The sequence below is a fragment of the Pongo abelii genome, chromosome 5 (assembly GCF_028885655.2).
Source record: "Pongo abelii isolate AG06213 chromosome 5, NHGRI_mPonAbe1-v2.0_pri, whole genome shotgun sequence".
In the NCBI taxonomy this organism is placed as follows: Eukaryota; Metazoa; Chordata; class Mammalia; order Primates; family Hominidae; genus Pongo; species Pongo abelii.
The window spans coordinates 89,962,894-90,069,944 of NC_071990.2; the positions used below are offsets into that span (position 1 = coordinate 89,962,894).

Consider the following 107,051-nt stretch of genomic DNA (forward strand, 5'->3'; position numbering starts at 1 on the left):
CAGGTGATCCGCCTGCCTCCGCCTCCCAAAGTGCTGGGATTCCAGGCGTGAGCCACCGCGCCCGGCCCTCATCTTTTCTTTTGGTGAAAATGTCAAGGATAAAGTGCAAACTGAGTTTTCTTGGGAAGAATTTCATATATTCTGAAATCAGACCTTCCCACAGTTTCAGTGTTCAAATTTTTGTTTTAGAAATGACAGTGGGCCAGTGGCTCACGCCTGTAATCCTAGCACTTTGGGAGGCTGAAGGTGGGTGGTGAGGGGGTGGATCACTTGCGGTCAGGAGTTCGAGACCAGCTTGGCCAACATGGCTAAACCCTGTATCTACTAAAAATACACAAATAAGCCAGGTGTGATGGCTTATGCCTGTAATCCCAATTACTCGGGAGGCTGAGGCAGGAGAATCACTTGAACCCAGGAGGCAGAGGTTGCAGTGAGCGGAGATCGTGCCACTGCACTCCAGCCTGGGCGACAGAGTGAGACTCCTTCTCAAAGAAAAAAAAATGACAGTGATAATAGATGGAAGTAATATTTTGGGTTGTGGGTGGTTTTAAATCTTTTCATTTGGCGGAGTTAAAACTTAGCAATGCTCTTCCCCTTTTGGGAACATGGCAACACTCTTCTCCTCCTTCCTCACTTTCCTCCCCTCTCCTTCTCTCTTTCTTCTACTTCATTTTTCTTCAGGGGCCAGACACTGGGCTGAGTATTTTAGTTTTTGTTTTGTTTTGTTTTTTAGAGATAGAATCTTTCTCTGTCACCCAAGCTGGAATGCAATGGTGTAATCACAGCTCACTACAGCCTTCAACTTTTGGGCTCAAGCAATCCCTCTGCCTCAGCCTCCCAGACAGCTGGGACTACAGGAGCGTGACACTATGCCCAGCTAATTTTAAAATATTTTTTGTAGAGACAGGATCTCACTATGTTGCTTGCGCTCAAGTGATCCTCCCTCCTTAGGCTCCCAAAGTGTTGGGATTACAGGCATAAGCCACTACACCCAGCCTGGGCTGGGTAGGTACATTGGCTCACTCACTTCTCACATCCACTCTGAGAGGCCAGAATTATGTATACACACACACACACACAATTTTTTTTTTTTTTCACGTAGAGAAACTAAAACTCAGAGAGAGTAAGTAAATTGCTCATGGCCACAGAGCTAGCAAAGTGCATCCTCTGAATCTCCAGGCTCCTGCTCCCACACTGAACATGAATAAGATACCTCAGTAGCTAACAATAAATGATACAATGTAAGTAAGCATCCAGCACAGTACCCAATGCCTCATGGGCAAGAAGAGTTCACTTATTTCTTCCATAAATATTTCCTGAGCATCTATCAAGTGCCAAGCACTGTTGTAGAGCCTAAATTACAGCAATTAAGGAAATGGACAAAAATCCTTGCTCTCAGGTAGCTTACCTTCTAGGGCTTGTTGTTACATCCGTGGTTAAATTCTCTGGGGCAACCTCCCTTCCTGCACCCTTTCTGCTCACAGGAGGATGAGAAAGGTCTGTTGCTAGGTGCCACTCTACAGCCTCTCCAATGCCATGGTAGAGCAGACACCAGGAAAGAGTTGGAGATGTGGAGGCAGCAGCTACCAGCTTCCTAGCCGAGGTGGAACAGTGGTGCTCTCTAAGGGAAAGGAAAAGAAGAGGCAGGTGAAGGCCGGAGGCCAGAAGAGGGCTGGCAACCAGAGGCCCAGCATCCAGGGCTGGAAGCTTCTTCCAAGCAGCTCAGGCAAATCCAGGCTCCGTGGGTGCTTGTCTCACCCTCCCACCCCTGATTTCTGTGCCTGCGGCCAGGAAGTCAGGCGCCTTCTGGAATGATCTGAAAGGACGTTGGTAGAAGAAGACTAAAACCTCCCTTGGGCCATTTTTTTTTCCTGGAACTCCGTAGCTTTCTTATAGGAAACTTTGAAAAGTGAAAAGGGCTTGGGGACAGAAGCCCCAGTTCCAGCCCTGATCCTGGAACTCACCGCCTTTACCTCTTCTCTCTCTGTAAATCCTTCTTCACTGGGCTCCTGGAAGAACCGAAGCACTGGGTTCCTGGAAGAGCACCTGCTCATGGTAGGCTCTGTATTCTTTGTTGGGCTGGTTGGCTGACTCCATCTCTTGTCCCCATGCACTGTGTTCCTTCTTGTTCTTCTGTCTCCCACCCATTCCTCCACAGTAGACCTTAAAGCCCCTCCAGAGAACCCCTTGTTTCCAGGGAACACAGTTTAGAAACCATGTCCAGACAATACTCTCCCAGATAAATTTATTTCAGACTTTAGTACCAGCCTTGATTTTTTTCAGACACAGGGTCTCACTCTGTCACTCAGGCTGGAGTGCAGTGGCACAATCATAGCTCACAGCAGCCTCAACCTTCTGGGTCCAAGCAATCCTCCCACCCACTTCAGCCTCCTGAGTAGCTATGATTATGGGTGCGCACCACCGCACCCAACTGATTTTTAAATTGTTTTGTAGAGGAGTCTTGTTATGTTGCTCAGGCTGGTCTCGAACTCCAGGGCTCAAGTGATCCCCCTTAACAGCCTTTTAAAAATAGTGTCGTTTAAAAAGAGAGAGAGAGTTGAGACTACAGTAAAATCAGAATGGGGCTGGGCTTAGGCACTGATACTTTTTCAAAAGCTCCCCAGGTGACTCACATACAGCCAGCCTGGGAACCATTGTTCAAGTAGAATAATCACAACATAAAGGAAGTGCCTCAATGCACAAAATGCTTTGGGATCACAGATGAAATAATAATACATTCTGCCTTGGGAGGGGAATGTGAGCTCTCTTGTCAGGATGCCACAGACGGGAGGTGACACATCTGAGTTTCACTTCAAATGATGAGCAGGGAGCTCTGGGGCCTTGTTACTTAAAGCCTTGTCTGCAGACCAGCAGCACAGACATCTCCTGGGTGCTTGTTAGAAATGCATAATCCAGGGTCCCCTCCCAAAACTACTGGATCAAAATCTGCATTTTATGAAGATATCCAAGTTATTCATATGCACATTAAAATTTGAGCCATGTTGGGCTAAATGGACACGGTGGAGAAGAGTATTCACCACCATTAACCTGGTCAGTTTAGATTAAACAACAGAGTACTACAGCGAAGGTTTATTTTTCAATTTAGCTTTTAAAATAAATCCGAAACCTAATGTTATCAAAGGCAGGCCCAAATGTCATTTTGTAAATGCCATCTGAAGGTCAGAGGGTCAGGACTGAGTGCTTTATCCAATCTGCTAATGGGGAATGTTCTTATGCTGCAGATATGAGCAGGCTCCGGATGACTCTGAAGGCTGGGTAGGCTGGGCCATGAGACCCTCCTAGCACAGGACTTAACTCTCCATGAGAATAGTCCAGCACACTTGTCCTCAGACACATGTAGGGCACACAGCCTTCTTTACCAGTACCATTTCCTAGTGATTGGTGGGAGTGGGGAGTCAGCTGCTTCCAAACCGGTGCTAATCCTCTAGGCCACAGCCGTCTGTTCCTTTGCAATGGAATGAAAAAGACAAGACAATTCAAATGGTGGTGGTGGCGGCGGTGGCTGTGGATTCTCCTTGCGCACTGATTAAATGAATAGTGCCTTTTAACAGAGTCGGTGCTGGAAACCCATAATGCCTCTGCCCTGGCTGCCGTGAATATGTGTGTGTCTCTCAAAGCCAGCCTCCAGCCTCAAGAAGCTAAACCAAGATGTCCTGGTTTAACTCCAAGTTCTCACCTGAGTGTAGACATAACCATGTAGATGTGTTTCAGCACAACCCAGATTTTCTGTCTGCTCTTTCTAACCACTTCTCTGTCCTAAGTGGGGAATGAATCACCTTTTTCCTGAAAATACTATGAGAAATGGATTGTTTCATGCAAGATCCACCTACATAGACGTGCTGAATGCAGTTATGGGAGGCCCCACAGCTTAGCAGGTATGGAGTACGGGAAAGTCCTTCCTACCACAGCAGGGTTGATGTGAGAACTGAATTAGGAATCACACATCTGGCGTTTAGCATGGTGCTGAGCGGAGGATGTACTCTATACTTGCCATTTACCTCATATGGTCACTTTAATGGCTGTTCTCTCATCTTCTGTGACGACTGGATCTGATGATCCAGTTATAAACGCTGTTCTTGTGCCACTCCCCCAAATTCCAGTGTAATAGTTTGGGGAACCAACCATCGAGAACACAGCCCTTATTCAGGCTGGGTCTGCTACCATGTTATGTTTTAAGCCTTCAAAAATATAAGAATCTATAATAGTCTTTCCATAATAAGTAATATAATTCTCTGAACTTTTCCTTCTACCTTCCTCAATCACTGTGGTTAAGACAGCCAAGGATGGCTGTCTACCTGGTGTTTGTGGCCACCGAGCCTCCTGCCTACACCTTGTCACATCTGTTCAGTCTTTACCCTTCTTGTGTTTATGGTTATTATTTGCTCCCAGCCCCACCCTCCTCCCATGGAGAAACTCCCTCCTCCCAGCTTCTACCACAATCCTCCTCCCACCTAAATATATACTCCCGAGCTCTTGTCCACAGACCTGCTGTCGCTGCTGCTTCTCCTTCAGTTTTGTCCATTTTCATAGCTTCATTCAGCATATCTAGGATATGGTTCCAAATCTTTATCTCCCTCTCAGGCTCACACCAACATTTGCTACTTTTTATTTGACATTTCTAGTTCCTTGTGAAACTCAAACTCCTCATCCTCCACACATGCCAGCTCTTTCTCCTGGCTCTCCAGTCTCTGTGAACATCAACACAGACTGTGGCCCTCACACATTACTGAATTTAGCATGAACTTTCTCCACTATTTTTAATGTTATTTTCCTTCTTCAGTGGTTTCCTCAAACTAAGCAGCCTTTCATTTTTCAAATTCATGGCCTCCCTTTAACAGATGTTTGCAAAAAGGTGGAACCAAATAAAAGTGTTTTTGAAGAGTTCTAGCTTTCTCAACTTAAACACATCACAGAGCTCTGATCACCTTCAACATACATGGCCCAGCCCAGACCAGTCAAATTCGTTCCCCAGGTTTATTGTAAGTGGAATAAACATAGAAAGACCCTTGACACTGGGTGATTGAACTAGAAAGCTGTGGGCCTAAGACCGTCAAGGCCACTTCACCCACCCACCCACACCGGTGGAGGAAACTTGTCTGCAGTGGGTGAGAATGAAGACAGACAGAATGTTGGATGGAGATATGATCCTGAAGGGACATGGTGAAACCCAATTCAAGACCCTTAATTCCCTAGAGCTTCCCTGCTCCCTTCAAATCCGCTTTCATTCTATGAGCCCCTGGAGTATCCTTCCAATATATCTTCTTTTCATTTGTGCCATTTTTAGTTGAATTTCTGTCACTGGCAACCAAAATGGTTAAAAAATACACCAGTTTATATTCTGATGGCAAAATAATTGATTTTCCAAAAGATTATAACTTCCCTGCTCAAAGCCCTTTTTGCTCCAACTTACTTTTCCTATCTTATGTCTTGTACATTCCGTAGAGTGTCTATTCACTGACCCCTGAACATACCTGAGCTTTCCTTCTGGCACGTTATCATCCCTTCCTTCCCTTTTCTAGTACTGAAAGCTGTGTTTATTCATCACCCAATATTTATCAGAAAACACTCCTCAAATTCTGTGATCATTCCCTCCTTTGAGCCACACCCATTAGAGTGTAAGCTTCTTAATGACTGAAGAGTGTTTCCCATTCATTTATTTACCCGTCACCACCATCCCTCACCTCAGCACAAGACCTTGAGGACAAGTGCTAAATAAATGTTGGCTCCTTGGTGTCAATGAAGTGTGTCCAATCACCAGTTTTTGTATAAAACCCATTTCTTTTATTGTACCATTAACATTTTTTCACAGTTTCATATTGGTGAAATCAGGATTCATATTATTGGTGAAATCAGGATTCATATTATAATCGTTGGCATTCCAGAATTTGATTATTAGTATTTTTCCTCAGTACATAAAATATGGGTGCATCTTACATTTCACCATGTCTTAGATTCAGTGAAGTAAAGTATCATTCATGCATTCCTGATAACGATTGTGTTTGCTTCTCTGTCTTCCTGCCTCCAGGGTGAATCATCCCATGTTCTCACTATTTCCTTAGTTCCTGTTTTCTACTCCTACTGATGTTGTCTCCACTTTACCTCTTTAAATTTCCTACTTTTCTCAAGTAGTGTCAGACTATTATACTGTAATAAGGCAATGCTAAATACAATGATGTCATTGTATCATGGCCCCTGCATGATAAAACACTGTTTATGATTCTAAATATGTCTGCTATAGAATTAACTCCAGTTTAACATAGAAGCTAGCAAAAATAAATATTTGTTTTAATTTGTGAACAGGCAACTATGTTATATGAGCCATAATTCATGAAAACAATGCAGTCAGAAGCGGAGAAGTGTTGGAATTAAATAAGACTTAACAAGCAAAGCAATATGATATATTTAATGATAATAAAATTATCATTCTTTGAGCAGCACTGTGGCCTGGGAGAGTCTGTAGAGATAAAAGGTTTCTGGCCAGGTGTGGTGGCTCACGCCTGTAATCACAGCACTTTGGGAGGCTGAAGCAGGCGGATCACCTGAGGTCGGGAGTTCAAGACCAGGCTAACATAGAGAAACCCCGTCTCTACTAAAAAATACAAAAATTAGCCGGGCATGGTGGCGCATGCCTGTAATCCCAGCTACTCTGGGGCTGAGGCAGGAGAATCGCTTGAACCCAGGAGGCAGAGGTTGTGGTGAGCCGAGATCAAGCCATTGCACTCCAGCCTGAGCAACAAGAGTGAAATTCTGTCTCAGAAAAAAAAAAAAAAAGGTTTCTAAACAAGTCCAGATGCCTTGTACCACCCAATTACCCACATTTATGCATTTTTGTTCTTCATTGGTCTAAGAGAGTGGGAAATCTAGTAGTCTTGGGTCCAGCAACTCCATCGTGGGGAAGCTGTCCTCATAAGCACTGGCATGGTGGGGACCTGCCTTGATCCCTAGTGTTGTGGAAAAAGCTAGTCTCTCACCTCCTCTTCTCACAGCCTAGGATCCTGCCAAAATGAATGACTTGCCCACAAACCCTGTTCTCTGCAATGGCAAACCTTCCCATTCTCCCCATGCGTCCTCTCAAGCTGGTCTCTTGGCTGGTAGAGCTTCCTGGTCTTTAGGTCTGCCTAGCCCAGAGCAGCAGCTACTAGCAACTGTGCTTACCGAGCCCACTTGAGTGTGGATGGTGTAACCAAGGAACTGAGTTTTCAATTTTATTTAACTTCAACTAATTTAGATAATAATTATTATTATTTTAGAGATAGGGTCTCGCTCTGTCACTCAGGCTGGACTGCAGTGGCTTGATCACAGCTCACGGCAGCCTGGAACTCCCGGGCTCATGCGATCCTCCCGCCTCAGCCTCCTGAGTAGCTAGAACCCCAGGCACACACCACCACACCCGGCTAATATTTTTAATTTTAACTAATTTAAATTTAAATAGGCATGTGGCTAGTGGCTACCATATGAGACAGCCCAGATCTAGGATGTATTCTTTCCCATTTCTTCTTCTTAAAATCCTGACCTTCAAGGGGCATCTCAGGGCTGCTTTCTCCATGAGGTCCGTCTCCCTGGTGGGACTGTTTTTCCTCCCTTGGAATTCCCATCTCACACTGAACTATTACTGAGGCACTAAACACTCTTAATCTTATATTATAGATATTCGTGTGGTATTTCCTCTACTAGTTCCTTCTCCAAGAGCTTTGAGTACTCTTATTCTTAATTTGGACCCCAATGTACCTAGTGCAGAGATACTTTAAAATGTGTTTTTTTAAAAATTTATTTTATTATTATTATACTTTAAGTTTTAGGATACATATGCACAATGTGCAGGTTAGTTACATATGTATACATGTGCCATGCTGGTGTGCTGCACCTATTAACTCGTCATTTAGCATTAGGTATATCTCCTAATGCTATCCCTACCCCCTCCCCCCACCCCACAACAGTCCCCAGAGTGTGATGTTCCCCTTCCTGTGTTCATGTGTTCTCATTGTTCAATTCCCACCTATGAGTGAGAACATGCGGTGTTTGGTTTTTTGTCCTTGCGATAGTTTACTGAGAATGATGATTTCCAATTTCATCCATGTCCCTACAAAGGTCATGAACTCCTCATTTTTTATGGCTGCATAGTATTCCATAGTATATATGTGCCACATTTTCTTAATCCAGTCTATCATTGTTGGACATTTGGGTTAGTTCCAAGTCTTTGCTATTGTGAATAGTGCCACAATAAACATACGTGTGCATGTGTCTTTATAGCAGCATGATTTATAATCCTTTGGGTATATACCCAGTAATGGGATGGCTGGGTCAAATGGTATTTCTAGTTCTAGATCCCTGAGGAATCGCCACACTGACTTCCACAATGGTTGAACTAGTTTACAGTCCCACCAACAGTGTAAAAGTGTTCCTATTTCTCCACATCCTCTCCAGCACCTGTTGTTTCCTGACTTTTTAATGATTGCCATTCTAACTGGTGTGAGATGGTATCTCATTGTGGTTTTGATTTGCATTTCTCTGATGGCCAGTGATGGTGAGCATTTTTTCATGTTTTTTTTGGCTGCATAAATGTCTTCTTTTGAGAAGTGTCTGTTCATGTCCTTCGCCCACTTTTTTTTGATACTTTAAAATGTTTATTGCCTGAATATATAATAGTAACACTGCAATTAACATTAACAATAGGGAATTGACAAGAGTTGCTGTGTAGTAAAGGACTAACCTTTACTAGGAGGCAACCTCTATGCCCTTGGAATGTCCTGTGAGATAGAAGGGTCTTTGTCTACTGGGGCCTTGGGCCACACCAGATAGTCTCTGCCAACAATGTGATTTATGATAGGTGCCCTGGACCTCAAGGTACCAGCTTAACCTCTGGAGGGGCAAAAGACTAAAGTCAGCCATGTGGGCAATCAGCCATAAATCCATGACCAACCCCAATAAAAAAAACTGTACACCGTGGTGAGCTTGGGTGAGTTTCTCTGGCTGGCAATACTCCATGCACATTGCTACATGTCATTGCTGGGCAAAATTAGTGCTATCTGTGTAATTTCACTGGAGGAGGACAGTTGAAAGTTCTGGACCTGGCCTCTCCTGGACCCTGCCTTATATGCCTAAGAGTAAAAACAACAGCAAACAGAATGGGTCTGTGGGGTAAGCGGAGATGAAGGAGGGGAAAGAGCAGAAGTACATCATGCCATATGTAGAATGAACACAGCTTAGAGAAGATCTCTAAGGAAAGAGACTATTTTTTCATTTCCACAGTACCTGGCACAGAGTGGGACCTCAATATTTAATGAATGGTTGAATGGATGGATAAATGAATAATCTCCTCTAATATTGCAAAATCCTGTGGGTTGCCGTACTCCCACAGGCTAAATCATTTCCTCTCTGGGATCTGAGCTCTTTTCCCTTCTAGGTAGGCACTTAATCCAGTTCAATGGGTTTACAGGGTGTTTTTTGTTCTTAATTTCCTATCTCCTATCCAGAATGCCCCTAAGCTTGCACTTCAGTTTTTCCTTTTCCCTCCACAACTGACTCCTAGGCAATCTGAGGGTCTAAGAATGTCTAGGAGGCATTTGAGTCCCTGTTTATAGGAGGGGAGTTCTTGTGAACTAGTTCACACACAAGAACAGAAGGTCCCAGAGAGACGTGAAGTGTGATGCGAGACATAGCATGAACCTGGAGCAGCCCCACGAGGTCTGGGGTCAGGGCAGCTGGAAGGCTTCTGGGCTTCTCTGAGAGATGAGTGCTGCTCAGGGTGGTCTAGTAGCTGCTGCATTGTCTGGTGAGGGGCGTGTGGTCGACAAGTCCATCTGTCAATGACTGGCCAGGCCCCCTCGATGTCTATGCCCTCTTCTAGGAACAGCCTTGGAGCCCCTAGGAAAACACTGACCAATAAATTAAGTTGAAAAATATGTAGGAGGCAGGGAATATCAACCTAGAGTATTTGTCAATGGCATGGGTATTCTGGAAGATACGAAAACCCATCTGGCCCTTCAGAAGCCCCTTCTTTCTGGCAGCGTTGGCTTCACCACTCAGGCCCAGGTGGACCACTATTTTGTCTTGCCTTTCTTCTTCCGTCAGGATATGACTTCTGGGGTACCCAGCCAGGCTGTTGGCCTCAGACTCACTGTAGCTTCCATCCAGCATCATGGTTTTTGAATGAAGCATTCCACACATGCACGGGAACTATGGGCAGCAAGCACAAAGAACATCATTAAGCCTTGTGAGATGGGCAGAGGAGGGGGCCTGGCCCAAGAGCAAAGCCACATTGCTACTCAGAACCACAGAAAGATAGAACTAGAAAGATCTCCAGAGGTTACTTAGTCCAGCGATCCTCTACCCTGGCTGCATATTAGAATCATCTGCACAGCTCTTTAAACTGGCCATGCCCGGGCTGCACTTTAGAGCAATTAATTTAAAATTCCCAGGTGATTCTACTGTGTAGCCAGAATTGAGAATCACTGATCTAGTCCAAATCCCTCAATTGTAGAGGCAAAAACTAAGACCCAGAGAGCTATACGATTCTGAGACTACACAGCTGGTGTCAGAGCAGGACTCTAAATCCACATAGTCTGATTCCAGCTGCAGGACTCCACCTTTCTGTGTATGAATCAAAAGATGATTAGGAGACAGGCGCAGTGGCTCATGCCTATAATCTCAGTGCTTTGGGAGGTCAAGGCGGGAGGATTGCTTGAGGCCAGGATTTCAAGACCAGCCTGGGCAACATAGTGAGACTCCTTCTCTAAAAAAAAAAAAAAATTTTTTTTCTAATTAGCCAGGCATGGTGGCATGTACCTGTAGTCCTAGCTACTCAGGAGGCTGAGGTAGGAGGATCACTTGAGCTCAAGAGGTCAAGGCTGCAGTGAGCAGTGATCATGCCACTGCATTCCAGCCTGGGTGACAGAGCAAAACCCTGTCTCTTTTTTTTTAAAAAAAAGAAAGAAAAAGATGATGAGGTAGACAGTGTCCTTATATTAAAAAGTTACATTTAAGAGTCAAGGGTCATGGTATCTGCAATGTAGTTTTAGACAGTTCAACTGCACCAACAGATACGTGCTTATATGGAGAAAATGTATTATGCATTCAGAATGAATACATTTTCTCCATAGAATACATTTTCTCCATATAAGCACGTATCTGTTGGTGCAGTTTTTGCCACACAAAAATGGCAAAATGTTAGCAATGTTGGATCTAGGTGCTAGGTACCTGAATGTATATGACCCGATTCTTTTAATAGTTTTTGCAAGTATGAAAATATGTATAAGACTTTCTAAGTGGGAGGAAAGGAAATGGTTTCACTTGACTTCTCCCCATAGTTTAGTCATTAGAGAGTGGGTTTCCACTGGTGCCTGGATGCTTGGTATTGACTGAGAGCAGGAGGCCCACTTGACACAGCCAATTGGCGTTGATTTGAATATGTTTCTGACCTGGCTCTCTCTTTAGGGCCTCTGTTTTTCCATCTAGAAAAGTGAAATTATGAAGTTTCACAACCTGCCTCTTATTGTTATGGATCTTGAAACTCTCAGATGAGTATCATAAAGCTTTAGAATGCAAAAATAGATGAATGATTTTATGCAGAATTAGAATTACTTGAAGTATTCTTATCCTTGAAGAAATTGTTTGTGGTTTGGGGGGCTATTTTTTTTCATCAGGCATGATTGTTTCATTATTAGTTTCTGTGTCTTTTTTCCATCAGTAACAATTTTTTTTTTTTCTTTTTTTTTTTGAGATGGACTCTCACTCTCTCCCCCAGTCTGGAGTGCAGTGGCTCGATCTCGGCTCACTGCAACTTCCGCCTCCAAGGTTCAAGCAATTCTCCTGCCTCAGCCTCCTGAGAAGCTGGGATTACAGGTGCCCGCCACCATGCCCAGCTAATTTTTGTATTTTTAGTAGAGACAGGGTTTCACCATGTTAGCCAGGCTGGTCTCGAACTCCTGACCTCAAATGATCTGCCCGCCTTGGCCTCGGCCTCCCGAGTGCTGGGATTACAGGCATTAGCCACCACACCCAGCCAACAATTTTTGAATAATTATCATAGACTCATAGCTATAAGGGAATTGGGGATAAAAGGTAAGAGGTCATCTCTCTCTCTTTCTTTTTTTTTGTTTTGTTTTGTTTTGTTTTTTAAACAGGGTCCTGCTTTATTATTACCCAGGCTGGAGTGCAGTGATGCCATCTCAGCTCACTGCAGCCTCCACATCCTGGGCTCAAGGGATCCTCCCACCTCAACCTCCCGAGAAGCTGGGATTACAGGCACACACCACCACACCCAGCTCATTTTTGTATTTTTTGTAAGATGGGGTTTTGCCAAGTTGCCCAGGCTGGTCTCAAATTCCTGGGTTCAAGGGATCCACCTGCCTTGGCCTCCCAAAGTGCTGGGATTACAGGCGTGCACCACCATACCCAGCCCTATTCAACTCTTTGCATTTAGATATAATCACACCCAAACTGATAAAATTGTGTGATATTATCATTGGGGGGTTGTTTATTTATTTAAGGCACATTTCTTCTTCTCCTTGCTCTAAACTGAAAATCTTTCTGCTAAAATGAAAATAGACTTTTCTCCTAAGATTTTGAGTTCAAATCAGGAAATATCAAAAATTAGGATAAAACCGCTGTTTTCCAGATTGGCTTGCTTCTAAGAAAGAGGAAGTGGCTCTTGGCATGTCAGACAAGGTCTGGCTAATCAGCCAAAGTACTGGAGCAGCTGAGGGGAGGTAAGCCCTGGGCTCCCACATGCTCCCTCATGCTCTCGCCTGCACTTGTCTGCCATTCAAACCAGGGGTGGGCCTAACGGGTCCCAGGCAACTTTTACCTTTAGAGAGTGGAAATCACACTTCAGTGAGCATCAGAATCACCTGGGAGCTTGCTTAAAATCTTGATTCCAGGGTGCCATCCTCAAAGATTCTGAATCAGTAGACCTAGGGTGTGGTCTAGGGAATCTATTTTTTGAGACCCTGTCTCAAACCCAGGAATCTATTTTTAACAGACTCAGGAGGTGATTCCAGGGAAGGTACTCCATGGCATCCACTTAGGAACCTCAGCTCTATTGGGAAACATTTCAATACTATGAATATTAGTTTCTCTGTGAGGCAGCAGATGGTGCCTTCTCACCTCTGTCTGATCTCCAGCAACTATGCTTCTTGGTCTTAAATCCTACATTTGACAACAGCAGAGTATGAGCTCTCACCTCCAGGATGTCTGTTCTCACACAGACAGAGGGGGAGACTTAGGGGCCTGAGGCCCTCTCCCTAGACGACTTCCTTGTCTCTTTAAACAAAGTCATACAATTGCTGGCAAAGATCCGACCTGATATGGAAACAGGGCAAGTTGTGCCGGTGAACCGTTCGTTTGTGAGCCCCTGTTTGTCAGATGAAGGCTTTGCTATTTTTTTCAACTGCTCTATACAGGAAAGTCTAATGATTTATAAATCAAAAGTGTTTACATATGGTCCAAAGTCCTGTGATAATGATCAGTGTACAAATTACCGAAGTTTAAACAAGTCAATTTTCTGAAGTAAAAAATGTTTGACTAGAGCTTTAAAAATAAGCAACCTAGTATAATATATTTGGAGATGTAAACTAAAAATAAAGTTCTAAGCCCCCAAACTGATGAACTGACCCCCCTCTTGGTCAAGGGAACCCCAGAGAAACCTTAAAAACTGTGTTCCCAGTCATGACGGGACAAGAGGCCGAACACACCTTGTTATTCCTCCTCCCTTTTGGGATTTAGACACAACTGACCAGCATTAATGCTGAAATAGAGATTGTAAGACAGAACAGATTCTTTATGGCCATAAGATACCAAATTACAAACAGTACCTAAGGCCATTCTAGGGCAAGGTTGAAGTCACACACCCCTGCGCTTAAAGAACACACTGTGTGCTAACTGCCACAATGTTTTTCTTTTTCGCTTTCAGCTAAACAAGCACTGGCCTTGAGATAAACAATGTTAAAACAATTTGGGGCTAGTGCGGTGGTTCACGCCTGTAATCCCAGCACTTTGGGAGGCCAAGGTGGGCAGATGGCTTTGACTCCAGAAGTTTGAAACCAGTCTTGGCAACATGGCAAAATCCCATCTCTTTTAAAAATATAAAAACTAGCTGGGCGTGGTGGCGCATGCCTAAGGTCCCAGCTACTTGGGAGGCTGAAGTGGGAGGACAGCATGAGCCCAGGAGATGGAGTGCAGTTAGCAACCACTGCACTCCAGCCTGGGTGACAGAGTCAGACCCTGTCTCAAAAAAAAAAAAAAAAAAATTTGCAGCTCACCAACCATCAGACACTGACTAACCAACCCCTGGCCCCTGTTCCACCAGCCATAACTACAGCTTTGATTGGACAAGAGAGTGATTTTAGTAACCTTCTCTTGATAAGACCATCAATCATGGACCAGTCCTGGTCAGTTTACAGAGGCTGTTCACTTGAGTGCCTTTGTGTCCCCTTTGCATATAGGGTCTAATTGTAATACATTGAAATGTTAAGCCTCCACCCCAGGGTGAACATGGGTTGTATGTTACATGCACATTTGTTCAATAGGCATGTGTCAGGACTACCTTCATAAATATTCATAAATCTTCCTATAGCCTGTTGAATATGTATATTTAGCCATATTCAGCATGAAGCCCCTACTCCAACACCTTCTCCTTCAAAGTGCCTGTTTCCAGGTCTTTACAGGAGGCTGCACTCCCCAGCCTGCAGGATGGCCACCTTGCAGACTGGAATCCTTTATAAGAAATAAAGTCTCCTTTTTCAAATTTATAAATTTCTGATTTTTTTAAAGTTAACAGAGACAATGTGGAAATACTTGACAGGTATAATGCAGGTGTTGAAAGACAATTTTTGAAAAGGCAACGTATTCTCTTTTCCTAAAATTTAAAGGTCCCATTGACCAAAATGTCGTTACATGGCAAAAATAAATTATTTTAATTTTAAAAGCTCTCTTATGCTAAAAGGCTAATGGTCACTTGGTTGTGCATAAATATGAGATTTTCATGTCCCTTTATCTCCACAGCTTTTAGATGAACACCCATTTTGATTAGTGCAATGATTGGCAATGATCAGATAGCAAGTCAGCATTATTTATTTAGTATTAGGTTGGTGCAAAAGTAATTGCAGTTTATATCATTACTTTTGCACAGACCTAACACCAAAATGAATAAGAGTCTGACTATGAATGGAAAAGACTGCCTCCCTGTGCCAAAGGCTCATGAGCTTGGCTTTGTAAAATCTCCCAGTTGTATTCTGTCTCCTAGTTTGCAGTTGACCCTTGACCAACACAGGTTTGAACTGTGCAGATCCACTTAGATTTTCTCCCACCTCTGCCACCCCGGAGACAGTAAGACCAAACCTTCTCTTTTGTCCTCCTCCTCAGCCTACTCAGAGTGAAGATGACTAGGATGAAGTCATTTATGATGATCCACTTCCATTTCATGAATTGTAAAGACATTTTCTCTTCCTTATGATTTTCATAACATTTTCTGTCTAGCTTACGTTATTGTAAGAATACAGTTTATAATACATATACAAAATATGTGTTAATCGACTGTTTATCTTATCAGTAAGGCTTCCAGTCAACATGAAGCCATTAGTAGTTAAGTTTTGGAGGAGCCAAAAGTTATACTTGGATTTTCTACTGCACAAGGGGTCAGCCCCCCAACCCCTGCCTTGTTCAAGGATCAACTGTAGTATAATATAGTACAGTACAGTACATTATAGATAGTATGGTATTTTTTTTTTATTTTATTTTTGAAATGGGGTCTTGCTCTGTCACCCAGGCCGGAGTACAGTGGTGCAATCTCAGCTCACTGCAACCTCTGCCTCCCGGGTTCAAGCGATTCTCTTGCCTCAGCCTCCCGAGTAGCTGGGATTACAGGCGTGCACCACCATGCTCGGCTAATTTTTGTATTTTTAGTAGAGACAGGGTTTCACCATGTTGGCCAGGCTGGTGTTGAACTCCTGACCTCAGGTGATCCGCCCACCTTGGCCTCCCAAAGTGCTGGGATTATAGGCGTGAGCCACCGCGACCGGCTGATAGCATAGTATTTCCAATTTCCTTCTGCATCTACACATAAAAGGTTTTTTTTAAAGAAATATATATAAGGTATTTAGCTTTAGTCCTTACTGTGGCTGAATTTTCACTGGGCACTGATAAATAAAGGCACTTTTTGTTCTAGAACTCTCCCTTCTCTGGTCATAAGACAGGGAGGCATTGTCCCTAGACATATTCAGTAATAATAGTGAGAGTTTGTTTGTCTAGATCCTGATATATGTGAAAGATCAAAACAACTTTCACATACATTATCTCATGTGACTCTTACAGTAGAGGTGAGGGTTCTGTAATCTCCCTTTTACAGATGAGAAAACTGAGGCTCAGCATAGGTGTCAAAGTTGAGTCTGAGACCCAAGTCTTCCGGTTCCTAGTCTTTGTCCAAAGAGCTTCTGCTTTCTGGAATCCTTTGGGGTAGAAGCCAGAACCTATTCTAAAACAAGATCCTCCTCGTTTTGCACAAATATCTCCTTTTTCTACATGCAACCCCTGCCTCTGCCCCCTCGCCCAGAAGACCTTCACTTTCACCCAGCAGCATGGACTTAGACAAGGGCCGAAGAAGCCCTCTCACCTTCTCCGGCAGTTTCCGTTCCTTGCGCTCCTGCACGGTGGTCAGGTAGTTGACAGCCGCGTACTCCAGCACCGAGAGGAACACGAACACAAAGCTGACCCAGAGGTAGATGTCCACGGCCTTGACGTAGGAGACGCGCGGCATGGAGGCGTTCACGCCCGTGATGATGGTGGACATGGTCAGCACCGTCGTGATACCTGCAACACCCGGCCTTAGTTGGGCTGCTGACAGCGGTCTAGAACTGCCCCCGCATCTCACTAAGTCACGATTTTACACTCTCTATCTCTTAAACCACATGAGAAAGTCCCAGGTGTGTTTCCACCTCGGAGAGGGGCAAGGATCTGCCCCACCAGCAGCCAGGCCTATTTCCCCCCAGAGCCATCCCGCTTGCTTGTCTCATTTTCCTTCAAGCACCTGAAAGGCTGGGTTTCTGTGATGTGGCTGACAAGGAGAGGACCTATTCTCATGTGGAATTAAAGACAGCGACTAAAGGACGCCTCTGAAGGAACGTTCCCAAACTTCAAGGAATAGGCATATTCTCTCTCATCTAAAGTCCTTGAAGACTGTGGAAATACCCAGAGGCCCGTCATGCGGGATTCTTCTTCACTCTGTCTTGCTGCTTAAACCCTCACCTTTCTCAAAGCCCAACCTAATGTTGTCTAAATTTACAATGACATGTTATAAACTTTCACTCTGGAATTCAAGGTCTGTAAAAGGCTAAACCACAGCTCCAGGGAACGTGGTCCTCCTTTTCCCAGAAATCTCATATTCTGTGCCCTGCCTCCAAGCCTTCAGTCTGTCTAAACAAGGCCAGCAAATGAAGTTTTTGTATTTACAGAAGGAATTGTTGGCATTTGCAGAATCATCTTGTTTATCTAAATACTGAGCTCTGATACTGCCAGTTGTCGAAGTCTGTACCCCAAATCTTTCTGAAGCGATACAATCACAGTTGATGTTGTTTTAGCTCCCTCTGGCTCTCATAATGTGGAGGAAAGTGAGGCCAGCATCTAGATGGTAAAGGCAAGAAACGTGAGAAGTTGCTCCTTCTGACTCTAACAGCTCATCAGTTAAGAACTCTAAGTAATGATTTTTACTTTTTGTAAACATAGTGATAAGTTGAAAAAAATAACCACCCTACCACACCTTATGAAATGCTTTTACCCAGTGAAACTCTGGCGGGCACAGCTCTGCGGTCAATCCAGAAGGACACCCAGGACAGCATGACCATCAGAGTGGCAGGGAAATATGTTTGCAGCAAGAAGAAGAAGATGTGGCGACGCAACGTGAAGTTAATGTACAGACGGTTGTACCAGCCTGAGGGATGCAGGAAGAAGCCAATGAGGTTCTATCTGAGAGGTGAAAGCAAACTGTGTCCCTGGGAACCCGTCTTTCACTGACATGGCTCTCATCAGCAACAGAAAGTTGAAATTAATGACCAATTGGCTTAATATAATACCTTTCTTTTCCAAAATCTAAGCCCTTTCTCCTATATATAAATATCTTGCCAATATCTAGTACGTTTACTATCTCAGTTGGTATTACCTAACTTCTCTTCACAGTATTTTGGGAAAGGGCAGAACTAAACAGAAGGGAAGTTTTAGTCGTTTGGGTTTTTGTTTGTTTGTTGTTGAGACAGGGTCTTGCTCTGTAGCCCAGGCTGGAGTACAGTGGCACACTCACAGCTCACTACAGCCTCAGCCTCCCAAGCTCAAGCAATCCCCCCACCTCAGCTTTCTGAGTGGCTGGAACTACAGGTGTGTGCCACCATGCCCAGCTAATTTTTTTTTCTTATTATTATTTTGTAGAGACAGGGGTTTCGCCATGTTGCCTAGGCTATAGTTGTTTGTTCTGTATTTGTAATTTGCAAATTACAACCATATTTCTTGAGTGACTTGCTGCTCAAAAGCATAAGAGGTTGGAATAGTTCTATTTTGTTGAGGCCAATGCCACTGGGGCAGGAGCTGGGAGAGCTAGGCTCTGGTCACTGTCACCTTTATTGTGAAATTGTCACCTTTATTGTGAAATTGTCACCTTTATTGTGATACCCTAACTCTTTATCATGCAAACTCCACATCCATCACAAAAAGAAATAGGCTGTTCACATGATTCTAAAGTCTGACATTTGGGACATGAGGAAATGAGACACTTAGAGACTTTTCCAAAGCCTTAGCTAGAGTCAGTTGAGCTTGGTTCAACCCAGGCCTCCAATGCCCAGGCTAGTGTACAGTTCACTGGCACTAAGTATGTTATTCACAATATGGTACAACCATCACCACTATTCATTGCCAGAACTTGTTCATCATCCCACACAGAAACTCTGCACCCATTATACAATAAATCTCCATTCCCCCACCCATGAGTTCCTGGGAACCTTTATTCTATTTCTCTCTCTTTATTTTTTGGAATAGAGACGGGGTCTTGCTCTATTGCCCAGGCTGGAGTGCAATGGCACAATCATAGCTCACTGCAGCCTCAAACTCCTGGGCTCAAGCAATCCTCCCTCCTCAGCCTCCTGAGTAGCTAGGACCAGGGGCATGTGTCACCATGCCTGGCTAATTTCTTTTCTTTTTTTTTTTGAGATGGAGTATCACTCTGACCCCAGGCTGGAGTGCAGTGGCACGACCTCAGCTCACTGCAACCTTCGCCTCCTGGGTTCAAGCAATTCTCCTGTCTCAGCCTCCCGAGTAGCTGGGATTACAGGCGCATGCCACCATGCTTAGCTAATTTTTATATTTTTAGTACAGATGGGGTTTTGCCACGTTGGCCAGGCTGGTCTTGAACTCCTGGTAGGTAGAAGCCAGAACCTATTCTAGGCTACATTATTTTAATAATCAAAATTTAGGCTGAGCATGATAGCTCACGCCTATAGTCCCAGCACTTTGGGAGGCCGAGGTAGGAGGATTGCTTAAGTCCAGGAGTTCGAGACCAGCTTGGGCAACATAGTAAGACCTCATCTCTACAAAAAAATTTTAAAAATTAGCTGGACATGGTGGCAGTGCCTGTAGTCCCAGCTCCTCAGGAGGCTGATGTGGGAGGATCACCTGAGCCTGGGGGGTTGAGGCTGCGGTGAACCATGATTTCATCACTGCACTCCAGCTTGGGAGACAGAGTGAGACCTTGTCTCAAAACAAAAAACAAAACACACACAAAATATATTTTCCTTGGGGTTAAGGCTGAAGAAGAATTCAAATGTGCTTTCTTGCACATTTGAATTAGATTGTGGCAAAAGATAGCTACCAGTGCTGCTGTAGAAGGCCAGTCTGGAAGTTGTGTGAAATTTCTGAATCAGAAACTGAGACAAGGAGATCTTCTCATCTGTCTTTAGGGATTCATCCCCATTCTTCCAGTACAGCATCAGATCTTCATCTGTATAGGCATCTTTGGGAAGAGGAAAACAAGTTAATTTGACTCCTTCGCTTCTGATGCAGGGTGAAGTAGCAGGGAAATCCTATGCCAGTCCAGAAGTAAATAGGTCTTAATGCTGGCAGGCAGTGCTCAGTCTCATGATTACTAAAATGGCACAAAGATCAGAGAGGAAAGAAGGCGAAGGAATGAAGAATGCTGATACTTACAGCTCTCCAGCTCCAAAGAACAGGTCTGGGAGTCCAGGGGAAAGTGGCTGAAGTCCATGTTGCACATGGCAGTGACCGTAATCCTAGACAACCCAGAGTCACATATTGGCTTGTGCAGTGAATTATTGGCTCCTACATCTGCCCAGAGCAAGAAGGCACAGCACACAACTGAGCAGCTGCCTCCTCACATCTGCTGCAGAAGTTTGGAAACATAGTTATCTGAGTTATAGAACCTTAACTTCTAGAGTTTTGTCTTCTGTAGTAGAGTATTAGTGCTCTGCCAGATCCCCATTACTGGGCTGGTGCTCCCCTTCCCCAGCCACTGGTGGTGCTGGCTGCTAATGGCTCTCTCCTGTGCCTCTCTCTGGGCTTTGCCCTCAGCCAGCAGGGCCACCTCCTCTAGAGATGACTGGGAGGCCCCCTCGTCAACTTCCACCGAAGGCCAGAAGTGTCTAGTGTCAGCATTGCATTCTGGTGAACTGTACAAGCAGACCAGGGGGATGTGGGACAATGAGCTTCATCAGTGACGAGTAAGAAAAAAGCATTTTTTTAAAGATGTGGAACATGACTTCTTACGTGACTCCCCGTACTCCAGAAGCCAATCTGCAATAGCACTCAAAACACAGTAGCTATTTTTTTTGGGGGGCGGGGGGGTCTTTTTTTTTAATCTATTTTTTTAAAGCTTTTTTTTCATCTTTATTATCAATCAACTAGAATCACATGCTCTCAGGGAACAGAAGGTACAATATGTGGAAGGTCATTGTCTCATTCAGGCCAAAGTAGTCTTCTCACCCAAGCTTAAGACCCCCAGTGATGGGGAAGTTGTCCCCTGCTGGGGTGGCCACGTCATGTTTAGATAGTTCTGACTGGCATCAGAAGGCTCCTCCCATCCAGGAACCCACAGACCCAACTGCAGTGACCGTCTTCAGGGCCAAAGGGCCTGACCACACATACCGGAACGGCACTGGACAGAGGAACAATGGCCCCTGGAAAGCTACCTCATGCTGTACAGCACGTGTCCATCTGGGAACACCCTCAGCATGATGTTGTCAGTGGTGGTGTCATGAGTGAACGATCTTTTGGAGTGAACAAAGAAAACATCAGGGACCCAGATCTTCTTCACCAGCCGGCCATCGAAGGTCATGCTCTTGTTGCTGGCGCTGGAGAAAGCTAGCCTCTCATCCTTCCAGTAATGCCGCAGGTACAGGGTCATAGTGAAGTCCTGTGGGAGCCGGGGTGAGACCAGACAAAAATGGCTTAGAAGGTTTTCATCCTTACAATCAACCGATCATCCACTACTGTGGTGGACATCTCAGGCTCAGCATCCAGATTCAGAGGTAACAGTTCTGCAGCCCTGTGGCAGGATGGCACTGTGCAGTTGGAAACAGAGTGGCTCATTTTTATGCATCATGTGCTTGGAGCCCAGGAGACTGAGCAACCAGCCCCTCAGGCTTTGCAAATGAAAACTGCAGCTGTGATGCTCGCAGCCTGGCCTGGTGGCCAGTGGGGAAGGATTTCTCCAAAGCTCTGCTCTCTCTCACTTAGACCTCTGCACACATGGTTCCTTACCCATTGGCTAACCATTCCATTTCAGCTTAGTGGCCACTTCCAGAAACCTGGATAGTCGAATGTCCCTCTTAGGAGGATTCTTGCGATTAGGCTTATAAGATCCTTGAAGGAAAAATTGTGTCTTGCCCACCATTGCATCCCCATTCATCACAGAATTTAGTGCCTGGCAAAGCACATAATAGACGCTCAATAGATATTTGCTGGTTGAAAGATCAGGGAGATAAATGGATGAGGGGATGGGCAGCTGCATACCTACTATAATTTCTGCCTGAAATCTTATCTTGTTCAAAAGTGTCTCCTTGCCTGCATGGTTGATTCCTTAAGAGTTTGGTCCTTCCCCATAGCCAAAGCTGACACAGGTGCAAATGGAAAAATAACTGCCCAAAAGATCCTCTTCTGGGTGGAGGAAGGCTGGAAAGAGTGCATGGTTGTGGTGGGCCCAGAGGGAGCCCCAGGAAGAGAGGAAAGAATGAGCAAGCACTGGGGTAGTGCATGCGTGAGAGTCTGTCCCTACACTGATCCTGGCTCCCAGTGCATCAGCAGCTGCCAGGAACTCCCCTTCTACACACAAGGAGAGCAGCCAATACATGAGTAGGAAGAGACCAGCCAAATGCCCCTTCTGGCTATTTCCCTTCTCGGTCACAGAGCTGAAGAGCAGGCTCTGAGGGCCATCGCCCAGGGGAACTGCAGATTCACAAACACCAGCTGTGTATGGCTACCTTGGATGTTACCTACCTACTGCTGGAGTCCACCTGCCTTCCCACAGGTTGGTGGTTGCTCTGTGAGAGGCAGGTCATTCTAGACACCTCTCCCTGCGATCCTGAGCCACACAGGACAAAAGTCTTCACACTCAGCACAGACATCTGGGTTGATTCAGTCTAGGGCAGCCAGGCTGTTCTAGACACAGCTGGTTCTGGAACTGGGCTCAGCTGTTGGATATCCAAAGGGGCTGGCAATGTACAATCTAGCATCTTGGAAACTGTCATACCTGCACCTTTCACACCTGGGCCCCATATTTTACCAGGTGCTGGAGCTATGGGGGGTGCACAACCTCAGTATCAATCATATCAGCTCTGCCATGCTGGGTCCATTAGGAGCAAGGGGCGTTCCCACTTTTCAAGGGCAGATGACCGCATTGCAAGTGGGATGAAGTGCTGGCAAGTGGAGCCTCCCCAATTTTTATTTATTCCACACATTTTCAAGGCCCCTGGGGGGCCACACTGGACTAGACTTGGAGATATTGGGGTAAAGAAAAACACGAGTCCCTGCATTCATGGAGCTTATAGTCAAGCATGGAAAATAACCAATATATAAGAAAACTCCCCAAATAAATATATAGCACAATTATAAATGATGATGTAGGCTATGAAGAAAAAACAGAAATTCTTTAGATCAGGAGGTGAGGGAAGCCTCTTTGATGAAGTCTCATTTTAGCTAAGTCCTGAAGGATAAGAAGGAGAAAGCTGTGGGAAGGGCCAGAGCTGAAGCACGCTCAAGATCCCTGAGGCAGAAGAAAGAGGAAGTTTGCAAACTGAAAGAGAGGCATACAGAAGAAGGAAGAGAGGAGGCTGGGGCCCTGGGGTGGGGGGCGCACCTCTCCACTGTGAGCCCTGCAGGACACCCAGGCCTGTGGTGGTAGAATTGGGGTAGACATGGAGTAGGGGACACTGCCACAGAGTGAGTAGGGGAACTGCACTTGCAGCAGGAACTGAACATCAGAAAGCTGCAAAATTTCAGCCTGAAACTGTCCACCTCCAGTACCCCACCAGGTGTGGTTCACCTGATCACTTGCATTATTTGTGGAGTATGTTGAAGATGCAAAGTCTCACTCCCAGAGATTCTGAATCAGGAAGTGTGAAATGGGGCCCAGGAACCCACATTTAACCAACTCCTTAGGTTATTTTTACCCACGCAGCAAGAATGCCCGCTCTAGATTTTACTGCTCCAGGGCTGACTTCCAAGTGCCCATTTTATCACCTCCAGCTCCCGCTCTGCCCACACGGGCACAGCCTGCACCACTGAGGCCCACCACACTACAGGCTCTCACGCTGTCTCACTGGAGGCCGCTGCATACCATGTCCACCTCGGAGATGCTGTCCAGGCTCTCCACCTGCACGTCCACGCCCACCGGGATGGCAGGGCCTGCAGAAGAGCAGAGACAGCTGGTTAAGGCACCTTCCTCTCTACCTCTGGGCTGGGAACAGCCCCAGTTGGCTTCCCCCGGGGAGCCAGGACTGGAGCAGGATAGGGCAGAGGTTTAGAATTCTATGAGGGTTTCTTGCTAGTTCCTGACCTGTTGGGTGTCTGAGCTCTCTCCACAATGTCAGGGACTGTGCCTGCCTTACGTGCCATCCCTGGGCCAGGCTGAATGTATAATCCATGCTTATTGGATGAATCAATGAGCTGATCACTACTTTTTACATCCCAGGGCTGTCTCTGTAGGGTAGAGGTAATAATGTTGCTCTAGTGCCTGACTGGAGACCCTGGTCATTGGGCCTCCTGTGACATCTGAAAAAGAGAATGAGGCCTAAGAGCATCCAACTCTGGGCTGGGCACCTTCATGCCCTGGTCTGGATTCATTCGGTAATTCAGGCTCTACCTACAGAGACCCTGACATATAGCTGGGGTCCAGCCCTCTAGAGGCCTTCAACCCAGGGTGAGACGAGATCTTTCTTGTGCAATGTCACATCACAGCAAAGGACAATGAAACCTTGTCAGGCCATGTCAGATTAGAAGTATGAGAAAACCCAGCACGGAAACTAGCACTGAACTTCATCTGCCCTACGGCAAGATTTCTAAAACCGAGTTTGTCTGTGGGGTCCTGTCCTTTTCCTTGAACTGGGTGATGGTTACGTGGACAAGTTCACTTTAGGAGAATGTAGTGAGTGGTACACTTATAATGGTGCACTTTTCTGTGTGTATGTTATGCTTTAGTAAAATGTTTTTTGGATTTTAATATTTTTTTAAACTTAGAAAGGGAAAAACCAACAACCTGCATCTATCAGGCGTGTCAATGAATGCCATTACACTGGAAGTCAGGTGCAGCTGGGCTGGGCCTCAGCGGGAGAGGGCATTGTCCAGAGGCCAGCCTAGCTGCACGTGGGTCCTCTGAGCCCTGACCAGGGAACACAGGATCAGGACGTTCTGACTCACTGTGGTCTGAGCGGGGAGAACCTTAGGGGGACTTGGTGAGTCTGAGTCCTGAGGAATGAGCAGAACTGGAAGGGGCTGAGACTTTGGCCACGGGCAAGGAAGGAGGACCAGAGATTCCCACACTGCGTATGTAGGAACTAGAAAGCCCAGTCCTCAGCTCCAGCCCAAATGCAGGGTAGAGGTCCTCTTGGAAGTAGTCCAGGGTGGGGGATGGCCTCGCTGAGTCCCCCACGGCTCCCCATAGGCTTGCAAACACTTGAAATCCCACCGTTAAAGATTTCCTGTTCTGGCTGAGCCTGCTAGAATGGAGGTATTTTATTCATTACTGGTGAGGTTGGGTGACTTCTGTGTTCTTAAATGTGAAAGAAAATAAGTACGATGCTTTAATTTTTCCCTCTCAGATAAATCAGGGTATAAGTTGAACGTTCTATTTTTTTTTTTCTCTGTTCCTCAGATGATAGCTAAGATCAGGGCCCATGAGAAATCTTTGCTCTGACAGTCATCCGTATTCTCTTTTCTTTTGAGACAGAGTCTCGCTCTGTCGCCCAGGCTGGAGTGCAGTGGCATGATCTCGGCTCACTGCAACCTCTGCCTCCCAGGTTCAAGCAATTCTCCTGCTTCAGCCTCCTGAGTGGCTGGAATTACAGGCGCCCGCCACCACACCTGGCTAATTTTTTGTATTTTTAGTAGAGGCCAGGGTTTCACCATGTTGGCCAGGCTGGTCTCGAACTCCTGACCAAAAGTGATCCACCCGCCTCGGCCTCCCAAAGTGCTGGGATTACAGGCGTGAGCCACCCCACCGGCCTGCATTCTCTTTTTATTCCAGGCTCCGGAAGTGCTTTGAGGGTACCAGAAATGAGATGGTCCCTGTGGGAGGAGGCCCCTCCTCAGGGCTTACCAATTAGCCTATCTTTCTCCCCTGAGGGCCTTGCAACCCGAGGGAGGGTGTGTGGGCAGCCTGGCCAGAGCTGTCTCCTAGTACCTAGATCCCACTCCCTGCTGGAGGCTTCCAACACCATTCATTCCCTCATCCTGGGGACCCTTCATTAGTCTGAGGTGTTCAAATGGCCCAGAGTGGCACTTTAAATTCCGGGGTAGCACAGCCTCCTGTGGAAGATGTACTGTACTCTCCCCGTTCCCCATCTCTCCTGTACCTACTTTCTCTAAAGTGCCAGGTGACCTGCTGGATACAGCAGTCCCAAGAGCTGCAGGGAAGAAACAATACAGCGATGGCCCTCTTGGATTCATGTTCTAGTAGCCTGGTTTTCAGATAACATGCACAGTGTTTGACCAGGAGCTAGTTTTGGCTCAGGCATTTTCCAGATAAAATGTCAGCTGGCTTGGTGTTAGTTACTGTGTCTGTCTGTTCTCAGGGCCTGGCTTGCTCTTCAGAGCTCCAGTGCCCTTTTAAGGAGAAATTTGATAAAAACTGCAAGGGAGGCATCAGTGCTCTGGAGGTATTGCCCGTGCAGAGTGCAGGTCAAGGTCTCAGGTGCCCCAGGTTGTTGGAGGAAAACAATCTTTCTATTCAGGAGGTCCCAAAGCCTTCCCATTCAGGGAAACTCGCACCTTAAGTTTGAACAGAGACCAAAGGCCCTGCCCTCCTTGGTCTGAGCACTGCCTTTGACCTGCCCCACTGCCTGGCTCTCAAGATCTCCACTTTGTGGCCCTTCCCAACCTAGATTTGGGAGAAATTCTTGCAAATTACTGGTCTTTCTCCTTCTTCCATGAACAATTTTATGTTTTGAGTGGGGCGAAGTCCTAACAAGTCCTATTTAGAAGGAAAGTAGTCTCGTTAAACTAACGAGGCTTGGCCCCTTAACACTGCTGTAGGGTTTTCTGCTTTAAGAGAGGGGCTGGGCTGGGTGAAGTGGCTCACATCAGTAATCCCAACACTTTGGGAAGCCAAGGTGGGTGGATCATCTGAACCTAGGAGTTCAAGACCAGCCTCAATAACACGGCGAAACCCTGTCTCTACAGAAAATACAAGAATTAGTTGGGCATGGTGGCGTGCACCTGTAGTCCCAGCTACTCGGGAGACTGAGGTGGGAGGATGGCTTGAGCCAGGGAGGTCCAGGCTTCAGTAAGCTGTGAGCATGCGCCACTGCACTCCAGCATGGGCAACAGAGTGAGACCCTGCCTGTAAATAAATAATTTTTTAAAAAATAATGAGAGATCTGGTAAAGCAAAGAGACTTCTCTTTGGGATTTCTCTTCTCTGGTGAGATTTCAGGCAGTGTAGCCAGTTAGGTGACAAATTCAAGGCAGCATAAGGGAAATACATGCTTAGCCAAGGGCTCTTCTTGGTTCCTAACTTTCCGCCTTAATTTTTCTTCTCAGGGTCCTGGAAAGCACACTTTAGGGATTTATCACATCCAGCAAAACACTGAAAAAGATAATAAATCATGTCCAAATCAGGTTCACTCCAGGAATGCAAAATTGGTTTTAACACTAGAAAATCAATCAAGGAATTCCAGTAATAGCAAGCTAAGTAATTCACACTAACATTTCTATTGAAAATTTAAAAATTGGACAAAAATAGAAAAATTTACTTTTTTTTCTTTTTTTAAAACAAAGTCTCGCTCTGTCACCCAGGCTGGAGTGCAGTGGCATGATCTCGGCTCACTGCAATCTCTACCTCCCGGGTTCAAGTGATTCTCGTGCCTTGGCCTCCCAAGTAGCTGGGATTACAGGTGTGCACCACCACACCCGGCTAATTCTTGTAGTTTTAGTAGAGATGGAGTTTCACCGTGTTGGCCAGGCTAGTCTGAAACTCCTGGCCTCAAGTGATCCGCCCACCTCAGCCTCCCAAAGTCCTGAGATTACAGGCGTGAACCAATGTGCCACAAGAAAAACTTACTTTTGGAGGCATCAAAGTTAACAAAACAGGCCAGGATTGGGGGTCTAGGTGAAGCAGAGTCCCAAGGGGATGGCCCAGTATTTGGATCTACTTCTCCTAGGGGCATTTGCCAACTCAGGAGGGGAATTGGGAGGCAGAGAGATGCTTTTGATGACTTCAAGGGGCTGTGGGACAGGATTAGGGCCCAAGTGCTCACTTAGTGGAGCTTCGTACTTCCTCTATTGTACATCCCAAAGACTGCATTCTAGAAATGAAGGTGGACCAGAGTAGATAAACCTTTGTAGGGTTCGCAGCTTAAATTATGTCACTCACTGAACATGGATTAAAGCTCTCTGGAGTGGTAGTCCCCTCAAGCAACCTCGGGTGTTAATGCCACCAGGCAACTGGCAGAAATAAACATAAATCCTCTCTGGAGGAAGATAACATCATCCTTGGTCTCTAATTTTTTCTATTAAAATATTATAAATATAAATTATAATATAAAATATAAATATAAATTATAAATCATTATATTAAATTAGAAATTATTATTTATATTATTATATAAATAAGTTCATAAGCAAAAATAAGCAGGCACATCAGAAAATAAGGCATACACAATAACCAGCAGGAAAATAAAGAATATAAACAGATCCATAGGGGTCTTTGGATACTGAAATAAGATAGACTTTAAAATATCGAAGTTTACTACGTGCAAATAGATTTTTAAACATTAAGATTGAGAGTTTCTGCATAAAACTGGAAAACTATAAAACTTAGAATCAATATAAATTTCCACATTAACAGACTACAAAAGAAAATTCTTTACCTCAATAATTGCAGAAAAGCGTTTGTTAAAATCAGTACCTATTTATGATTTTTAAAAAAATGAATAGAAGGGAATTTTCTCAATATGATGAAGGAGAGCTACCAAAAAATCTACATTAAATACCATCTTTAATAGTAAACTGTTGGAAGACTTCCTTGGAAATTGTGAATAAGGCAAGAATGCCATTGATGCCACTACCATTGTCCTGAAGGTTTTAGCCAGTGCAACAGGAAAAGAAAAAAAAGTTATGACAGGTGGAAAGTTATGACATTATTTGCATGTTGTATGATTGAGTACATAAAATTTAAAAATCGCAGATAAACTATTAGACTGATAAAAGAGTTTAACAAGATTGTTAAATATAGAGTCAGTATATAAAAATCAATTACATTTCTCTATACCAGCAGAGTTTAAAAAAAGATTTTTTTAAAGTATCATTTATGAAAGCATCAAAAGTACCTAGAAATAAGTACATAGAAATAAGTCTATGAAACTATCTGAAGTCCTCCATGTAGAAAACTATGAAACATTACTGAGAGAAATTAAAGCAGACCTAAATAAATGGAGAAATATATCATGTTCATGTATTGGAATATTCACTATTTGACATGATTAGGCTTTCTGTCCCCACCTAAATCTCATCTTTAATTGTAATCCTCATTATCCCCATCATTCCCACTTGTCAGACCAGGTGGAGGTAATCGAATCATGGGGGTGGTTTTCCCCATGCTGTTCTCGTGACAGTGAGTGAGTTCTCTCAAGATCTGATGGTTTTATAAGGGGCTCTTCCCCACTTTGCTCAGCACTTCTCCTTCCTGCTGCCTTGTGAAGAAGGTGCCTTGCTTCTCCTTCGCCTTCTGCCCTGACTGTAAGTTTCCTGAGGCTTCCCCAGCCATGCTGAACTGTGAGTCAATTAAACCTCTTTCCTTTATAAATTACCCAGTCTCAGGCAGTTATTTATAGCAGCATGAGAATAGACTAATATACTATGTAATACAAATAACTGACAAAGAGCTAGTATACAGAATATATAAATAACTCCTAAGAGTTCCATTAAGAACAAGTCAACCCAATACAAAAACAAGCAAGAGATTTGAATAGGCATTTCACAAAAGAGGAAATTAACAATAAACATATTTGTGTGATGGGTACACTAGAAGCCCAATGCCCACCATTACACATGTATTTAACAAAAACACACATGTACCTGCTGAATCTAAAATCTAAAAAAAAAGGAAAAGAAAATAATTACTACTACCACAACAACAAAAATGATAAACATCTGGAAAGGTGCTCAACCTCATTAATAGCTCCATTAAAACCACAATAAGATATTCTTACTATATACTAACAAAAGTGGCTCAAATGAAAGGGTGACTACCCCAAGTGTTGACAAGGATATGGAGCAACAGGAACTCTCATACATTGCCAGTGGTGGGGGGGGCTGCAAATTGGTACCACTACCTTTCAATGCATTACCTAGCCAAATGGAAGCTATGTCCACCCCATGACCCAGGGACTGTACTTCGAGAAATGTATGTGAATATGCACCAGAAGACATATACAAAAATATTCACAAAGCATTCTTTGTAATAGCTAAAAGCTGGAAATCTCCCAAATGTCTGTCTCTAGTATAGGATACATGGTGGTATATTCATACAATGGAATTTCATAGTTACATGCAATAACGTAAGAGATTTTCATCTTATGGATGAATATGTACTGTATGCTTTCATTTATATAAAATTCCAAAACATACAAAGCTAAATTATGGGGTTGAAGATTATGTATGTTGGAGATGAAAGCATAAAAAGTCAAGGAAGTAATGGCCAAAAGGTACCTGACTGGAAGGGCATGTGGAGAGGTGATGGGTTTCTGGGGAACAGAAATATTATTTTTCTTGATCTGAATGATGGTTCACCTGGGTGTTTATTTTAAGCTATTTCACTGTACACTTGTTTAGCATCCTTTTCTCTATGTGTACTATAGCTCAAAGTTTTAAAAATAGTAAAGAAAAATAACACTTATTAATATTTGAGAAACCAGTATTTGGAAACAGTGGCTTAAAAGCTTGTCTGAGAAGGTGAGGCTGAGGGGCTTGAGTCTCAAATCTAGGCAAACCGACTAGGGTCTCAACTTAAACTCTACCTTTCTTCTAGGGGGCTTTTCCTGAGCCCCTGGGTAATGTTGTGGGGTCCCCACAGCGTCCCATTCTTTTCCTAGTGTACCACTCACCTGCTTCCTTCATCAACTTTCAGGGAGAGCAACTGTCTTTCTGCTTTGTCAGCCTCCAAAATCTGCACTCAAGAAAACACTAGAACCCCCCAACTCCCTCCCACCCACCCACACTAGTGTGGGGCGGGGAGGTTGGCATATCAATCAATAGAGACCAAGATCTAAGGTCAAATGGCACAAAGTTCCACTGAGGTGTGGGAGGAAGAGGAGGAAGGGAGGTGTTGATGGCTTTGTGGTCCCACAGGTGGGTCATTCACCAACCTGGACTCAGGAAGCGGGCCCCTGAATTCCCTACTCCTGGCTTCCCCAACCAGCTCTGCAGTGGTTGAGGGGCCTCTGTTTGCTGTGGCTCACAGTATGGGCCAGTACCAAGAATGACCAATACCAAGAAGTGGAGGGTAAGCCCGAGAAACCACCATGCCCTGTGCATGGGCTACAAGACAAAGCTGGCTCCCGAGTAGGGTGAAGCCGTCTCTCTGTCCCTCGGATCCCTGGCCTGGCCCTGCATCCCCTCTCTGGGTGTCCTTCATGCCACCCACAGCTGCTCCTGACAGTTTGCTTGTGTTTGTGCTCTGTTGTCCACCATCATCCTCGTGTTGAGATTGTCTGTGTGAGGCAGGCAGCGGGGAGCCCTGTGTCCGTGGAGTCCCTGAAGACCAGTGCAGGGATTCTGTGAACACCCTGAAACTGCATGTAGAAATGTGCATGTGTGTGTGCGTGTGCACACATGCACGTGTGTGCTCACTCTGGTGTGTGTGTGACAGAGACAGAGAGAGGCAGATATTTTTAATTACTATTCCGGGAAACAGACTTTCAAAGGACTGTGATTCAAAAAACTTTTTTTTTTTTTGGTTTATTTTTAGAGATAGGGTCTTGTTCTGTCACCTACGCGGGAGTGCAGTGGCAAGATCATAGCTCACTATAACCTGGAACTCCTGGCCTTAAGGGATCCTCCCTCCTCAGGCTTCCAAAACACTGGAATTACAGGTGTGAGCCACTATGCCAGCTACAAAAGAAGTTAAAAAAAAAAACCCCACTGATACACTGCCTGTATCTGAATTTTGTCACCATTTCTTAGTAGTGTGACTTTGTACACACATAATTTCTCTTTCCCTCAGTTTCCTCATCTCTAGAATAGGTATAATAATTGTACCAACTTCATATGGTTATCAGGCTATTGTTAGGATTAAATGTGCTCATCCATGTAAAACCCATGGAAAGGTTTGACATATAAGATGTTCTCCATAAATAGTTACATCGTCTGGCCGTGGTGGCTGAAGCCTGTAATCCCAGCACTTTGGGAGGCTGAGGCAGGTGGGGCACCTGAAGCCAAGAGTTAGAGACCAGCCTGGCCAACATGGCAAAATCCCATCTCTACTAAAAATACAAGAACTAGCCAGGTGTTGGGGCACATGCCTGTAATCTCAGCTACTTGGAGGCTGAGGTAGGAGAATCACTTGAACCCCGGAAGCGGAGATTGCAGTGAGCCAAGATCATGCCACTATATTCCAGCCTGAATGACAGAGACTTAAGTCTAAAAAATAAAAAATTAAAAAATAATATATATATATATACACATACACACACATAGTTACATCAACATTGTCATTATTATTATGGCCTAACTCACTTACCTAGAGGACAGAGCCTGAGGCTCTTACTCCTCATTATACTTCCCTCAGCACTCACAGAGCAGACAGTCTGGTCTGAAGGGGGCTGAATACACATTGGAGGAAGGAATGACTCTGCCAACCTCTTAGCACTGGTGTCTATGTCACTGAGGGCCACACTCTGCAAATGTGATTTCCTGAGGGGATCACAGGCACCCAAGATGGGCTGCCTGCTATGCCAGCTTACTGCCGGCTGCCCCTAGACTCCACAGGCCCTAACAAGGGTCCTGAACTGTCTCCTGGCCCTGGGCTCCAAAGCTGCTGTCATGGGTGAATACAGTTTTGCTCAGCTCCAGCAGAGTGGGCGGAAATGGAGCATTCCAACGTGTGCCATGGAATAAAAGGTGGAAGCCAGCAGCAGAAAAATCTGTGAGCCACTCTTGAAGAAAAGTTGGTCCTTGTCAGCAATGTGTGCTCCCAGTTATTATGGATATATTTTTTAAACTATTTCTAAAGTTCTGGATTATCAGTCAAGGAGAACTTGCCACATTACAGTGAAACAAGAACACAGCAAGGATTTGCCCAAGGAAATGCTGCGCTCAGTGAATTCTTCAGGCTCTCTCACAAGGCCTCGCCTTAGGATGAAACTTTGTCAAACTTGTTAAATGAATTGAAGCAAAAATAAGTATCTAATAACGATTTTTCACTGTTTCTCTGAATTTGATATTTTAAGTGTCACGATATTTAAAGACATAGATCCACATCAGAGATGAATTTGAATAAGACCTTTCATGTGTCAGTGCTTCCTAGGGTCCATGTGCCTGCACGACTGAGTGGTTCATACCTGTCCTGACTGTGTCCACCAGACCAAGCCCTGAGCAGACTGCACTTCACAATATGGAGATGCATAGGCCACAGTTCCTTCCTCCAGGAGCTTAAAATCCATGGAGAGGAGCAACTGACTCTGTTTCAGGACACATCACAGAAGTGAAAAAGAAGCATTCATAATATGATCCAGAGGAAGGATCAGTGAAGTCCGACGAAAGGCATTGGAGAACATTTCACACAAGAGACAGCTTTTGCTGAATTTAGGCCACAGGCACTGGAGAAAGCATCACCAACGGGCTGCATTTGGGTTGGACTTTGAAGCACCAGTTACTTCTAACAGGTAGCGGGAGGAAGAAGGGCACTTCAGGTTGTATGATGAGCATAAGTGTAGTGTGGCAAGTAGATCATTCCCCCACACTTCTCAGATGTGCACTTTTTTTTTAAAGGTAGTTTCTTTGATCCATCTCACAAGCCCTTATGTCTGTCAAGATGTCTGTTAAGTGTGGAAAAGTTGTAATGAACATCAGCTCCGTGTAGTCCAGGTTTTAAAGTGTTTCAGATTTCCTCCCACCGTAGATGACCTGTGGCACAGATGAAAAAGGGGGCCCTTGAATCCTTGCTTGCTGGCTGGTCTCTGCCACTCAGCGCTTGTCTGGACTGGTGTCTGCTGAGGTCCAAAGGACCTCATCTGTCTTTTGGCAAATCCATGGTCCTCTGGCCTCCAGCAGGGAAATCCTCTCACGCTAGGGCCTCTGGGTCCAGACCGAAGCCTATGTTGGTCTGCTGTCCATCTCAGCACCCGCGTCTGCTTACTGCACTGAGCACTCATGGACTTCAGAAGGCTGTCATGCCCCTCTCTGACCTGGTGGGGGCAGTCATTCAGCTTCAACTCATCTGTCCAGCCACGTCCCTCCATCACGACTGCATCACTACTCCTTCCTCATACTCAATGTAGCAGCAAACGCTTGCATACGTGCACACACACTGGCACATACATACACACTCTCTCACACACACATGCAACCTCCCCATGCTAGCCCCAGGCAGTGAGCCACCAGCCCCCCTCCTCCACCATACCCACAGAGTTCTTGGGCTCCCTCACATACCGATCTTGCTCTCCAGAGGGAAGCAAGGACACATGCATTTGACCTCTATGTCTACCCATCTGTCTTCTTCCCCTACAGCTCCCCCGGGGTTGGGCTTGCCATGTCCTCTTCCTGTTCATTAGGAATTCCTCTTCAGGCATCCAGGCATTCCATCTCACAACTCTGCCTTGATGGCAGAAGTGGTGTTTTATCTTCACAGTGAAAAAACCCAATGGACTAAGTTGACAGGGCTCTTGCGATGAGAGTCCAGGGTGATTTGGACTGGAGGTTTCTGATGATGAAGACACAGTGCTTCAATATCCACCGTTATCCCTGTCACCATGAAATGACATGAAGATGCGACTGTTTGTGGAGTCGGAAGCAAAATATATAGGAGTAGCATAGGGCATGTAAAAGTTTGTTGTTTGGGAGAAAGTGTGGCAAAGTAAACTGGGACAGGATCCTGGAAAGGCCTTCTATCCAACCGCAGCCCAAGCCCACCACCAGGCCCACAGAGGCAGCCCGAAGTGGGGCTTCCCACAAGGTCAACCTTCCCAGCTCCACAGGCTTCAGACCGAAGTGGAGAGTGGCAGCTGTCTGCTCACCAGTCTCCCCATTCCAGATCCTCACTTCCCCAGCCCCTCCCAGAGTCCTCCCATTCCCACGATACTGTGCAGCTCCACGTTCTTGACTTCGGGCAGACACGTGGAACTGGTGACTACGGTGCCAACCCCATCCTGTGTGCTGCACACATGGTCACACTCACTAGCCGAGGACAGACTCCTCAAAGCCCAGAGACTTTCATGATTCAACTTGTCATGATTCAGCTTTCTAAGGCTCACTTATCTGATAGGTATAAAGTTCTTTCTCAGTGTTTTCATTTTTATTTCTCTAATTACCAATGAGTCTGATCATTTTTATGTTTCTGGTCCAGGATTTCGTCTTCTGTGAATTGCCCATTTCTATTCTTTGCACATTTTTCTACTGGATTTTAATTTTTTTTTGCTTATTGTAAGGAGAGTTTGCCAAGGATTCTTGTCATCAATAGGTGTTCTTTATCAAGAGTTTTTTCCATATCTATTTAGAGAATCCTATGATTTTCAAAATTAAAGATGTATGAAATTTTAAAAATGACATATATACATATGACTTGTGATAGCAAAATAGTGGAAACAATTTAAATATCCTTCAATAAGACACTTGGCAAATAAAGTATGATAGATCCATACAGTGGAATAATAAACCATTAAAAATATGAAGAAGTTGTTTATGAGCTGATAGATTCCCAAGATATAGTGCTAAGTAAAAAAAAACCAATGTACAGAAGAGTATGTATAGTACAATAACAATGAGAGTATATATAGCCATACAAGAGTATGTATAGCACAATCGTCTAGAAAGTGGGGTGGGGAGAATATATATGCATATTTCATATGCATAAAATAGCTTTGGAAGGACATGAAAAAGATTTTTATAGGCATTTAGGAAAACAGAAGGGATGATTCCCCTGGCTCTGCATGAGCCAAGTACATCCAGGAGGGACAGCGTTTGGAACCAAGAGCTCCCTGTGAATAGCACAGGCCCAGGGAGAAGTGTACCGGGTGGGCACGTTCACAATCACACTATATTAGAGTCTATTGAAGGGCATGGGTTATTGATCTTGTAAAAATTAAAAACTTTCGGAAAACAGTCTTCAACTATTTGAAGGATAGTCATGTGGAAGAGAGACTTCTTCTCAGTAGCACCATAATTACAGCTCTCAAGGTCATATACGTAGGAGCCTCAGAGAGCCAGATTGGCCCTCAAAATGATGCAAACTCTCCGATGGTCCCACCACTCCAAAGATGGTTGGGGTTGTTTCAAGAGAGAGGGTCACATGCTGTATGATTTCATTTACATGAAGTTCAAGAGTAAGCAAAACTAGTCCATGGAGACAGGTCAGAAAAATGGTTACCCTTGGGAAGGGGTGTGAGGGAGCCTTCTGGGAGCTGGAAAGTTCTGTATCTCGATCTGCATAGTGTTTTCAAGGGTAACTGTTTACATACGTAAAAATTCAAGCTATACACTTAAGACTTGTGCACTTTACATATATATGTCGGTGGTAGGCAGAATAATGCCCCAGAGATTTGTACATCCTCACCTCCAGAACCTGGGGGTGTGTGTGGTTGCATGGCAAAGGAGAACTAAGAACATGTGCAGATAATTAAGGTAGCGAATCAGCTGACCTTACAATAGGGAGAGTAGCCTGAAGTATCCAGGTGGGCCCAATGTAATCACAGGTATTCTTAAATGTGGAAGAGAGAGGCAGAAGAGAAGGTCAGAGAGATGCCATGTTTAAACAACTTAGCCCACTGTTGGCTGGCTTTCACCACAGAGAAAGGGAGCCAGGAGCTACAGAATGTGGACAGCCTCTAGAACCCAGAAGTGCAAGAGAATGGATGCTGCCTAGAACCTCCAGAAAGGAACACGGCCCTGCTGACGCCTTACTTCTAACCCAGCGAGACCCATTCCAGACTTCTGAACCACAGAACTGTAAGATAATACATCTGTGTTGTTTGTGTTGTCTCCGCATTTGTGATAATTTGTTATCAAACTTAGAGGAAAGTAATACAATGTTTTACCTCCCAAAAATTTTTTAGGAGAGTGTCTGAGGTGGACTAGGGAGCGTGCTGGAACAGGGCCACAACAGTTTACCCCTGCATAAACTATAAAGAATATGTTGATGGACGACCTCAGCGTAACATTCAAAGTTCCCTGTCCACAGCGGATTCCCCAGGCACACAGCCCCGTATCCCTCTTCTCTGTGAAAACGAGTTTGCCCGTGGGAAGCCTTGCCCTTTTCCACTGACTCTAAGCTTAATTGTGTGGGGAAACATTTCAGACATTCTTCATCCTTGAGGAAGGAGGTGCCTTCTGCCCTGCCTCTGTGATGTTGGAAAACATCCAGTCCCCAGCAGCACCTGGGCTTCTCCCCATGGAATAGCCCAGGAGTGGCCAGACTGGGCCCAGCTGCCCTGGCATTGCTGGCGCAGGGGAAATGTTGTTACTGGGGGTTATATGGCTTGACTTTGCATTTGCTGCACGTTCCTTTCCTCAAGGGCTTCTTGCAAAGTTTGGGTTAATTTGAAATGTTGGCAATGACTTTTTCCCTCGGTGGGGGTAATCGAACGTTTCAGTTTAAAAATAGACCTGACTTTTCTCATGGTGAGGGCTGGCTCCTAAACAGGTGATGAGCACCATGTGTGAGCATGCGATTGTGGGTGGGGGGTGGGTGAGGCGGCACTCGATCTGTGGCTCCTCCCTCCAGAGCAGCACCACCATCACCTGGGCACTTAGAGATGCAAATTCTTCGGCCGCCCCCCAGGCCTGATGAATCAGACACTGTAGGGATGTGTTCAGGGGTCTGGGTTTAAGGTAGCCTGGTGGGTGATGCTGATCCACACTCAAGTTGAAAACCCCTGGATTACTGACCTGGAAGGAGACATTCAGGAGTGAGACTACAACTTGCCGTGTCCTGGTGGCTGCTTCCCTTTTGCTGTCAGACTTCCACCATCCCATCTGGACCAGCTACGGGTATCTCCCACCGGCGCGCCCCCTCCTTCCCCACTGCCCTTGCTGAGTGGCAAGACTTTTCCTAGGCGTCGGCCTCTGTCCGTGGGGTGCCCTGCTTGAAGTTCCCTCCCTCTGGGGTCTCTGTGACACAGCTCTCGCCCGACTCCTCCTCTCCCTCCTGAGGGCCTTGGGCCCTTTCTCTTCTCTGCAGATACTCAGCTCTCCGCCTGCACCCCCAACAACCAACTCTCACCCTAAAGCCAATGACAGTCTTCCTCCTGGGCCTATCTCTGACCCAACTCCTACTGCCTAAATGTTTTTCAATGCCTACAAGAGATCTTCAGGGAATATCTGGCCAATTTCTTAAATTTGACCTATCTAAATATTGCATGATCACACTTAGACGTGAAATCTAAAATAGTCAAATTCACAGAAGCAGAGAGTAGAACAGTGGTTGCTAGGGACTGGAGGATGAAGAAAATGAGATATTAATTAAAGTGTACAAGTTTCAGTTATGCAAGGTGAGTAAGTTCTGGTGATCGAATGTACAGCAATGTGACTATAATTAACAACACTGTAATGAGTAGATGGGATTTGCTAAGAGGGTAGACCTTAAGCATTCTCATCACAAAAGAAAATGGTAACTATGTGAGGTGATACATTTATTAGCTTGTTTGTGGTGATTTTATAATATATATGCATATCAAGGCATCAAGTTGTATACCTTAAATATATACAATTTTTACTTGTTAATTATACCTCAAAGCAGAAAACAAAATGAAAAAAAAAAAACTATGACAGACCTGTCTAATGGGACCCAGCCCTGCCCCACTGCCCAGCAGCCCAGTCCTTCAGGAGCATGGTGACCTCAATGGTCACCTCCACTCGGATGGGGTCATTAAGTACCAGGCAAAGGAAGGAGACTGCCACGAGGGTGGGTGGCTGCAGAGGAGGGGCTGTGTGGGACACAGGGCAGGGAGGGAAGTTTAATTTTAATGGAAGGAGCAAGTAGGAGCGTGTCATGGTGTCAGGTTAGGGCTTGTGTTCCAGAGGGAAGCCGGGGAAGGGTCAGAGGCGTCCCCTCCTTCAAGGGTAGAAGGCCCTGGGAAGAAGCCCAAGGGAGCCCCAGAAGACCAGCTTCTCTCCAGCTCCTGTACCCCATCCCATTTCTCCTAAAATGTAGCAGTGAAGCACTAACCTCACCCAGTGTGGGGAAGACGAGAGGCAGAGCCAGGGAGTTCAAGAAGCAGCTCAAAAAGGAGGCGGCTGCCCCAAAGTGAGCCAGTACCCTTGCTCTGAGTTGACTCCGTGAGCCTTGGTGGGGCCAGAGGAGCGGCAGTCGGGACCCTGCTGACCAAGCTCCTGTGACTTGGAAGTCCAGGGGTCAAACCTCCTTTAGGGAAGAGGCCACTGAATAAAGCACCAGGAGAGCCAAGGGGGCACGAGGGTCTCCGCTCACAATCTGGGCACCCCAAATGCAGCACACTTGGGTGCTAAAGTAGCCAGCAAGGTGAAAGTTGTGTGACAGAATGACCCTAGAAAGTTCTTCGGAAGGCATCACATTGGAGACAGTCCAGCTGGGGAAGCAACCAGGCAGAAACCTAAGAAGCAGTACAAGTCTTTGCCCTGAGAGAGACCCTCAGAGCCAGGAGCTGTGTGGAGAAGGCACAGGCCCACCGGCTCCTCAGGAACAGGGCCCGTGTCTTTGTCATGTCTGTGTCTGGAGCCTTCGCAGTGCTGCGTGCACCCCCACCCCCATCGCCGCCTCGCACACATTGGCTGCGCTGGCCAGGCTGCGCTAAGTGCTTCCAGCGGGACATCTGAGTCCATCCTCACAACGGCTGGCTAAGGTGGGTGCTGATATCACCCCCATTCCATGGGTGAGGACATGAGGATTAGAAGGTGACTAAGTCACCAACTAGAGGGAGGCACAGCCATGAGCTGATCCCCAGTGGTCTACCTCCAAAGCCCTGTGCTTAATCACTGCCCTGTGTTATGGAGAACATTCTTAATAAATAAAAATATTGTTTACTGAGCACTTCCTATATGCCATGTACTGTGCTAGAGACATCACACACATTACTCACTTAATTCTTGGAACTCCCCTCTGAACAGGTGCTATTATTATCCCCACTGTATGAGGCAATTAAGGAACAGAGAGGCTCAAGAACATGCCTGAGGCCACACAGTGAGAGACAGAGCTGAGGTTTGGACTTCTCAAGGTAGTATTGCCTCAGACTGGTGGTTTTCAAACATCTTTGCAAATTTTTTAACACTCCTCCTAGCAAGAGATGAGGTTTAGTTCCCCTCCCCTTGAACCTAGGTGGAACTTGGTAATCAATTCAATGAACAGAATTCAACAGGAATGATGATGGCTGCAAACTTCCATCTGCTGGTTTCTCTTCAGTTGCCATGGAGATCCCAGAGAAACCAGAGAGGGGAGGACCAATGGGGAAAAGCACTTGGCGGGGTGGGGGGGATTCAGAGACAAAAAAAGGAGGGCTAGAGGGGAACCAAAAAGAGGGAAAGGAGGAAACCAGTGAGAGAGAGCAGGGGGGATGATGCCAGGATGCCTGAGGAGCCCCAGCTTTGAGGTCTTCAGCCCAGGCACCAGATGCAAGCATGAAAACACCTTCGAGAGGACCCCATCAGCTGCCACCATCTGACTACAACTGCATGAGAGCCCCATTGAGAACTGCACAGCTGAGCCCAGTCAATCCAATTTGTGAGCAAATAAATAAATGCCTGTTATTTTAAGTCACTGTCTTAGGGTGGCTTATTATGCAGGAGTAGATAACCAGAAACCCAGTGTGCATGTTTTATTTTGATTTTGATTTTTAGAGACAGCATCTTACTCTGTTGCCCAGGCTGGAGTACAGATAGCTCACTGCAAGTCTTGAACTCCTGGGCTCAAGTGATCCTCCCACCTCAACCTCCCAAGTAGCTAGGACTACAGGTGTGCACCACCAAGCTCAGCTAATTTTAAAAAATTATTTTTTTATAAAGACCAGGTCTCACTGTGTTGCTCAGGCTGGTTTCAAATTCCAGCTTCAAGAGATCCTCCCGCCTCAGTCTCCCAAAGTGTTGGGATTACAGGCATAAGACACCGTGCCCAGCTAATGTTTTTAATCACTACACTGTGAACAAACTAATCAATAAGTGAATGAAAGAATGAATCAATGATGTCAAAGGAAAAAAAGGTCATATACTGAGTTCAAAACAGCCGAGAGATGCTTCATGTAAGAGGAAAGAGATTAAGCTGGGCTCTAGGCATGGTGAATCCGTCAGAAGGAGCAAGACCATGCAGTGGGGTGCTGTGAACAAATGCGCACAGGCAGAAAGAAGCACAGATGTGCAGGGCCAGAGGGCATCCTAGGAGAGAAGAGGCCTTTCCTGGGAGGAGAGGAAGTGAGCAGAGGAGGCAGTGGGCTAGGCTGCGGAGAGGTATTGAGATCCAGCTGCATTGCATCCTGTAGAACAGGGGAAGCCTTGAAGCTTCAGAGGGAGCAGTGCTGAGGAAGGGGTGTTTGGAAAGTGAACCTGCCTAAGAGATATGGGAGAGCCAGAGGTGATGCTGGAAGATTAAGGCCATGGTGTTGGGGGATGGCAGTATTTTCAACTTTATCAATATCACTCCCTAAAGAGAGAATTTAACTTGAATTTGAATTAATTCTGATTTAAATTAAATACTAAGGATAAGATTTTGTCAGAGAGGGTGCAGCTAGGATTCCTTCACCGTCCAAGATCATGTGGAGAACATGGGTGTAAGGGATGGGGGGGCACAGCAGAGCAGGGGAATAAGGGACAGATCTGAATTACAGTCTGATGGATGGATTGATATAACTTGATTGATCTGGAAAGGGAAGGGTGAAGAGGAGGGCAAAATCAACAAGGGCTTTGTCTTAGTTCATTTTGTGTTGCTGTAACAGAATACCTGAGGCTGAGTAATTTATAAAGAAAAGAAGTACATTTAGCTCATGATTCTGGTGGCCAGAAAGTCCAAGAGCATGGCGCCCACATCTGTTTGGCTTCTGGTGAGGGCCTTGTGCCACGTCACAACATAGCAGAGAAGCAGAAGGAGAAGTGGGTGTGTGCAGGGACCAAGGCACAACCTTGCTTTATAACAACCTACTCTTATGGGAACTCTTTGATTCCTGAGAGAACTGATCCAGTCTCTTGAGAGTGAGAACTCACTCACTACCAAGAGAACAAACAGTGCCAAGTGGAGCTCCATGACCCAAACACTTCCCATTAGGCCCATCAGCATTTTAGAGACCCTGTCTCTAAAAACAAACTGTAAAATGCTATATATCCCTATCCTGCTGTTTTGACGAATACACCTTCCTATCAGCCCAGAATGGCTCAGTCCAGCTTTAGAACTTGCAGACTCCACGGAGTTCCAGGCTGATGTGTGCCAGCACAGGCAGACTGGGCCCAGCACATGAGCTGCCTTTCTTCTTTTCCTGCCACAGCAGGTCCCTGCACAGGGAAGAGCCTCTATGCATGCATGTGGTCACCCTGCCCACATATTTAAGCCATTCACTCCCCTTGAAACAGCCACCCCCAGCCACTTCTCAGGACCAGGGGCTGGCACAGGCAATGCAGCAGTGCCCTCGGGGGCTCGCCTGGAAAAGAGGCATGCACAGGCCCTGGAGGCAGGCTCAGGGCTGTGTAGACAGTGATTCTGGGGCCCAGTGCCCAAGTTGGCCGGGAAGGGCAGGAGCAGCAGGAGGGCAATCTCCCCTGGGCCTCACAGACTCGACACTCTGAGCCAGGTGTGTGGCCTGACCAGGGCCCCTCTTGCCTGGGTCTGAGGCTGCCACTGACAACAGGTCCTTGCCCTCCACCTCCTGCTTGGTTCTGTCAATGAAGGCGCCAGTCGGTATCAGAAGGCAGGAGGTATCAGAAGAGAGGAGGAGGATGTAGGGAATGGCTTCTCCTGCATCACTCTTGGCCCAGCTACGGGCTGCATCCTTCTTTTGAAGGCCACAGCTCCCATCAGGCAGCTTTTTCCAAAAGCTACAGCTCTTTTCCAGGCTCAAGTAACTGCTTCCTCCTCTCACATTCAGGCCCGGACTGGCAATGGCTCCACATTCTTTGCAGCCTCTGGGGCTTTGCCACAACTGCTAGTTTCCTTTGACCCTGCCCATGCTTCTGTAAACGCACCTTCACTAGGCTCTCTTCAATGACCCCTTGGAGCGTGCCAGCTGCTTCCTGTTACTATATCCTTTCCTCATTGCTTTTCCTCAGTGCTCTATCTCAGTGAATGGCCTCACCCAAGTCACACACTCAGGAGGTGCTCCAGGTTCCTCTGATTCTGTGGGATACCAAGACCTGGCTCTCTTCCCTCTGTAGCATCTCTCAGGTCCCCCCACTTCTTTCTGTGGTCTTCAGCCCCTCATCAGCTGTGGCCTGGAGCATCCCTGAAGGGTCCAGCCCGTGCCCTGCATACAATCTCAGCCCCTCTAGCCTCTTCCATGCAGGCCCACAGTGAGCTTCCTAAAGCCCAAGACGCATCCTGTTGCTCCTTAGCTTAGGCTGTGCTGCCGAGAGTCTGAACTCAGCAAAGCCCTCCAAGAGCAGCGCTGCCCATTGCTCCAGCCTTCTCTTGGTATGCCCCAGCCCTGCACTCCCTCCTGTCTACACACGCACACACTAGATACAATCCAGTCACGTGGACCTGCTCCTGCTCCCTGACACTTCACTGCTTCCTGCTCCGGGGTATATCCTTCTTCCTGCTTTTTCCTCACCGCTGGTGCTCATGCACTGGGTATCCTTCCAGATTCACTGCAAGTGCCACCGCCTGGATGCAGGCTTCTGCAATCTCCTCTCGGGGCAGAACTGACCATTCCCTCCTTTCTCCTGCTCCATCAGTAGAGACACCCTATATCACTTCTGTCATACTTGATTACACTTAATCATTTATCTGTTTTCCACCAGTAGACCATCAGCTTCTTGAGAACAATATTTCATTTCATGCAAAGTAATTTAATGTAAAAAGAGTTCCAATAGTATGAGCTTCCCAGGCAAGGGTGGCTCTTCCCCAGGGCAGCCCTTCCCTTGTGCCCCTGATCAGACCCTGCTGTGTACCCCAACAGCTCCCCAGCCTTTTCTTCCCAGTGGCCCTCACAATTTGACATCTCCACATGAGGATTTCATTAAACTGCCCTTCCAACTAAAGCATAAACTCCAAGGACTATGTCTGTCTTGCTCCCTACTGGGTCCCTAGGACCAAGGACTGCCCAACACATAGCAGCAGCTCAAAAAATACATATGTGTCTTATGAAAAAACCATTTTGGTTGGAGAACCTGACCTACTTTGTTGTCTCCATTTTTTTCCCGGCCATTCTGACAAACTCCCTGGATATATTTCAAAAGATTCCATGATGATACTATATCCCTCCAGTATCTCCCATCTATGCAGTTTGAGTTAAAAATCAGCATTGTGCTGGTGGAAGTGTAAAATGGTGCAGCCGCTGTGGAAAACAGCATGGCGGTTTCTCAAAAAAAAAAATTATATATATATATATATATGTTCATCTCTCTATATATAATATATCTATTATATATATATATATATATATATATGCTCATCTATTGCTATATGATCTAGCAATCCCACTTCTGGGTATATTTCCAAAAGAATCAAAAGTAAGGCCTTGAACAGATATTTGCACATCCGTATTCATAGCAGCACTATTCACAATAGCCAAAAAGAAGAAACAACACAAATGTCAATCAACAGATGAATGGATACACAAAATGTGGTATACATATCCAGTGGAATATTCAGCCTTTAAAAAAAGGAAATTCTGTCACATACTACAACATGTACCTTGAAGACATTATGCTAGATGAAATATGCCAGTCATAAAAGCCACTCAAAAGTAGTATAATTCCTATATGAAGTAGTTAGAATAGTCAGTTATGGAGACAGAAAGTTGAGTGGTGCTTGCCAGGGGCTGAAGGGGTGAGAGAGAAATAGGGAATTCTTATTTAATGAATATAGAGTTTCTGTTTGGAAAGATGAAAAAAGTTCTGGAGATGGATGGTGGCAATAGTTGTGTAACAATGTGAATATACTTAATGCCACTGAACAGTACACTCAAAAATGGTCAAAAGGGTCAATTTTATATTATATATTTCTCCACAATTTTTAAAATGAAATTTAAAAGAAAATCAGGGCTGGGCACAGTGGTTCATGTTCATGTCTAGCACTTTGGGAGGCTAAGGCTGGCAGATCACTTGAGCCCAGGAATTTGAGACCAGCCTAGCAACATGGCGAAAACCTGTCTCTACACAAAATATAAGAAATTAGCCAGGCATATTGGTGCACACCTGTAGCCCCAGCTACTCAGGAGGCTGAAGTGGAAGGATCACCTGAGCCCGGACAGTTGAGGCTGCAGTAAGCTCTGATCCTGCCACTGCATTCCAGACTAGGCAACAGAGCGAGACCATGTCTCAAATAAATAAAATAAATAAAAGAAGATCAGCATTGCAGCATTTCTCCCAACAAAAGGAGGAGAAACCCTGTGCCCCTGGAGGTTCTAACCAGGACATACTACCTAATCAAACAGCTGGTTGCTTAGACAAGGTATTTTTGTTTCAACTGATCCATGGGATTATTAGGAAGCTGACAGATTTTTAATCTTTTCTCTTTCTAGACTAAAAAGGTCACCCAACGGGTATCTAGTCCTAAGCTGATTCCTCTCTCTCAACTACTTTTAATTTTTAAAAAATATTTTGTTTAAAAACTTGGTGCTTGGGTCCCACCCCCAGAGATTCTGATTTAATTGGTCGGGGGTATAGTCTGAGCATGATAATTTTTTGCGGTTGTTTTTGAGCCAGAGTCTCACTCGTTGCCCAGGCTGGAGTGCAGTGGCGCAATCTCGGCTCACTGTAACCTCTGCCTCCTGAGTTCAAGCAATTATCATGCCTCAGCCACCCAAGTAGCTGGGACTACAGGCGTGTGTCACCACACCAGGCTAAATTTTTGTATGTTTAATAGAGATGGGTTTTCACCATGTTGACCAGGTTGGTCTCAAACTCCTAGCCTCAAGTGATCCACCCACCTCGACCTCCCAAAGAGCTGGGATTACAGGCATGAGTCACCACACCCAGCCTCTATCAACTACTTTTAAACACCATTCCAAAGGAAGTCCCTCTTAGAGAAATAACATGGGAATGAGGACATAGTCCACAACAATATTGACGATATTGAGGGACATCTTTGCTCAAATGACCTGCTTAGTGTGGTGGGCGCTACTGGAAGGGGGTGTTAGGCTGGGCCTGCACTTTGGGTGGGTTGGGCCCAGGCTCTACTTTTTTTTTTTTTTATACTTTAAGTTCTAGGGTACATGTGTACAACCTGCAGGTTTGTTACATATGTATACATGTGCCATGTTGGTGTGCTGCACCCATTAGCTCGTCATTTACATTAGGTATATCTCCTAATGCTATCCCTCCCCCCTCTCCCCACCCACGACAGGCCCTGGTGTGTGATGTTCCCCTTCCTGTGTCCAAGTGTTCTCATTGTTCAATTCCCACCTATGAGTGAGAACATGCGGTGTTTGGTTTTTTGTCCTTGCGATAGTTTGCTCAGAATGATGGTTTCCAGCTTCATCCATGTCCCTACAAAGGACATGAACTCATTCTTTTTTATGGCTGCATAGTATTCCATGGTGTATATGTGCCACATTTTCTTAATCCAGTCTATCATTGATGGACATTTGGGTTGGTTCCAAGTCTTTGCTATTGTGAATAGTGCTGCAGTAAACATACGTGTGCATGTGTCTTTATAGCAGCATGTTTTATAATCCTTTGGGTATATACCCAGTAATGGGATGGCTGGGTCAAATGGTATTTGTAGTTCTAGATCCTTGAGGAATCACCACACTGTCTTCCACAATGGTTGAACTAGTTTACAGTCCCGCCAACAGTGTAAAAGTGTTCCTATTTCTCCACATCCTCTCCAGCACCTGTTTTTTCCTGACTTTTTAATGATTGCCATTCTAACTGGTGTGAGATGGTATCTCATTGTGGTTTTGATTTGCATTTCTCTGATGGCCAGTGATGATGAGCATTTTTTCATGTGTCTGTTGGCTGCATAAATATCTTTTGAGAAGTGTCTGTTCATATCCTTTGCCCACTTTTTGATGGGATTGTTTTTTTCTTGTAAATTTGTTTGAGTTCATTGTAGATTCTGGATATTAGCCCTTTGTCAGATGAGCAGATTTCAAAACTTTTCTTCCATTCTGTAGGTTGCCTGTTCACTCTGATGGTAGTTTCTTTTGCTGTGCAGAAGCTCTTTAGTTTAATTAGATCCCATTTGTCAAGTTTGGCTTTTGTTGCCATTGCTTTTGGTGTTTTAGACATGAAGTCCTTGCCCATGCCTATGTCCTGAATGTATTGCCTAGGTTTTCTTCTAGGGTTTTTATGGTTTTAGGTCTAACATTTAAGTCTTTAATCCATCTTGAATTAATTTTTGTATGAGGTGTAAGGAAGGGATCCAGTTTCAGCTTTCTACATATGGCTAGCCAGTAGGGAATCCTTTCCTCATTTCTTGTTTTTGTCAGGTTTGTCAAAGATCAGATGGTTGTAGATGTGTGGCATTATTTCTGTGGGCTCTGTTCCGTTCCATTGGTCTATATCTCTGTTTTGGTACCAGTACCATGCTGTTTTGGTTACTTTGGGGGCCCAGGCTCTACTTCTAACTAGATGCCTGTCAGGGGCTGCTTCCAGGGAATGAGACACCTTCTATCACCTGCACAGAGTCACCTTTGTACTGTCTGTGCAGCCTCCTTTCTCACAGACACCTGCCCATGAGGCGCTGAGTGAAATGGGGACACCCAGGAGCACCTGCAGGGAAGGCTTCTTGGCTCTAAGCCATCTTCAAATGCTCCCATAGGGTACAGGTTATAAAGATCACTGAAAGCACAAGCAGTGGGAATCCCCATCCTGCGATCATCCCACCTTGCCTGGCTGGCCAGAACTCTGGGTGTCTTATTTATGGGCTCATGGAGACAGGGAGCCCTGGTACCTCACTATGTGCTCTCCTCCCCCCGTTTCATCCAAGTGACATCTGGGCATCCAGGAAGGCCCTGCAGGAGATCACATGTGCCCAGAGGACCAACTGCCATGGGGAGGAGACTGGAAGGAAGGAGGAGTGGCCCCCACCTATGCTGTGGTGGCTGAAATCTTGACTTCTATGGAAGGTGATGCCTCTTTCCTTAGCAGCTTCCCCAAACTCAGAGCCCTCCTCAGGGTCAGAAGCTTACCCAGGCAGGGGCAGGGAGCAGTCCTGACCCTCCATGCTCTGGAGGGCCCCGCAGAAGGGCCCAGCAGATGCAGTGGTCACACCACAAGAAGTCCACTTTGCTCCTGGAACTGGCTCGAGGAAGGAGCAGCCTGATGGGGACTGTGGCGTGTTGCAGCATTCTGCTCAGAGTCAGGGTTTCTGGGAACATGGCAGGATTTCATCTGCCATTCCAAGAGCTAGCTCCTGGTGGGAGCATTTTCATAAGGCTTTCGGTTTTGCAGCTGATGTCACAAAAGAAACCTAAGTTCTGCTTCTGGCTGTTCAGTGGCCATCACCTAACTCCTGGGACCCCAGGCTCCTCTTCTACATACTGAAGGTACTGACCAGGTGATGGCCCAGGCTCCTGATAGCATCACTAGCCTTGGGTAAAAAGGTACAACACGTTGTTCGGAATAGCACCCATACCCAGTGCACACCCACAAAAGACCACACTGAGGCACGGCCACATTATGACTTTTGAGGATCCTGGGCACTTTTGCTTCATGGGCCTCTTCCTCTACAAAAAGATACCAAAAAGCATATTTTTATGACTGTGTTGGTTTAATGATGAACATATTAATAGTATATATCAAAACAACTTGTGCTTAAAAGTTTGTTTTTCTTAATTTAAGATAAAGCAAAAACATTTTGTTGTGGGCCCCAGGCAGCGTGCCTATGCCGCCTAATGGATATGTCAACTCTGCTTCAAGACATGCAAGAAGGAGACAAGATAGGGACCCAGCTAGGAGGGGGGTCCAACCTCAGCTGACCTGGGACATTTACTTCACCTCTCTGTGCCTCAGTTTCCTCATCTGGGGACAATAATGGCATCTACTTCATAGAATTGATGAGATGATTAAAATAACATTATATATATATATGTACCTTGATTAGAATGGTGCCTGGCACAAAAAAAAATCACTATGAAAGTGGTAGTTGTGGCTGGGCACAGTGGCACATGCCTGTAATCCCAGCACTTGGGGAAGCTGAGGCGGGTGGATCACTTGAGATCAGGAGTTCAAGACCAGCCTGGCCAACATGATGAACCCCTGTATCTACTAAAAATACAAAAAAATTGGCCAGGCATGGTGGTGCATGCCTGCGATCCCAGCTATTCAGGAGGCTGAGGGAGGAGAATCGCTTGAACCTGAGAGGCAGAGGTTGCAGTGAGCTGAGATTGTGCCACTGCACTCCAGCCTAGGCAACAAAGTGAAACTCCGTCTCAAAAAAAAAAAAAAAAGTGGTAGTTGTCATGCATATTATTGTTGGTTATTGCGATTCCTAGCCACTGTACCCCTCTGTACTCTTAACTGTTGCTGTGCAAGAAAAGTGGAGCTTCCTGCTTTTGGGGATGCCTTGCTTAGACTTCCTGGAGCAGATGCAGCTATTTTAAAGCTGCTTATTAGTATAACTTTATTTTCGTAAAATTCCTTGGCAGGCTTGCCCATGACGAATCCCCGAGGAAACCCAAGAGCTACCAGAAATATGGTGGCCTCTTCTTGACCTTCCGTGGGCGTCAATCAGGTTGCGGTTGGGAGGGAGGTGAGTCACAGGCCTGTAATCTGCCACCTGCTTTTCTCCTTCTGCTTAGCAGGTGTCAGAGCTCAGGGAATTTAGTGGGAGGCTTTGAGGCCTTTTAAAATGCATAGGCCTCTGGGATAAATTAATTTCTTAATCCCTTAACAGTCACACAAGAGGAAGGTCTGACAGCTGGGTTTTCCAGAGGGTACAGGAACAAATGTCTGTCAGGGGTTTTACATACATTATCTTGTTTAATCTGGACAACAACCCCATACGTGAGGATTACTCTCGCCATTTTATAAACAAACAAATGGAGGCTCAAAGGATTGGTGACCTGCCTGGAGGTCACAGCTACTCCTTTTTACTGCCCCAGAACGATGGGACCTACTAGAGGATCAAGGGCAGAGAAAAAGGAGAAAGGGAAGCCAGCCTGCCTGGGTCTGTCTTGGCCAAAGTTCATCAACTGAAATTCTTGGGGCCTCAGCTTCCCCAAGAGGAGAGGAAAGTTGGCCCAGGGATCGCGTACATTCTGCTATTCTTACCCCACTCTCTGCGTAGTCAGAGCAGATGACTGACTCCTTTCCTAGCTGCTATGGCCTGAATGTTTATGTCCCTGCCAAATGTATATGTTGCAATCCTAACCCGCAATGGGATGGTACTAGGAAGTGGGCCCTTTGGAAGGTGATGAGATCCTGAGGGTGGAGCCCTCACCAGTGGGATTAGTGCTCTTATAAAAGAGGCCCCAGAGAGCTGCTTGCCCCACCCACTATGTGAGGTTACAGTGAGAAGGCACTGTCTATGAACAGAAAGTGGGCCCTCACCACACATGGAACCTGTTGGCACCTTGATCTTACTACCGGCCTCTGGAACCATGAGAAATACGTTTCCATTGTCTATAAGCTGCCCAGTCTATGGTGTTTTGTGTGAAAGCCAGAACTAAGACACTGTCCCCCTTCTCCATAGCATTTCTCTAGTTCCTGGGAAGGACAGCCACTGGCCATGCCTCCCCTCCCTGACCCCAAGAGTAACAGAGCACCTTTGGGGGCAGGTGTGCAAGGAATCTTTGTAATGAGTTAAGCTGTTGTTGCTGCGTTGGAAAACAGGTGACTCCATCAAAACAGCAAACTCCCAGCTAGTCATGGCAACAAAGTTACAATGCCTTGTTCAGAATTCCACCTACACCCAGACACACACACATGTGCCAAAATAGTTCAGAGGCAGGGCCACGCTAGGACTTTTGAGGATCCTGGGCACCTCTGCCTTCATGGGCCTCTTCCTCTATAAAAATGACAGAGGAGCTATTTTGTGTCCTGATTCTCCTTGCCTGCTCTTATTTTTGTAGGACAAAAAAGTTGGCAGCTGCAGGGCCTGTCTCCTTTGTGAATGTAAATGGCTTAGTCACTGGCGGGCCCTCTTTAGTCGACGGCCCTCTCCACTACTTCCTGCTCTTTTCTCCTTGGGAAAATTAGGGACTCAGGAAGTGGAGTCGGGTTTATCTGAGTGGGAAAATTGCACCATCTGAGGAAGGGCTGTGCCAGAGGGAGCCAGAGAGGGCAGCACCTCACATCCATGGGGCCAACCTCCCACCTGGCATCAAGGAAGAACAGTCCTACCTCCAAAGGCGGGCCTCATGCTGAAGTCGTGCTCGTCCACTCTGAGAAGCTGCTGAGGCTTTCCCTTCCGGATCTTGGTCACATCAAGGTTCTTCTTATATAAGTGACTGTGAAGACAAGCAAGAAACTATTTTCCATCGGCTCATCAATGCATTGAGTGAGATGATTTGGGTGATTACTCCCTGCAAGATCTACCTGTTAGGCACCTTTTCTCCATTCTCCTTCTTGGCCCAGAGGAGGAGGAGGGCTGAAGGACCCTCCATACACACGCCAGATCCTCACAGGTAGACTGACCTGAGGACCAGGTGCTTCTGGAGCCTTCTGAAAGTGGATGCCCTCCTGGGCAGGACAGCATTCTACCTTGGTAAAGGCTATAATTGGATGAAAATGGTTGGATTGGCTGCTAGCTAGACTAATAAAGAAGAAAAGGGAGAAGATCAAAATAAACACAATTAGAAATGAGAAAGGGGGCTAGGTGCAGTGGCTCACACTTGTAATCCCAGCACTTTGGGAAGCTGAGGTGGGCGGATTGCTTGAGGTCAGGAGTTTGAGACCAACCTAGCAAACATGGTGAAACCCCATTTCTACTAAAAATACAAAAATTAGCTGGGCATGGTGGCACACACCTGTAGTCTCAGCTACTCAGGAGGCTAGGGCACAAGAATCACTTGAACCAAGGAGGCAGAGGTTGCAGTGAGTGGAGATTGCACCACCCGGGTGATAGAATGAGACTCTGTCGCAAAAAAACAGAAATGACAAAGGGGATGTTACCACTGACCCCACAGAAATACAAATAACCATCAGAGACTACCGTGAACAACTCTGTGTACACAAACTAGAAAACCTAGAAGAGATGGATAAATTCCTGGACACATACACACCCCACACCATATAGTGAACCAGGAAGAAATTGATTCCCTGAATAGACCAATCATGAGCTCCGAAGTTGAACCTACCAACAACAACAACAAAAAAAGCCCAGGACCTGATGTATTCACAGCCAAATTCTACCAGATGTGCAAAGAAGAACTGGTACCATTCCTACTAAAACTATTCCAAAAAATTGAGGAGACGAGACTCCTCCCTAGTTCATTCTATGAGGCCAGCATCATCCAGATACCAAAACCTGGCAGAAACACAACCAAAAAAAAAGAAAGCTTTAGGCCAATATCCTTGATGAACGTTGAGGCAAACAACCCTCAACAAAATATGTGCAAACCGAATCCAGCAGCCCACCAAAAAGTGAATCCACCACAATCAAGTAGGCTTCAACCCCAGGATGCAAGTTTGGTTTAACATACGCAAATCAATAAATGTGATTCATCACATAAAACTAAAAACAAAAGCCACATTATTATCTCAATGGATGCACAAAAGGCTTTCGATAAAATTCAATATTCTTTCATATTAAAAACTCTTAATAAATTAGGTATTAAAGAAACATACTTCAAAATAGTAAGAGACATCTATGACAAACCCATAGCCAACATCATACTCAATGGGCAAATGCTGGAAACATTCCCCTTGAAAACCAGCACAAGACAAGGGTGCCCTCTCTCACCACTCCTATTCAGCACAGTATTGTAAGTCCTGGCCAGGGCAATCAAGAAAGAAAACAAAATGAAGGGCATCCAAATAGGAAGAGAGGAAGTCAAACTATTCTTGTTTGCAGATGATGTGATTCTATATCTAGAAAACCCCGTAGTTTTGGCCCAAAAGCTCCTTTAGGTGATAAACAACTTCAGCAAAGTTTTGGGATACAAAATCAATGTAAAAAATCACTAGCATTCCTATGTGCCAGCAATGGTCAAGCCTAGAGCCAAATCAGGAATGAAATCCCATTCATGATTGCCACAAAAAGAATAAAATGCCTAGGAATACAGCTAACCAGGGAGGTGAAAGATCTCTACAATGAGAATTGCAAAACACCACTCAAAGAAACCAGAGATGTCCGCAGCCAGCCCAGCCCGCCTGCCTGTCCACAGCCGCCTGCCAGACGAGCCCAGCATGAGGGAGATCGTGCACATTCAGGCCAGCCAGTGCGACAACTAGATCGGGGCCAAGTTCTGAGAAGTCATCAGTGATGAGCATGGCATAGACCCCAGCGGCAACTACGTGGGAGACTCGGACTTGCAGCTGGAGCAGATCAGCGTCTACTACAACAAGGCCTCTTCTCACAAGTATGTGCCTCGGGCCATTCGTCGACCTGGAGCCCAGGACAGTGTCTGCTCAGGGCCTTTTGGACATTTTTTCAGGCCTGACAATTTCATCTTTGGTCAGAGTGGGGCCAGCAACAACTGGGCCAGGGGTCACTACATGGATGGTGCGGAGCTGGTGGATGCCGTCCTGGGTGTGGGAAGGAGTGTGAGAACTGCGACGGTCTGTAGGGTTTCCAGCTGACCCTCTCGCTGGGCGGGGGTACAGGCTCGGGCATGGGCACACTGCTTATCAGCAAGGTGCATGATGAGTATCCCGACGGCATCATGAACACCTTCAGCGTAGTGCCCTCGTCCAAGGTGTCAGACACTGTGGTGGAGCCCTACAACCCCACGCTGTGCATCCACCAGCTGGTGGAGAATACAGATGAGACCTACTGCATCAACAACGAGGCACTCTACGACATCTGTGTCAGCACCCTCAGACTGGCTACGCCCACCTACGGGGACCTCAGCCGCCTGGTGTTGGCCACCATAAGCGGGATCACCACCTCCTTGTGCTTCCCGGGCCAGCTCAACACAGACCTGCACAAGCTGGTTGTGAACATGGGTGCCCTTCCCCCGCCTGCACTTCTTCATGCCTGGCATGAAGCCCAGGCAGCCAACATTACCAGGCCCTGACAGTGCCCGAGCTCACCCAGCAGATGTTTGACACAAAGAACATGATGGCTGCCTGCGGCTGACGCCACAGCTGCTACCTGGCAGTGGCCATCGTGTTCCAGGGCTGCGTGTCCATGAAGGAGGTGGACGAGCAGATGCTGTCCATCCAGAGCAAGAACAGCAGCTACTTCGTGGAGTGGATCCCCAACAACATGAAGGTGGACATATGCGACATCCTGCCCCCCAGCCTCAAGATGTCCTCCACCCTCATCGGCAATAGCACAGGCATCCAGGAGCTGTTCAAGCATCTCAGAGCAGTTCACGGCCATGTTCCAGCACAAGGCCTTCCTACACTAGTACATGGGTGAGGGCATGGACGAGATGGAGATCACCGAGGCCAAGAGCAACATGAATGACCTGATGTCCGAGGACCAGCAGTACCAGGACTCCATGGCCCAGGAGGAGGGTGAGATGTCTGCAGATGAGGAAGAGGAGTTGGAGGCCCAGGGCCCCAGGTGAAGCTGCTTGCAGCTGGAGTGAGGGGCAGGTGGCAGCCGGGGCCAAGGCCAGCAATGTCTGACCTCCAGAGCCATCTTGCTGTCGACACTGTCCCCAGCTTTCCCCCACCAGCTTGCCACTCACCCTAGGGCTCCCTTGCCACCCTCCTGCAGTGTTTACACCCGTCCTCCCCACCTAGGCCACGTGTGTGCTGCTCCTGTCTCTGTCTTATTGCAGCTCCAGGCCTGACATTTTATAGATTTGTTTTTTACTGGTTTGTGTTTATATTTTCAGGGATACTTAATAAATCTGTTGCTGTCAGATAAAGAAATCAGAGATGACACAAAGAAATGAAAATACATTTCATGCTTATGGATAGGAAGACTCAATATCATTAAAATGGTCATACTGCCTAAAACAATTTATAGATTCAATGCTATTTCTATCAAACTACCAAAGATATTCTTCACAGAACTAGAAAAAAGTATTTTAAAATTCATCTGGAATCAAAAAAAGAGCCCAAATAGCCAAAACAATCTTAAGGGGGGGGAAAAAAAAAAAAAACCCAAAGCTGGAGACATCACATTACCTGACTTCAAACTATACAACAAGGCTATGGTAACCAAAACAGCATGGTACTGGTACAAAAACAGGCACATAGACCAAAGGAACAGAATAGAGAGCCCAGAAATAAGCCTACACACCCACAGCCATCTGATCTTATGCAAAGCTGACAAGAGCAATAAGGCAAGGACACTTCATTCAATACGTGGTGTTATAAGAACCGGCTAGCCATATGCAGAAGATTGAAATTGGACCCGTTTTTTACACCGTATACAAAAATCAACTCAAGATGGATTAAATACTGAAGTATAAAACTCAAAACTATAAAAACCCTGGAAGACAACCCAGGCAATACCATTCCGGACACAAGAAGTGCAAAAGATTTCATGATGGAGACACCAAAAGCAATTGCAGCAAAACCAAAAATTGAGAAATGGAATCTTATTAAACTTAAGAGCTTCTGCACAAAAAAATAAAGTATCAACATAGTAAATAGACACCCTACAGAATGTTAGCTATGCAGCTAACAAAGATCTAATATCCAGCATCTATAAGGAACTTAAATTTACAAGAAAGAACAAACCCCACTAAAAAGTAGGCAAAAAGTGGGCACAGTGGCTTATGCCTGTAATTCCAGCAATTTTGAGAGGCTGAGGCAGGAGGATCACTTTGAGAGGATGAGGCAGGTGGATCACTTGATGTCGGGAGTTCGAGACCAGCCTGGCCAACATGATGAAACCCCGTCTCTACTAAACAAAAGTTAGCTGGGTGTGGTGGTGTGCGCCTGTAATCCCAGCTATTTGGGACGCTGAGGCACGAGAATCACTTGAACCTGGGAGGCAGAGGTTGCAGTGAGCTGAGATCGTGCCACCACACTCCAGCCTGGGTGAGAGAGTGAGACTCCATCTCAAAAAAAGAAAAAAAAAAAGAAAAAAAGTGGGCAAAGGACATGAACAGATGCTTTTCAAAAGAAGACATACACTCAGCCAAAAAACATATGAAAAACAGTTCAATAACACTGATCATTAGAGAAATGCAAATCAAAACCACAATGAGATACCGTCTCGCACCAGTCAGAATCACTATTATTAAAAAGTCAAAAAATAACAGATTCTGGTGGGGTTGCAGAGAAAAGAGAACGTTTATACACTGTTGATGGGAATATAAATTAGTTCAACCATTGTGGCAAGCAGTGTTGTGATTCCTCAAAAAGTTAAAAACAGAACTACCATTCTAGCCGGCAATCTCATTACTGGGTATATAACTAAAGGAATACAAATTGTTTTCCCATAAAGACACATGCATGTTCATTGCAACACTATTCACAATAGCAGAGATATGGAATCAACCTAAATGCTCATCAGTGACAGACTGAATGAAGACAATGTGGTATGGCCACGCATGGTGGCTCACACCTGTAATCCCAGCACTTTGGGAGGCCAAGGCAGGTGGATCGCAGGCCAGGAATTCAAGACCAGGCTGGCCAACATGGCAAAACGCTGTCTCTACTAAAACTACAGAAATTAGCTGGGCATGGTGGTGTACGTCTGTAATCCCAGCTACACAGGAGGCTGAGGCATGAGAATCGCTTGAACCTGAGAGGTGGAGGTTGCAGTGTGCTGAAATTGTGCCATTGCTCTCCAGAAAAAAAGAAAAAGAAAATGTAATACACGTATACCATGAAATACTCTGCAGCCATAAAAAAGAATTTGATCAGCTGGGGGTGGTGGCTCACACGTGTAATCCCAGCACTTGGGAGGCCAAGGCAGGCAGATCACTTGAGCCCAGGAGTTCAAGGCTAGCCTGAGCAACATGGTGCCACATCCAGCTACTTGGGAGGCTGAGGTGGGAAAAATCACTTGAGCCCAGGAGGGAGGTCAGGGCTGCAGTGAGCCATGATCATGACACTGCTCTCCAGCCTAGGTGACAAAGAGAACTTGTCTCACAAAAAAAAAAAAAAAAAAAAAAAGCATGAGATTATGTCCTTTAGCTGGAACATGGATGGAACTGGATGGAGGAACAGAAAATCAAATACCACATGTATTCTTACTTCTGAGTGGGAGCTAAGTGATGAGAACACATGGACACAAACAGGCGAACAAAAGACACTGGGGCCTACTTGAGCGTGGAGGGTGGGAGGAGGGAAAGGGTCAGAAAAAATAACTGTTGAATACGGGGCTTAGTACCTGGGTGTCAAAATCATCTGTACAACAAACCCCTGTGACACGAGTTTACCTCTATACCGCGTCTGCATGTATACCCCTGAACCTAAAATAGAAGTCTTAAAAATAAATAAGAATCTCACCCAGGATAAGTAAATAAATATAAATAAATAAATAAATTTGTGATGAGAAAAAAACAAAAAGAAAATGATTGTGTTGAGTAGTGGAAGATCATGTTGTTTTTTTTTTTAATTTCTTGGCCAAGTGCAGTGGCTCACATCTGTATTCCTATCACTTTGGAAGGCCCAGGTAGGAGAATGGCTTGAGCCCAGGAGTTTGAGACCAGCCTGGGCAACATAGCAAAACCCCATCTCTTTAAAAAAAAAAAAAAAAAATGTAATAACCGAGTGTGATGGCATACGCCTCTGGTCCTAGCAAATTGAGAGGCTGAGACAGAAGGATCACTTGAGCCTGGGAGGTTGAGGTTGCAATGAGCATTCCAGCCTGAGTAACAGAGTGAGACTCTGTGTTTAAAAAAAAAAAAAAAAAAATTCTCGTGATGTTATAAGAATGGTTTTGTGATAAATATACTCCTAAGACAAATATAGTCAAAACTTTTAAATGCTGGTTTTGTCTTTGCCAAATATGATGCTCCTTACTTCAGTCCAGGTCTGCAGAACTCATCCTGGTACAAAGCCTCCCTCCTTAGAAAGACAATTCACAGCCAGTGGAGGACAGAGTTGCTCTGACCACCCAGCTAGGTGGTGCACCCAGAGCTGGAGCCCAGGACACAGCCCTGGTCAGTCCTTCCTCTAAACCAGATGACGGCAAAGGAGTGATTCTCTCTTCTTTCTTTCACACTCACTCTTTCCAGATCATTTTCTTCACCACAACTGCACACTAAAGCAGTCAGATCCAAAATGTTCTAAGGCAATTATCTGCCGACAGTTATTACTAAACAAAAAAAAAAAAAAAGAGAGAGAGAGAAAAGGAAAGAAGGAAAGAGGAAAAAAGAAAAAAGATGGAAAGAAGAAAAAGGAGGAAGAGAAGGAACCTTCACACAGCCAGGCTAATCCACAGTACATTACCTGTTCCTCTTACAGGCTTTTGGTTTGTGCCTGGTACTTAAGTTACTTTGTGTACATGTCTCACTTAGCCTTCTAAGAGCGTTAGGCTAGGGTTTATCTCTGTGTCCATTGCACTTAGCACAATGCCTGGCATGTAGCAGGCATTCAATAAACAGTAGCAACATGACCACACAAACAACTTCTAGGAGAAATTTAAACCAATTCCATTCTAGTACATTTGGTCAACATCATCTGTAACCCAGATGCTTCTCAGCCTTAACCACACTTTAGAATCATCTCGAGTGGCTTTTAAGAACCATGATGCCCAGGCTGTACCCCAGATCAATCAAATTCACCTCTCTGGGGTGAATTCCCCAGCTATTCCCATGCGATCAAGGCTGAGAATCACTGTCACTCCAAACTTAGCATTTTTAGATCTTGCAATACCTTAATGATAATAAATTCTATGTGGCTTTGTGTTTTGTTGGCTAGACCTATGATTCTCAAACTTAGCTACAGATTGTAATCACCTGGGGAGATATTAAAACCAATGATGCCTAAATCCCACCCCTAGAGATTTGAATTTGACTGGTTGTGATGGAGGTCTCAGCACTGGAAATTTGTTAAAGCTCCTGGGTGATTCCAAGGTAGAGCAACTTTTGAGAACCACTAGGATAAGCCTTAATCCAATGCCTTTGGCGGCATCCTGAGAGTTGCCCAGGGTACCTGTTGATGCTGACAACTTAGGGGTAGCAAGTGAGGAACTGCTAACTCACCTGCTGAAGAAACCAGAGCCCTCAGAGCCTGTGACTCTGTTGTGTGCAGCATATTGAAGGTTTTAAAAATCAATGGAAATTTGGTTTTGAGTGTTCATTGTTTATTTACATATACCTCTATTTTCTTCCCTGTTCTTATCATACTTCATTCACTTTTTTTTTTTTTTTTTTTTTTTTTGAGATGGAGTCTTGCTCTGTCGCCAGGCTGGAGTTCAATGGTTTGATCTCAGCTCACTGCAACCTCCGCCTCCTGGGTTCAAGTGATTCTCCTACCTCAGCCTCCCAAGTAGCTGGAATTAAGGCACCCACCACCACACCCAGCTAATTTTTGTATTTTTAGTAGAGACGGGACCACCATGTTGGTCAGGCTGGTCTCAAACTCCCGCCCTCAGGTGATCTACCTGCCTTGGCCTCCCAAAGTGCTGGGGTTACAGGCATGAGCCATGTGCTCGGCCTTCATTCACTTTTGAGGGCAACAGGTGTGTTTCCTGTTTAAACTCTGTAAGAGAAAAGTGATGGTTTCTTCTCTTGAGGTTCTGATCTTGGAGGCATCCTCCTATGAAATCCTTAAGTTTCATTCCTCACCGGCTCTGCCCAGATGGCATAATTCAATGGGAGGTCTAAAGCTGCACTGATCAATAAAGTGGTCACTAGACACATATGGCTATTTCAATTAATGAAAGCTAAATAAATGACTGTTTGGTTTTTCCATTATTCTAGCCATACATATGTGTTCAATAGCCCCATGCAGCTGGTTGCTACTGTACTGAACAGTGCAGCTGTATAACCTTTCCATTATCTCAGTGTAGTGTGATAATTAAAAAAAAATTAAATAAATAAATAACATTTCCATAATCATCAAAAGTTTTATTGTTTGGTGCTAGTATAAAATTTAGCCTGCCTGCCCCAGATTCCCCTATAAGCCAGGGCTTTCCGATTTACAGCCCTACTCCTAACACTGCCTGGCCCAGCTTCTCACTGCCCCAGACCTCCCAGTCCTTTCCCCACCCCCGTGAGGGTTCAGGAACCACCTGCTTCTCTTGCTCTCCATTTAGTTCCTCCCATCAACCTTGAGGATGTCAACATCCACACAGACAGTTGTCCCACACCCTGGTCACACAGTTCCCCAATTCCTAGACTCAAATTGATTTGTGCAACATATTTTTATAGAGCATCTACTCTGTGCAGACACACGTTTCTATAGAGCCCCTACTCTGTGCAGACACTGCCCGAGCCATGGGGAGGGCATATATTCACGGTCCTCACAGGGCTTCCAACCTAGTCGGGGAGGTGGACAATAAACCAGTGGACAGATAAATCATGTGACAAAGTAGGGTAAGGAATAGAGAGCTATGGGTTGGAATGGAGGGCTGTTTAGATGAGGTGACTGGTGATTCTTCCGAGTCCTAGAGGGAGGGAGGGAGTCATGAGAGGACCTGAAGGAAGTAATTCTGAGAAAACAGCAGAGCAAATGTCCTGAGGAGAGCCTGACTTGCATGAGGACAGCCTCCCATTTGGCAGCCATCTCGCTCAGCCACTCTCACATCTGCTTTCCAAACTCACCCACCCTCTCGTCCTTCCACCCTGCTGCTGCCCTCCACGTTGTCCCGCCCTATTTGCACATCCTCCAGACGTGTAGGTGGTGAGGTAACTGAGGCTCAGCAGAAGTGCCTAACGCCCCTTCTCACAGAGTCCTTTGAACCCTGCCCTCATGCCCCCTCCCCGCAGCTTCCTCAGCTTCTCCCCGTTTCACGGCTCATTCTCATCAGTATTCAAGCTGGATTCTAGGCTCTCCTGCCTGGAATTCCAACTAAGCAGAAAACCTATCTAAACTCCACATCTTCCTCTAGCTCTCAATTCATGCAAAATGCATGGAAAGTGATGGCAATATAGGTGTGTTGGTTATATTATTTAAACATTTCCTTTTTTAAAAAAATGTTTAAGACCTTTTTTTAGAGTAATTTTAAGTTTGCAGCATAATTGAGCAGAAGGTATGGAGTTTCTATATGCCCCCTGCCCCTAAACATGCATGGCCTCCCCACTATCAGCATCCCCCCCAGGGCGGTGCATTTGTTACAATTGATAATCCTCTATTGACACAGCATTAGCATTAGCACCCATGCTTCTTCTTCTTCTTCTTCTTCTTCTTCTTCTTATTATTATTATTATTTTTAGAGACAGGGTCTTGCTCCGTTACCCAGGCTGGAGTGCGGTGGTGTAATTGTAGCTCACTGCAGCCTCAAACTCCTGGGCTCAAGTGATCCTCCTACCTTAGCCTCCTGAGCAGCTGGGATTAACAGGCACATGCCACCATGCCTGGCTAATTTTTTTTCTTTTTTTTTTTTTTTTTTTTTTTTTGTAGAGACAGGGTCTCACTATATTACTCTTGGCTTCAAGAGATCTTCTTGTTGCAGCCTCCCAAACTGCTGGGATTACAGGCGTAAGGCACCATCCACAGCCTAGTGTTGATATTCTCTGGGTTTGGACAAATGTATAATGATGTATATCCACCATTATGGTATCATATAGAATAGTTTCTTTGCCCTAAAAATCCTCACTGTTCCACCTAAAAAAAACAATTTATTTCTCCCCTCAGTAAATAATTAACTCTTCCAAATAGCCATCTTCCACAGGCTGCTGGTGCTGCCTCACTCCAAGCCCTTTTGCCTACTTATGCCCAACCCCTGGTCCTACAGGTGCTCTTGCTGAGGTCTGGCTTCTCCGCAGCTGCAGACAGGAAGGTCCGTGCTTCTGCCAGAAACTGTGTCTTTCAGGACAAAGTACTCTGGTTTTCTTCCTACCTCTCTGACGGGCGCTTCTCCATGGCAGCATCCCCCTATTCTTCAGCCCATCCCTTAAATGTCAGTGTCCCCAGGACCTCGTCCCAGCCGTCTTCTCTCTACCTTCTCTTTGGCAGACTCACCTAAGCTGATGGCTTAAATTGTCATCAAATCAACATGCTGATGTTCTTAAATCCCTACCGTCTACTCTCAACCTTTATATCTGATTCCTAACTCAACATCCCTAATTAAGTATCCTATAGGCATCTGAAATCAATGCATGCATAGTTTGGTTTGGGCCGCACTCGGTTTGAAGTGGCGTAGGTTGAAGAATGAGTGAGCATTAGATGAGAAGCGGGATGGGGTGGGGGGTGTGATGGGAATGAATGAAGAGAATGAAGCTGTGGGGACAAGCAGAGGCCAGGCCAGGCAGAGCCTTGAGAGTCGTCTTAAGAATTCTGTCTTTATCCAAAGGCAATGGGAAGACAATGAAGAGTGTTAGGCAGATGGAAGAGGAAGCTATGATAAGATCCGCTTTTTATAGCTTCACAGGTCAAAGAGGAAAGTCCAATTTAACTTCCTCCTCTATGGCTGAAATACGGGACCATCCAGCCCCCTTAAGCCATGTGTCGTCATGGTTGGGTGCTGCCAAGGAGCTTTCACACACACTGATCTCTTCCTCAAGCCTTGCCTCCAGGAATCAAGTGGGGCCAGGCCTGGGTCTCTGGGCAGTGACTGTGTGAGGGGCCATGTGCAGACGCCCCATGAAAGACGCCTCCGGAAGGCAGATGAAGAGCTCAGCCCGAGGGCTTAGCAGATCATAGACATTAAACCGTAAGTGCAGCCGGCTCACTGCCCCTCTGACTCACAGGGAGTAAATCCCTCCTGGTCAGCACAGTTTTACATCCATTTAGGAAAAGGCTTAGCAGAGCGGAAGTCCCAGAATGCCACCCACCCCAACAAGAAAGAGATTTAAATCTCACTGCCATTGAGGGCCCAGAGTTTTTTTTAAGAGATCAAGCCACTAAGATCCTGAGCCTTGGGCTATTTGCGTGAGCCATATGCTCTCCATTCATCCTTTCACAGGAGATGGCCCACACAGTCTTAGCCCTCAGACCCTAGACTCCTTCCTGAGCCCCCACCCACCCATGGCAGGGCAGCTAGGATCTTCATGGAACCTCAAACCCAGCCTTTGGGTGAGGGGTGAGGGAAGAAGAAAAATGGATCCTCTATGCCTTTGGAAGCAGGGCTGGTGTCATCGTGTTGTGGTTTTTTGGCAATAACAGCAACCAGGATAACCAGGTGTTTGTGGATGCCCCTCCTCCCTGTGCAGGCCCTGAACTGCAGGACGTTAGGCAGACCTCACCCCATCTTCACATCATCCCCATGGGGAAGGGCTCACCACCCCGCTTTTCAGCTGGAGAAACGGAGGTTCAGAGAGAGCAGGAAACATGGCCACATACGCTAGACGGCGGCAGAACCAGGGTCTGAAGCTGATTTTCCTGAATTCCCAACTCCTTTTCCTTTGCCAAGACCCTCAGCAGTGGATGACGGTCACTGTGTGGCTGGAAAGCAAAGCTGCTCCTGCCTCCAGCGGACAGAACCACAATGCAGACCCAGAAAGGATGGCCGAGGTAGGAGTACTGAGGAGGCAGCAGATGGGGAAGGAAGCTACAGAGGGGGCTCCACGTTGAGACCTGCAGGGGCCTGACAGTACTGTCCAGGGTACAGCCCAGAGTCTGGTTTATTCGTCAGCTTTCAAGGGAGAAGTGCCTCCCTTGGCAAGAAAGAACGGCAATCGTGTGGTCAGGAGGCCAACTTTGGCAGCAGGCCAGGAGGAGTAGGGATAAAATTGGGAGGCTGAGAGCTGGGAGAACAGAGCAAAACCAATAACAGCCAAGAGGAAATAGACTCACTCTGCAGCCATTTAGTACACAGAGACACAAAGCAGCAGAAAACAGGGGCCAGTCTTTGTAAAAGCAGCTGCTGGGCAGAATCACTGTTCTGTGTGCATGCCTTGGCCGGGGTGAGGCAGGGAAGGCTTCCAGGTTCAAAGAAGTCTTCACAGTGTGCATGTGTGAGGGTGACCATGTGCATAGTGGGTGCCCGTGAAGCCACACATGTGGCGTGTGGTATGTGTGTGAGTGTGACCGTGTATGAGAGTTTGTGTGTGAACAGGACTTCTAAGAAAAGGAGCTGTCCTAAAGAGAGAAAGCGCTCTAAGACTGTAATCAGAAAGGGGCTGGTCATTTTCTTATTTGTTCGTATAGCTTGACCCCTGCGTGTCAATAATGAAAGTAATTTGGAAAAATAAGTTGTCAGAGGCTTGGCTGAAATGTTCACAAGGAGGCATCACCCTGTTGACTGTCTGACTGTGTGTGCATTCTCATGGATGCAGAAAGGCCCAGAACCACATTCCCTGTCCTTTTCCCCAGCCTCAGTTCAATAAATATTTTACTTCCTTGAAATGTATGTGTTCATCTTTTCCCACTTTAACACCTCATGGGCTGGATTTCAACAAAGTCTCCTCCCCGCTAAGAGTCAGAGCCCAGCTGTGCCCAGGCTCATGCGCAGGTTTGGGAATGAGACTGTGGACTTCTGAGGAAAAGTGAAACGGAGGTGCCGCCACAGCCCAGGCTGCTGAGTGGGGTCCCTGGGCACCCCAAGGGACTTGTGCTGAACCCCAGTTCTTACAGAATAGACAGTTTTGAACAGATTTTCCTCCAGTCTAAGTAAATCAGGAACCTACATTCTAGTGTTGGGAAGCCACTAGCAGGCCGTGTGACTTACTCATGCCCCTGAGCCATTTCAGCATCTGTCAAATGAGTTGATTTGGGCAGTTTCCCAGTGTGTGCTCCATGGAGTAGGAATCCCACAAGACACTCCAAAAAACTGTGGATTTTTTAGTTGTTTCTGAGAAGCACTGCATAATTTATCCCTCTCTTCAAGATTCTCACAGTGCCTATTTGCATAACAAAGGTTCTAAAAGTTCTGCTGTAAAGACATCTGTTGAAAATGGTCTAAACCAGGGTTTTCCACGTTTTGGTGACCCTGGAACCCCATTTCACTCAACAGCCATTCACGTTTCCCAAAATTAGAGTTCAGGGGACTTGCTGGGCCAATGACATCTGAGGCTCCTTCCAGTTTAACAGCCTATGGTTCTGGCAACCCAACCCGCATGGGTTGTTCAGAGCGGGGCCTCTTTCCCATTGTTCTGGAGGGTTTTGATCTGTTTGCCTTCCGCTGAGTAGGACTAGGCTCCAGAGAGAGTAATTATAGGCTGGGCGTGGTGGCTCCTGCCTATAATCCTAGCACTTTGGGAGGCCAAGGTGGGTGGATCACTTGAGGTCAGGAGTTTGAGACCAGCCTGGCCAACATGGCGAAACCCTGTCTCTACTAAAAATACAAAAATTAGCCAGGCGTGGTGGTGCACGCCTGTAATCCCAGCTACTCGGGAGGCTGAGGCAGGAGAATCACTTGAACCCGGGAGGTGGAGGTTGCAGTGAGCCAAGATTGTGCCACTGCACTCCAGCCTGGGTGACAGAAAGTCCATCTCAAAAAACAAACAAACAAATAAACAAAAGAGAGTAATTACCTCTCCCAGAGCAGCAGTTGCCACTGGGATACTGGAAGTAGAGGCTGTAACTCTTATTTATATTCAGGGTCTTTTTTTTTTTCTAAAAATAAGAAATCAATTAAACTTTAACATACATAACAGCACATGTATGTGATTTGTAAGTAAATATGCATGTATTACAGGTACAGTTTCAAAAACTTGTCATTGACAGCAGCGCATGATCAAAAATGTTTGGGGACTGACCTAGAAAATGTGCCTCAAGATATTAATTTATATTCAAAACCACTAGTTTATCTGATGCTTAGTAGAATGGAAAATAAATGTGTAACATGCCACACATGGCGTTTATATCTTAGCTCCTTGCTCTTTTCTTATCTCCATGTCTAACAGTCCTTATGTCTACTTCAGGCCTGGAGTATGATGCTTCATATGCCAATTCAAAATAAACTTACTAAGGAACTTAGATTTGTAATGTAATGATTTTGAATGCAGATCCTGGGCCACTGTTTCTTGGGAATGTCTCCATTACGTCATGAAATTGCATTCACTGTTGTTCACACATATATTTCTGATAATTAAGCAAATTTCTGAACACCTCTTCTAAGATTCAAAACAGTAAAATGAAACCCAATATCATTACAAAGTTATTCTCTAGCAAATAATTTAAGGAAGACAACTCCCATATGCATTTTTTTCTTAATAGTTCAGGCTAGGTTCCTATATACAGTTCTCCCCATAATACTTGAGTGTAATTATTTAGCAGGTCATCTGTTGTAACTCGGAGAAACAAGGCAGCACAACGGGATTTGTACAAAGAATGATTTTACCCACTACGTCTCCAACTATTTATATCTGCCTCAGATCAAAATGCTTTGGCTGAACACAGGCATCCGAATGGAAGGTTCACCCCAGTCTAGTTCTGCTCTCAATGCTTGTGACACATGGAGTATGTGTGCCCAGGGAGAGGCTGCGTTCAGCGAAGTAGCTGGGTTCTCATAGGGCGATATCGCAGTAGGACCTGTAGCCCCCTGGGGAGCCGTCCCACTGTGCCACTGCTGCTGCTACTATGCAGGGTAACCTCCCTCCTTTCCCACCCATGACTTTACCTTGGCTTGGGCGTTTCCACCTGCCCTGTCCATCGCTTCCTCTTGGGCTTTCTGCTCTCCACGAGAACCATCAAGCAAAACAAGAACAAAATGAGTCTTGTAAAATAAGGCATTTTGTGGACGTCTGTGAGGCAAAAAGCTGCTTTCCAGTAGCCTGTGGCAGAGCAAATCCCCCCCGACTTGACCATTGATCCATCTGCTGCCTCCTGACGGGCTGCTCTGAGGGGCTGTGAGGGCAAGGCTGGCCAGGCTAGTTGTCCCGATTTACTATTTGATACTGATGCCCCACTCACCCCCTCCACTCCGGGCCCTGACACAAACACCAGGCTTTGCCCTCCCTGCTGATTAGTGATTGGCCATTAGTCAAGAAGTTTGTCCTCTCATGAAATTCTGCTTCCACTGAATCCTAGAATAGCTTTGGCTAAAGCTGTTATATAAAAAATTAAATCTCTTGAACATGCCAGCTTTGTGCTGAGATTATTGGTCCATCTTCTGGCTGCATAAAACCAGTCTGTCCCATCCACCAGGGGGTCAGCTCGGATTCCAAGCAGATTTGCAGAGAAGACTTGGCAGACATTTAGATGGGTATATAAATGTGTTCATGAAATGTTGAGTAAACATGAATGACCTGTTTCCTTAGGGTTGATTTATTTATGGAGCTAAGAGAATATGCTTTGCCTATGAGCAAGGACACTTCCTTTCTCACAAACATAGATCAACTTTTTCCAGTGAAAACATCAAAGCATAAAATACATGTTTAGTTTCAAGGATGACATCAATCAAAAATTCATGATTATGTAAGCTTTTCTTCCTACCATAAGCATTAAGTTAACTTTGGCCTTTAACCCTAAAATGTATAAAATCAATCATAAATTAGGCTTTATTCCTATCCTGGGATATGGAATTAAGCACATTAGAATTGTAGAGATACGTGTGGTTATGTCTAACCTATGAACAAAATAGAATATGTTTAAAAACTACTCATTGCTTGCTATGTCCTGGCAATGGAAAATTTCATGGCAGAGACATAGGGAGATGAGGACGGAGATCAGAAGGTGGGATAGCCATAAGTGAAACAGAACTGGGATTTTACTATGTGTAAATGACAGAATCAAAAGAAGCTCTTTGATTCCCTTAAGCAAAGTAAGATGGCATGATCTACTTTATTTTTGAAATAATTCCTAATTGGGATCAGTCAAATCAGGGAACTTATGATGACAAAAGAGAATAAGGTCCTGCTCTGAGGGAAGGGAAGAAGGGAGAAGAGAAAGGAAGACAGAAGAGTGAGATACTCAAGTTAGTTCTGAGGTAGCATACATTTGGTGCCTGTGCAGATAGAGTAGAAGGTGAGAGAGAGAGAAGTCAACAATAATATCAAGAATTCTACGGTGGCTCACACTTGTAATCCCAGCACTTTGGCCAAGGCAGGTGGATGACCTGAGGTCAGGAGTTCAAGACCAGCCTGGCCAACGTGGTGAAACCCCATTTCTACTAAAAATACAAAAATTAACCAGGTGTGGTGGTATGTGCCTGTTAATCCCAGCTATTCGGGAGGCTGAGGCAGGAGAATCACTTGAGCCTGGGCGACAGAGCATGACTCCGTCTCCAAAAAAAAAAAAAAAAAAAAGGAAGCTACAGCATGAGCCTGGAGTTGAGGAGAAAGTCTAGTTCTATTTCTAGACTATAGAAACAGATATGGAGCTGTAAAGACCAAGTGAAAGCTTTCCCTTTGCCCCATGGAGGATCACCGAAAAATCAACTGACAAAAGGAAGATTAACAGGAGAAAAGGCATACAGATTTATTAACATGCATGGAGGAAAATCACATCATGATTACCCAATTACCCAGCATGGTACAGACGTTTCTATACCCTTTTTCATAAGGAAGAGATGGGGGATGTAGGCAATTCTTCTGAGGGACAGTAAATCATTAGGGAGGATGAATGGACCCAGGAGGAAAGTGAGGGGTGGAGCTGCACAGGAACTAAAGTTGTCTTATACAGATAAAGTCCAACAGGTAATCTCTTAAAGCTGCCCTCAGAAGACTAGATGAAAAGTCTATCTGGGTGCAGTGAGGACTCCCAGTCTCTTCTCTTCTCAGATGGTTGATCTTTCCTGGTTATTTTGTGAGATCCCTAGGTAGGGGTTCTTAAGTGCATTTAAACTTTCTTAGATAGGAAAATTCCAGAGAGTCCCCCCCAATTCTTTGTGAAAGAAGAGCAGAGAGCCTGACCAATCAGTAGGTTAACAAAGAAATTCAGACAGAAATTTAAAAATTTTTTGAAATGAAAAAAAGTACAGCATACCAAATCCTGTAGGATATAACAAAAGCAGTGCTAAGAGAGAAATTTACAGTATTCAATGCCCATATCAAAAAAGTAGAAAGATCACAAATTAACAACCTCCTATGGCACCTCAAGGAATGAGAAAAATAGAAGAAACCAAACCCTGAGTTAGCAGAATAAAAGGAATAACAAAGATCAGAGCAGAACTAAATGAAATAGAGACCAATAAAATGATACAAAGGATCAACAACAAAAAAAAAGTTGTTTTTTTGAAAAGATAAAGAAAATTGACAAACCACTAGCTAGACTAACCAAGAAAAGAAGAGAGAAGCTCCAAATAAACACAATCAGAAATGAAAAGGGAGACATTACAAGTGATACCACAGAAATACAAAAGATCATCAGAGTATGTTATGAACAGCTTTATGCTCACAAACTAGAAAACCTAGAGGAAATGAATACATTTCTGGAAACACATAATCTCCTGAGATTGAACCAGGAAGAAATAGACCTCCTGAACAGACCAATAACAAGTAGCAAGATTGAATCAGTAATAAAAAAAATCTCCCAAAAACAAAAATAGTCCAGGACCAGATGGATTTACAGACAAATTCTACCAAACATACAAAGAACTAAAACCAATCCTCCTGAAACTATTCCAAAAAATCAAGGACGAGGGAATTCTCCCTAACTCATTCTATGGGACCAGTATCACCCTGATACCAAAACCAGACAAGGACAAAACAACAACAAAAAAAACTACAGACCAATATTCCCAATGAATATAGACGCAAAAAATCCTCAACAAAATACCAGCAAATTGAAAACAACAGCACATCAAAAAGTTTATACACCATAATGAGGTAGGATTTATCCCAAGGATACAAGGATGGTTCAACATACACAAATCAATAAACATGATACATCACATAAACAGAATTAAGGAAAACTATGTGGTCATCTCAATAGATGCAGAGAAAGTGTTCGATAAAATTCAGCATCCCTTCATCATAAAAATTCTCAACCAACTAGGCATAGAAGGAAGATACCTCAACATAATAAAGCTCATATATGACAAACCCACAGCCAACATCATACTTAATGGGGGAAAGTTGAAAACATTCTAAGAAGTGGAAGAAGACAAGGATGCCCACTTTCACCACTCTTATTCAATATAGTACTGGAAGTCCTCACCAGACCAATCAGGCAAGAGAAAGAAATAAAAAACTTCTAAATTGGAAAAGAGAAAGTCAAATTATCCGTGTTTGCTGATGATATGATCTTGTATCTAGAAAATCCTAAAAACTCCACAAAATCCAACCATGGAGGATGATGAAAAATTTAAAAAGACTCCATAAAAGCCCTCTTAGATTTGATAAATGAATTTTGTAAAGTTTCAGAATACAAAATTAATGTACAGAAATTAGTAGTGTTCCCACACACCAGTAAAGATCTAGCCAAGGACCAAATTAAGAAGGCAATCTCTTTTACAATAGCTACAAAAATAAAATAAAATACCTAGGAATATATTTAACCAAGGAGGTGAAAGATCTCTTTAAGAACTACAAAACACTTATGAAAGAAATCCTAGATGACACAAACAAAAATGAAAAAACATCCCATGCTCATGGATTGGCAGGATCAATATCGTTGAAATGGCCATACTGCCCAAAGCAATCTACAGATTCAATGCATTCCCTATCAAATTACCAAAATCATTTTTCACAGAATTAGAAAAAAAAAATTCTAAAATTCACGTGGAACCAAAAAGAGCCTGAATAGCCAAACCAATCTTAAGCAAAAAGAACAAAGCTGGAGGTTTTACCTGACTTCAAATTATGCTACAAGGCTGTAGTAACCAAAGCAGCATAACACTGATATAAAAATCAACACATAGATCAATGGAACAGAATATACAATCCAGAAATAAAGCCACATACCTACAACCAACTGATCTTTGACAAAGCCAACAAAAATACACACTGGGGAAATGACACTGTTTTCAATAAATGGTGCTGGGAAAACTGGATAGCCATATGCAGAAGAATAAAACGAGACACATACCTCTCAGTATACAAAAATTAGCTCAAGATGGATTAAATACCTAAACATAAAACCTGAAACTACAAAAACCTAGAAGAAAACCTAGGAAAAACTCTTCTGGACATTGGCCTGGGCAAATAATTTATGACCAAGTCCTCAAAAGCCAGTGCAACAAAACCAAAAATAGACAAACAGGGCCTAACTAAACTAAAAAGCTTCCTGCACAGCAAAAGAAACAATCAACAGAGTAAACAGACAACCCATAGAGTAAGAAAAAATATTTGCAAACTATGCATCAAAGGGCTAATATCCAGAATCTACAAAGAACTCAACAACAACAAAAACAAGTAACTCCATTAAAAAGTGGGCAAAGGACAAGAACATTTTTCAAATGAAGACACACAAGCAGCAACAAGCATATAAAATAAAATGCTCAACATCACTAACCATCAGAGAAATGCAAATTAAAACCACAATGAGGTACCATTTTGCGCTAGTCAGAATGGCTATTATTATAAAGTCTAAAAACAAAAGATGTTCACAAGAATGCAGAGAAAAGGGAATGTGAATTAGTACAACCTCTATGGAAAACAGAACGGATAGTTCTCAAAGAACTAAAAATAGAACAACTATTCAATTCAGCAATCCCACTAGTAGGTATATACCCAAAAGATATCAAAAAGATACCTGCACTCATATGTAACAGAGCAGGAGCTTCACCATCTTGGACAAACACCACTATTTTAAATTTACCTTGATTAAAAAACAAAACTGCCTAAATCCAGCCCCAAAACATCAGCCTAATGGCTAATGTCAGAATAACCAGAAACATTCCAACCCCTAAGATAAACCCGCTCCAACCAGAAACATGCCAACCAGGAGATAGCTTCCTCTCCAACCAGAGACATTTCAACCCCACAGTAACCTTCTCCTCACATAGAAACACTCTGAACCTAGGATAAGCTCCCCTCTTCCTAAACCCTTAAATATCGTTAGTCTGTAAGAGAGAACACTCCTGACCAAAAAATCAGCCAGAAGCCCTTCTCAGGTTTATTCTCCAAAACAAACCTGTCTTTGACTGTTGAGCCACTTTTCATGTTTCTTTCCTTTTTCTTTAACTCTTACAATATGTTTATCACTGCACTATTTAGTCTAGGTTTGAATGAAGAATGAGGTGTCTGGTTAGCGTATAACATTTCAACACAAAGGTCAGGAAGTAATGGTCATGTACCAGAGAGGAAAAACAGCCATGTGCTGTGAGTCAGTTTCCAGGGCTTAACTTTCCCCGGTGGCTTAATAAATCTAGGAGGTTCCAAAATTTTATTTTCTTCTTACAGAAGAACTAGAAAAGAAATTGACTATGAAAACCAAAGAAAGAGCTTCAAGGAGGAGGGTAGTCAACATGCAGTGCTGTGAAGAGGTCAAGCAAGGCAAAGGCAGAAAATAGGTTACTAGATCTGGCAACAGCACATCATTCCTGACTTCTGTAACTGCAGTTTCACTTGTGAAATGCAGCAGGAAGCCAAATGACAATGGGTTAAATAGGTACTCGAGGCTGGGAGTAATTCATTACAGGGACTAATTCAGTGGTTCCCAAATCTGACCACGCCTCAGAATTATCAAGGGAATTTGTTTAAAAGTCCTACTCCTCCTGAAGACTTGGTAGTGGGAGGCATGAGGCCTATTAAAGTTCTTTTCCATAGATTTTGTTCAAAGGAGCTTTCTTTTCCTTACTTCCATTTGGAATAAGCTTATAAAGGACAGGCTGGAACCCTAGGATTGTGCCTGGATGTGTAATCACCCAACAAGTTCCCCTTGCGCACTGTCCAGGCAGAGCCAATTCATCAAGACAGGGGAATTGGAATAAAGAGTTTAATTCATGCAGAGCTGGCTGTATGGAAGACTGGAGTTTTATTATTACTCAAATCAGTCTGCTGGAAAACTCAGGGATTGTGGCTTTCAAGATAATTTGGTGGATAGGGGGCTTGTTTTGGAAAAGGGCCGTTACTGTCTTTGTTTCAAAGTTAAACTACAAACTAAGCTCCTCCCAAAGTTAGTTTAGCCTACGCCCAGGAATGAACAAGGGCAGCTGGGAGGTCAGAAGCAAGATAAGAGTCAGGTCAGATCTCTTTTACTGTCATAATTTTCTCAGTTATAATTTTTGCAAAGGCAGCTTAAGGTGTTGGTTTTCAAAAAATATTTGTTTTGTTGCATGTAGACAACTTTAGGTCCTACCAATCTTTTACTTTAAAGCCCTTTTATCAATAGTTCAATTATTGTAATTACAGTCAGGAGAAAACCATTGTTGGATGGTATAATTTTTTTTAACGACAACTTTATTGAAATATCATTCACATACCATAAACTCACCCCTTTAATGTGTGGCTTTTGGAATACTGGAATATTCAGTTATGCAGCTCCCCTAAAAGAAGACTCATACCCATTAGAAGTCATTCCCCTTTCCCATTCCCTTCAGCCCCTGGCAACCAATACTAGTCTCTGTCTCTATGGATTTGTCAATTCTGGACATTTTATGTAAATAGAATGATATAATATGCAGCCTTTTGTATCTGATTTCATTCACTCAGCATAATGTTTCCAGGGTTCATCAATGAAGTATATATCATCACTTCATTCTTTTTTATGGCCATAATATTCCATTGTATAGATATAACATATTGCTTATCCATCAGCTGGGCATTTGAGTTTCTGCTTTTGGGCTATTAAAAATAATGCTGCTATGAATATTTGTGTACAAGTTTGTGTGTAAATGTTTTCATTCCTTTTGGATATTATATGTGGCAGTGAAATTGCTGGGCCATATGGTAACTTTATATTTAACTTTTTGAGGAACTACCAAATTGTTTTTCAAAGTGGCTGCACCATTTTACCTTCCTACCAGCAATGTATGCGAGTTCCAGTATCTCCACATCCTCACGAACACTTGCCATCTGGCTTTTTTGTTCTGACCATCCTTGTGAGTGTAAACTAGAATCATTGTGGTTTTGATGTGCATTTCTCTAATGACTAAGGATGTTGAGCTTCTTTTCAGGTGCTTATTGGGCATTTGGATATCTTCTTTGTAGAAATCTCTATTCAAATTATTTGCCATTTTAAAATCAGGCTATTTCCTTTTTATTACTGAATTGTAATTATTTAGATATTTCAGATACAAGTCCCTTATTAGATACGTGATCTGCAAATATTTTCTCCCATTCTGTGTTGTCTTTTCACTTTCTTAATGGTGTTGTTTGACACACAAGAGTTTTTTATTTAAAGAAATGTAATTTTCTTTTTTTTTTTTTTTTTTGGTTGCTTGTGTGTGTGTGTGTGTGTGTGTGTGTATTCTTTTTTTTGTTTTTGTTTTTGTTTTTGTTTTTAAGAGATATGATCTTGCTCTGTAGCCCAGGCTGGAGTGCAGTGGTGCTATCACAGCTCGCTGTAACCTCGAACTCCTGGGTTCAAGCAATTCTCCCACCTCCACCTCCTGCATAGCTAGGGCTACAGGCTAATTTTTTAAAAATTTTTTGTAGACACAGGGTCTTGCTACGTTGCCCAGGCTGGTTTCAAACTCCCAGCCTCAAGTGATCCTCCACCTCCCAAAATGCTGAGATTATAGGCCTGAGCCACCATGCCAGACCTGCTTGTGCTGTTGATATCATATTTAAGAAACCACTGCATATTCCATTGTCACGTTTACTAAGTTTCCAAGAATTTTATAGTTTTAACTGTTACATTTAGGCCTTTGATCCATTTTGAGTTAATTTTCTTATATGGTGTGAGGTAGTGGATGGTATAACTTTATTTGCTCATTTTTCTCAGGGCAGGGTATAGCCCCAGTGGATCGAGGTCAGAGCTGTGGGAAGGCCCCAGAGGCATTTGCTGAGGTCTGATTATGCCAGAAACCTAGGTGGGACTCTAGTCACACACAGCCTTGTGCTTTATGTTAAGGGTTTCACCCTATCTAAGAGCAACAGGAGAGAAGGGATCAGGTCTGTATATTGAAAACTCTGGCTGCAATGTAAGGAATGGGGTGAGACTAGAGACCTGTTAGGAGGTTACTGCACCAATTTGGAGGAGTTAATAGCTAAATAGGATAGTGCCTAGTTAGGGAAGTGGAAAGATGTGAGAGAAATATTCCAGGAGGTAGAATGGATGAGAAACAAGACTGGATGATGTAAAGAATACAACCTTTGGTCAAAAACAAGGTATGAGTAAAGTCACTGGTTTTATTGAGCAGCTCAAACTAGTTCTGAAGGCAACTGTTCAGAAGGTGTTCCCAACAGCTTTTGAGCAATGCACAGCCTCCCATAAAACCTTAAAAAGTACATCTGTTAATATGCACATTAGTCTTTGTTAGTCAGGTTCACTAAATGCATTAACCTTACATATACTTCCAATTAAAAAAACACATAGGCTTTTCAGTATTTCGGCCTAGATTTTTGTTCAAATGAGTCCAAATGCGTGAGTGAGGTTTACTTGTTTTCTGATTCTGATCTATAAAAACGGGTGGTCTCAAGAGACCAGAAAGTTAATTCATAGCCAAAAATGACAAAAAGAGTTCTTATTCTCCCGAAATAGGAAATTTTGTATTCCTATAGTCAAAACAATAAACAATTTTTGAAATTAAAAAAAGTTGAGAATCTTGAAATTCATTTATTTCAGTAGAATAAAACAATAAGCAGCATGAAAACGTAAAGTGCTACATAAAAGCCCCACATTACATAAATTTTGAAAAGTTTATTGGCTTAAACAGTTACAGGTGAAACAGATTACGTATTTTTTTTTTCAACCATGCTATTTTAATTACCTTGATATCTCATCATGTGCTATGTTGGTCAAATAAAATGTCATGAGTTATCTAGATCTGAGGATTAAAGAGGGGTCCTCAGCCTTTACTTACCAGAATATACATCCAGTTTTAGCTGTATGCTGGAATTAAGGAGTTAAAGTAGGGCTTTAAAGATAATAGTTTTCTGAAGAGGCCTTTCAGTGGGGCTTGGACAAAAAGGGCCCCAAAGACCAATTTTGCTCATTAACCTCACACTGGGGATCAGATTGACAACTTAAGGATTTTTAGGGAGCATATGTGAGATGAAAGGGAAGAAGAAAATGGTGCCCCTTTCAGATGGTGCTTCAGGTGCTAAAAAATATCCCAACACAAGCAGGTGGCTAGTTGACAGGGGAGGGAAGAGATGCAAGTCAGATAGCAAAGGATCTGCACAATGCAAAATCTTCTTGGCTTTTTATTTAACTTAGCAGTGAATGCAGCAGGATTGGCTTAAAGTGTAAGTAGGTACACCCCATGGAAACGTGCAACAAGATCACATCGATCCAGAGGCTGGCTCAAGTTTGACTGAGGGGAAATGGAGGGAAGACTGTTCCTAGCACACAATCTCAGCAGAGGTTGAGGTGGTGGGGATTTCTTTCTTCTCATATGATGCTACCGTCAGTGACTTCTTACTAGGAGACCACTGAGCACTGAATCAAGGTTTCTAATATGTTTCAAATCAAGATTTTAGAATGTATTTTCTTATGGCAATAGAGTTATAAAATGGTAACCTATGATTTTCCTCATATAATGAGATCTTCATAAAGTCCTTGAGTTTTTTAGACTTTAACAAATTCAGCTACAGATATAAAAAATAATCTGTAAACACCTTTAAAATGCGAATTTATTAAAGTTTAAGACAATTCTGTATTATATAATAGTGTACAATATGTTCTTATTTTAGATGTAGAAATAAAGGAAAACTGGCTCTCAGATGAAAACAGAAATTGTGTCTGACAGTTAATAGAACGAACATCCCATAAACAGGAGTAAAAATTAAATTTGCCTTTAAGATGATTTTACAATTATTTCTCTTGTCCATAATTTCACTTAGTTAAAACCACATAAGGACTTTATGAATACCCTCCCCTATACTATTCAAGATATACATATGGGCTAACTTTCGTGGACCGATATAGAACCTAAATACCATTTCCAACATTGTTGGACTTGTAAAAAAATTAACTTACAAATAACACTTTTGGAGCATAACCTGTTTGAAAGCTTGGAACCACCTGTATTTAAAAATTAAATCTTCATTAACAACACCCTCAAGAGTGCCCTCAGTGCTGCGAACTGAACATGCTGAAGGCAATGTTTTTCTGTGATTATATGGTCTCACCAGCCATTATGATGATAATATTATCTACTAGAGTCTGTGGAGCTAGCTAGCACTAAGTTATATATTAATTTTTCCACTGAAAATTCTTCCTTGGGCTCTGACTAGGTGGACAATTCTAAGTAAAGGTTTTTCTAACTTCTATCACTGTTACTTGGGCCCTGAGGTTTTCTATTAAAATAGTACATGAAATATTTCAATATTATGCATATTCCTGGAATAATTAAAATTTATACTGATTATAAAGCTAGGCATATAATACATCCCAAAAGACATACATTTCAAAGCAGACCAAACATTCAAATCTTCAGATTCCCCCATTTAACTTCTGGAAGAAAACCAAGCGATCTCCCGGCCTGGGCCCTTTCTTCCTTAGAAATCTATGGAAGACTGTTTTATTTCTTTTTAAATTTGTGTGATTATGGCAGCAGGTGGCAGGGGGTGGTGATAACAGCATATCAAAGTGGTTACAAAGTACTCCCTCTTCAAGTAGCATACAAAGTACTCCCTCTTCAAGTAGCATCCAGTGACAAAGATGTGATCTCATTTCCTCATAAATGTTTGACTGTAATAAAATTATTTTCACTGAAGAATGTTTAGGACACAAATAAAGTCACAGAATGAGCAATCCCAGTACATCTCCTATGAATGACATTTTAAGGAAGCTACTTGAGGAGTTTTGCTTTCCCTTTTCAACTCTTCTATCCCTATACATTCTACATACGTAGAAACAGAGTACTCAATAAGTGGTATTGAGTAACTAGTAATACTCATTGGAACTTAAAACATCATCTTTTATCCAAAAATTTCAAAGGGCAATATAGGAAAGTATTACAAATTTACATAAAAAGATGAAGCATGAGAAAAAACAAGTTATTTCCCTGCAAAGCAGATCAAATAGTGAGACAAGGAACTTCGACTTCCAGTCCCTTTAAGCAGGACGTAACTGCTAGACATAGTCTGAATGTCTAGATATATTTATACTAAACTTATAAGGATCAAAAAAAGGAATGAAGGGTAAATACAAAATAATCTTTTTGTAAACAATTCTTAGATTATACCCAATGCAGAATGTTTAATGAAGCAGTTGAGTCACAGCTCATAAGTCACAAAACAATATTATAACTCAAAGTCAAATATGTATTCATTGGCCAGATATATTCGTCGGAATATAAGAGCTGCCAATGCCAAAGTCAGGATGACAATCAGTACAGCTGATCCACCATGATCAGTGTGGTTTTCTCTTGGCTGGTGGCCCTGGATTACATCTGGTGAAGCAGACAACCTTCTCTGACTCTGCTGCTGGGCCCGGCGCTGTCGAGGGCTCATGGAGGTATTCTTAGCTACAGGTTGGGTAGGTTGATGAAAGGATGCTGCTGAGGAATTCTGGACTCCATACTAGGAAATTTTAAGAAACTTTGTTTGAAACTGGCAAAGAAGATTTGTAAATATACTTGTTATCTATTCAAGAATACACAATCTCAGAGGACAACATATGACTAAGGGCAACACTACCAAGAATGATTGTTGCTAATAATATATCCCTTGAGGGGCATCTAAATTTAGGTTCAAAAAAAGTCATAACTTAGGACAGCTTTTTGGCCTTTTAATAGTTTTATTAATATATTTAGAAAAACAATCCCTTAAAACATTGACTCTAGATGATATTTTAACACATACACTTAATGAAAATATGTATATACATATAATGTTTTAATTAGGTTCTTATGTTTCAGATGCCTTTTGTCTCTATTTTCTTAATCATTATTTTTTTAGAGATGGGATCTTGTTACATTGCCCAGGCTGGTCTTGAACTCCTGGGATCAAGCGATCCTCCTGCCTTGGCCTCCCAAAGTGCTGGGATTATAGGCATGAACCAATGTGCCCAGCCTCAGATGCCTTTTGGATGGTATATCACTGACTAAAAATCAAGTGCCTTGATATAAAATTCTAAATTTTTTCCTATTTAAAACAATCATACAGCACTTTGGGAGGTTGAGGCAGGAGGACTGCTTGAGCCCAGGCATCTGAGACCAGTCTGGCCAACATAGTGAGACACTATTGCTACAGAAAAATTTTAAAACTTAGCCAGGTGTGGTCATGCCCACCTGTGGTCCTAGCTACTTGGGAGGTTAAGGCAAGAGGATCACTTGAGCTCAGGAGGTTGAGGCTTCAGTGAGCTATGATCACATGCCTGCACTCCAACCTGAGCAACAGAGTGAGACTCTCCCTTAAAAAAATAAAAAATCACATTCTTAGTTAAGTCCCTAGTGATATATATATAAATTTTTCTAGAATAACCAGCATGTGTGAGGGAGTTTTGCTTTTTAATATGAAATGAAATGGCTTATTCAGAACCTCGATCCCTACCCTGGGAACAGGAGAAAATCTGACAGACTGCAAGAACAAAACTGCCTTCAGTGTTTTTCCCATTTCTACATTTCCCATTGCTTTTTGATGCTAAAATATCTGCATTAAAAAGCAACAGATGGCCTGATGTTATCTGCTGTATTTAGAGTTGTGGCAATGTCTTGCCTCTCCTCAAGGCTAACAACAGCAAAAAAATCATAGCTTATCTGGGATTTGATGTATAACATCTCAATTAATTTATATTACACTAATGTAAAATAACCACCCTTAGCCAAACCAGGTTTCAGTTACTTTCATAGTGGTCAAATTATATAATCATACTCTGAGATAGTTTATATGTAAATATAATTAAAAACTTGCAATTTTAGACAATTTATTGCTTGTTGGTATTTTAACCAAAAATAGTCTCAATTAATGACCTGTATCTATGAATAAGAATTCTAAGTTTTATGTACTAAATCAAAACAAGAAGTACTACTATAATAACATCATTATTTGTACACTCTAATTGACTTAAACTTCTTGATTTATTTAATTGTATTCCTAGCATTTTTTAAAAGTACCAGTCCTAAGATTCATTCATTCAATCAGCAAATAAACATTGGCACTCTACTATATAGAAGGCACTAAGCCAGGCACTGGGGATACAGTGGAGAAGCTGAAAGAGACCCCTGACCCTCACAGAACTTACATTCTGGGAAGATAGATAGACAATAAATAATTACAAAGTAAATTACAACTGGAATAAGTATAACTGGAATATGTAACAAGAGGACTTAACATAGACTGAAAATACACAAAAGATTTAAATACATCACAAACATTAGGAGGCTGTCCTAAAAGGTGAAAAAAGATTACCACCTTCCTTTTTGTAATAGAATGCTTCTATTAGAAAAAAAACTATGAAATAAAAAGTAATTAGAAAGCTTTTTCAATATCTTGAACTAAAACATACTGACTTTAAAATTAATTCATTATTTTCCCCTGCAATTCATAAAATTACACTGGGATCACATAAAAATGATTTAAACTCATCCCTACACACTTTTTTCTTGGACCTCCATCTTCAGTCCCCCTAGACTACCACCCTGTTCTTCTTCAACCAACTTTTCTCTGCCCAGCTTACTCTCTGAATAGGAGAGACTCACTCAAGACTATTCAGTCCCACTTTATGTACGTTATTGCTGGGTAAAGGGCAAATCCATATTTGCCCAACTTCTATTTCAATTTTCCCTCACCCTTTAAAGTCTTCAATAAACTGGAGAAACAACAACAAAAAAGATGTGACTACTTAACCAAACAATACATTACCAAAAAGACTTCAAAAGACAGTTCATCTTTTATATACAGGAAGGAAAATCATTTTTTTCCCATAATCCTAATTTTTTGGCACCAATCCAGTCATATTTTTTACATCACTCTCTCTGATCACCTAGGCCAACCAATTTCTTAGACAACAGGTCAGGGCACCACTAACAACACTCATAGCATTCCTTCTTTTATTCAACAATTATTTACTGGACACAACTATATACGAGGTAGCATTGTCCAACAGAATTTTGTGATGATAGTAATGTTTACGTCTACACTGTCCAATATGGTACCCATTAGCCACATGTGGCTATGGAGCACTTGAAATGTGGTTAGTGTGACTGAGGAACTGAATTTTAAATTCTACTTGATTTTGATTAAATTTAAACGTAGACATCTGTATGTGGCTGGTGGCTACTGTGTTGGACAGAGCAAGTCTAAGTAAATTTTTGGCTCTATGACTTTATTAAGTCAGTACCTTAATGCAGCGGAACAATCCTGCCAAAAATAGTGTCTATTTAGAAAGTGGCTAACATATGGATATTTTGTTTTATTCAGTCTAACACTATATTAAAATTAACTTTTCAGAGAATCACAGAATTCTGGAGGCACAAGACAAAAATTATTTAATCCAGCCCCATTTAACAAAAAAGAAAACTGAGGCCAGAAAGCATGAACAACTTGCTCAACATAATATAATTCATTAGCGGGACTGATGAGTTAGAATCCAGCTGTTAAGAGAACCAAATTTTTCAGATATTGGATCCAGGATCTTCTCCTCCTATTGCAAACAGTGATAATGATAGAGACATACATATATATTAAAAGATAAGAGCCATACCGATGTACTGGCCGTAGCACCCTGGAATGCTGTAGGTATATCATCTTGTAAATCAGTTAGTGAAAAAGAGTGGTTTAAGTCTGACTCAGAGATAGTCTTTCCAGATGAATTGACTTCTGCCTATAAACAAGATAGACCCAAGAGCAGTGTTACAACAGGAAACATATACAATCTACAACCTGCTAAATCCCCTCTGTTGGATTTATTTTAATTGCTAGTTGAATATCTATTATCAGGCAGTTAAGCACTGAGCACTCTTGTGTCCAACATCGTACTAGGTATCATAGGAAGAAGCATAAACAACACCTGTTCTCAAGAACCCGTTACTTGATGAGGGACAAAACTAACACCCATGGTTCACAATCCACAATGCTAAAAAGCTCTCAAAACTCAAGGTTTTTTTTGGTAATTTTTAGGCAAAGCCTGATATGAGCTGATGTGAAGCTATGAATAGTCTTTATCCCACATTAGTGTAAACATTAATCCCACATTAATGTAATATTCCCAGATTTGCTGAAGAAATCCTAATGGATTTGATTATGAGGTGCTGCCCCAGATCGCACGGCAGGTTAGTTAATAAATGGTAGCAGGTTAGTTAATAAATGGTATATGTAAGATCTTTTCTTAAGTCTGAAAAATTCTCATGTACAAAACACATTTGGTCCTGAGATTTTTCAGAAGCAATTTTAAGTGTAATAGGAATCCTCAGAAGGAAGAAAGTAAACATGTTCTGAGCAACTCCTCCTCCAGGCACTACAATAAAAGAGAAGGGAACTGGACCTGGAAAGACAGACAGTCCGTAGAGAAGTGGAGAGGGAGGAGGAAGAGAGCATGCTGCTTAATGCAGGTTGACATTTCTGTTTGTGAAGCTAATTAAATTCCAGAAGGATTAAATACTTAATACTTTACGTCTGTATGTATGTATGTATTTATTTATTTATATTTTTTTGAGATGGAGTCTCACTCTGTCACCCAGGCTGGAGTGCAGAGGCACGATCTTGGCTCCCTGCAACCTCCGCATTCCAGGTTCAAGCGATTCTCCTGACTCAGCCTCCCAAGTAGCTGGGATTACAGGCACACACCACCATGCCCAGCTAATTTTTTGTATTTTTAGTAGAGACGGGGTTTCACTGTGTTAGCCTGGATGGTCTCAATCTCCTGACCTCGTGATCTGCCTGCCTCAGCCTCCCAAAGTGCTGGGATTACAGGCGTGAGCCACTGGGCCCAGCTAATACCTTCAATAATTAAATATTTAATACTCAAAGTATTAAAATACTATATAATCCTATGTTTGGGTAAAACATATACAGAAAAAAGGAATATACAGGAGGGATGCCAAAAGATTAACAGTAGCTATTTCTTGGGGGTGAGATTATGAATGTCATTTTCTTTTTCTTTTTTTTTTTTTTTTTTTTTGAGACGGAGTTTCACTCTTGTTGCCCAGGCTGGAGTGCAATAGTGCGATCTCGGCTCACCGCAACCTCCGCCTCCCAGGTTCAAGCAATTCTCCTGCCTCAGCCTCCCGAGTAGCTGGGATTACAAGCATGTACCACCATGCTTGGCCAATTTTGTATTTTTAGTAGAGACGGAGTTTCTCCATGTTGAGGCTGGTCTCGAACTCCTGACTTCAGGTGATCTGCCTGCCTTGGCCTCCCAAAGTGCTGGGATTACAGGCGTGAGCCACCGTGCCCGGCCATCATTTTCTTCTTGTTGCTTATCTATATATTTTGTAATAATAGCTAGAATTTATTAAGCACCAGGGACAGTTCTGAATGCAACACACGTATTACATATATTAATTCAATACTCACAGCAATCCTATGATATTTATAGATAATAAAATATCCTATAGATATTTATAGATAATAAAAAGGCACAAAGTAGTTAATTAATATGTCTGACATCATACTACTAATAAGCAACAGAGCTGGGATTTGAACCCTGGCATTGTATACCAGAGTTCAAGTTTCACTCACTCACTATTCTTTAAAGCTTTCATGAATGTAGTTAGGAATTCTGTAATAAGAAAAACATTCCATGCCAGTATTAAAACATTTCATGTACCCTATACATATATACACCTACTATGTAACCACAGAAATTAAAAATAAAAAAATATGAAAAAAGAAAAACATTGGCAAATGTTATATTGTAATAGAACTGCATTGCTTTCCTTTCTATGCAGAATACAGCAGTAAACAAAAGGGTTACACGATTAGAATTTATTTAAAAATTTATAGTACCTTAAAGCTTATTTGCCTAGCCAATTCTTTGGCTTCTTGGTCAGCTTGGCTTGAATCGCTTCCAGATTCTAAAGGCAACAGGACATCCTTCATGGCAGAGCCACATCCTTCACAACAGAAATCTTGTGATCTGGTAGAAAACGATTTTTTAAATGAAAATAAATCAAATAGTTAAATGTTTAATTCCCTCTTACTGAGACACTCACATGCTCAATCATTAAACTTAAAAGAAAGGAACACTGGAATATTCCATATCACATTTATCTACATGCTATGAATTAGAAAATTAATGTAATGATTATAGTCCTGAGACAAGTAAATGTTAGGCTGGCTTTAAAAAAATCCAGGGCTCAGATCCTATTTTTTCCAATAAACTATCTAAAGAAAAATAAGTTTTACATCTATACAATGAGAAAATTGTCTATTATACTGTCCTTGAGATCATATATAAGAAACCTATTTTAAGGCTGTGAAAAAAGTCCTTTAACAAGATCCAATTATCTGTTAGCAGAAATATATATATAAAGCAGTAAAGAAACTAATTAAACACAGAATTTACAGATATTTCTAGGGAAAAAAAAAACCCTCACAAATAGCAGTATAACTTGAAAGACTTGGGAGAACCTGCAGAAAATCCAAAGACTTAATTTATTACTGATTATATATGAAGTAGAAACTCAGGATATGCCTGTTAACTAGACTATTTTCTAAAATATATTTGTTTTTCCATTTTTCCCTTTGTATTCCAGATACAGTCAAAACTTCCTTGAAGTTTACAAGAGTCCTCTGAGGATATGAATGACTGAAAGTAAACATGCATCATATATAAAATATATATTGTTACATTGTTAAACTTCTTTCTAAAAAATTGTTTTTCATAGTACTTCTAGTTCTATTTAAAAACCTTAGGTCTTGAAGAACATGCTATTTAAAATTATGAAATATCATATAAACAAAATATATGTAAAAGTAGCAATAATTTAGTTTTTCTGTTTGTTTGTTTGTTTTTTTGAGACAGGGTCTCCTCGTTCTATCACCCAGGCTGGAGTGCAGTGGTGCACTCATGGCTTGCTGCAGCCTCAACCTCCCAGACCCCAATGATCTTCCCACTTCAGCCTCCCAAGTAGCTAGGACCACAGGTGTGTGCCACCACACCCAGCTAATATATTTTTTTTTTTTTTTCTTGTAGAGACAGAACTCCTAGGCTCAAGCGATCCTCCTGCCTCAGCTTCCCAAAGTGCTGGGATTACAAGCATGAGCCACTGTGCCCAGCCTAATTTAGTATTTATTGATGAGTATCTCTTGTTTTACCAGAAGTGGCACTGTTGTCCACACACCTTTGAGAATTGGTTATATACAAATTATTTGCTTCAAAATGTGTTCACTTTTAACTGAGTCAGATGAACCTTAAGGAGAGTGTTTATTTTGAATGTATTAGTTTATCCATAATGGTAGCACGCTACCATGGTTGAATGCAAAAATCTTTGTTTTTTTTTGAGACAAGGTCTCAACTCTGTCCCACAGGCTTGAGTACAGTGGCACAATCATGGCTCACTGCAGTCTCAACCTCCCCAGGTCAAGCAATCCTTCCACCTCAGTCTCTAAGTAGCTGAGACTACAGGCACGTGCCACCACGCCCAGCTAATTTTTGTATTTTTTTGTAGAGATGTGGTTTCGCCATTTTACCCAGGCTGGTCTCGAACTCCTGAACTCAAGCAATCCACCTGTCTTGGCCTGCCAAAGTGCTGGGATTACAAGTGTGAGCCACCATGCCCGGCCCAAAATCATTTTTTAAAAGGTTTCTATTATAGACTGAGAATCTAGAATATACAGTGAGAAGCCTAGAAGAACAAGAACTCCAGTTCTTTTTTTTTTTTACCTTGCACATGAAATCAACTGGATAAAAGCATCAAGACAAAAAAACCAATATAGTAAATCGAATGAAAACAAATACTATATATTCAAAGTACATAGTGTAATCTATGAAGAGTTGTATAAATAAAGTACATCCCCAGAGTTTGGAAATAAGGTTTAAAAAGAAAAGTTGCTTATAAGACCAAGAAGTCTACCAAATCTTCCAGATGCTAAAATCTAACTGATTTAGCAAGTATCTGTGGAGGGCCTACTCTGGGGTGTGCTAGGGCAAAATATGCTATAATTTAATTAACATAATATGTCTGAAGGGTGGTAGGCAGCAGACTCCAGAGCAGAAAAATTATCAACATCAAAAATTAGGTATCAGCACTACTCAAAGAGGGGCTACTCTGAATGGAAGGACTGATCTTGGTCATATAGACAAAAGTGCACCCGCACCTGAAAAAAACAGAGAAGGCATCACTTCTCTGTTTGTGATTGCCACTGGGCAATCACAACTTGATAAAATCTCTTTTGCTTTATTCCAGATCATTTATTAAGCACCTGCTATAAGCTAGATGCAAAGATGGATAAAGTGGATTCCCTCCTGGCCCTCAAGAGGTTTGTAATCTTGTGGAAAGCTACAAATAATTGCTCTGGTTCTTTTCCATCTATAATGCCATATGAGTGGAAACAAATGACTGGTATTGTTTTCCAGGAGAACATATCTCCCACTGAATTTTTAAAAAATAGTGAAATAGTATCAACTACTTTTTAAGACTAGATGGCATTAAATAAATTACTTAGATTCTGGTCACTCCAAGAAAATTATTACAACTGAATTTCTAAAAGAGCAAAGCTGAGATAAGATCCTGTAGCTACAGTCACTCAGAAAATAAGTCACATAGTAAGAGGCAGGCCCTACCTCCTAATAGCCATTACCCTGAATACTATTCAGACCTCAACAAGAATGAAATGCAAAACTTACTTTTTGGCAAGTGCTCTTCTTTCCTCAGGAGTGTAATCTAGAGAACCTATGGCTCCCTCTCCTTTTGTTGGCATAAACCCAATGATGGCTAATAATGCTGTCCTTACTGAAATAAAAAAGTAAATATCAATCTCAATTGCTTTGTAAAAGCAACTGGGTTTAGTCTGGAAAAAGAAAAAAGAGAGTATTATACTTCATAACTATGAATTGACTGAAGTTATAAGAGATTTATATTCCCTATAAATTAACACTTACTACTCCACGAAGGCTGCCAAGTTTCAGGATGATGTCCTGAGATGCTCAAACAGATTTTCTTGCCCACTTCAAATCGTCCATTAGCCTGAGGAATAAACAATGCATTTAGAAAATTAAATACATGTGTTTAATGTTTATACTTTCTGTAAAAATATACTATTTATATATAATAATTTTAGAGATTATCTTAAAAAGTTTTTTGTTTCTTTTTTTTTGAGATGGAGTCTCACTCTGTCACCCAGGCTGGAGTGCAGTGGCACGATATCAGCTCACTGCAAGCTCCGCCTCCCAGGTTCACGCCATTCTCCTGCCTCAGCCTCCCAAGTAGCTGGAACTACAGGCGCCCGCCACCACGCCTGGCTAATTTTTTGTATTTTTAGTAGAGACGGGGTTTCACCGTGTTAGCGAGGATGGTCTCGATATCCTGACCTTGTGATCCACCCACCTTGGCCTCCCAGAGTGCTGGGATTACAGGCGTGAGCCACTGCGCCCAGCCAAAAAGATTTTTTTTTTAAATGTAACCTCTCATGGGACACAGATTTTTTGTCTTTATAGACTCCAAAAATACTTGTTGGATGCTGAATAATAAAAGCTGTTTTTAAAAGGTGTTTTACAGCACCTTTTGAAACTGAGTTGCACAACTGAAATCTAAATAATTAACACGTAAAGTTTTACTGGCCAGCGAAGTGGCTCATGCCTGTAATGCCAGCACTCTGGGAGGCTGAGGCAGGAGGATCACTTGAGGCCAGGAGTTCAAGACCAGCTTGAGCAGCTTAGTGAGACACTGTCACCAAAAAAAGCAAAAAAAAAAAAAGAAAGAAAATTAGCCAGGAGTGGTGGCGTGTGCCTCTAGTCCTACCTACTTGGGAGGCTAAGACAGGAAGATTACTTGAGCCCAGGAGTTCAAGGCCACAGTGAACTATGACTGCATTGCTGCATGCCAGCCTGGGTGACAGTGTGAGACCCTGTCCCTAAGAAAAGAAAAAAAAAAGAGGAGAGAAGGGGAGGAGAGGGGAGTGGGGAGGGGAGGGGGGAAGAGGGGGGAGGGGAGGGGGAAATGGGGGGAGGGGAGGGGGAAGGGGGAGGGGGAAGGGAAGAGGAGGGAAGATGGGTGGGGAGGGGGGAAGAGGGGGGGAGGGGGAAGGAGGGGGGAGGGGGAAGGAGGGGGAGAGGGGAGGGGGAAGGAGGGGGAGAGGGGAGGGGGAAAGGAGGGGGAGGGGGAGGAGGGAAGAGGGGGGAGGGGGAGGAGGGAAGAGGGGGGAGGGGGGAGGGGGGAAGGAGGGGAGGGGAGGGGGAAATGGGGGGAGGGGAGGGGGAAAAGGGGGAGGGGGAAAAGGGGAAGGGGGAAAAGGGGAGGTGGAAGGGGGGAGGGGGAAGGGAAGGGGAGGGAAGATGGGTGGGGAGGGCGGAAGGACAGGGGAGGGGGAGGGGAGGGGGAGGGGATGGGGGATGGGAGGGGAGCGGATTTACTAATGTGCCTAGTATGGAGCTAGGCTCAGTTAAGAATCTAAAAGAGGCCAGGCATGGTGACTCATGCCTGTAATCCCAGCACTTGGGAGGCTAAGGTAGGAAGGTCACTTGAGGCCAGGAGCTTGAGACCAGCCTGGGCAACAAAGCGAAACCCTGTCTCTACAAAAAATAAAAATAAAAAAAATTTAGACAAGCGTGGTATGCGTGACTATAGTCTCAGCTACTCAGGAGGCTGACGTGGGAGGATCATTTGAGTGTGGGACATCAAGGCTGCAGTGAGCTGTGATCATGCTATTGCACTCCAGCCTGGGTGACAGGGTGAGACCCTATCTCAAGTTAAAAAAAAAAAAAAAAGAATCTAAAAGAGAAGACATGCAAGAGGCCAGGACGCAACCTAAGGACTCAGTATCACCTAACTAGATGTTAGTGAGGAAAGACATGGGGAGAAAGGCTTTGAGAGAGGTGTGATTTTCAGAGCAGTGATGAATGAAAGGATAAATAAATACTTATTGAATGAAAGTTGGAGAAGACTTTTCAAGAGAAGTGAACCAGAAAGAGTGTAATGTTGAAAATCAGGGCTGACGGCCGCCCCGTCTGGGAAGTGGGGAGTGCCTCTGCCCGGCGGCCCCGTCTGGGAAGTGAGGAGCGCCTCTGCCCGGCCGGCCGCCCTGTCTGGGAGGTGTACCCAACAGCTCCAAAGAGACAGCGACCATCGGGAGCGGGCCATGAGGACGATGGCGGTTTTGTTGAAGAGAAGGGGGGAAAGTGTGGGGAAAGGAAGGAGAGATCAGATTGTTGCTGTGTCTGTGTAGAAAGAGGTGGGCATAGGAGACTCCATTCTGTTCTGACTAGGAGAAATTCTTCTGCCTTGGGATGCTGTTTATCTATGGCCTTGCCCCCAGCCCCCTGCTCTCTGAAACATGTGCTGTGTCAACTCAGGGTTAAATGGATTAAGGGCGGTGCAAGATGTGCTTTGTTAAACAGATGCTTGAAGGCAGCATGCTCTTTAAGAGTCATCACCACTCCCTAATCTCAAGTACCCAGGGGCACAAACACTGCAGAAGGCCGCAGGGACCTCTGCCTAGGAAAACCAGAGACCTTTGTTCACCTTTGTTCATGTGTTTATCTCCTGACCTTCTCTCCACTATTATCCTATGACCCTCCCATATCCCCCTCTCCGAGAAACACCCAAGAATGATCAATAAATACTTCATAAATAAAAATAAAAATAAAAATAAAAACACATGCTTTAAGTACTAAAAGTAAAAAAAAAAAAAAAGAAAATCAGGGCTGATTCTCAGCCAGTGTGGTTAGTATGACCATACCATTGGCTAACTATTGAAATATACCTATATTTGTTGGTAAAGAGCTGCTGCTAACTACTGCCCTCCACCACCACCAGTCTCCCCATGCACCAGCCCCTCCCTCCCCGAAGACCACTTAGCTCTCCCCATGATCTAGCAACTAAATAAAGTGACTCCTGACACAGTGGAGTGTCTCCAGGACCTTGCTCCAACTCTACTGCCAGCATTAGCAGTTCTCTATATCAGCTAATACTTGTTAAGCAGCTTCTATATGTCAGGTACTTTATGGTGTGATTACAATTACCAAACACAACATTCATTTTGACTGATGAGCAAACAATTTTAAAGACATTGTGTAACCCACCCATAGTGTAATGGAAAGAGCACCAGTCAGAATCTAGGCCTATTGGCTCTTAAACAAATGCTCTCTCCGTTATACAAAATAGAGGTAAAAGCAGCATTAATTTGGTATTTATTGATGAATACCTGTTGTTTCAGCATTAATTTGGTATTTATTGATGAATACCTGTTGTTTCACCATTTGCTACTCCGTGTGGGTAAGATGTTTAACTGAGATAGAACAGGATGAAGACTGAGGAGAAGCAGTGAGATTTCTCAAACTGGTCTCTGAGACTGGTGTAGTTTCATGTTTCAACAGGGCACTATGTGTGGAAGGTGGACTGCAGCAGGCTAAACTAGGGAAAGGATGCCTTGGAAGTTACCAAAGAGAAAAACAGGCACAGCTTAAAGTGATAACAGATACAGAGAAAGGTTTTTGTGTTTGTTTTTGCTTTTTTCAAGGTTAGGGGATAATTAAACATAGTTAAAAGAAATGAGAGAAGAAAAGTTTAACAATTAAAGAGGAATTAGATCAATCGTTTTCCTTGGCCGGGTATGATGGTGACTCCTGTCATCCTAGCACTTTGGGAGGCTGAGACGGGAGGACTGCCTGAGGCCAGTAGTTCAAGACCAATGAGACCATGCCTCTACCAAAAAACTTTTTAATTAGCTGGGCGCAATGGCATGTGCCTATAGTCCCAGCTACTCAGGAGGCTGAAGTGGGAGGATAGCTTGAGCCCAGGAGTTTGAGGCTACAGTGAGCTATGATCGTGCCACTGCGCTCCAGCGTGGGCAACAGAGCAAGACTGTGTCTCTAAAAAAAAAAAAAGTTTGCCTTCACATGAAGAAAAGATATGTAAATTTGGAGAGAAAGAGAAAATCTGAGATATAAACAGTAATAATAATGCTAACACTTATTGAGTACTCTGTGTCAGGCTCTATTCTAAGAGCTATGCAATAAGATACTGATATTTTTCATCCCACATAAACTCAATGAGGTAGGTATCATTATTCTCATTGTAAAGATGAGAAAACTGAGGAAGAGAGTGTAAGAAAGGTGGGAAGTTGAAGGAGACAATATGATTACAAGGTACAATAGCTACCCTTTAGTGAGTACTTACGAAGTGCCAGATGTGTATGCCCAGCACTTGGCATATATTAATTCATTGAATCCTAACAACCATGATATGACATTTATGCATTCAGTTGTATCATTTTTACTTCTCAGATGCATCAGCTTCCTAGGAATTATTTTGGAGGAAAAAAATTGTAGTCCCAGGGCCTGGACCCCAAAAGCAAAATTATACTGTTCTATTATTTCTTAATGAAAATGATTTGCTTACTATATTTTGCAGCTACCAGGAAGAGTTAAGCCACAAGCATTCTAAAAATCCAAAATTCTTACCGTTAGGAGAATAATGCTTGGTGGTTTCATGGGATACTCTGGTGGCAGTACTATCCGCCCGTGATAAACTCCTCCATCAAAATCGGAGTCTGGGGGCCCCCTAACCGTGAAGTGCCATTCAAAAAGGTTATCCTGAACAAAAACAATAATCCACAAGGAATTAATAACATTGAAAAGTTTGATCATTTTATCTGAATATTAGAAATATTACCAAGCAAGAAAAATTAAATGCTTTATATTATTGCTAGTATAGTTTCTAATGCATGAGATGTCTAGAGACTATAAGTGATAAATTAAATTTATAAGTAAAAGCTATTTAATCTAGCTTTCATGTTCCATTGAGCTAAAATCTTTTAAAATAAACACATTAAAAATTTCTGAGTGTTGTTATATATTCATAAGTAACTTACAGGTTTAAATTGGAAATTAATCCTTGAAAGAATAGCAAATTACGATAATTATATAATCAAAAAATTACTATGTTTGGGTTATTTTAACAAATCTTTAAAAATTATCCCTTATAGATGCCTAAGAGCTTATTTATAAAATGGTAATGTTAATATATTTAATGTCATCTTACAGTTACCATGTACTTTTCAGTTTACAAAATACTTCCACTTAAGTTATGATATTTTTATTCCCACTGTTACCATGAAAACCTGCCTGAGTATATTTAAATACCCTCCTTTTACAAATGAGAAGACTGAGAGAGGCAGAGATGTTTGTACAAAAAGCCTTGAGTAGCTACGGAGACCCATCAAGAGGCTTCCAAACTGTAAAGTATCTGGGGTTCTTTCCACCTTCCCTCCCTCAGACTCAAGATCTAAACTCAGCCGGGTGCAGTGGCTCACGCCTGTAATCCCAGCACTTTGGGAGGCCAAGGCGGGTGGATCACGAGGTCAGAAGTTCGAGACCAGCCTGACCAACATGGTGAAACCCCGTCTCTACTAAAAATACAAAAATTAGCCGGGCATGGTGGTGCGGGCCTGTAATCCCAGCTATTCAGGAGGCTGAGGCAGGAGAATTGCTTGAACCTGGGAGGCAGAGGTTGCAGTGAGCCGAGATCACATCACTGTACTCCAGCCTGGGCAACAGAGTGAGATTCCGCCTCAAAAAAAAAAAAAAAAAAAAGATCTAACCTCAACTTAGCATCTGAGACCCATTTTATAAAGACCACAAAATCCGTTTCTTCTAAAGTGATTTGGAATGGCTAATGAAATATTCATGAAATATGGTGAATAAAATGTCAAACTACATCACACACATCTGTAATGACTCAAAGCAATGAAAAGCAATTTTAAAGAATTTGTTTTAAATATTAAAATCCATATGAAGAACATGGAGATAGAAACTAACCTCTAAAGGCTGCGCATGGTAATGATCTGTTGGATCTTTCAATTCTGCCGCTTCTTTCATTAAACGTTTAACAGCTAAAATAAAATTCATAAAATAGAGATATTTAAAATATACTTTTCTGAATGATTAGCACAGACTTACAAGCCTAATGAAAAATGTGTAGAGAACTAGTGCAAATGAGCATATGGCAAAGGTTTAATTATAAGATTATGGGAATAAATAGAGGGGGAGAGGAAGGAAACAGTTGCTAGGCATTAACACTTTAAAAGAGTTATATATTAAATATATAGTGAAGACACTATTTTTATTTAATAAGTACATATATACTTCCTATACGGTGGTATTTATTGAAGTGCTTTTACAGACATTAATAACTCATTTAACCCTTAATACAACATTACTAGATAGGTATTATTTTTATCCCCATTTTCCAGATGAAGAAGCCGAGACACGGAGAGATTATATAGTCACACAGCTAGTAAATGACAGAGATGGGATTCCAACACAGGCAGCTTGGCTCTGCCTGTTAAAATGTCTTTATTAACAAAAAATGTATCCTCTGGATCTCATGCTCGGTGAACAGGAAACACCTCTATATCCTCCAACTCTTGGGACTTTCCATCCACTATCTTGCATTAAATTAATGTACTGTCCCCTGAATTCACTGATTCTCCAAAGCCCTGATGAAATTCCTTCTTGAAATGATCCTTCAGCTTCACTAAAACCTCCAGTCCACTGACCCCACAACTTTCTTCACCCCTCCTATACTTATATTCATTTTCCTCTTTATCCACACCCTTGGCTCTTAGGAGTCCCTCTTGTACGCTCCCTTAATAAAATCCAACTGTGCCTGACCCAACCCAACCATCTTATTTGCTGTCTATACCCAAACAGCTGAGCATCACTGAAAGGAGGAAAAAAAGTCAGAGAGGATGGTGCAGTAATGCCATTACAAGTCATTACCAACAACCTCTACTGGGATACAATGCCACCTAATGTCCCCACGTTTCTCTAGTAAGCCTTCCAGCCTACTCTTTCCACCTAGCACTCCAAGATTATTTCCCACCTAGTCTAATTTCTCCTCTCTTTCAGTTAATGGCACCCAGCTTTTTATCTCCCTGATGAATGACTGCTAGCAGGAGCTGCTCAGATGCCTATCACAACTACAATCCTATCTGTATCTGCACCCTCTGTCTTCTATTGGCTCTCAAAATTCAATCCTTTGATATGCGCTCTGGATCCCAACCCCTCTCATTTCAAGCTTTTGGTGCTAAAACATGTCAGGATACTGCAGTGGACAGGCTTCTCAAAACTGTGTTTGCAACCACTGATGTAGTTCAAAAGAGAGGTATGCACCAGATGCTGGGAGGACAGGCTGGGCATCTAACTTTAGAGCAAATGGAAGAGAAAAGGAGTCAGGTACTGACATGTGAAAGAAATAACAGTAGAAACTCCCCAGGTAGATATGAATAGGAAGAGGTAATAATAAAAGTAAAATGTGTAGAGGCACAGGTTGGAATGTTATGGGGAAAGAGATTAACTGAGAAGCAACCCCTACATGTATACAACCACAATGATTTGGTATGTATCAAGACTTTTGCATAAAATTGCATTTGAGGCCGGGCGTGGTGGTTCATGCCTGTAATCCTAGCACTTTGGAAGGCCAAGGCGAGTGGATCACCTGAGGTCAAGAGTTCGAGACTAGCCTGGCCAACATGGTGAAACCCTGTCTCTACTATAAATACAAAACTTAGCCAGGCATGGGGGCGGACGCCTGTAATCCCAGCTACTCAGGAGGCTGAGGCAGGATAATCGCTTGAACCCAGGAGGTGGAGGTTGCAGTGAGCTGAGATCGTGCCATTGCACTCCAGCCTGGGCTTCAGAGAGAGACTATCTCAATTAAAAAAAAAAAAAAAAAAAAAAAAAAAAGCCAGGCGCGGTGGCTTATGCCTGTAATCCCAGCACCTTGGGAGGCCGAGGCAGGTGGATCACCTGAGGTCAGGAGTTTGAAACCAGCCTGACCAGCATGGTGAAACCCCATCTCTACTAAAAATACAAAATTAGCCTGGTGCGATGGCACGTGCCTGTAATCCCAGCTACTAGGGAGGCTGAGGCAGGAGAATCGCTTAAACCCAGGAGGTAGAGGCTGCAGGAAGCCGAGATCGTGCTGTTGTACTCCAGCCTGGGCAACAAGAGCGAAACCACGTCTAAAAAAAAAAAAAAGCCCTCCAGGCCGGAGGGCAGTGGTACGAACACAGCTCACTCACTGAAGCCTCAACCTCCCAAGCTCATGCAGTCCTCCCACCTTGGCCTCCCCAATAGCTGAGACCACATGCATGCAGCACCATGCCTGGCTAATTGTTAAATTCTTGTAGAGCTGGGGTCCCACTGTCTTGCCCAGGCTGGTCTCAGGCAATCCTCCTACCTCAGCTTTCCAAAGTGCTGAGATTACAGGTGTGAATCAGCATGCCTGGCCTAAAAAAAGTTGTTACTATCCTATTTCATAATTATTAATATTCTTTTCCATTTCTTACTCTGAACTAAGCCCCTATATGCAGAGACTTTGTTCACTGGATCATCAACTATTTATTGAGCTCCTACTAAGTACTAGATGCTACAGCTTCATGCGTAAACAAAATATGGCTTTGGTCACTAAAGACTTACGGCTGGGAGGTGCAGTCAATACAAAACAGCATGATAAATGCTATATTAGAAATATGTACATACTGAGACACCCTCTCCCTCCAAGTCTAAAGACTGGGCTTTGGTCAATTCCTTGAACACACTTTACCTCCCCTCCACTCTTGGCCTTTCTATACAGCTTTCCTCAGGGCCCAGGCTGCTCCGGCCCCATCCTCCACCTCACTGTCTAGTCTGGCTACCCTAGACCTTTAAGTAACTTCTCAGGAATGTCTCTATGACACCTTCCCTTGTTGCCCCCTGCCCCTCACCCCCTACAGTGCTTGGAGATTCCAATCTGGGCAGATCAAAATCTCTGAGGCATCCTAGGGAGGGGTAGAGACTAGGAATGCTCTCTGAATTACTCTGGTTAGGTTTAGAAACCACTGCCCTAGAGACCAGGTTGAGTCTCCTTGCTCTATGCCATCATAACACTATATTTTTCCTCTTACGAAGTTCATCTCACTTGTAATTACTTGTTTAATATCCATTTTTCCTGCTAAGCAATAGTAATGACTGTAGCTGTAGCAGTACAGTCTCCTCAGGGCTTAGCACATGGTAAGTACTCAAATATTAGTTGAATTAAATTTTACTATCTTCTCTCAACATAGCTCTAAGAATCCGATTAAAGGCAATGGTTTTTAAACTTACTTAATAAAACAATTAAACTTATTTAATAAAGCAAAATCCTTCATTCAAAGAAAGCTTAATGAGAACCCCAACAGGTGAAACAAAAACCACAGGGCCACTTTGGTTGCAGAGGCCAGTGGAAGGGCCTGCGGACTATCTACTCCCTGTCCTTCCATTTCACTCCTGAAGGGACCCATAGAACAAAGATGGAAAACCCTGCTTTAAAGCCACATAAACATATCATTCCTTTAAGTTAATATTATTAGATAGAAATGCAATTATGGAAGCTGTTATGAAGTTAATTAGTTTGGAGATGCCAAAAAGATTGTTTTTCCTTCATTCCTCGTCAACTGGCTGAACTCAATAAAGATTAAGCTGAAGTCAGATTTTATGTCATTCTATACCCTTATCGCATTTTCTCTGCCTCTTCCCTACTCAGTTCAGTTCAACAGGAGAGAAGAAAATAAACACTCAAAACTTGTACCTGGATATTATGAGAGATGTATAAAGGGTCAGAATTGTTATAAGAATGTATCTGTACCAATCTTGTAAAGGAACAATCATTGGTTCAACAGCTAAATAGCTGATTAGTTCATAAGTCATTCAGGCACATACCATGTAAGAGCTAAGGTCATGTAGCCAAAAGGTGAGATTAGTCTCTTGTTTCCATAAGCTATTTTTTCCAAAAATAACATATATTATGAATGCTTCAGTGAAAAGAAACAGGGACTCGATTTAGAGCTGCATTAAAATTCTGACTCTGACATCTTGTAGCTCTAAGTCCTTGAACAAGTCACTTGATCTGATGTTTACATCTGTCAAATAAGAGTCAATAATTTCTCCACAAAATTCTCCTTTCCTTTTCGCCCCTCCTTCCTGCCCAGTCCCTGAGTCATTAAGGTTGAAAATGGACTGGTATATAAGGCCTTCTCAATGATTCTTCCTAACTCAAAACCATGCCTCAGCAGATGTCGCTGGCCTTATGGTATGGCTCCCTGGCTCCTGAGGAGAAATACCACTGTTAGGAAACAGTCATGGTTCAGAGTGCTGCCTGGCAACCAGGCTACAGTATAGTCTGCCCCTCCTGATACTCCATCTCTTGCTTCTACATGGCTAGAAAGGAAACTTTTATTCTAGCTCCTCTCCTATCTCTTGGAAAGGTTGTTCCATGGAATCCTTTCACTGTGGTGAGATAATATGTGCCAGGAAAGGAAGGGGTGGCACCTGGATGCCTGCTCTTGTTCTTCCTTCTTATAGAGGCCACATGGGCACTCTGGAGCCATGCTCTAGGTGCTGTGGACCTAGGCATTAGCATTCTTCACACACCGGGGCTAGCTCACTAGGCTCACATTGGGGTTTGTATACAGCTAAAAATAAAGGGATCTTCTTCTACAGGCCACTGCCTCCCATATATGGATTCCTCTTGAAAAGCAATTATCTTGATATTATCAATTCCCAAAGCATGAGTGAAATGCAGGAGACAGGTATATTAAGGAAGGCATGCTCCCTAACTGCCTCTTCCTGCTCCCATAATGAAGGTACTTAAGCAAATGCCTACAGAGTGGTGTTTCTGCCCAAGAGGACCCTGCAAAGGTATCAGTTCAACAAACATTTAAAGAATGTCTGAGTGTTGAAGATAAAAGAATGACCAAGACCTGCTTCTTGCCTCCCGTGACAGTCAGTGGAGAAAGACATGAAAATAATTACAAGTATATATGTACAAGTATATATAGGAACTACTTTAGTCTGCCTAGGGGAGCTAGACAAGGCTGAACCTCAAAGCTTGAAGAACTATAGGAATTTCAGATGGATTTAAAGGAAGGCATTCTAAGCAGAGGTTCCAACAGGAACCAAAGCACGTAAGTGAGAAAAGCTACTCTAGCTGGAGAGTCATTCAGGCAAAATGGATAGGTAAAAATGCAGGCCTGGTGCAGTGGCGCTCACCTGTAATCTCACCACTTTGGGAAGCCAAGGTGGAGGGAACACTTGAGCTCAGGCATTTGAGACCAGCCTGGGCAACATGGTGAAACCCTCTTCTCTATAAAAAATACACAAATTAGCTGGGCGTGGTGGCACACACCTGTGGTCCCTGCTACTTAGGAGTCAGAGGTGGGAAAATCACTTGAGCCCAGGAGGTTGAGGCTGTAGTGAGCTGTGATGGCACCACTGCACTCCAGGCTGGGAGACCCTGTGTCAAAAAAAAGAAAATGCAGAAGAGCATAAGAGTGGTGGCCAGCGAGGCTGGTGAGGAAGGCCAGCGTCAATCATGAGCAGCCCTGTAGGCCAAGCTAAGCAGTTTACTTTGAACTTTATTGACAGCTATCAGAAGGCTACTGAAAATTTTTCAATTTGAGGGGTAATCAGTTTTTGTTTTAATTGATCTGGGGACAACAGTGACTGATTAGATATATGTGTTCCTGTGTGTGTATTGAGTTGTGTGTTTCAGGGCAGGGATGGAGCAAGGAAGCGACCAAGAAATAAAAAATGACTCCCATAGGTGCCTGAGTGCTGTCTATCCCTGAGATATGAAATATTAGGGTAAACTGCAAGTTTAGGGGAGGAGAAGAAAACTGATGAGTTTTGTCTTTATACTTGCAGAGATTTTTTTCGCTCTACGGGAAATGAAGATGTTGAGTCACCATAAGTTCTGTGTATCTATAGCTTACGAGAAGGGCCTGAGTTGGACATGAAACCTTGAGTGGATTAGTGGGAAGGTGCAGTTGACACCAATGGCATGGATAGGTAACTCTTAGACTTCTGGTGGAGGCAGTGGGTACTTTTGCACCAGTCTCTTATGCTCCCACTACCTGCTACACATGTCAGTGGCTCCCTGATGAAGAAGCTGCCAAAGGAGGTGCTTTATACACGTCTCCTCACTTTGTACTATAAGACCCTACTTCCTTGGCCAGAGCAGACTCAAACACGGGTCAAGTAGCTTGATCCATAGACAACTACTGACAGATTATAGACAAGTAGCTTGATTCATAGACAACTACTGACAGATCCATAGACAACTACTGACAACTACCACAGACAACTACTGTGAGGTGATCCTACACAACAGCTCTATCCATAATCACAAGTCCATTCCAAAAAAAAAACCATAAAGCAAAAAGTTTCCCCACCTATGAAATGAAAAAATTTACTATATCCACATGCTAGTACACTGGCCCTTAACCAGCTATCTGCATTGTCTTCACTTAATCTTTCCACTCATACATGAAAGACAATCCCACATCAGATAAAGAGTAAAAGATTATATCCCTCACATTGTGTGGTTGTTTTTTGTTTGTCTGATAGGTTGGTGTTTTACGTGTGTGTGTGTGCACCCTGCCATACACGGGAAATTGGAGTTTTCAGTTGCTCCCCTTCACACAGGCATTACTCTAAAAATACCACAGGACTGAGAATAAAGCAAAGGAAGGAAGTATTTTCACGATGCCTCCCAGCATTTTCAGTAAGTCCCATATCTCACCTAATTCAACTTCTGCATGAACTCCAAATAATTCACACACTAACAAAAATAGATTTTTAAGAAGCATTGTGTTTTTTTTTTTAGAGCAGCAACACTATCTTTGAGGAAATGAAACCAGAAAAAGGAAGCAATTTATGACACAGCTAGAAGCATGTCAACCAAAGCTCAACCAGCTGACAATAGTTCACATACTTTGGAAATATACAAAATTCTGGAGAATTTTAAAAGCTTATCATCATAGTATTAAGTCTAACCTATCGAAATTGAGCGATGTTTTCTGACAACAGTCTCTTGGGTTCCACCAGTTCTCCATTCTAAACTGCACTACTACTCACATGTGCATCATCCTCTGGACCTTTCACTAAGCACCTCTGCTGTCCTAAGGAACCGTGTGACCAGGGAGCCACCATACATTTTTACCCAAACAGTTCCAGTTAAACATACCACAATGTAAATAATTCAATCATTTTACCATCTAGCTTAAAAATTAAGCTTTTCTTTCCCTCTTTCTCTTTGGTCTTTTCTTCCTCCCTCCCCACCCCGAGATTCTTTTTTTTTTTGAGATGGAGTCTCGCTCTGTCACCCACACTGGAGTGCAGTGGCGCGATCTTGGCTCACTGCAACCTCCACCTCCCCAGGTCAAGCCATCCTCCTGCCTCAGCCTCCCCAGTGGCTGGAACTACAGGAGTGCACCACCACCATGCCCGGCTGATTTTTGTGTTTTTAGTAGAGACGGGGTTTCACCATGCTGGCCAGGCTGCTCTCCACCTCCTGGGCTCAAGCCTCCCAAAGTGCTGGGATTACAGGCGCGTGCCACCGTGCCAGGTCTTCATCAGATTTTTTTAAGGAGTCAGTGGCTCCTAAAATATTATGACCAATTCTACACACTTGGTCACCTAAGGACATTTCTTAGCCTGACAGCACTCAGGCTAACAAAAGCTCCCTCCAATCAACATCCTCAGGCTTTTCTAGGGTTTTTGCATATTCTGAAACCTTACAAAAAACCCAAAATTCACAGTGTCAACTCTTTCCATAAGGATGCTAGTCTTGCTAATTCCTACTGAGAAACAGCTTTTTTTGGAAGGAAATTTTAAGCAACAGCAAAAGTTGGTGAAATCATCACTAATATCCTAGAGTTTATCATGCAGAGTTAACTGTGGAGTTTCTTCCCCCTGACAAAATGTATCAAGGTACAGATAGAAAAAATACCATTTAGAGGATCCAATGATTCATTTCAAGCCTGTTTTATTAAGCTGAGAAAGCTAGCTGCTTATCTTTATAATGCACCAGAAAGTAATTAGAGGCTAGGATTGCTGGGACTGCTTGTGTAAATATAAAGCAGGATCATTAAATGCAGGAAAGGAATCGCTACGACTGAATACAGATACATTTCATATTAGCCAGTCTGGCAAAAATCAAGGTTAGCTCTCAAGAACAGGGCTCAACTGGGTGTTTTTTTTGTTGTTGTTTTGTTTTGCGTTAGCTCTATAGTTAACCGGTTTAGTTACAGAACATTTCCTTTATGTCTGTAATTGTAATCGCCCAAGTGCTGCAAATAGGATATTTAAACGACCAACTCCTCAAATGTGAGTAAATCAGCCGGCAGTAAATAGAAGTAAATAGAAGTCCGGTGGCAGCGACAGGGAGGGAATAGCGACGGTGTTCAGGATGCAGGTACAGCGAAGGGGTTGATGACTATCGCCCACCGACATCACCTTTACACCTGTTCTCAGGGATGAGTTTCTGACCCAGCTCTAAGGGACCGGGCGAAGATGAGAAAAGGGAGAGACTGGGTGCTGCGGGGCGCGCTGGCCGGCCGGGGGATTGGCAGCAGGCGTCCACCCGGCCACCCCGCCCTGCGGCCTGCACTTCCCGGGCAGGCGGCGGAATCGCGTAGAGCGCGAAACCAGGAGCTGAGCCGCGAGCGGCGCCAGACGCTAGGGGACCGAGGCGGCGACCACCCCGGGGTCCAGGGTCACTCCGCCCTCCTCGCCCAGGGGCCCCAGCCCTGCTCACCCGGACTCTTCAGGTTGTAGCGGGTCTCCATGGTGGGTCGCTGGCTTGGCTCCGGCCTCCCGGGCCGCTGCCACCTCCTCTCCACGCGGCCGCTGCCCGGGTCTCGGCGCGGCTCGGGCGGACGGGGCCTGGCCGAGGAGCCTCGGCAAATGCCGCCCAGTCCAGCCCGGACTGCGGGCGGGGTGGCAAGGCTGAGTGCGGGCGAGGCGCTCGCTTCACGATGGCGCCGCCTCCTCCGCTGCGCTCCCGCCTCCCTGAGTGCCTGGCAGGCACCGGCGCCGGCCGGGGCGTCGCTGAACCGGGCGCCCGGGCTGGAGGTCAACCTCCTCGGGTAGCCGCAGGCCCAGCCCTGCCGCGGCCGCCCGGCTTGCGTCACCCGCCCTCGTCCTGGATTTGTGAAGTTGCCCTGACGTGGCAGTAGCTTCGTGGCGGTCGGTCACTACCCAGACGCCGCCCGCCCGGCGAAGCCGGCTTGGGGAGGTGCAGCAGCGAGCGGCGTCCTGGTCCTCTCGTCCCGGCCCCCGGAAACCGATCTTCCGCCGGGCCCTCCGGGGTCCCCAGGCGCTGGCGGGTTTCACTGAGGAACGGCGCGGCGGGAAGCGGCCCCGGCCCACCCGCTGTAGGCGAGGTCCGGGACCCCCCGGGCCCTCGAGAGCTCGGAGGGGGCGCCGGGCTCCGGCTGCAAAGCTGTCCGCAGCCGGCTGCCCGCGCTCGGTCCCGCGGGGTCTGGGAAGGGCTTTGTTTTTAGATCCAGTCGCTGTTGCGGGGGGCGGGGGTTAAGTGAGGAGGGGGAAAGCCAGTGAATAGGATTTTTTTTATTTTTTATTTGTGTGTGTGTGTGTGTGTGTGACAGTGTCACCGCTCTGTCGCCCAGGCTGGGGTGCAGTGGCGCGATCTTGGCTCACTGCAGCCTCTACCTCCCGGTCCCAAGCGATCCTCCCACCTGAGCCTCCAGCGTGGCTGGGACCACAGGTGTGTGCCACCACGCCCGGTTAGTTTTTTGTATTTTTGATAGAGACAGGGTTTCACCGTGTTGGCCAGGCTGGTCTCGAACTCCTGGACTCAAGCGATCCGCCCGCCTCGGCCTCCCAAAGTGCTGGGGTTACAGGCGTGAGCCACGGCTCTGGCCAGAGTTGGATATTCATAACAATTTTTTTCTCGGGTAGTGTGTTAGGTGCAAGACATGTTTTAGGCATTGCAGGAGTTTTGGGTTTTTTGGTTTGTTTAGATGTAAAAGCTGTCAGAAAAAGGAATTACATTTAATGTGAGGGAAAGCATACAAATATGAAAGGTTAAACTTCGAAGGACACACTTCCTGCTTCATTGTCCAATGTGTGGGATCGAGAGAGGACTGAGTTCAAAACACTTAAGGAGTAGGGACCTTACTAAAGGAAAGGAGAGAGGGATTGGGAAGGTGGGGAGGATAGAAAGGGTTAATCAGGTTGGGCAAGTTTTATTCTGTTATATAAAGATATAAAACTCTTAAATTTGATTTGTTTTCTATTGTTAAAATTAATCTAAATCTGAGTTTCTTGGTGAAATTGGGAGTAAAAAAGTGAAGGATATCTAAAATTAGATGGTATATTTTAAATCATTCCCTGATGTTGTTTTCTGTATAGTAAACTGATAATCTGACTGACTGAGATATGCAAACAAAACCAAATTCCAATGCTGCTTCATTCATTCATTGTGTTGAATCTTCAAATTAACTAACACTTGACACCCTCTCCTGCCACAGCTCTACAAAAGCCCCTAATTTGTGCAGTAGGCCCTACCACAGCAAGGCCTGCAAAGCAGGTGCTGTATATAATGCGTTCCTATTTGATAGCTGAGTACTAGAAGCCCTTTGCTATTCAGCCTCCAAGGTCCATCAATCTCTAGGAGCAGTTGTCCTCTGGGGCTCTCCTTTAGCCACCACCACCTCCACTGCTCCCTGGGGTTCTTCTCCCACAGGACTGGTTCAGTAGGAATAACAATCTCTCCTTCCTTGGTTAACAACAATAACAACAATTTATTGTGGACATGTGCCCATAACAATTTAATTATGGGCACATATCAAAGCTTAATTACAATCATGCTCCAAGATCAAAGCCAATTCCAAAATTTCTCTCAGCAGAGACATTTACAGAGAAAAGAGATGTGGCCAGCAGGCGCGGTGGCTCATGCCTGTAATCCCAGCACTTTGGGAGGCTGAGGCGGGCAGGTCACCTGAGGTCAGGAGTTGGAGACCAGCCTGGCCAACATGGCAAAAACCTGTCTCTACTAAAAATACAAAAATTAGCTGGGTGTGGTGGTGCGTGCCTGTAATCCCAGCTACTCAGGAGGCTGAGGTAGGAGAATCACTTGAACCCAGGGGGCAGAGGTTGCAGTGAGCCGAGATCAGCCTGGGAGACAGAATGAGACTCCACCTCAAAAAAAAAAAAAAAAAAAGGCCGAGGTGGGCAGATCACTTGAGCTCAGGAATTCGAGATCAGCCTGAACAACATGGTGAGACCCATCTCTACTAAAAATATACACACACTCAAAAATTAGCCGGGCATACGTACCTGTGGTCCCAGCTACTCTGGAGGCTGAGGAGGGAGGATCAGTTGAGCTCTGGGGGATGGGAGAGGAGGAGCAGGCTGCAGTGAGCCATGATCCTGCCACTGCACTCTAGCCTGGGTGATAGAGCGAGACCCTGTCTCAAAAAGACAGATACAAAGAGAAGAGTAATTTTATTTAAAGGTTACTAAATTCTTGACTGACAGCTGGGTGGGAAGGGAGCTCATTTCCTCGGAAAATTTCTTATCCAAAAATTGCTTATTTTTTTAAACTAGAACACTTATTTCTTCCGAGAAAAATTTACAAATTATATTAAGTAAAGGTTCAATCCAAGATCAAATTTGGGGTAATTTTTTCTTTACTTTTGATGATCCTAAGGAAAACTCCTTTTTTTTCATTTTAAGATTTTTTTTTTTTAATCCTTAAAGCCGACTTCGTAACTAACAAAAATGACAAAAGATGAGGTTTAAAATGTTTCAGAATCTTAGAAAATCTTAGAACCACAATCCTTGACCTGTGTAATTCATCTTTTCCTTAGTTAGGAACCAGAAGTCCTTTGAAGTGCAGGCCCTTTCTCCACCGCCATTTGCATCCTTGTGCAAGGTCTGGACTATAGTTTTTTAGCATCTACTGTGTATCAGGCACTTGACATAACATCAACTCATTTATTCTTCATAACAGCCTTGGAAGTGGCACTGATTATTTATACCCATTTTACAGACGAAGATAATTTAGGTCTCAGAGAAATCAAGTGTCTACTTCTCAGTTTTTTCAGCTACAGATTATTATCTTTCTGGCATATGATTTTTTATGTTAATGAGAGGAAATTTTTCTAGATTTTCATCTATTTCTTGATTTGGTTTGAATACTTTGAAATATATTTTATAAAGGTTCTTAAAGCTTCAATGACTTATTCAAAAAAAACTTCAGTGACTTATCTAGAAAATGAAAGAACCCTGATTCAAGTCCAGGTCTTCTGACTCTGAAACTTGGGTTTTTTTGCTACACTAAAAAGAATCAGGCTGTTTTGTGTCATTTGAATTTTCCACTATTTGAAAAAAGTATATGCTTCTTACAACCTCCGCGCTATTGTTGGTTCACAGATTTTACTTATTCTTTAGCACTAGAAACTTTTTTTTAAATGATTTTCTTCTTGATCATAAAAGTAATACAGTGGTTCAATATGTAGAATATGAACAAAATCCAAATCTCCCATAATCCTCCTGCTTAGAAAAGGACATGATACAGATTTTGGTGTATTTACCTTGAGCTTTTGTTTATAAGGCATAGGTATTTTAAGAACTGATATCCCATTATACCATATATACTTTTCTATACTTAAAATATCTGCCATTAGCTAACTGGATTACTCGTTTGGCCAGTTGCAGTGTTATTATCACTTAAACTGATAGTGTGAATCGGCTTATTTTACATCAATGTCTTCCTAGAGTAAAATTTAAAAAAAAAACTCAGAAAGCCATATATAAATTTTATTGCATCGCTTCTCAGTCTTTTGGCTAAGATCAAGTGTAGACTTTATTGTAAACATTTTGTTAATTACCTTGAATACTTTATAATTTTTTTTTTTTTTTCAGAAAAAAAAAAACACCTGCTATAGTCTTTTCTCTTGTTTTACCCCCAGGATTTCCCCTTGGGATTGGTTAATAAGAAACATGGAACATTTTCCCATGGGGATGTAGCTGGTATTAATGTAATGGAGATGTTAGTTATGTTATTACCAGGGACACAAGTTTAAACTCTGGTTACCTGAACAAAAATGTCAGGCAGGAAGGAGCTCTCGGTTTTTGCGTGCCTCACCTTACTGCATTGCAGGTCTAATAGTTACACTTTTGCTTACCATCTGGCAGCCAGCTGAAAGATCTAGGAGAGAAAATGCTTCTGTTTTTTTTTTTCTTCTCAGATTCTGCTGTGTTCAAGATAGGTCTTGCTTGTTCATTCTATTTTAAACACTTTTCTAATATATTTCAGGAGAAAATATTATGGAGAGATATCAAGCAAATATATTTGAAATACAGTAGAGTGCTTAGAATACTAGTTTAGTAGGTTCCTTCACCAGATGACTTGTGTACCATTTCTCATTTTAAAAGGTTTTCCTATAAGTAAGCAAAGAAGTGTTTTCTAAATAAAATAGTAAAGAGTTGTTTGCAACATTATTAATTTTTAGCTTAGCTTTCTTAATTTGTCTTTTCTTTGAGACCCAATTTGCTACCATAACTTTGAATTATCTATCTCTCTCAAAATTACAACTTTTGGTGTTAGGGATGAGGAAAAGAAGGCTGCTTAGTATTGTGCTTTTGCTTTATTTGCATAGACTGCATCTGTTTTTCTCAAAATTGAAAGGTGCTTTAAAAATTAGTAACAAAATTACAATAACAATATTTATTCCTTAGTTCTGATGAACTGATGAGTTTGAGTTATTTCATTTTCTAAGTTTAGCTCTAAAGGAAACACCTGCAACTAAAACTGTCATTTCTGGGGGAGAAAATGGTGTGCACTTGGCGGTGTGCTGGCAGACAGCGGCCAACTGTTTCAAAAGTGTGTTCTCCTTCCCCCCTTCTGAGTCTTCTCCTAATAGCTATTCAAAGCGCTGTCCTGTCTCTACCTTTCTTCTTGTGTCACATATCCTTTGTCATTCCCTGGACCCCTTTTAGCCACTTGCTGATTGATGAAACTTGGTCATCAACAAACTAACCTGAACAGCTTAGAAGTCTGCTCTTCCCTGGGAGTAGTTTCAGTTTCAAAAGTCAAGAATTGTCTGAGTTCAATACTTTTAAACAAAT

General features: G+C 43.7%; 2 protein-coding genes and 1 pseudogene across 3 annotated transcripts; 1 reads left to right on the plus strand and 2 right to left on the minus strand.

Annotated features, from left to right (window-relative positions):
* Positions 1 to 9,172: 9,172 nt before the first annotated feature.
* GABRR2 (gamma-aminobutyric acid type A receptor subunit rho2) lies at positions 9,173 to 67,443 on the minus strand. Of its 2 annotated transcripts, XM_009242084.4 has the most exons (9): positions 66,676 to 67,443; positions 51,330 to 51,436; positions 23,843 to 23,910; positions 21,198 to 21,421; positions 20,200 to 20,282; positions 19,865 to 20,005; positions 17,789 to 17,941; positions 16,628 to 16,824; positions 9,886 to 10,197 (listed from the first exon to the last, which is right to left on the minus strand). In XM_009242084.4, exons 1-9 carry the CDS (start codon positions 66,861 to 66,863, stop codon positions 9,886 to 9,888), a joined length of 1,473 nt encoding a protein of 490 aa, XP_009240359.3. In that variant the 5' UTR covers positions 66,864 to 67,443. The 2 variants fall into 2 exon arrangements, with proteins under 2 accessions (XP_054413831.1, XP_009240359.3); XM_054557856.1 differs by lacking the exons at positions 51,330 to 51,436; positions 66,676 to 67,443 and adding an exon at positions 24,062 to 24,174 and having other exon boundaries at positions 9,173 to 10,197.
* LOC100442778 (tubulin beta-3 chain-like) lies at positions 53,337 to 54,664 on the plus strand (annotated as a pseudogene).
* An 8,196-nt stretch (positions 67,444 to 75,639) lies between the features above and the next one.
* UBE2J1 (ubiquitin conjugating enzyme E2 J1) lies at positions 75,640 to 103,187 on the minus strand. The gene is made up of 8 exons (XM_009242085.4): positions 101,710 to 103,187; positions 92,910 to 92,983; positions 91,554 to 91,685; positions 87,036 to 87,120; positions 86,781 to 86,886; positions 83,939 to 84,068; positions 81,696 to 81,815; positions 75,640 to 78,571 (listed from the first exon to the last, which is right to left on the minus strand). Exons 1-8 carry the CDS (start codon positions 101,738 to 101,740, stop codon positions 78,293 to 78,295), a joined length of 957 nt encoding a protein of 318 aa, XP_009240360.1. The 5' UTR covers positions 101,741 to 103,187; the 3' UTR covers positions 75,640 to 78,292.
* Between the last annotated feature and the right edge of the window lie 3,864 nt (positions 103,188 to 107,051).

Bases quoted from the DNA above. Each gene is read 5' to 3' on its own strand.
- GABRR2 (XM_009242084.4), bottom strand. From the start codon at position 66,863: ATGGTCAAGTCGGGGGGGATTTGCTCTGCCACAGGCTACTGGAAAGCA. The intron at 20,283-21,197 runs GTAGCTTTCCAG...TGGGTTGTCTAG, and splicing joins CACGTGCTGTACAGCATGAG to GATTACGGTCACTGCCATGT. The intron at 17,942-19,864 runs GTAGCTATCTTT...TGCATCCCTCAG, and splicing joins GGCCTTCTACAGCAGCACTG to GCTGGTACAACCGTCTGTAC.
- UBE2J1 (XM_009242085.4), bottom strand. From the start codon at position 101,740: ATGGAGACCCGCTACAACCTGAAGAGTCCGG. The intron at 84,069-86,780 runs GTAAGTTTTGCA...GTTTTCTACCAG, and splicing joins AGAAGAGCACTTGCCAAAAA to ATCACAAGATTTCTGTTGTG. The intron at 78,572-81,695 runs GTATGGCTCTTA...AAAATTTCCTAG, and splicing joins GTGCTACGGCCAGTACATCG to TATGGAGTCCAGAATTCCTC.